At 50.4% G+C, this 129,302-nt stretch overlaps 1 protein-coding gene across 1 annotated transcript; it reads right to left on the reverse strand.

The window, feature by feature from the left end:
• Window positions 1–1,626: 1,626 nt before the first annotated feature.
• On the reverse strand, window positions 1,627–58,252 carry ZCCHC24 (zinc finger CCHC-type containing 24). Its single transcript, XM_080641980.1, has 4 exons — window positions 57,850–58,252; window positions 46,626–46,826; window positions 9,042–9,206; window positions 1,627–3,404 (listed from the first exon to the last, which is right to left on the reverse strand). The coding sequence occupies exons 1-4, from the start codon at window positions 58,090–58,092 to the stop codon at window positions 3,291–3,293; spliced, it is 723 nt and encodes a 240-aa protein (XP_080498106.1). The 5' UTR covers window positions 58,093–58,252; the 3' UTR covers window positions 1,627–3,290.
• Between the last annotated feature and the right edge of the window lie 71,050 nt (window positions 58,253–129,302).

The raw sequence follows: 129,302 nt of genomic DNA on the forward strand, positions 1-129,302 counted from the left end.
TGGGGCCCTGCTGACCAGGCCAAGACCAGGGCTGGCCACAGGGGGCTAGTTAGTCACATGCCCCTTCCTCCCCTAGCCCACCTCCTTACCCCCTACTAAACTAATAACCATAATAACAAGAGAATAATAAGAAGGTGCAAGGGGACAGATTACAATGCTGTTTGTTATCCTCAGCTGAGGAGGCTCAAAGGGGTCACCATCCCCCTTTCACTACATACCTAAGAATAGCTTCCCTTAAAAAGGCAATACTTTCCAGATACACATATGTATAAATACAGGACAGACACATACCAATGAGTCTAAGCACTTGGATAATATGCTGGCTACTTAATACTGATATTTTCATCCAAGGAAAACAACACAGAATAGCAACAATATGGCTTAAAGAATTGCAAAGGTTTTTTTTTTTCCTCGTCAGAATTATGTACCAACTTCATATAATATTCTATGGAGACAATATTTCCTTCTTAATGTAGTTCAGTTGCATACTTTTTACAGACCAAAGTATAGTAAAAAAAAAAAAAAAAAAAAAAAAAAAAATCAAACGAAAAAAACAAAAACCCAGGAGAGAAAAGTTCTCACCATAAATATTTTCTTGCACCTCAACAAGAAGGTTTGCAAAATACTTCCAGACATTTTGTTTGATATTCTATTGCCCTCCCAAAAGCTCTGAAGTTTTGAAAATGCCTCTTTTTGTTTGTTTTTAATGTCAAAAATCAAACAATTATTTTTTTCTTTTCTTTTCTTTTTTTTTTTTTTTAAAAAGGCCTTCCAATATATACAGACAAAAATCACTGTGAGGATTTTTCAGGAGAAGGTAACAAATTCAGTGTTGTGAGAATAATTGGTAACTATGCAGAAATTTTAACACCTATGATTTTTTTTTTCAAAATACACAAATAGTATTTGTCTTTTAAAAAAGGAATTCTGTGTCAAGTATAACTCAAAATAAATACAAATTCACAAGTAGAACTACTGAATACTTCAATGGGGTAAACACTGTTATCTCCCAGCTACATCACTAGACCTACTCACTGCAAGCGATTGTCCCTTTTGAACGTACTCAACCACACACCTGCTCGTCCCCTGGGCTCCCAGGCCTCTGAGCACTTCATTCCCACGGCAGCCAGCCTGGGCATCAGAGGCTTTTGCTGACCACAGAGAGCTCCCAAGTTCCGCCAGAACAATACAAGAGGGGGTGCAGAGGGCCCAGCCCCCCGTGGCCAGCTGGGCACAGATAGCAGGGGCAATGGCTGCCAGCTGGACAAGCCCACTGGGAAGGTCACTGTGGGGTGATAGTCCACCTCCTGTTGGCCCGTGGAAGGCCCTGGCCTCCGGCAGCCTGGAGTCCTGGCTCTTTTAGGGTTTGGGCTTCCCCCACCTCTGCAGCAGATTTGGCAGGCCCCAGCATCCCGGGACCAACGTCCCACTGTGGGGCCAGGTCCCTGGAAGAGTTGGGGCCTGGTGCTGGCAGCCGGACAAGCGCACTGCCCACCACCGGGAGCATTATCTTTGGCTGCGCACCAGGATGACTGGCAGTAACAGCTTCTCCTCGGGGCACAGTGCCTCCAGCCAGGGCGACTCCGCTCACTTTGACCCACCCGGTGGAGACAGCCGGAAACAGCTGGGTGAGGACTCCACAGTGGCATTCCCATTGGGTGGGGAGGGTGGTCACAGCCACCGCCAGGCATGGCTGCTGTGGGTAGAAGGGAGGCAGCTTTGGGGCTCAGGTTGGAGCAAATATCCCCCTTTTAAGTGCTCAGAGGACGTGACCCCCTGAAATCTACTCTGCAGCACCCCCTGGCTTCAAATACACTCACTCCATCTTCTCGACTTGCTCCCTGGACCCCTGGTTAACTTGACTGTTACTCCTCAGCTGTACAAATATTTTCATTTGAAAACAAAGGCACTGGACCCCGGCTGGGTGTCCCTGAGCCACGGTAAACACTGGATTGCAGGCCCATTTCGTGGTCTGACTTTTTCCCACAGAGGCATAATGTTGGGGCAAAAGTGACTCGGTCCTGACAACTAGCTTTCTCCCTGTCCCTGGGAGAAAGGAAGGATGCACGACAATCAACACAGGCTCCTCCCTGAGGAGGGTGGCCCTCCTGCTCCCGCGGGGGGGGGGGGGGGGAGGTTCTGCAGTGTGCCTTGGGGCTGCCCCGTGCAAGGTGGAGGGGGACCTTTCTCCTTCACTATTGCAGGGGTGGGGAAAACAGGCAGGGATGGGGCTGGCATCCCTCAGCTTGACTTCAGTGATGGACTGATGGGGGGTGGTGTGAGTGCGGGACCTGGTGACACCCTCCAAATTCAGTCCTGTGCCCAGGAGGCGGCCCCCCGCTTACTAGTGTCACTCACTGAACTGAAGGGGAAACTGAGGCCTGGAGATGAGACGTCCTCCCCAAGTTCCATACTTGGTCAGTGGCAGGGCCAGCACTTGGACAAAGGTCTCCAGACTGCCAGACCCATGCCCTTCCTGCCACACAGGGCCCTACAGCCTCCATCGGGGATGGGCTGTGGGTGGGAGGTGAAGGAGAAGGGAAGGGAATGGGCTGACAAATCCAAGCACGTGAGGAAAGTGTGTGTGGGGGAGGCGATGCCTGGTGTGCCCCAGGCCACGCCTTGGGACTCTGTCCAACATTCACAGCCTCCCCGTCCCTAACCTCTGGGTCTTTGGGGAGAGGGGGGATGCAGAACCCAGGTGTAATACCAGTGACATCAGAGGCAGTCAGGTTTGGGGCTCAAAGTGGGCAAGGGGCAGAGAGGTCCACTCCAAGCAGCAGCTGCTAGAACAGGTATCAGCTCGCCATGACTGCTGACCTGAACGGGACACAGAAACGGGGCTCTCTGAGGGTGCTTTGCGCACGGGGCAGCCTGGAAGGCCCTGGGGAGGAGAAGGCGCCGGCTGGTCTTGGGGAGACAACCCCCACAGGCTTTGGGATTCACAGTAAATTTAGTGCACTTGTGGCCAATGCAAGGCTGCTCACCAAAGGGGTCTCAGAGGAGGAGAGCCTGCAGGGGACCCCGAGGGCTTTGTGGGTTCTGTGCATCAACCCCTGCTCACCCCTAGTACCCCCGCAGACTCAGCCCACCTGGAGAGTCCCAGAGACCCCACCTTCTGCGGGGCAGCTATGTCAGTAAAACTGTTTGTCAACACACATGAGACAAGAACCTAAGACCCCCTGCCCAGACCCGCACGCCTGTGAGGACTCCCCCACACACATGGGGAGATGCAGCAACATGGACGAACACGGGCGGGCTTCTCTGGCCGGCGGAGGCGGCAGGGCCGGTCATTGCACTCGGCGGCAGTAGTAGCCCAGCACCTTGCACTTCTCGCACAGGTGCTGGGGGTGCTCCTTGCTCTGGTCGGACACGTCCAGGCCATCGGGTTTCTCCAGGGGCCTCTGCAGAGAGGAAGTGGGAAGAGGGCTCGAGGTGGGGAGACCGAGGGGCAGCAAGAAACACAGAAACACAGAGTGAAGCAGGAGAGAGAGAGAGATATGAAGAGACAGGAGAAGCGAGACATACACAGAGAGAGCCCAGAGGGAGTGTGCGTGGCCACAGAGGTTGCTTCCCAAGGCACCAGGGCCCTTCCTGCCTCTCGCTGTCCCCAGAGGTACAGGCTGGGACCTTGGGCTGGGGGCAGGGCTGTGGGAGAGGGTCCTATACCCAGAGCCCGGGTCTGGACACCCTTTTCCATTCCCCAGTACTCTCTGAGCAGCCACCGTAGGAAGCCCACAAAAACCTGGGATAGAGGCAAGACAGGTGCACAGACATTATCTGGATAAGGAAACCAAGGCCCAGAGCAAGGGAGACCCCAGCCCACGCCTCCGGACTGCCGGCACCCAGCGCTTCTCCCCTGGCTGCTGTCACTCCCGTGCCTCCGCGTGTGGCCTCAGGACTCAAGCAGAGTTTAACCTGGTCACGGTTGGTCGCAACTCTTCAGGTTCGAGGGAATGAGCCCTCAGTTCTGTGAGGGGTTGGCAGCCGGTGCTCTGGATCCCCCATCTCCCAGGGCCAGGCACACCATCTGCCATGTTTGTTGAGTGGCTACATGAGCAGAATCGCATTGTTTCCTAATAGGGAAACTGAGGCCCAGAGCAGGGAGCTGACTTGCCAGACCTATAATGCTGCTCACTCCCTGTGTGACCTCAGGGAGCCTCAGTTTCCATGTCTGTAAAGTGGGCCATCATCACACCTCGTTTGCAGAACACTGGGAGGATTCGGAGGTCTTAGTGTTTGTAAACAGAGCAGAGCAGGCACCTTTTTGTTACCAGGGGCACATCCCTGCTCCCCCCCTCCCCCCACACCCCTCTCCTCCCCCACCGGCCTCACAGCCAGCCAAGCCTCCTCTCCTTGGAAGGTTTATGGATGCTATTAGGCATGCCTCCCAAGCAGTTTCTTGGCACAGCCCTGACCCAGAAACCTGCCTGCAGAAGGGTCCCCTGCCCGGATTTGGGGGGACTCAGAGGAAGCTGGCCAGGGCCAGCTGGAAGCTCCATGCCGAGGGCGGGGTAGGAGCTACAGGCGGGTGGTGGGGCGGGGAGTCTTAGCACCATTGACTATGACCCAGGATGGTCCTGGGAGGACAGTGAAAGTGAGCGCTGCCCCCTGGCTAGAACGCAAGCCACTCAAAAGTAGAATACCGCCTTTTCTGCCCAAGGACGCAGCGCCTGGCCCCGAGGTGGCACTCAGAGCGAGCAGTTCGGGGATGGAGAGGCAGGGGCTCTGGGAGATGTGCGTAGGAACCGTGGTGGGCAGGGTTAGGATCCAGGGGTAGGAAGCCCATCCCTGTGCTTCCAGGCCTGAAGCCACATGGGACGGACTGGGAAAGGACGGGAGCATTGACCTCACCGCAAGGGGCTTACAGGCGACCTGCTTTCCCGGCCAGAGAAGATTTGTCCCCAGGGCACTTGGGCTGGAACACCAGCTCTGCCGCCCACGAGCCGAGTGACCCTGGGCAGGCCACCCAACCTCCCTCCGACCCTCCATTCCCCATCTGTGAAAGGAGATGTTACAACACGTTTCTCATGAGATTGCTGTTCCAACTCAATGAAGACCAGGAATAGAAAGAGATGGCATATAGACGCTATTAATGCTGCTGCTGCCACCGATGATGATGATGATGATGATGATGATGATGATGATTAATGGAAGAGGGACACCAGCTGGTAAAGTCAACACAAGTTGAAGCCAGGATGCCAAGCTGAAAGGCCCAGGCAGGTCACATCCCCTGCCCTCCCAGACGTCTCCACAAACACCTACAACATCTCCATGGCCTACAAGCCCCGAGGGCTGGGAGCTCTCTGCCGGCCCGCTGAGCTCACTGCCTGAGTTGTAAGAAGGGCTTCCCGATCTTGCACTGACCCCGGGTCCTGTACCCCCATCCTAGTGATCCTGGCCACACGGGGGTCAAACAGAAGTCTCCCATCCCCTGACCAAACCCAGCCTGGTTCCACTCCCCACCCTCCTCTTCATGCTGGCCAGGGCCCCTTCCCTGAATGGGTCTTCCAGGTGGGGCCAGAGAGGCAGAGTAAGCAGGCCGACACCCCCATGCTCCCCATAGTTTATACTTTGCAAAGTGTTGCCGCATAAATCATAGCACCTAACCTCACCCTTCCTGTGAGGGACGTAACACCATCTGCCTCACAGATGAGGAAACTGAGGACCTAGGACATCAAGGGTCTTACCCAGGGGCCTGCAGCTTCACCTCTTTACCAAGGGCTGGTGGCCAAGATCTTTCTCCTTTAGAACCTCAACTTGCCCTTCTGTAACCTGGGTGGGAGGTTAACAACATTTGCTCTGTGTGTGATAGCACTAAATAAGATCACTTTATAACCATAAAGAACTCGGCAAGACTTGTTGCTGTGTGACCTTTAGCTAGTCACTTAACCTCTCTGTGCCTCAATTTTCTCCTCTGTAAAACTGGGCTAATAAGAGGACCCACTTGATAGGGTTGTTGGGAAGAGTAAATAAGCTAATATATGCAAACTTGTTAAGACAGTGCCTGGCACATAAAAAGCAAAGTGTTGGCCAGTATTAATATCATATATTATTACTATTAGGGCTATGTAGGGCTGGGGGCAGGCTGGGAACAGGGGAGCCAGCTAAGTCCTGAACCACCCCCTGCAACATCCTCTCCATCCCACTTGCTGTGATCCTATCAGTGCCCTGCCCCCCTCTGCTGTTCCCCCTCCCATGGTCCTGGCTCAGCCCCGTCTGTGTGAAGGAGCAGGGAAGCTGTCAAGACGACTCCCCTCCACCCTCCACAGAGGGAAACACTCAGCAGCTGGGACTAATCGCACAGGGCCAGCCCTACCCCTGCAGTGAGGCAAAGCCCAAGTGTTTTCTTCTGTGGGGGGCAGGGCGGGAAGGGGGCTCTGCTGGAGCCTGACAGAAAGCAGATGTGGCAGGGGAGGAAGGAGCGGGGAGGAGGAGGGTTCTCAGGAGATGGCTGCCCCAGCGGTCAGAGCTCAGGGGGCAGGAGAAATAAAGCAGCCCCTCCACCACTCTCTCCACCATGGGACCAGGGGTGGGACGCCAAACCCTCCCTCTCAGCTCTTCAAAAGCTCCTGACACCACCCCTTACCCTCTGCCCGGTCTGCAGCCTCCCTGTGGGAGGAGACCCCTGTGATAAGGGACTGAGGCTGGGCCGTGACAGGAGCCTGGTCCTGGGCCCCTTGTTGCTGGCTGGCTAAGTGACCGTGCTCAAGTTCCAGTCCTGTCTGGGCCTCAGTCTCTCTGTTGCACACAGCGAGTGCTCAACAGACAAGGGCTGAATGACTGGGGGAGGGTTTGGGACAGGAAAGCAGGCCACACGCTCTTGGAAGATCCTTCCAGGTTGGGTCAGGGACTCTGATCCTGGGCACGGAGATGGGGAAGGGATCAGAGAGGCTATGCTCGGATTGAGCTTGGCAGGAGAGAAACGAGGAAACTGATGAGGCATTGCCGGCCTGAGGAAGGAGGCACCAGCCAGGATGGGCCTGGCATGGAAGAAGGGCTGCTGAGCAATGTAGAGGCAGGGCCTAGGAGGCTGGAGCCACTGAAGGAAGTTGGGTCCCACCCGCCTTGGGGCATCGGTCATGCCTCTCTGCTTAGGTCACAGAGCGTGTGAAAGTCACAAGGACGAGCCTCCCAGACCCCCAGCACAGACCCTCGCCATTGCCCACCTGAGCCCCTGTGGGAACTGGCCTAATCTGGCTCCATGGCCCGCCAGCCATGTGACCTTTCCTCCCGGGTCCCCTCATCCCCACCCAGGCTACTCATCTGCCCCCGGCAGCCCCGAACTTTCTCCCTCTTTTCTACTAACCTGGAGTAAGTCACATACACCCCTTGCCTCATTTTGCTCCTCTGTAGTTTGGGGAAATAAGAGAGCTGACTTCAGGGGGTGGCTGAGAGGACAAACATATAAAGTACTCAGAGGAGTGCCCGGCCACCGCTCGCTGCGCTCATAACCTTCCCCATTGCTGCCTCTCCCATCACCGAAACCCACCTGCGGCCGCCTCTTCTCTCCTGCACCGGGAACATGGCACTTTGGTTCAGCACATGGGCCCAGTGCATGGGAGGCTGAGCTGGGACACAAACGGGGCCTGTGTGCCTCAGGGCCAGGCTCCCGACAGTTTAACAGACAAGGGCAAGTTCAGCTCTGGGCCCCACTTCCACTGGGGACCCTGGGGACCCCAGGTGGCTTCTCGGGACCGTGCCTTCCCTGCCTGTGAAATCGGGATGAACAGAACCCAGGTGGAGGGCAGAGCACAGATGGAGGGCATGCGGGGGCTTGGCACACAGTACCTGGGGTGACCACGCCAGCGATTCTGAATGACAGTGGCTAACCCTGGCTGACTGTTCTGTTCGCTTGGAGAGGAAGCTCCTGGAACGCCTAGCACCGCCCCCCCCCCCCCCCCCCCCCCGACCTTCACCTTCTTTCAGCGCCTGCACAGACCTGGCGAGAGCCCACGAGCCCTCCCAATAGCATGGCCACGCCCAGGGCTGGCAGAGCGGAGCCCCGCGCAGGCGAGCCTCTGACCATCAGAACGGGGCATGTGTTTGTGGCCTGGGCCCAGGCCTTGTCAGGAGTCACCAGGAGAGCTCAGGAACCAGGACGGTCTCCTCCAGACTGCCCACCCCACCCCGGCCCCGACATGCTCCCCAGACACTGTGTGCCCTGTGCCCGCCTCCCCCTGGTCACCGGGGCCTGGGCCTCTCCCTCAGCGCCCTTAGGATGTGGCCTGCCCCTCGGCCACGGCCAGTTTCCAGTCTGTCCGCCTGCGTGGCCATGCTATTGGGAGGGCTCGTGGGCTCTCGCCAGGTCTGTGCAGGCGCTGAAAGACCTGTGGGTGATGGGACCATGAAAACCGTTGGGGCGGGGGGATGGCGAGCCTACAAACAGGAAATGGAGGCCAGCACAAGGGTCACACAATCACAGAGCATTTGGACCATGAGCATCCTCTCCTCCTCCTCCTAGTAGGACAGGGGCCAAATTCTCTCCAACGGCCCGGCAGCCCCTCCCTCCGCACTCTGCTCCCCCCTACCCCCCGCTCCTCCCATGCTCCGTGCCAGCCTTGTCCCCTACTTGCACGTGCTGCCCCTCACCAGCAGTGCCCGTCTCCTCCGCCACCCCCACCCAACCCCGAGTACACGACCCTCCACTCCCCATCTGAGCTCAGTCTGACATCACCGCCTCAGGTGCCCCCAATGCCCACCTCCGCACCCCTCTGCCTCCCTTTCCCTCAGGCCCCTCTGCCTCCTGCTGCCCTTCCATCCCTCTCACAGCAGCATCCAAGTTCATCACTTCCCAAATGCACCTGGGCTGCGGTCTCAGGCCTCGGTGCATTGCCCCTTATCCTCCACTCCTTCCCCCTTCCCCGGGCAGCAGCGCTCTCACCCCATCTCAGAGGAGACAGGAAAGAAAGCTAACTTGAAGGGATCTGGTCTCATCCTTGCCATAAGAAGGCCTAATGAGAGACAAAGTCACCCTCCCTCAGCCCTTCAGAGACCTGAGCCCCCTGCTTCCCACACCCCCGCCTGCCCCGCCCGCTCACCTGCTTGTGCGGGTACACGTTGATGTGGCACTTGATGCACTCCTGCCCCATGTTGGCCCAGGAGTTCCCGCTCATCCATTTTCTCTTGCACTTGGGACACTTGTACTCGCCGAAGCAGCGCTTTTTGCCCTGGTATGGGGTCAGACCCTCGCCTTTGGGGCGTGCCTGGAGGACAGGAAGCAAACATAGGGGGTTGGGGTCCACAAGGCCAAAATGCTGCCCCCCCTGGGTTCCCCCTCTTCAGCTCTCATACCCTGTGTCCCCGTGTGCAAGCACTCTGTCCCCAGTCCAGAGAACACCAGGGTCACCCCAGCGCACACACGGGAACCCAAGGCTGGGAGGCAGAGGACAGGGGAGGTGGGGGTGGGAGGGTGACGTCTTTTTCAGTCAAGGGCGCAAAGTCCTTAGTGGAGCTAGAAGTCACTTCCTTAGCTCAGTTGTCACAAAGAGGCGCGTGAACCTGCGCACAGGTGCTCGTTGGCTCAGTGTGTGGTTTAAGGGTTACTGACGAGGCAACACGGGCACCGCCCAGCTTCGTACACATACAGTGCCTCACCCCTGCTTCCCACCACCCTCTCCCCGACCTGGAGGCACACCGCCCCGAAGATACACTCTGCATTTACAAACATATGCAACATATGTACACACACGCTTTCTTCCCTCGCTTGTTTAGAGACGTTATACTGGTTCTGCATCTTTCTTTTTTTTACTTAACAATGTATCTTGGACATATTATTGTAAGATAATATATACAGGATGTCCCCAAAAATGTATACACACTTAACAGCTGATAGCTCAATTGATTTTTCTTTCTTTCCAGATTTAACCCATTGGAATTACTGATTATTCAAAGTGTGTATACCTTTCTGGGGACACCCTATATCTAATCAAGTATCCTTTTCCCACATGAGAACAAACAGAACTGCTGTTTTCTAACAGTTGCATGGTATTCGCACACTTGCAGTTCCAGTACAGTCACAGAACATCTGGGTGGTTTCTGCTCTTCCACTATTACAAACAATGCTCCAGTGAATAATGTGCATGCATGTGTGCGTGTGCATGTGTGCGTGCGTGTGTGTGTGTGTGTGTGTGTGTGTAGAAACAGAGACAACATTTGTGGAATAAATTCCTAGAAATAAAAGTGGATGTGCACTTTTAAGTTTTAAAGGTAACAACAAACCGCCACTGCCTTCCCCTGGGTGTCCCTTCTTAACCTCCTCACCAGCAGTCCTCATCATTGCCGACCTGAGAGGCAATCTTCTGAGAGTAGCTTTGACTCATATGTCTTCTATTGGGAGCAAGAGAGATGTTCCCCATGCATTTAAGAACCATCTGCAAACTGTTAGTCCAAATCCTTTGTAAATCTCTTTCCCTGCTGGGGTTTGTTAATTTTCTTGGTCTGTAACTGCACTTTACATATTAAGGAAACTAGCTTTTTCCTACATGGAATTTTTAAAAATAGCTTTATTGAGACATGATTCTACATCTTACCTGTTTAAGGTGTACAAGTCAATGTTTTGCAGTATAGTCACAGTTATACAACCATCACTACAATCTAATTTTAGAACATTTTGTTACCCCCAAAAGAAACCCTGTACCCATTAACAGTCACTCCCCATCCTACCCCCACCCCCTCACCACTCAGGCCTAGGCAACCCCTAATCTACTCTCTGACTCTAAAAAGTTCCCTATTCTAAATATTTCATGTAAGTGGGATCATACAATAATGGTCCTTTTGTGTCTGACTTCTTTTACTTAGTGTAATGATTTTAAGGTTCATCCATATTGTGGCATGTGTCAGTACTCCATTCATTTTGTTACTGGAAAATAGTCCATTGTATGGGCATGCCATGTTTTATGTACACTCATTCATCAGATGATAGACATTGAGTTGCTTCCAATTCTCGGCTGTTAGGAGTAATGCTGCTGTGAACACTCATGTATGAGCTGCTTAGTGCTTATAAAGTTGAATTCGTTGCCCCAATATTTAAAAATGAGAGATTTCACACAAAAATATGACCCATTGGTCTGGAATGCTTATGGCATCTATCAGCTGAAGTTGCGAAGTGGCCACTCCACCAGACCAATGCCACCTGCACTGTCACCTACGTGGCATGTGCAGGCTCAGAGTCGGAGACAGGCTTTCACACAGGTTCTGCACCGTGACTACACACCTGTCACCTGTCCTTCCTGGACTGGCCTGAGTAGCACCCCTGGGAGCTCATTAGAAGTGCAAAATCGCAGGCCCAGCCTCAGATCTACTGACTCAGAATCTGCATTTCAACCAGGGGCCCAGGAGGTTCACATGCCATAGAGTTTAAGAAGCACTGGGCTATGAGATGATCTGTTTCCATAGTAACGTTTGCCTGGGAAACTGCCTATTTATGAGGTTGTGCACCAAGGTTCAGAGCACAGACTCTGGATCCAAATCCAGCTCCGTGGTCATGAGCAGGTTACTTCACATAAGCATGCTCTCAGGATTAAATGAGATGATACACGTAAAACACTTAAAACTGTGCAAATCACTCGACCTCTGTGTGCCTCGGCTTCTTCGTATAGAAACCCAGGGTGATGGTGAAGGCCTGCCGCCCAGGGCTGTTGGAAGAATGGCTGCTTCCGTGCACATGGATGTCTTAGCTCAGTGGTTGAGCACTGCAAGTGCTCTGTCCCGTCGGCGATTTAGTGTGATTCTCTCCTGGGCCTATCCAGGGAGAGGGAGCAGGCTCGGTCCAGGAGAAAGGAGGCTAGAGCTGAAGCCAATGGGTGCAAAACGTAAGAGGAAAGTTCCCAGGATGGGGGAAGGCCCGGGTAGAGGTGGGCTTGCTCCCCCTGGGTTGTGGGGAAGCGAAAAAGGAGCAGCATTAGGTGCCTTCCCATTCTGTAATTCTCAGGCAGGGACCCAGGCTGCAGAAGCTCTACAGACTGGGCTGCCGAAGGGCAGAGGGAGGGCGAAGAGAACAGACATTTACGAAGCACTGTGTGTGCTGGCTTTGCGCTCAGGGCTCCGCATCCTGCAGGCCCCATTCACCTCTCCTCATAACCATGTGGGCAGGGAATATCACCAACCCATTTACCAGATGGCGAAACTGAGGCCTGGGGAAGGAACAGGACTTGCCAAAGAGTTTTCAGTGTGAGGAGCAGGAGGTGAGGCCCCGTCTTGGCTTACCTTTTCCGTCACCCCCACGTGTGTCCCAATTATAAAGCTGGGGCCTGTGCTCAGGAGGAGAAATCCGCCAGGCCCCGGGGCCCCCAGCTCAGCAGGCCAGTGGCTCTGTCCTCCTGCAGGTCAGAGGAGAGACGTGGCCTGGCGAACAGGGGTGATGGAGGCGGGCAGCCGCTTCCTGGAAGGGCTCAGTCCCAACATGATTTAGCCTACAGATGAGGGTAGGGCCAAAGGGAGCAGAACTTTCTGACAGAACAAAGGTTTCTCTACCCCCCACACGATCCCTCTGCTTCCTCTCAGAAAGGCACGGCCTCTTCTCATAAACTTCGCATGAAACAGCCGGTTATGCTGACGGCTCTGCAGGGGCCGCCACCACCTCAGCCGGGAAGGGTGCCAGGTCCAACCAGACTCTCCTGACCCGGGCCCCTGCCACGTCCCCTCTGGGGAATCAGATCTGCCAGGAGCCTGGGCAAAGCTCTCTGGGGCTCAGAAACCACCGCTTCAGGCACAGACAGGCCCTCTGGAGACCAGAGAATCAAGGGGCTTGCTCAAGGGCACACAGCAAATCGGGGACTGAGCTGGGAGGAGGGACTGGGTCCTCCTGACCTCCGAAGCTGGGGTAGAACTGCTGTGGGGGGCAGCTTGGGAAGTGGGCGGTGGCGGCCTGCGTGGGAGTAGGAGGAGCAGTGAAAGCGGGGCTGGGTGGGGGTGGGAGAGCCGTCCAGGCGGCCAGCGTCTTGGGAAGAGACGCAGATGATGCTAACACTATTTGGACGCTTCTTCGGTTTTCTTTCCACCAATTCATGAGATTTCTGGCCATTGGCCATAAGATGGTGCACTCCCGGTCATTGGGGATAGGTAAGCAGAAGCTGGGTGAACTAACTAACAGGAAAGTTGCCACCGGGACTTATGACCTGGTCAGGCAGTTGGACCGAGTCACTTTGAGGGCATTTCCAGCTCTGTAGTCCTTCCGCCTCTTGTTACTGGTGAAGGGCCACCAGGTAGGTGTGAGAGGGGCACTCATAGACGGTGCTGGGCTGAGGGCTGAACAGGTATGTTTCCTACTGTATTTCCAACGTGCAACTTGGCAGTAAGCCTTCAAAAAAAAAAAAAAAAAAAGTAAAAAAAAAAAAGTTCAATCCTTCCCCTCAGCAAATCCAGTCCTGAGCAACCATCCTAACTGTGACCAGAGTTGTGGACCAGAGCCCTGTTCTGGGATGTTCACTGCAGCCTTGTTTATGACAGTGAAACACTGGAACAAGCTAAGCATCCAACATGATGCTCCGCTTCCCTACACGATGTCACACCCATTGGATGAGTGACAACAGAGCCATTAAAATATTTATGAGGATTTTTAAAGGGTTTGGGGAAATGCTTACAAAGAAAGCAGGATAAATGATCAAATATTGGCTGTTTTTAGAGTGAAACTGTAAAAAGGGAAACGAGGTAAGCAAAGGGCTGGCGGGAAATCAGCCAGAAGGGCTCAGAGGCTGCCTCCAGGAGTAATTAATGAACTGTCTTTAACGAGTAGGTACCAGTACACCTTTGACAAAGATAGTTTGTCAGCGGACTCCCTGGCCTGCAGGCTCCGCCTGCCCACAAGGGGGCGCCCTGCACTTTCCCAACAGAGATGGTGGCTCTTGCCCGCTTTGCCCCTGTGGGTGTGGACACTGGGGCCTGGGTTCAGGGCACTGGTGACCCCTGGCTACTGGTTCCGTTGGACTCTGCTCGGGTCCGAAGAGCTACCCTCCTGCCATCCATGGAGTGGACTTCCTACTCCTGGATCCCGTCTGCTCCCTGGATTTGAGGACAGCCAGAGAAGTATCCACACCTGTCACAGGGCACAAGAGCCCAGCTGGTCCCTGCCCATTAGCATCCCTGCCCTGCTTCCCAAAGTCCCACCAGGAGTGAGCCAGCCTTTAAAAGGGTGAAGCAAGTTAGAGGGAGTCCCTTTTGTGGGGAAATGACAGTCAGCTGTGGCAGCTTGAGGCCAAGCATCCCAGGGACCCTGGGCTCAGGAGGTGGCAGCACCCGGGGTTGCTGAAGACCTGCGGCTATGCCCAGCACGGCACGACCCCAGGCGGGTTCCACCCCAGAACGCACAGGGTCTGCTCTCAGGGTACCATCCCGGCTGTGGGCCCAGCGGAGGGCCCGTCCCAGCCCTGGCCGCACTACCTCCGCCTGCCCAGGAGAGCAGGCTGTGCCTGGCCAAGCTTTGGGACAGACGAATAGCCACACGAATTAGGTGTCTAGTCAGGGCCAGACCCTCTTTGAGTCACTTTATGAGCCAAATAGGTTTAGTCCCAGGTTTCGGAGGAGAACACTGAGGCATGAAGAGATTAAGGAACTTGTCCAAGGCTACACCATCAGCAAGTGGCAGAGTCTGATCTGAACCCTGGCCGTCTGACTCAAGCCCACTCTCTCAATTGCCCTGCAACATGCCAGGATCGCAGGGAGGAGGAATCCGCCCAGCCAGGATGATGAGAAACAGGGAAGGGTTGACACTGTAGTGGATACTGGCACACTGGGTGGCCTTGGAGGCAGCCTTCCCCTCTCTGGGCCTCAGTTTCCCATCTCCAGAACGAAGGTGGCCCTGACGCTGGGCAAGGTCACTTTCCTCCTGAGGTCAGAGGTCAGCTGGTGCTCAGCAGCCCCACGGCCGCGCCCCCTCTGCCATGGGGCTCTAGGCCGGCCCCACAGTGTGTCCAGCTGAGAGGCACTGGCTGGAGCCAGAGGAGCAGGGAGGAAATAAGGAACAGATGGGCTCCCCCTGGCTCGCTGTCCGCCTGTCTGCCTGCTCTCCTGCAGCTGGGCCACTGAGGTGGTCTTGGCCGAGAAGAGAGACAGGAAGAGCTGGGTCTTAGGACTTTGCGACGCCCTTCCCGCAGATGAGGACATGAGGCTGAGAGGCAGGGGGTCTGGCCCACATGCACAGGACTCTTTGCGCATCCTGTTGGCCCTTCCTGGACAGTCCAAAGGGTTCTGGGGACCCTTTCTGGAGGCTAGGGGACCACCATGGGAAGACTGTGCTCTTCTCTCTTTTGAGGGATAATCGATCCTTTTGAGCCCCGCCTCTCAGCCCACAGGCGCCTCTCTGCCCTCCCTGTGTGTCTCCTTGAGCCTGGGCCAGTAGGGAGGAAATGGGCTGTGGTCAGAGGCCCCGATTTGGGCCGGGCTGCCTCAAACCCATCTTAGAGCCTCAGTTTCTTCATTTGCCAAGGGAAAGGCTGCTATGAAGTAGCTGGGACACTGACCTTTAATGAGCACTTACTATGTGCCCTCCACTTCCCGACCCCCACCATCTGACGGGAGAATACACTGAGGCCCAGAGAAGCCAAGCACCCCCTGCAGGGCCCCACAGCTGTGCAGCCAGGACCTGAACCCTATCTGCTGACTCCAAAGCGACACGTTCCACCTCATGCACTGCCTCTCCCGAAAGGTTGTAAGAAAATTAGAGAACAAGCCTGTTCCGGGAACATGACCCACCTCTGACCTCCAACCCAGGGCCACCACCTCAATTATTTCTTCCTTCAGCTAACGTTTATTGAGCACCCACTCTGCACAAGGCTTTGTGGAACCTTCCAGGAATATGGACATAAGCCAGACAGATGAGGAATACTCCCAGACTCCCGGGCCTTCGATAGGGGCCAGCCCCCCCACCAATGGTGGCCCATGCCAGTCACTAACACCACTGGCCACACTTCCAGACCCAAGCCCAAGTCACTCACACCTCCAGAACTCCTTTGGACCCACATCCTTAGGCAGAGGCCGCTCTTCACCCAGCACTCCTGCGTGACAGGCATGGGGCCAACGAGGGGCCCATAAAGTGCTCGCTCATCGATGCAACAGCCCATGCAATGAGCACTCTTAACCCTAATGGCAGGTGAGGAAACGGGCTTGCGAGAGGGGCAACGACTGGGCTGAAGTCACGATTAGTAAGCGGCAGGGCCGGTTTCTGAGCTCAAGTCTGTTCAGTGCCAAAGCTGTGCTTTTCCTTCCCATGTGCTCTGTGAGTGACACTGTTTTAGGGACACTCAGGAGACTCCTACACTCCAGTGTCCACAGACATGGCCTCGGGAGGCCGGCGGCAGGACTGGTCCAGGCAGCTGCAGACTCCGCAGAGGCCCCAGAGGAAGTGGCCATCAGAGGACAGGTGGGCTGGGCCGCGAGGCCTGCCGGCTGCCGTGAGGGAGGAAGGACGCTGCAAGGCCCCCCGGGCTTCCTCCAAGCCTCAAGGGTCCCCTTGTCTGAGCACAGGCATCCTCACCGCCTGCCCCAGACCCCCTCCCCTCATCGGGTTCCTGCCGCAGCCCAACATGGGCCCAGAAGGCCCATCCTCCTGGGCACTCCTCCCACTGGGTTCCCAGGCCAAAGCCACTGCAGAAATGCCATCCTGACTCCACAACACTGGGGTTTGTCAAAGCGCAGGGAACAATGGGAGCTTTCACAGTGCCAGGAAAAGGGCTCAGGAAAACCCTGGGGAGGGGGCACGGAGGGGATGTGGAGAGGAGGGAAGGGCCAGTGAGAGAGGAGAAAACAAGGGAGACAGAGGCAGGGAAGAGAGGCAGAGGATGCAGGAGTAAGGGGCAGGGGTGGGTGGTGTGAGAGCCAAGGGCATGAGCAAGGCTGAGGACAGAGTGGGAAGACGGGGCCACTGCTGTGAAGGGCGAGGTGAGAGAAGGTGGGAATGAACGGAAGGGACAGACGATACGGCACAGGGTGAGACAGAGGCCCTTCCAGGACCCAGAGGGGTCCGAGGCCCCAGCACCCCCACATGCCTCGGTGTGCATGGCCCCGAGGAACCCCGGCTCAGAAATGAAAAGAAAGCCCTCTCTCCAAACCCTGCCCCGGGCCAGGCAATTTGAAGTTCTCTCAGGCAAAACATTGTGGAAAGCGAAGACTTTTTAATCACATGATCCGCCACTCCCTGAGTTATCTGTTTCCTGCTTCTGGCTTCCCTCCACTAGCAAACCGCACAGAGCAGAGCTGGGGCGGGAGGGGAAGAGGGGCCATCCACAGGGTGGAAAACATCCGAATCCCAGTGACTGCCGAGGCCTGGGCCTCCCTCCCCTCCTGCGACTGCGGAGCCTGTGTGGCCCGGGGCTGGGGGTGAGCCTGCAACCAGCAGTGGTGGGCAGATAGCGGGGTGCTGCTCGGACTCCGAACACCATTGTTGTCCCGAGTGGGTTTCCAGGTCCCTGTCTGGGGGCCCTTAGCTCAGTTAGCCCTCTCCTCTGCCTGTGGCCCCTGCCCTGCTACAGCCATGACCCCGTTCAGCCAGGCAGAGCCCTCTGGGGACTTTAGTGGCCATTTCAGGCTTGAGGGCCCCTGCCATCCACAGGGCTGAGGCAAACACTCGAGGCTTTGGGGCCCCTTCCCCTCTGGCCCAGCTGATCTTCTAACCTTGCTACTCCCTCCTACAAAACTCATACTCAAACAACAACAACAAAGTCAGTTCCTACAAAAGATGCATCCCACCCCCACCCCTTTCCCTTGCATTCGCTGCTCCCTGTACCCCAAACACTTCGCCTGGTGCATGCCCATGTAGCCTTCAAGGCCAAGCTCAAAGGGCACCCCTCTGGCCTCCCACATCTCAGACAGGGTTGGCTCTTCTCCGGCTGCTCACCCCACCTTCCGAGTCCCAGCCTCGTGCGCTGGCGAGAACGCTCCTGCCGCCTCCCCAGAGGAGGTCTTGGCTCCCCAAGCTCCCAGGGGACCCTGTGGTCTGCACCACTCACTTTGCTTCGGTCATGTCCTGCCCTGACCCGGCCTCCGCATGCCAGGGATTTCATCCCAAATATAAAGACTTCCACGAACTGCCGTTTCTGCCGTCTTGTTTCCCACCGATCTCTGAGCATGCTGCGGCCACACGAGGCCCTCCATGTCTCCCGCTCCCTCGAAGCACCCAGGGGGCCTCAGCACATCGGGAGCTGCAGGGGACACAGGTGTGGCAGTATCCAGGAAGGGTGAAGAGTGCGGGCCAGAGCCAGGGTCACACATGCAGGAGGTGGTGATGCTGGTCCTCAGCCTGGCTCCATCCACTGCCAGGACACCCTCCTCGGCTGTGCTGACCACTCTGGTGGGCCACCTCGGGCAGGATTATCACAGACAGCCTGGGCTGGTCCCTGGCTCTGCACCTGAGGCCGCCCCTGGTGAGGCCTGGGCAGATGTGACCCGGCTAGATGAGGCCACGACCAGCCCCGTCCTATCTGGGGGCGGGACCGGGGGCAAGGAGGCGGTAGGCTAAGAGGAAGAAAGGCTACCACCTGGAGTGAGGCTTTGGGTGTAAGGGCCACAGTCCCAGGAAAAGGGGACAGGGAACTCAGCTCAAAATAGCGATGGGGGAGGCTGTGGAGTGGCTGCGTGCCAGGAGAGAACTCTGATCTGCCCTGGCCGGTGAAACGCTGAAGTCAGCAGTTTGGGGCCACTCTGGCAGGAGCCGTGGGGGCTGGGAGGGTGCGGGCCTGATTCCAGCTTGGGCTCCGTTCTCCCATCCGTCCCTCCTTTCTCGGGTCCCAATGTCCTCCTCTGGCCACTGAGGGAGAGGGAGAGGCAAGCTGTCTGCCTTGGAGAACTTCCAGCAGGTGTGTGTTGGAGCCACGACAGCCACAGACACGATCCAGCAGCGCCGTGCACCTGCCTTATAGGCAGCTTCCCTGTGACCCCATTTCCAGATGAGAAAACAGGCCCAGAGAGGTTAAGTCACCTGTCCAAGGTCACAAAGCAGGTAAGTGGCAGGGTTTGAACCCCGGCTTTGTGGCTGTTGTCTGACACCTTCATTGAGGATTGAAGTCTAGAGGCTGTGGACTGGGTCCAGGGTCACCTGAGGCAGCTGTCGTGGGGCAGGGGTTAAGAGATTCCTGGGGGCCAGCCAGGCATCTGCCAGCTTCCATGTCGCTGGTATTGGAAATCAGCGGGGAGGAGAGAGTGTGGGCATGCTGGTGTATTTGTGCATGTGTGTGCCTCTCATGGTCACGGCAGGGCGCGTGGTCTTCCCCTTGGGGGCGGAGGGCGTCCCACAGTGTAAGAGCTGCTCTGATGTCACTTTCCAGGAGGTCCCACCCCCACAGCCCAGGCTGCTGCTGACCCCGCTTCCTCACCCAGGGCCTGGAAACGTCTGCAGAACGGCCCCTTCCACACGGGTCCCAAGGGCAAGGCGCCTGCATGGCTCTGCAGGAGGCAGGATGAGGGCACCGTGCTGGGTGCCTCAGACGCTCCATTCCTCTCCCTGGGCTCCAGGCTCCTCAGCTGTGAAGCCTGCACAGCTGCTGCCACGTGCGGCATCACGTCCACCCGCCCATTCCATTCCCACCACGACTCCTTCAGAGGAGCACGCCAAGACACAGAGGCTGGGAGCTTTGCCTGAGGCCGCACAGCCAGAAAGTAGCAGACCTGGGATCCCAACCAGGCCCGGCTGACTTCCACGTGGTCCGCAGCTCTGACCTTGTGAGTGCCCTTGCCATTGTCTGTGAGCAGCCTCATGTGACCATAACCTTGCTGGTGCCCTGAGAACGGAGAAAGAGTGTGTGACAAGGACAGGGGAGGCCTAGCTGGTGGTGCTCACTCTCACACCCACCTCCGCACGTGCTAGTCCACCATCTGGCAGACCTCTCTCCCCAGGTGGAAACTATACCTTCCGGGAAGCTCTCCTTGGCTGCTCCTGTCTGCGGGGCCCTCTGGTCTCTGCTCCCCGTGGGGCGCCCTCTCTGTGCCACTGGCCCTTAGCAGTCCCAGGACCCACGGCACCACTGCTGAGGAAAAGCGGTGTATGCGCGCCCATTACTGGTGCACACACCCTCAGCCAGGGTTCCGAGGTGGCTCCTTTCACGTGCTGGCGCCGTGGCCTGAGCCCGGCCGACAGGGACCTCCGTCTCGGAGCGCGTGTTCCCGAGAGCTCTGGTATGGGAGCTGGACTGGCCGGGCTGCGTGCTAATCGTCCCGTGTACTAGGCACAGTGACCCTACCACACACAGTGCTAAGAACACCAGTCCATTTTCCTTACCAGAAAACTAAGGCTCATTTCCAAGCCACACAGATGCCAAGTCTGAATTCCACGTTTCTGACTCCAGATGCCCAGGCTCCTAGTTCCAGAGCCCAGTCTGGTCCTCGCCCTAGAGCAGGCATCCAAACCACTGGGGCTCCCTATCACACAGCCTGCTGGGCCCTGGCCCAGACGCTCTAACCCCCAGGTCTGGGTGGGCCCGAGAATCTGCATCCTAATAAGCTCCTGAGTGAGGCTGACTCTGCTGGTCCCACGCTGGGAAACATGGCTCTAGAGGATTCTGCTAAAGCAGGAGTGTCAACCAGGGACCATCTTCCCCACGCTGCCCACTCCCCACAGGCTCATTCTACCCCGGGAAACAGGCACAGAGGAGCAGGGGCCGTCCACTCCATAGCTTAGGGTCGGGGCCAGAAATGGAGCCCGGGCGTCTCACTGCAGAACGGCTGATGCGGGACAGCGAGGAGGCTGTGCTCGGGTGTGGCGGTGGCGGTGGTGGAGGTGGTGGCAGGGTGCTGGGGGAGGGCCAGCCCAGATCTCCTGGACCAGCCCCAAACCTGTGACTCCTCGGCATCTGGAAACCATCATGGGGAACAATGAAGGGAGTGGGGAGCCTGGCTGCTCGGGGCTCGAGCCTTGTCTGTGTGGGACAGCAAAGGAAGCTAAGGCCTGCAGGCATCCCCTGCCCCCACCTCCACCACCACTGTTTGCTTTGGCACTGGACACACAGGTCCCCAGGGCCAGCTGTCAGGAAAAGCCAGCCCCTGCGCTGCAGTGGGGGCTGCTGGCCAGGCTGGATGCCCAGGAGCCTGGCCAGGAGTCAGGAGGTCCCAGCCGGCTCAGTTTCCTGCTCAGCCTGCAGGATTCCAAGCTGATTATTGTGCCTCCCTGAGCCTTGGTTTCCCCAAAGGAAGCTCAGGTACCACCCGCCTGGCTGGCTGCTCACCACGTGCCAGCATGGACTGACCAGCTTGGTGCCGGGGCCTATGTTGCCGCTGTCCTCTGTGGAGTAGGACAGGGACTAAGGAATAGTCACCATGTGCACTTGCCCTGCCTGCCACCCGGTCATCCCCTCATGTCCTCAGCACCCATGAATCAAGTGCCCACTATCCACAAGGCACTGGAGCAGGTGGAGCAGGGTCATTAACAAGAACTTACAGTTGGGAGGGAAAGAAACAAGCAAGTATTTCATTCAAATAACGATGTGACGAGGCTATGGTGGAACTGGGTGCCACAACAGACGCAACGAGAGTCCTCTCTTCAGAGAGGGCAGCCACGCTGCAGTTCTGTCCCAGCCTCTGACATTTCACAGCTTACACTGCTGCAGGCGGGTGTTTTTAACTGTGGCCTGGGACGCGTCCTCTCCCTGCCTGGATCTCAGAGTCCCCATGTGTCAATGAGGGGAGGGAATCGAACCAGGAAAGGCAAATCCTTCCTCCTGGGTGTCCATGCCAATTACTTGCTGCCAGAACACTGTGTGGAGAAGGATTCTGCAGCTGTGTCCTAGCTCAATAGGCCAGAATGGTGTGACTTTGGTGATGTCCGCCTCACCATGGCCATGGGCAGGGGTGACAGGCGCCCATGACCTGTGTTAGCATTCCTGCCGATGTGATCCCTAAAGATCCACCCGGTGCAAAGGCTCCCCACATAGACAGCACGCAGGCTGCAGGCGTGGCGTTCGAGTCCTGGAACGGACCCTGACCTGTCGTGAGGAAGGGGCCATGGTTTCTCCCATTTTGTCACAGATGCTCACCTTGCCCTGCCTGTGTCACATGGCTGCTGTGCCTCAACACATGATCTGGCTGCAGAAGCACTTCAGAATCCTGATACCTGCTCCGGAGCGTTCCCTCCCAGCCCTCCCTGCTGACACCCCCGCCTCTGGAGCCCCTGGCACTTTGTTGCTGTCGGAGGCACGTAGGATGCCCCCTCAGGTGGTGTGTGTTTGCCTCCTCCCCAGGGACAGAGACCATGTAGGACTCCTCTCTGATCCCTGGGCCCAGATGGGTCTGGCACTGAGCACGGAGCCCCTGGGAAGGAGGTGAAGGACAAAGTGACCATTTAGACGTACCTTTCAGCCTAAAATAAGTGGCTAGAGGAGAGAGTCGGGAAGAGCTGGGGTGGCCTGGGGAGGGGGCAGGCAGCAGCCTGGTGACTTCCTGGGCAAGCATGCCAGCCCATGTCCCTGGTCCTCAGTGTGGCTATTGTCCCTGCTGGCCCAGAGAGCAGGCTCAATGGGGCCTCTGTCCCTGCTCGGGCAAGCCAGTCCAGCTCGGTGGCGTCCCACCCAGGCAGCTGGGAAGCGAGGGCCGACACTTCCTGTCCCCACTGCGAGTGTTCGAGTGTTCGGAGAGGCAGGGGGAGGGCAGGGGGCCTCTAAAGACAAGCACCCATCTGTGTCCCCAGAGGAGGGCTGCCCAGCTGGGGATGAGGCGGGAGAGGGACAGCAGAGCTGAGGCCGTGCTCACCCCTGGGCTCAGCCCTTCTCCTCTAACCCATTCTCCTCTGAGCTGGAACTGTCTGGAGGGATATTGGCCCTCTGGCTCTTCCTCCACAGGCCCAGCACACCCTTGCCTCACCAAGGGGCCTTTGCGCTTGCTGTTCCCTGCGCCAGGAATGCATTTCCCCCGGATTTCCACATCATCTGTTCCCTGCCTCACTGGTCTCATTCAAGTTGCACCTCCGCAGAGAGGCCTGCCCGGCAACCCAGTCTGAACATGACCTAACACCACAGCATCTGTCATCCCTCAGAAGGTGACCTCAATTCTCCCCTTCTCTTTCATGGTCCTAGAACAGTACCTGGCACATAGTAGCTGCTCAATAAATACATGCTGAGTGAGCAGACAAAGGAAAACACATTGATCTACATGCCCCCCCTCCTTCTGCCCGAGGTTCACACAGCAGGTGACTGCAGGGGCTCCGGGGGAGGGGACACCAGCATCGCAGCCTTGCAGGGCAGGATGGAGCTCAGACCGCCTGGATCCACGTCCAGTGCTAGACGACAGTCTGAAGCAGAGGCAGAGAGGAAGGAAGGGTGGCCCAGTTCCAGACAACTCTTCCCAGACCTTCTGGAGCCACTTGCTCAGCCAGGGACCCCCGCCATGCTGCCAGAGGGCTGCTGTGCCGCAGGAGAGGGCTGGTCAACCTGACACAAATCATCAGGGGCACATCTTCCTCCCAGGGGTGACGCCAGGACAGTACCCGGTACAGGGCCCAAGGCAGGCCCTTGGAAGCCCACCATTCCCCGTCCCTGGAACCCATCTGTGTGTGCCCCTGACTGGTCCCTGACCATCTCTCGTATCCTTGCCTTGCTCCCAGCAGCCCAGAGGCCAGAACAGCAGGAGTGGAAGGAACCGCCCAGGCAGCCTGGGCTTGTGGAAGCCCCGGAGCAAAGCTTCCTCCTTTGCCCACAAAGGGGCATTGAGCCTGCGCACTGAACTGGGCCTGGGCGGGCACACGGCTGCAGACAGGCACCGGCTGGCAAGGACCACAAGGAACGAAGCGCACAGCTGGTTTTCACGGGCACACACTTTGAGATGACCTGCCAGCTCTATTTTAAGTCAGACAACAGGGAAAGAAGTGGTCGAGGAGGCAGCAGCGGCTCCTACGCCTGTTCCAGGACCTAAAGGAGGTGGGTTGGCTGAGCTTCCTGTCCCCCTCGGGGCTCCCTGGGCTTGGCGGCAGTGTGCAGCGGCACGGGCCTCTCTGTGAGTGTGCGCACCACCACATCGGTGAGGGGTGTGCGTGCGGCATGCACACTTGGAGCTCCATGCTGTGCGCGTGGCTAGGCAGAGCCCCACACAATACACCCACCTCCACAAGACTCAGTAGGTTGGGGGTAGGTCCAGGGCTGGTCAGCCACAGGCAGCTCTGGATTTCTCGAAATGATTAAAGGTAAATGCATGAGCCCAGCTGAGGGTCATCCTGTGCACCAGAAAGTTGCAGGTTGAATTCCTGGACAGAGCACATCTCTAGGTTTGGGGTTCAATCCCCGGTTGGGGTGCGTATGATAGGCAACAGATCGATGTTCACATTGATGTTTCTCTCTCTTTCACCTGTCCCACCCCACCCCCCACCCCCTGCCCCATTACTCTCTCTCTCAAACCAATAAAACATATCCTCTGGTGAGGATTAAAAAAAAATCACTGTGTGAAAAATTAGGAGAATCATGCTGAAGGAAGGAAAATGCAATCATACTTGTCTCCTCTGGAAAATGTCTTTTGCTGCATGAGGAGGTGCCTGCTGTCCATCTCGTGACCTGCATCCTCTCAGCCAGCCGGGATCAAAGTGAAAGAGAGCTGTGGCCATGCACTTCTGGGACCTGGGTTCGGATCCTTTCTCCGCCATTACCGGCAGCAAGAGAGCGGGTGGTTCCCCACTCCAAGTGGGGATAATATTATCTACTGGGCGGGGAACTGAGAAGATGTAATGAGTTTATGAATGCAAAGTGCTCAGCACATGGTTGTAACTCAATATAAACACACCTCAACCCTCACTGTCACTATATGGATACTTAACCTAAAATCTCAGATGTCCAAGGCCTTTATACTTTCTTCCCTATCTTGCCAACCCTCTGAAAATGCAAGTCTGAAATCCAAAATGTCACCCTCAGCAAATATAAATAAGTCCATTCAGTCTCCTTCAACAAACACGAGCTGCTGGTCAGAGCTGGGCTGAGTGCGAGGCGCTGTCAGGTTTGCCATAGAGGAGCTCGTTTAACCCTCACAGTGGCGGTCACGACCCACCAGTCCCAGCACGGGAAGGCCCAGCGAGGAGAGGGACTTTCTCAAGGTCTCACAGTGAGTAAGTGGGGGGCTCACCCCACGCCTGTCTGTCCCCAGCCCCCCTCTGCCTCCTGGCCTCTGAGCCTGACGTGCACAGGTGCAGGACATGGCCAGGGGAGGTTGCACGGGGCAGGGAGAGCCACGCCCAGGCCTGGGGAAATCCACCAGACTCCTGTCATCCTCAGTCACAGGGCTGGTCCCTGTCACCTCCGGCACCCTTTGGCTTATTCCCAATCAATCAGGAAGTTCCTTCTTACATCTAACTTGAAACCACCCAGCTATGGTCTCAGCCCTTTGCCTCCTACATAAAGATGGAGACTCTCTGGGCACAAATGCCCTTTCCTTGCTCGGAGGAAATCCCCGCCTTCTGCACCTGGACGGACGAAGACACCATGGGATAGCTGGACACTTAGCTGGGAGTCCTGGGTTCGAGCACAGGCTCTCTCAGGCAAGTCACTGTCTCCTCTGGGCCTCAGTCTTCCCATCTGGAATCGGGATGTGTGTGTTTAGGGAGATGCTTTGGATGCAACAGACTCAGGTCTGAGCCAAAACTGACACTGGACGAACTGACGGCTCTGCTGTGAGACGGGCTAGTGAACAGAAAGCATAAGAGATGCTGCTCCTCGAACCCACGGCCCTCCTGCTGCGGGCAAACAGGCCCCACACTTGCTCTGCCTCCGCTCCACCTTCCACTCCTCTGTCCACAGCGATGGAGCCAGAGCCTGAGCAGAGAGCCCTCTGCGGGGTCTCCACTCTCCCATTCCGTGCTCTGTCCCCCAGAAGAGGCCGTCCAGGCCAAGCAGGGGAGGGGGCACACGTCCAAGCTCACACAATCGCCACCTTGTCTTGGGGAGGCAAAGGTCAGGCTCCAGGCCTTGGCGACCAGCTGCCCGGATGGAGCGGCAGATCACAGAGCAGCTGAATTTAGAATTTTTTAAAACATTAAACCATAGCAGCTTAGATTCTTAGAACCTCTAAAATCCATAATAACAATAGACGTGGAGAAGCTTCCTCTCAAAGAACCAAAGCAGATGTTTCAGAAGGTTCCAAATCACACAACTTAGATACGGAACCTTAGACTTGAAAAATTCAGAACGACCAACATCAGAATTGCCCAGTGTGGGAAACCAAGCTTTTCAGAATAATACAACTTTGTAATCACACCGTCTAGGAAATCTGGGATTAAACATCAGATAGTGTCAGAAGTGGGACCCTCTGGAACATGGATTTGGGAATCTCACGGAACCGGTAGTCTTGCATTCCTGGGCCTCAGAAGGACCTGCAGCCCCCCCCCCGCCCCGCCCGTGACCACCCCCTCCCCCTTCCCTGCACACACACCTGCCTGAGCACCACAACACTTCAGACCTAGGCAAAGGTGTGTCCGAATCATCCAGAGAACTAAACAATGCCTGTAGCCAGGCCCACGCTAGATCTACTGAATCAGAATTCCTAGCACCAAGCTAAAAAAAGCTCCCTAGGTGATTCTAATGTGAAGCCCCAGTTAAGAATCACTGATCTGGTAACCTCTCTTCCATATTAAAAATGGGGAAACAGAGAATGCGTGTAACTGGCCCAAGGACACACAGCCTCTAGACCAAGGTCAGACCCCTCAGGCCTCTCTCTACCCATTTCCTCTGCCTGGACCCCTCTGGCTCCAGGGGTCCTGTCCCCAACTCGCTGCATCTGCCTCTGAGCCCCCTGCTCCAGGGCTGCTCCTGTGGTCTTGGGCACCAAATGGGCCAGGACAGTGAGACCCCTGAGGCCACTCGGCTACCAAAACCAGCTCCTGCCTCCTCCCACCCACAAGCTCAAAGCCCTTCAGGCTGTTCCAAAGCCGGGGCTGTAGGGCCGCTATGAAGGTCACCTCTAGGGAGGGCTGTAATGGAGAAAGGCCCCAGCCTGGGTCATCGCCAACTGCCACTAGCTTTCTGTGTGGCCTTAGACAAGTCACTCAGACTCTCTGGGTCCAAATGGTCTCAAGGCAGAGGCTGGACAGAGAGCCTCTGGGAATCCCTTCAGCTCTGTCTCCTGACCTCACACAACATGGCCACACATTCAAGGCCACGGAGCCCTCGGCACCCTTTGGCTTATTCCCAATCAATCAGGAAGTTCCTTCTTACATCTAACTTGAAACCACCCAGCTATGGTCTCAGCCCTTTGCCTCCTACATAAAGATGGAGACTCTCTGGGCACAAATGCCCTTTCCTTGCTCGGAGGAAATCCCCGCCTTCTGCACCTGGCTGAGGGGCCCTCCCCACTGCCCCTGTTGCAGGTCTGCCTGGCCTGCTGACTCCCAGCAAATGGGGTTGGGCCCTTCAGGGGCTGCCGGAGTGAGAGGCTGTCAGAGCCAACCCTGACCCCAGTTTTAATCGGATGTGCTCACAGCTCCTGAGCAGCTAAGAGGGCAGGGGTTCTGCTGGCCGTTGCATTTCCTCCAGCCAAGAACCCCGTGGGCCGTGGAGAGAAGGCCCAAGAATGGAGAAGCCTCAGGAATGGAGAAGCAGAGCCCAGACAGTCCTTAGACTGGTGCTTCCCAGATTTTGCCGTGGCCACGTGTCCTGGGAGCTTGTGAAAGTGCTGATTCTGGCTCAGCAGCTCTGGGGCTGGGCCCTTAGTTCTGCATTCTGATAAGCTCCTGCTGAAGCAGCTGCTGGCCCTCACACCACACTGTGCGAGGCAAGCCTAGATGTTCACAAATAACCATCTATTCATTCCTAGGAGCCCTTACTCTTGTTCAGCTTGGCTTGCAAGTCATTTCCAGCTCTGTCAGGTCATGAGATCCACATGGCAGTCCCGAGGGGCGGACAGAATGCATGTTGCTGGGCCCATTGCACAGAAGGGGAAACAGGTGTAGCAAAGGCAAAGGGCTTGTTCAAGGTTACCCACCTGGCTATGCTCCCTCCTCTAGACTCCTCCTCCGTGACGGGTTAGAACCATACTCCTGGCAATGACTTACCTCAGCCAGCAACTCCCTGTTCTGCCTCCCCACTCTGCAGGCCTGGAGGTAGCAGCCAGCTCCTCTGCCCGGAGGCCTCCCAGGGGTCTCCAGGGAACCTTCCCTGAACTGTGCTGGCTGCTGATCTGGCTCCCAGTGGGCTGAGTTGGTGGAACGGAGAGTTAGGAATCGGCTGGGTTCACTGGGCCTAAATCCCAGCTGTGCCCTTGGCTCCTATGTGACCCTGGGGAATTCCTGGATGTCTCTGAGAACTTCTTTGGCCCCCAGCACATGGAGGGCACTCAGCCCATGTCAGCTCCCTGCCTTCCTTTCCTTCCCCACATCCCAATTGAGTCTTGTTCATTTTCCCTTCCTTATTTACATATTTATGACAGCATGGCCTCTGAAGCAAGACTGCCTGGAATGTGACCCTGGGCAAGTCACTTACCCTCTCTGTGCCTCAGTTTCCTCCTCTGTGCAATGGGGATAATAAGAGGATTAGATGAGTCAATATGTGTACAGTGCTCAGAGCAGCACCTAGGACATGGCCAACACTCCCTGGAGCAAGAGCTACCACCCTATTAGCACCTTCCCCATACGATGGCCCGGCTCTGCAGCAGGTGCCCTGGCAGACGCTGGGGCTACAGTATCAAAGCAGCAGCAATGGCTCACGTTTGCTGGGCACTCAACATGTGCCAGGCACTGTGCTAGTGATTTTGTGGACTTCCTGGCTCCACCCCACCCCGCCCCCAGATCATAGTCAAAAGAGAAAACCAAGTACTAAGCTGGGCCCTGGGTGGAGTCAGACAGACTTGGCCTGATGTTAACCAGCTGCGAGACCACAGGCAAGTTACTTACCCTCTCTGTGCTACTTTGTCACAAAATAAAAGTAAAAAGAAAGGAAGGGAGGGAGAGAGCGATAGAGAGAAGGTGGGCCAATGGGCTGCAGGCCTGGCCCAGGCTAGACTGAGACTCCAATGAAACCATGAGGTGGAGGTGCTTTCAGGCCACCCATGAGGGAGGTCTCATATCTCCAGCTTCCTCACCCCACCCCACGCCACGGGAGCCCTTCACTGTACCTGCGGCCTGATTTCTCTGCAGCCTAAACCTTAGGATGGAGGGCAGGGGCGGAGGGGAAGGAAGCCTGGCTCTTCAAGGCAGGCCAGGTCAGTGGTGCCAAGTCCTCAAACCCAGAGGCTGGGCCACCTCCAGCCCCAGACCAAGCTACAGGGTGCAGAAGGGACTCAGCGCAGGCTCCATCCCCATCTGGGAAGGGGGCACTGGGACGCTGTGAGTGATTTGCCATCATAGGTGTGCATGGGACCCCCTGGCAGGCAGGGCAGGGCCTTGGCAGCCCCCTGGCTCACACCCACCCTAGAGGCCCCTAAACCCTCACTTGCTCCCCTCCAGTCATTCAGCAAACACGGAGCACCAGCTGAACACAGGGCCTGCGCTTGGCTGCTCACGGGGCAGAGGGGCACATAGTGCAACTGGCTGTTTTCAAAGCATGTTTGCTTGTCCCATCGCCTCCGGGTCTCACAGAGGCCCTGACGGAGGGGCCTTGTCCGTGACCCCATTTCACACACCATGGGGGCTCAAGGGCAGGGTCGACTTGGCCCAGGTTGAACAGCTACTGAGGAGCAGGCCTTGGATAGGAGCTCGGGTCTTCTGACCCTGAAGCCCATGTGCCCTCTGCCCGCCAAGCGGACACAGACCCTGCCTGGGATGGGCCCTCGGGAAGCAGGAGATATGGCTGTGCCAGGGTCAGCCCCAGGAGAGGCAGGGCTCAGCAAGGCAGTGCAGGGCACCGGGGACACCCCTCAGGAGGGGTGTGTTTGGGATGTGGAGATGTGCCTGAATACTGGCGAGGGCACAGCGCAGCAAAGTCCCGGGCATGTGGAGCTCAGCAGAACTCAAATGGCAGACAGCTGGACCGCTCCGGGCGCCCAGGCTGGGGCCACACTGCAGGACTGGGGCCGGGCAGAGTGGAGCTCACACACGAGGGTGGCAGCCCCTGTCCTCCAGGGACTAGATGGGGAGGCAGGAGAGGTGAGAGCCTTAGAACCAGGTCCTGGGTGGAGGTGTTGGTCATGAACAGTGGGGTTCAGAGAGGAGAGCCCGTGGGCCGGGGGCTGCTGGGGAAGGTGTCCCGAAGATGAGGGTGGGAGTTCAAGCTGGGCTCTGAAGGAGGGGCTAAGGAGGGAAAAGGTTAGGGAAGGGCACGCAGGCTGCGCAATGGGGAGCCCTGGTGTGCGTGTGTGCATGCAGGTGTGTGCACACCCCTGTCTGGGGTGAGTTGCCTGGCTGGGAGGGGTAGGGCAAGGAGGCTTCAATGCCCTGGCGTCCAGGCTGATTCTTACCTCCCTCACACCAACCCCGCAAAGCCAAGCTCCTGATCCTCACTTTACAAATGAGGGCAGACGGGGTTGGGGGCTCAGCAACCTGACAGGTATACTAACAAGATAGCTGACACTGAGTGCTGTTGGCCACCAAACACTGAATCCGCTGCTCTGCCCACACATTTCCCACGAACACCCACAGGGGGTGAGCCCCTTTCACAGATGCCGAGGTGAAACTGTGCGGTGCCCACGAGGACACAGTGGGACAGGGCACAGTGAGGTCTGAGGCCACCTCAGCAGCCTCGGCTGCCTTGTGCACTGAGGCTGAGGGGAGCAGAACACAACCCAGTCAGAACCTTCCACCGCCCTGCACTACTCCAAGAGAAAAGCACGCCGTGCAAGAGGCTCAGGCCAAGAGTGTGGCCTATAGCAGGCCATGGGCAGGGGTTGTTAATGAGTGAGTGAGTGAGTGAGTGAGTGAGTGAGTGAAGGAGGTCCTTTCGGTGTTCAGAGAAGAGCAATCCTTTTGAGCTTGAGGACATGTGAAATCAGAGAAGGCTGCCAGGAGAAGGTGACACGAGGCAGCTATTTAGCCCAAAGATGCAACTGCTCCACTCCAGGTCTCCATCCACTAAGCCTTGCGGGTGATTCAAGGACCAGGATGGGGCCCAGGGGCAGAGGAATGAGAAGGGGAGGCCAATCGATACGGCAATATCCTGGGGGCTCCAATAAGTATGGGAACACGGGCGCTCTGAGTCACCATCTATGGTCCATTTAAAAGGAGAACTGCCTGGCCGGCATGGCTCAGTTGTTGAGCGTTGACCCATGAACCAGGAGGTCATGCTTCAATTCCCGGTCAGGGCACATGCCCAGGTTTCAGGGCTCAATCCCCAGTAGGGGGCGTGCAGGAGGCAGCCATTCGATGATTCCCTCTCATCATTGATGTTTCTATTTCTTTTTCTCTCTCCCTTCCTCTCCCTGAAAATCAATAAAAACACATTTAAAAAAAAAAAAAAAGGATAACTGGCAGCTGAGGTTGTGAAAGTGGCCCTCTGGACTCTTTCCTGCTAGTCTGGAGCAGCAGGAAGGACGTACAAGTGACTGCCTGTGAGCCCCACGCCCTGTGCCCTGCCCCTCCATCCACCCTGCAGCTGCTCTCACACGTCTGTGCCAGGGAGAGCACTTGGCAGGGTCATCCCCCTGCCTGGCCAGTGCAAAGCTGACAGGCCACAGGTGGCACTGGGCACCTTCCAGCCATGCCCCACCACCCCTCCTCCTGGAGCACCCACCCTGTGCCAAGCCGAGCTTCCAGGACCCAGTCCCTCCCTCCTCGCCCTTCAAGCCAACCTGGGTGACCCAAAGTCGCCAGAGCCTGTCCCTGCCCCCGCCCCAAGGCTCCTGAGAAAGCACAGCCTTGTTGCATGGTCTCCTTGCAGCTCATCCCCAAGGTAACCCCCTCTGTGGGATGAGGGTGTGATGGAGGACCAGGGCCCCCTCTGATGGCCCCCACAGCCCTGAAGTACCTCTGGAACTTCTCGAACCATCTGAGGCGTAATAATAATGACAGCCATTAACACAAGTCACAACAGAACACTCGGGGACATATGGGGTGCCAGGCTCTCTGTTAAGCACTTTATGTAAAATAACTCTGCCCTGAGTGGTACAGCTCAGTTGGCTGGCGCATCATCCTGTACACCAAAAAAGGTTGCGGGTTAGAGTCCCAGTCAGGACACATAATCAGGTTGCAGGTTCCATCCCCGGTCAGAGCGCAAGCAGGAGACAACCGATTGATGTTTCTCACATCAATGTCTCTCTCTTCCCCCACCCCCTCTCTAAAATCAATAAGCATGTCCTCAGATGATAATTTTAAAAGATAATGAGGTAGGTTTTTATTATCTTCATCTTATGGAGGAGAAAACTGAGACCTAAAGACATTGACGTTTCCCCAAGGCCCCTGTTAGCTCGAGGCAGAGTGGGGAGGGAGGGCTGGCTGCAGGCTGTGCTCACCTCCCCACAACGCAAGGAGAGGCCCTCGAAAAGGCCAATGCCAGCAGTCAGCACACCATCCCCAGCAACACCCAGCCAGGCTAGCATTCCCTGAGCACTCGCGACATTCCAGGTTCTGTGCCAAGCGCTGGAGCGTAGCAGCCCGGGCCCCTTGGCCAGCGAGCCAGCCACGGTTCCTGAGGGGCCTCTGCAATGATGCCTACAATGCACACAGGCCCGCCACAGGCCGGACCCAGTTCTTCCTCGATGGAAGCTATCATGACACTGTCCTCTCTCCCTCCCTCCTTCTCCCCAGTATTCCTTTCTTCCTTCCCTCCCCACCTCCTTCCCGTCCTCGCTCTTTTGATCTTTCACAACATGTAGTCCTGACTCCGTGCTGTGAGGAAACCTATTTCCCCAGTGGCACATGGATGGGTCTGAACCAATCAGCGGCCCCGGCCCCGGATTCTGCAGGGGAAATCCCAACACCCTCATCCCCCTCAGCCTGTTATCTCCCCAGGCTGCAGCCACGCCGGCCGATAAGACACAGGCCTGCAGTGAGGTCAGCACATGAATGGGAAATTGGAAACCCAGGCAGGGGTCAGACACGGGCTGATGGCCTAGGCACTCCGGGCCTCCTGGGGACACCCCAGGGACCAGGCTGCTCCGACCTGGGGTCCAGAGTGCTACAGAGACCGGGCCAGGCAACAGGGTCTGGACCAGTCTCTGCCTCCCCCTTGCCTCCCGTCCCTCCCCACAGCAGGACCCTGAAACTATTTACATCCCTCCTCTAAGGTTTCAGCTGTTCTAGGATTTGATTCTTTCCCCGTTCTATTTTTCTTCTTCTTTTGCAATCTCCAAGAAACCCGAGCTGCCAGATGGGTGGGGGTGACGATTGTTTTCTGTCTGACATCTGGATTCCATTAGCAGCGCTGGGCATGCTGACTCAGGACCAGCAGCTCCCCAGGCCCAGGTCCTCCCCAGGCCCCTCACAGCACCCATCCTCAGCTGACGTGGGAGCACAGGTGACAACACCCTCAACCACCCCTCAAAGCAGTAACCAGCCCCCCAAGGATGCCTGGGGAGTGGTGGAGGCTGAGGCTTAGAGAATTTCTGTTTTCAGCTCAGTGGATGGTTGCCAGGCCGGGTGTGGCTGGGCCTGACTGCCATGAAGGGTGGACAGAGGGATTAGAGAAAGGATGCCAGGACCTGGAGGTACTGCCCCCATCTGCACCCCAGTCTCCATTCCTACAGACGTGCCAGGTAGGCCATTGGGCAGGAAGCCCTGCACTGACCCCAAATCGCACATACATTTTGGAGATGAGGAAAAGTGGCCCAGAGGTTAAATGGCTTGGTGGAGGTTGTACAGCAGGTAAACAGCCAAGCTGGAACTTGAACTCTGGTGTTTGGGTTATAAAATTGAAGCCACTTCCTTTGACCTCAACAAGATGTCCCCTCCCTAAGATCAGGATCCTTATGTGGGCATATGGACCCTGAACCTATCTGACCTTTTAGATGGCAGGTGAGAGCTGGTGGCCCCCAATCTAAAGCAGCCATGGAGATTCTTCGGGGCCACAGTGTGACTCCTGTGGGCCAGTTCCTCCGTAAAAAAAGTTGTTAAAAATGACATTTCATTACTGCATGGTATAAAGACAAACATTATCCAGGCCGTATCCATTACTAGTTTATTTATTCTTTTCTTCCAGCTTTAAAATAAGGAAACACTAAAGCATTTCTGTGGGCCCCTAACATAGCCTGGGCCTGCTGTTTGTCCATCAGAGCCTCATGTCCTGCAGAGCGAGGCTCCTACCTGCTCTCCCCTCATCTTCTTAACCTCTGCTTGTTGTCTAACTTCACCAACTAGAGGGTGAGACAGGACCCGTCCTGGGCTGTTCCTTGTGGCACCCTTACATGTTGGCCCATAACAGGTGTCCAGTAAATACTTGCTGAATGAATAGAGGAAGGAGCGCCTATCTTTTCAGGCAGGTATGTGTGAATCCCAGTTAGCATCCCACTTGCCCAGGTGGTCGCCTCAGAAAGCTGGCAGCCCTCCTGACCCCTTATCCCTCTGTCCCTCCCCCTCATGGTCACCTGCCCCACAGATGTTACAGTCTCATGGTGTCCGGAATTTGTCCCTCACCTCCAACTTTTACTCAGTCTTGCCCTGTATCTGGCTTTATCTTCTATCCATGTTCCTGGACTGGTTTTGTCTGGAGTCTTGCCTCCTCCAGCCCAGCTTCTAACCTGCCACCAATGTGATCTCCCTCCCTCCCTCCCTTCCTTTCCCTTCCTTCCTCCCTCCCTCCCTCCCTCCCTCCCTCCCTCCCTCCCTCCCTCCCTTCTTTCCTTCCTTCCTTCCTTCCTTCCTTCCTTCCTTCCTTCCTTCCTTCCTTCCTTCCTTCCTTCCTTCCTTCCTTCCTTTGTGATATTTTAAGCTGCCAGTCTGGGCATGTCACTTAAAACCCTTGGGTGGCTTTTCCCTTCCCTCCAGATAAAGTCCAAGTGTGTGCATCCTGGCACACAGGCCCTTCACCACAGCTGTGGCCACACCTCCTGCTCCTCCCCTCAGGCATCCAGAGGGCCAGCTGTCACCAAGGCCTGCAATTCTCCTGTTATAAACATAATGACTTGGAAGCTGTACCCACCCTAAGCCTAGTCTCCTCCTCTCGGAGGTCTCCCAGAAGCTCAGGCAGAACTGGTTTCTCACTGCAAACCTCAGATGCAGCCCTGATCACCCTGAAAGGCCAACAATGTCTCTGTCTGTCCCACTGAGGGCAGGGGTAGGGCCTTATCTAGCCTCGGCCTGGCACACAGTAGGTGCTCAGACAGGGCTGGGGGATTGTAGTGAGTCCTGGGCCTGGCTCTGTCCTAAATAGACTGTGTCCTGGGCACAGATGTGACACAGTGCCAAGTCCCCACCACAAACCCACATACCTGTGCAGGCAAGTGCAGCTGGCTGAGCATGGTACTGTTTCTCGGATCTTCACGGTCCTGCCACATGGGTGTGCAGAGGCCAGCATGAGATGCCCAGGCAGACAGACCCAACAGATAGCAACCATGGCTCTCCTACAGCCACCTGGGATTTCTGTAGCCTCTACAGCAGGAAGCCCCAAACCACCCCTGGCCTCCTTGACTGCACTGGGGCAGTAGATACCCTGGAGCTGGACCAGTGATGGAATCTACTGAACACATCGACATGGCCGGATCAGGCATAGTATGACCTCTGTCCACGTTGTCCTTGTCCCTCTTTATTTCCAGTAATCCATCTTTTTTTTTAAACCCAGACTTTCTGAGAATGATAGTGAAGAGCCAAGTTTGATGCAAATGTAGATAGTAGAACCTATTTTGAAAAGCATAGGCTCTGGAATTGGGAAGACCCAAGTTCCAATTCCAGCTTTGTTGTTCACTAGCTGTGTGACTTTAGGCATGTCACTTAACTTCTCTGGACCTCAGTTTTATCATCTGGTAATCAATTGATAGAGTTTTTTAAATAATTAAATGAGCTAATGCATATTACGCATTAAACTCAATGGTAAACTCAATGCTTAGAAACTATTGTTATTGTTGTTAATGTTATTATTACCCTTGAACTAGAGGCCTGGCACACTGTCTGTGGACAGCAGTAGAGGCAGGCTTTTCAAGAACTGAATGGTAGACATTCTTGGCTCCCTAGACTTCTTGAGCCAGTCCTGATATTGGCTGGAGACGGACCCTGGTCCATGCACAGTCTCACCCCACCACAGGGGCTGCCCTTCGGTGAATTGGAAACTGGTCTCCAGCACCTTCCATCTCTGCTTTGGGTTCTCCTAGTCTTCTTACAGAACCCAATCCCCTGAGACTACCCCCCGGATCTATGAGAAACCCCATTGGTCTGATGAGCTGAGCTCTGGATACCTCTATCCTACCCTTAAGATTGAAAAAGAATAGGTTTCCGTCCCCTGGATCCTGGTTGCACCACGGGGCATTGGCAGTGAGAGCTTTAGCAGCACTTTCACTGCTGCCTTCCTCAGAGCCCTGGGGCTGCATGTCAGCTTCAGGAGCTAGGCAGGGCTGGCTCGGGCTTCTGCACATTCCACTCCCAGTTAGTCCATTTAAAAGTTTAAAGGCATTTAGATCATTTAAAAATTATTCCACAGGAGAGGAGAAAGGAGCAGGAAAAACTTTCAAAGAAATAATGGCTGAAAACTTTTCAATTGGATGAAAAACTGTAATCAACACATCTAAGCAGCTCCAGAGACTCCAAGTAGGAGAAATGTGATGAGAGCCACAAATGAACACACCAGAGCACAACTGCTGAAAGCTAAAACAAGGAGGATATCTTGAAAGCATCAAGAGAAAAATGACACATCATTTACAATGTAATGCCAATAATATTAACAACTGACTTCTCATAAGAAACAATGGAGGTTAAAGGGCAGTAAGATAACATATTCAATGCACTCAAAGGAAAACAAAACAAATCAGCCAAGAATTCTATACCCAGCAAAGCTATCTTTAAAATGAAAGTGAGATAAAGACATTCCCAAATAAACAAAAACAGAGATTTCATTGCTAGCACATTGCTAGCACAGCAACCTTTCAAGAAATGCTAAAGAAAGTTCTTCAGGCTGAAAGCAGTAATGTAAATACACATGAAAAAAACAAAGAGCACTGACTAGGGTATTGTATAATGTAAAAGACAATGTAAATAAGTTTTCCTTTTGCTTCTTCTCTTAGCTGATGTAAAAAAGCAATTGTAGCCTTGCCAGCATGGCTCAGTGGTTGAGCGTAGACTTATGAACCAGGAGGTCAACAGTTCAATTCCTGGTCAGAGCACATACCCCAGTTTCAGGCTGAATTCCCAGTGTGGGGTATGCAGGAGGCAGCTGATCAGTGATTATCTCTCATCATTGATATTTCTCTCTCTCTCCCTCTCCCTTCCTCTCTGAAATCAATAAAAATATATTAAAAAGAAAATAAAGCAATTGTATAAAACAATATGGCTCTGGCCAGTATGGTTCAGTGGATAGAGTGCACTGAAGGGTCATGGGTTCAATTCCTGGTCAAGGGCACATACATGGGTTGCAGGTTCGATCTCTACCCCAGTCAAAGCACATGGGGGAAGCAACCAATCAATGTCTCTCTCTCTCACATTGATGTTTCTCTCTCTCCCCCTCACCCTTCTCTACTGTCCACTCTCTCTAAAAATCAATGGAAAAAATATCCTTGGGTGAATATTAACAAAAAAATAAAACAATATGTATATAATTATACTATTTGTCCTATAATATATAGAAATGCAATATATTTGCCAACAACAGCACAAAGGGCGCAGGTAAGCACAAATCTGTCTTGGGCTAAGAAATAAACTCAAAATGGATAGAAAACTTAAATGTAAGATGGGAAACCATAAAAATCTTAGAAGAATCCATAGGCAGCAAAATATCAGACATATCTTGTAGCAACATCTTTACTAATACATCTCCTCGGACAATGGAAATTAAGGAGAAAATAAACAAATGGGACTATCTCAAAATAAAAGCTTCTGCACAACAAAAGAAACCATCAACAAAACAATAAGAGAGCCCACTGCATGGGAGAACATATTTGCCAATGTTATATCCAATAAAGGTTTAATCTCCAAAATTTATAGGGAACTCATACAACTTAACAAAAGGAAGACAAACAATCCAATCAAAAAATGGGCAAAGGACCTAAATAGACACTTTCAAAAGAGGACATACAGAAGGCCAAGAGACATATGAAAACATGCTCAAAGTCACTAATCATCCGAGAGATGCAAATCAAAACGACAATGAGGCACCATCTCACACCAGTCAGAATCATCATCAACAAATCACCATAAACAAATCAATAAATGACAAGTGCTGGCGAGGATGTGGAGAAAAAGGAACCCTCATGCACTGCTGGTGGGAATGCAGACTAGTGCAGCGACTGTGGAGAACGGTATGGAGTTTCCTCAAAAAACTAAAAATGGAACTCCCATTTGACCCAGTAATCCCACTTCTAGGAATATATTCCAAGAAATCAGAAATACCCATCAGAAAAAAATATATGCACCCTTATGTTCACAGAAGCATAATTTACAATAGCTAAGATTTGGAAACAGCCTAAGTGCCCATCAGCAGATGAGTGGATTAAAAAACTGTGGTACATCTACACAATGGAATACTAAGCTGCCATAAAAAAGAAAAAAACTCTTACCATTCACAACAGGATGGATGGACCTGGAGAGCATTATGCTAAGTGAAATAAGCCAGTAAGAGAAAGATAAATATTACATGATCGCACTCATTTGTGGAATATAATGAACAACATAAACTGATGAACAAAAATAGACCCAGAGACATAAAAGCATAAACAGACTGTCCAACCTCAGAGAGAAGGCAGGTGAGGGTGGGGAGGGATTTAATAGATCAACCAAAGGACTTGTATGCATGCCTATAAGCACAACCAATGAACACAGACAGTAGGGGGGTGAGGGCATGTGCTGGGGGGTGGGAGAAGCTGGGGAGAGGTCAATAGGGGGGAAGGGGAAGGAGACTTACGTAATACTTTCAACAATAAAGAATTTACATTTAAAAAAATAAAATGACTCCAGGTGGTAACTTGAATCTACAACAACAAATGAAGAGAACCAGAGATAGGAAATAAGAAGGCTAATCTGACAAAAGCTCTAGCTCTCTCTCATATATATATATATATATATATATATATATATATATATATATATATATCTACACTAATAAAAGAGAAATATGTAAATTGACCATCACTTCACAACGCCCAGCAGCCAATCAGGAGTGAGTATGCAAATTAGTGGGACAAAGATGGCGGCGGCCACAGAGCCAGACAGAGCAAGTGGGAGGCTTGGGTCCCCCCTGGCAATGGAGGAAGCCAAGCTTCCCGCCCACCCAGGCCAGCCGCCAAAGGAGGGGCCTGTGGGCGGCAGCCCGTGTGGGCGCATGGAAGGCTTGGGTCCCAGACTGGAGAGGGTGCAGGCCGGGCTGAGGGACACCCCACCCCATGCACGAATTTTGTGCACCAGGCCTCTAGTATATATACATATATACATATATGAATACTAGAGGCCCGGTGCATGAAATTCATGCACGGGGGGGGGGGGGGGGATTGTCCCTCAGCCCAGCCTGCACCCTCTCCAATCTGGGACCCCTCGAGGGATGTCTGACTGCCCGTTTAATGGGCAGTCGGACATCCCTATCACAATCAGGACTGCTGGCTCCCAACTGCTTGCCTGCCTGCCTTCCTGATTACCCCTAACCACTTCTGCCTGCCAGCCTGATCACCCCCTAACCACTCCCCTGCCAGCCTGATTGATGCCTAACTGCTCCCCTGCCAGCCTGTTTGCCCCTAACTTCCCTCCCCTGCAGGCCTGGTCACCCCTAACTGCCCTCCCCTGCAGGCCTGGTCACCCCTAACTGCCCTCCCCTGCAGGCCTGGTCTCCAACTGCTCTCCCCTGCAGGCCTGGGTCCCTCTCAACTGCCTTTCCCTGCAGGCCTGGTCGCCCCCAACTTCCCTCCTCTGCCAGCTTGGTCACCCCTAACTGCCCTCCCCTGCAGGCTTGATCGCCCCCAACTGCCCTCCCTTGCAGGCCTGGTCCCTCCCAACTGCCCTCCCCTGCTGGCCTGATCACCCACAACTGCCCTCCCTTGCTGGCCATCTTGTGGTGGCTATCTTGTGTCCACATGGGGGCAGGATCTTTGACCACATGGGGGCAGCCATCTTGTGTGTTGGAGTGATGGCCAATCTGCATATTACTCTTTTATTAGATAGGATAGAGGCCTGGTGCACAGGTTGGGGCCAGCTGGTTTGCCCTGAAGGGTGTCCCGGATCAGGGTGGGGATTCCCTTGGGGCGTGGGGCAGCCTGAGTGAGGGGCCTGTGGTGGTTTGCAGGCCAGCCACACCCCCTGGCAACCCAAGCAGAGGCCCTGGTATCTGTGGTTTATTTATCTTCTACAATTGAAACTTTGTAGCCTGGAGCAGAGCCAAGCCTTCTGCTTGCTCCATGGCTGCAGCCTTTTCTGTTGGGATTTATGTATCTTCTATAATTGAAACTTTGTAGCCTTAAGCGGTGGCCTGGGCTGGCCAGGGCTGCAGAAGCTTGGCTTCCTCCATCGCCGGGGGCAACCCTAGCCTCCTGCTCTTTCCAGCTCCGTGGCTGCCACCATTTCTGTTTGGATTTATGTATCTTCTATCATTGAAACTTTGTAGCCTTGAGTGGAGGCCTAGGCCAGCAAGAGCAGGCGGAAAGCTTGGCTTCCTCCATTGCTGGGGAAACCCAAGCCTCCCTCCTGCTCTCTGTGGCCGTAGCCATCTTGGTTGGGTTTATTTGCATATTCGCTCCTGATTGGCTGGTGGGTGTGGCATGTGGGCATGGCTTGTGGGTGTAGCGGAGGTATGGTCAATTTGCATATTACTCTTTTATTAGATAGGATATATATGTGTGTGTATATGTATATATATATATATATATGTATATATTTGCTCTCTCATATATATATTTCCTTTCCTTTCTTCTTTCAGCCTTTAAAACACATAAAATTATAGAAAGTAATAGTTATAACAAGTATTGTTGAATTTATAACATATATATATGTAATATGTACAACTATAATATCACCACCAAGAAGGAAAAGAGACTAGAGCTATATAAGAGTGGCAGCCCTATATCTCTTGGGTTAAATCAGTATCCATCTGAAGCAGACTCTGATAAGTTAAGATATATAAGATAAGCCCTGGAGCAACCACTAAGGAAATAGCTTTAAAAATAGTAAAAAATTTTCATTAAAGAAATTAAAATGTTACATTAAAAAATACCATTTAATGCAAAAGGAAGAAGTAAAGGAAGAATAGAAGACAAAAAAACAACAACACATGAATAGTTTGGAAAACAAAAAGTAAAATGGCAGAGCCAAATCCAACTATATCAATAATAGCAGATTTCAAAAGAGCATGAACAATAGCATTATCAATAATGTGAATGGATTAAAAAATCCAAACAAAAGGCAGAGGCTGTCAGATTGGATAAAAAGTAAACCAAGACCTAACTGTAGGTTTTCTATAGGAGACACACTCTAGGGTCAAAGATTTGAACAGATTGAAAGTTAAAAAAAAAAAAAAGGGAAAAAATCTATCCTGTAGACCATCAAAATAGCTGGCTACACTAATATCAAACAAAATAGATTTTAAAACAAAAAGTGTTACTAGAGATAAAGAGGGCATTTTATGATGATAAAAAAGATCAATCAGGGACATGCAATTATAACATAGATGTACCTAATAACAGAGCACCAAAATACATGCAGCAAAAACTGGCAGAATTGAAGAAAAAATAGGCAATTAAACAATAATAGAGATTTCAGTACCCTTACTTACTATAAGGACAGAGAAGCAGGCAGAATTTCAAGGATTCAGAAGACGTGAACAACACTATAAACCAAACAGACCTAGCAGACATCTATAGAACGTCCCACCCAACAACGCAGGCTACATTCTTCTAAGTGCACACGAACCATTCTCTAAGGCAGCCACATGCTAGGTTACAGAATAATCCACAATCAAGTTAGAAGCATTGGAATAACATAAAGTATGCTCTGTGACCACATTAGAACACAATTAGAAATCATTTTAAAAAGATAACTGGGAAACTCATAAATATGTGGATTTTAAACAACACACTTCTAAATCACCAGTGGGTCAAAAAAAGGAAAAGGGATATCAGAAAACACCCTGGGATAAGTTAAAATGAAGATAGGACATTCCAAAACCTACGGAATGCAGCTCAGAGGAAAACGTGTAGTTGTGAACATCAACGTCGTTGGTAGGGTTATGTGACTTTAAGTGAAACACGAATAACAAACCAATTTCTTCATGGGCTAATTGATATACACAAGAGTTAACTTTCGATGGCATCTCATCAATGTTACAATGAAGGCACATCGAATGATGATGTGCTGTACATATGAGAAGGAAGAAAGAATGCAAAGTCAGTAACCCGACCTTCCACTTCAAGAAACTAGAAAAAGAAGAGAAAATAAATTCAAAGCAAGCTGAAGGAAAGAAATACAACGATTAGAGTGAAGACTTAAAAGCAAGGACTCAGAAGAATATTTGTACACCCATGTTCATTATAGCATTATTCACAATAGCCAAAAGGTGGAAGCATTCCAGTTTTTCATTGATGAATAAATGGATAAACAGAATGTGGTAATCACACACACACACACACACACACACACACATTATTCAGCCTTAAAAAGGGAAGTAAATCGCCCTGACCAGATGGCTCAGTTGGTGGGAGCGCTGTCCATGCACCAAAAGGTTGTGGTTCAATCCCTGATCAGGATGTGTGTACGGGAGGCAACCCATTGATGTGTCTCTCTCTCATATCTCTCTCCCTCTCCCTCTCCCTCTCCCTCTCCCTCTCCCTCTCCCTCTCCCTCTCCCTCTCCTTCTCCCTCTCTCTCTCCCTCTCCCTGTCTCTCTTCCTTTCTCTCTAAAATCAATAAAAACTTATCCTCAGGTAAGGATATAAAAATAAAGGAAGGAAGGAAATCTTGTCATGTTATATCGTGAATGAACCTTGGGGACATTACTAGTATAAGTGAAATAAGTCAGTTACAAAAGGACAAATACTGTATGATTCCACTTATAAGAGGTTCCTAGAGTAGTCAAATTCACAGAGACAGAAAGTAAAATGGTGCAGGGGCTGGGGGAGAGAAAGAGAGGGAGTTATTGCTTAATGGGGACAGAGTTTCAGTTTTGCAAGATGAAAAGAGGTCTGTAGATGGGTGGCGTTGATGGTGGTATAATAATGTGAATGTACTTAATGTCACTGAACTATACACTTAAAAATGATTAAGATGGTAAATTTTATTTATATGTATTTTGCCATTATTTTTTTAAAAAAATAAACTGGAAAGCAATAGAATAGAAAATAGAAAAATAATAGAGGAACGTAACTAAACCCAATGTTGGTTCTTAGAAAAGTTCAATGAAATTGACAAAACTTTACCTATCTTGACCAAGGAAAAAAAGAGAAAAGACTCAAATTACCAGAATCAGAGATGAAAGAGGGGTACATTAATACTAAGCTTACAGAGATAAGAATTATAATAGAATAGTATGAACAACTGTATGTGTAGTTTATGTCCTAGAAAGATACAAATTACAGAAACTGACTCCAGAAGAAATAGAAAATCTGAGTAGACCTGTAATAAGAGAAGAGATTGAACCAGTAATTTAAAAAACCTACCCACAAAAGAAAGCCCACACTCTGATGCTTTCACAAATGAATGTCACCAAACAATTAAGAAAGAATTAATATTAATTCTCACAAAATCTTCCAGAAAAGAGAATGGAACACTTCCCAAATCAGGAACTAATGAATGAAACTTGAAAACGATATGTTAAGTGAAAGAATCTAGGCACCAAAACCACATAGTATATGATTCTATTTATATGAAATGTCAAGAATTGGCAAATCTATAGAGACAGAAAGTAGATTAATGGTTTCCTAGGGGCTGGGGAACAGAGGGTGACAGCTAAAGAGTGTGAGGTTTCTTTCTGAGGTGACGAAAATGTTCTATAACTGAATTGTACACTTTAAATGGGTAAATTATATGGTAAGTAAATTATATCTCATTAGTTATTACCAAAATAAGCATTCCACTTTTAAATATTACATATTCTGAGATATTTATAATATTTTGTTTGAGCAAAGATTTCCAGGCCTTATAAAAGCCTTCTTCACACATCCCTTCATTCAGGAAGGTTTGCGCTGAGCACCTGCTATGTGTGATCTCTTGGGCGGGCATGGGGGTCAGACAGTGAGGGGTACAGAGCTGAATCTATCCCAGCACTGCCCCTGAGCTTGTGGTCAGGTGAGGAGTGGGGAGCATCCAACCACATTCCAGCCTGCCAAAATACCTAGTACCTTGCCAGGAGGGTGCAGTGACCCACAGCGGAAAAACAGTGCTAGCCAACATTCATTAAGTGCCCACTGTGTGCCAGGCACTGCGCTAAGCACTTTCCATGCATTGTTTCATTGGACCCTCACAATCCTATGAGTTAGTGTCCTCATTAGCTTCTTTTTACGATGATGAAATTGACGTTTCCAGCCTTTGTCTTCTACCTCTTGTGAAGGGTGGAGGGCGGTCGTTGGGCCTGCAGGAGTCCCAGATAGAAGCAGGTTTGTGATGGGGCCAGAATGGGGCGTCTACCCATTCAAGGGAGAAACTGAGGCTCCACAGGCCATGGGTGTCTCACCTGGTGGCACGGGTGCTCAGGGAGGCAAAGAGCACAGAGGTCCCAAGACTGGGGTGCCCATATTCCCTGCCCGCTCCTCAGCACTTCACCTCCCTGAGGCTCTGTTTCTTCAGCTGTAAAATGGGGCTATTACTCCTAATTCCACCAGAGTGTTAAGAGCCCTGCACAAGATAAGTGAACTCACACTGTATAATCCACATAGAGGAAGAACCAGGTTAGCCCTGTGCTGGCAAGAGAGGCGCTGAGGGCAGGGACCCCCTGCCCACATTTAGAAGATCTCTGGCCCTGTCTGGAGAGGGCAGTGCGATCACACACACGCCCCTGCCCCAGCCCCTCACCTCTGACTCACCACCCGTTGCCTTGGGATACGGGTCATGTTGTGGGAGGATCTGCCACTCTTCTCCCATCAACCTGCCAGCCCCACTCAAGCCCTCCTCCTGGAAGCCTTCCCAGGCTGAGCCCAGCGTGAGCACACCTCCTCGGCCCAGCGTCTGACTGTCACCACCTGGGGGGAGGGAATAAATTCCTGGATCCTCCGGATCAATGGTCCTGTGTAGTCCTTGACTCACACGAAGCATCAAGTAGCACGAGGCTATTATGAGCACTTGGCACGCTGGGTAGCTGTGAGACTGAATGAAATGATGCTGGAGGACCACTCATCCCCACGCCTGTGTCCTGCTCTGCCCCCTCCCAGGCTGCAGGCAGGGAAGGATGGAGGGAAGTTTTGAGGTGTTGCTGTGCATGACTGAGAGCAGAGAATTCCTCTGCGAGGGGCTCAGCTGGGGAGGGGACTAGGGGGTGCTGTCCATGGACGGGCCACGAACACAACTCTGACCAACTGGGTCCTGAGTTGCTCGTTTGGCCCTGGTCCTACTCAGAGACCCCCTGGAGGGCGGGGCCTCACCTTCTGCTGAGATCTCGGGCCAGGGCCCTGCTGACTCCGTATTGAGGGGAAGACAGGCCCACGGGATGTGGATGTGGAGAACGGCCACAGTGAGTGGGTCGGCTGCCCCTACTCAGGAACCAGGGAGGGCCTTCTTGCCTGGGGTAGAGGGAGGCCAAGGTCCCTGACATGAATCACAGGGAGGGGGTCTCACTACAATGCAGCTCTGGGAGGCCTGCGCGTCTGGGCTTTTCCACGCTCCCAGGCCGCACTGATTGGCCACGCCTGGCTGTGCGTGAAGCAGCGGGGACAGAACGCAGGGCACGGCCACTGTGAGGGGAGTGATGAGCAAGAAGCACATCTCAGCCTCCCAGGCCTGCGGGGGCCAGCCCCACCCAGCCATGCCCTCGGCTTCCAACATCTGGAGGGTGAGACAGCATGGGTTTTCTGAGTTTACAGAATTCCATCTCCATTACATACACAAAATAAGTAGTACCACATCATAAAAACACTGGAAAATATGAAAAAATAATAGGGGAAAATCACTGATAATCTCGCACAGCATTTAAAACAACTGTTGACCTCTCTCCCCAGGATTCCGACTCACCTCGTGGGTGGGAGCTGCCCCAGCGCCCCACCCCGTCTCGGTGAAGCATTCGGTGACAGACCCCCAACCTCCTACTCCCCTTTCCTCCCCCCACAGTGCCTTTACCAGCCCCATGGCGGGGCAGCCCCCTTGCACTGCTGGCAGCAGGCTGAGGAGGAAGCCTGGTGCAGAGCAGGCAGAGGTGGGTCTGGGGGAGGGGAGCACATCTGGATTCCTGGCCCAGTGCCCGCATTCCTTCCCTGTGAGTGCGAGGAGATGGGGTCTCAGGAGAGAGCTGTGAGGAGGCTGCTGGCCCCTGTCCCACCTCACGCCTCACAGTAACAAGACCCGCCCTGGCAGGAAGACGGGTAGGGACTTGAAGGTCCAAAACCTCATTTTGGGGTCTCCCACCCAGACTGCTGCCTAACTAGAACAGGTCCACGCTGGGCCTCTGCCCCACTCACACCAGCCAGCTTCCTCAGAAATACCAGAGGGGACAAGAAGGTGGAGACCAGAGAGGGCCACCTGCTCCTGGAAGGGGGCAGAGTGGGGCTGCCCATCCACAGAAGCTGCCCACAGGGCAGAGGGGTCCATGAGCCGCACCCGGGCCAGGCTGCCTTACCTGGGGGCAGTCCTTGATGTAGTGTCCTTTGTTGAAACACAGGTGGCACAGGTAGTTGGGTGGGGGCCTCTTGCTGGGCTTCCGGGTCTCAGAGGTCAGGGTCAGGTCGGAGAAGTGCTCGGTGAGGGAGCTGAGGCCGTCCGCGATGTTGTTGAGGGAGCCGTAGGGCGAGGCGCTCTTGTACACGCTGCTGTTCAGGGCCTGTGGGGACAGAGGCTGTGAGGGCCCAGAAGGCCTGACACTCAGTCACAGCCACGACCAGGGACATTTCCATGGGCCCGCGCACTCACACACACAAATTCACAATGACCCCGATGCCCACGGGCTCTGGCCTCCTGGAGCCTGGGTTCAAATCCAAATCTCGTCGTGGGTCCATGGGCAAGCCAGTTAGCCACTCTGGGCCACAGTGGCCGTCTGGAAAACGGGAATAATGATATCTGTCTCCTAGGGTTTCTAGAAGATAACAGGAAGTCGCAAACATATAGCACTCGTCTCCTGCCGGCACTTGGAACCACTCGGTTGGTAGAGGGCAGTGATGGCGATGACAATGCGAGTTATTATTACCATTAGTTCTTCTCCACCCACTGCCAGGAGATACGCAGGTCAGCAGAGAACCACCTGCTGGGTTAGGGGCTCTGCCACTCACAGGTGAAGGGCTGGAGACAAGTCCCTTATGTCAGAGCTGACTCGGTTTCCTCCACTTGTAAGGAAGCAGAACGTCGAGGGCAGCATGGTTTCCACCGGGCAGAGAGCAGCCTGAGAACCAGCGCTTTGCTGGGTCTCCGGCAGCACGAGGCCTGTGCAGAGTGTGTCCGGGGAGCCCAGGGCCCAACCCGGCCGCCTCTCTGGGAGCCCAGGGAGGAAGTGGCCCACCTCTCCCACCTCTCTCACCTCTCCCACCTCCAGCTGACAGGAGCCAGATGTCTCGCCTGGCTTCAAAGCAGACGAGGCCCAGGCCCCCTCCTGCTGTATACACCCTCTATTTATAGGATTCCCCAGCTCCGCGGCCAGGCACACTGGAATTTGGTGAAGGTGGGGCCTGTGGTGAGGCCATGGCTCCCTTTCCTGAGTCAAGGCCAAGACTGGAAAGAGGCAGCTTCCTCAGGAGGGTCAATGACAGGCCTCAGCATGGGCTTGGGCACCCTGACCCCAGCTCAGGTGCCCGAGAACTCCGGGAGTGAACGGTGGCCTTGGGGGGCCTTGGGTCTAATGGAGAGGCCTTGTTCTCGGGAGTCTCCAGGTTGATGGGCGAGGAGAGGCCCTGAGAGGAAGTTGCCTCTGGCTGCCTTACAAAGGTGGGGCAGACACTGGCCCAGGGTGGCAGCAGTCCTTTCTGTGTCCCCTCAGTGTGAGAAGGGGAAGGAGGTGAGCTGAGAGCCCCCCCCCCAAGGGAGCAGGCACCCCCACAACCAACACAGACCCCACTGCTCACACATGTCTACCTCAGCCTCCCTACTTTTTCCGTCTCTGGGGTCTGGACTTCCCTTCTAGAGGACACAGCCCTCACCATCTGGGTGCTACACTCTTCTGGAGCCCCTGCCGTGTGACTGCGGCCTGCCCTTCCCTCTCTGAGCCTCTGTTCCCTCGGGCAGGTTTGCTCTGGAGCCTAGGCCTGGAAGGGAAGACACAGACCATGTCCCAGGCAGCCCAGGCCCCACACAGTCGCCTCCAGCCACTGGGCACAGAACTCGAAGGCTGCCAATAGCCATCTCTGCTCTGCCACTGCCCAGTGCTACCATGCCACCCTGGACCAGTGGAAGATACCACCCAAACCCGCAGGTCTGAGGGCAACTCTCCAGGCCTCAGATGGCCCAAGATGGGGTGGTCCACCCTGAGAAACAGAAGGTCCCCATCCCTGGATGTGTGGGAGCCAGTACTGAACAACCTTAGGGGTATGGGAGGGCTCCGGTGGGAATGGGGTGAGATGATAACTGAGCACCTACTTTGGACCAAGCCCTGAAAACGTCACACATGTTAAGACAGCTGATGCTCACAGCCCGATGAGTCACTGTCTCCCTTTGCGGATTAGATGAGTATGTTCCAACTTGTATTGAATGGCCTGGGAAACTTCTAACAAATGCAGTTCTCTGGGCCCTACTTCAAACCTAGCAAAACAGCCACCTGGGGCTGAGCACCTGGACTCTGCTTTGTTATTGTGCTAAACGATACACACATAACATCTATCATTTTGGCAATTCTTTTTTTTTTTAACATATTTTTATTTATTTCAGAGAGAGAGAGAGAGAGAGAGAGAGAGAGAAATATCCATGATGGGAGAGAATCATTGATCGGCTGCCTCCTGCATGCCCCTTACTGGGGATGAGTCTGCAATCCAGGCATGTGCCTTGACCGGGAATCAAACCGTGACCTCCTTGTTCACAGGTCAATGCTCAGCCACTGAGCTATGCTGGCTGGGCTCGAATCTGCATTTTTAAAGCTCCCCCAGGCAGTTCAGTACAACCAGCCCAGTGTCACCTGGGGGAACACCTGAACTTTCCAACTGTCAGGTCTCTCCTTAGATGGACTCTAGGCCTCTCCCCACCCACTGGCCTGAGGCAGGGCAGCTCGGCCCAGCCTCCCAGAGAAAAGTTCATCCAAACAGAAACTTGAAGCTCCAAATGCGTGAGTCACCCTCACGGCTGGGAAATGCAATTACACAAATAACAACCCTCTTTCCCCCCTTTTCTTTTCCTTTTCTTTTCTGGATGAGATTTAAGCAAGTCCACAGGAATCAGGACTGTTTTGGCAGCAAATTGTCGAGAGGAAGGGGAAGCGTGTTGGGTGCCAGAAAGTGCATGAAGTCCCCCCTGCAAACCTTCCCCTTGTCCTGTGGGCATGCGCCCCTGCCCATGGCCCTGCTGGTATCCCTGGGCAGCCTGAGGCCTCTGAGCAGCCTGCCCTCTCGCTGGCAGCTTGACACCTCACGAGGGTCACATTTTGCCCTTATCATAAAAGCAGCTCCTGGTCAGAGGGCAAGCCAGAGCTCCCCTCCTCACTGCTTCGCCCACCCTAGCTCCGTGCTCTGGCCTGTCCCTCACGGTGCTCCAGCCCAAGTCAGGATGGTACCACCTTGGAGCTGGAAGGAGAGGTGAGCTGACACAGCCTCACTCTTACAGATGGAGAAACTGAGACTCAGACCCAGGCACACAGCCAGGCAAGGGCCAGGAGGCCTGTCAATGTTGCAAGGGTGGGTGGGGCAGCAAGCTGTTTCCTCTCCGAAGTCCCAGGAGGAGCTCGGGCCATGGAGGTGAAAGGTGAGTTGGCCTCGCGGCCTGCAGCGACTGGATGGAGAAGAGGCCAGGACACCGCTTCCTCCCTTCGGGTTGCAGAGCTGGGCCTGGCCTCTCGGGTTTCCCATGTGCAAAATGTAAAATGGAGCAGGGGAGGTGGGCAGGCTTGACAACCCCTGCAGCCCCACTTTCTTAAGGTCTGACACCCAGGAGCTGACAGATACCCCCAGAGCCCAGTGTGCAGTCAGCACTCAGTCTGTTCTAGGTTCTGCCATCTCAGGCCGAGGGCAAGGCTGGGCAGCCCTGCCTGCATCCGTCAGCCCCTAACTCTGCAACAGCCTGGTTGCTCCTCTCTGCATCCCACGGAGCAACTGCTTTCCTACCTCCGGTTCTGCACTTGCTGGCTGCCCCCAGAGGCCCTCTCTGTGCCCATCCAAACCTCCTCCAGGACCCAGCTGCTGACAAGGTTCTAACCTAGTGGTGGGGCCTGGAAACCATCCCTTCCTCTTACTCAGGCCTCGGGACAGTGTGAAAAGCCCAGATTCAGGTGCTCCTGAGGCCCCACTAGTCACAGAGGCCCCAGCCTCCTCCAGGGGGCTCCTGGGCCTCCCTGCCATAGTCCTGCCCCTCAATGCTATAGGTGGGGGTGAGGAACACCCATGAGTCCCCTGCCCTTGCCTGGAGGAGCTCTGAAGTCTCTCTGATCTCTTTGCAAAGTGATGCCTCCTCGTCTCCACAAAGCTGGACATCCCTGAAGGCAAAGATTCTGCAACTCTTGTCACTCCAGAGCCCAAACGATTGGGCTGCTCCTTACACCGGGACGGTCCTGGGTGCCGATCCCCATAGGCAGGGGAGGGCCTGGGAGTCCCACTTGACAGGAGAGGGAATGGATGCCTTAATACCTTGAAGGGTTTAGGTTGAGGCCTCTGAGTTCCTGTGGACTAAGTCAAAGGGTGGTCTCACCTCAGATTCATCTGCTCTGGGCACTGGTTGGGAGCAGCCCCTAGTGTGATGGGCGGAAGCCTCTGGGCCATCAAGGCCCTAATCACCAGCCTGGGAGGGGAAAACCATTGTCCTTCCTCCCTGGGTCAGCGGCCCAAGCAGCTAGCAGGAAGAGAGGAATCCTCACACCACACTGGGGGACAGAGTCAGACTCCTGCCCATTGCTGGCACCTCTCCAAGGTCTGGCTTGGCTGCTGGGGAAAGTTAGATGGGAAGACATCTTAGTTGTGTCACATACTTGACTAGAAACTCTCCCATTCTTAGTCCTTGGCATTGTTTTACTGAACTGGAAACTGAGGCTCAGCAAGTTGCCCAAGCACGTGGACGGCCGAGAAGAGATTCACACGCATCCAGGTCTGGTGGCCTGTCCTACGTCAGCCACCACTCGGCCTCCAGGGCTTGGCTTCCCCTCCGGGAAGGGGAGCCAGAGGAAAGCGCCAGGTGTGAACCACTCTTCTTGGCACAGAGGCCTCCTGACATCATACTGCCAAGCCCCTGGGCACTGGCAAGATGAGGCACCAGCTTTTTTGGGCTACGTGAGGGATCTGGGTCCTGGGGTTGGATTCTGCTGAGGGATTTGGGGTACAGGGCAGAGATTTCCAGGGCTGACTCAGCCTGCCAAGCTGTGCTCCCTCTCTCCTCCCACCACCCCCCTTTTCCCCGCACCAGGACAGCAAGAGGGCAAAGTAGGTGGGAGACAGGCCAGGATTAGGGCAGGTGGGCAGAAGCTTCCGAGACCAGCCGAGAGGGAGAAGAGCCCTGTGCAGGGCAGAAAGGTAGGACTGCTGGCGGACATGGAGCAGCACCTGCAGGGAAGGGCATGGAGGGGCCAGGCAATGACAAGGGCAGCGTCCAAGGGGGCCTGGCACAAGCAAATAATGAGCCCTGCCCCACACCCTGAGATGGATCCGGAGGGGGAAGCCCTGATGCTAATCTCCAGCTTTGTGGGGGTTCTTTCATCAGTTGAACAACTGCTTTCTTATCCCAAAAGTCTCCCCTGGATGCTCAACACAGACGCGCGCCCATGCTTCTCTCTTTGAGACAAGAAACCATTCATCTCACGAATGACTCCACCCCTTCTCCAAGGGATCTGCACATCTACTCCTTACATCTACCTGGGGCTCCAGGCCCGGAGTCAAGTGCACGCACGCAGGCATGCACCCTGTACACACAAGCAGAGGCGGATGTGGGCTGGGCTTGGGGAGAGGTTGTCAAGGCAAGGAGTTGGCCGATGGGAAAATGAAGGCCCACCTGATGGAAGGCTTCCCTGGCCGAGGTCAGACCCCAGCCCTGCTCCTGTTTGCTTCCATGGTTCAAGCTGACCTGTCGGTCAGGAAGGTGGCAGAGCTGGCAGCCTCACCAGGCAACCCTTCACCCAGGACCCCCAAGGATACTATTGCCTCCTGAGGTCCATTCTCCCAAGACGTGCAAAACACAGTTCCCCAAACACAGCCAGTGCTCAGTGAGACAGGCTAATTTTAAAAAGCAATCCATGTTCTTTTTGGTAGGGGAGGAGCAGGGAGAGAGAAATGGGAAAAGGATCAGGAGGTAGAGGAGCAGTGGCAGCAGGATAAGGCATAGAGGACACAGGGGGACCCCTCCCCACCCAGTCCTTCCTACTCTGGCCCAAGTCACCAATCACGTGACAGGTGCTCAGGTTTCACAGCCATATGCCCTCTGCCCAGCTAGCGCATCAGCACTGGGCACCAGGCTGCCTCTCACTCCTGGAATGCATTCGCTGAATGAAAGCAGAAAGTGTGACTGAATCTGAGAACTAGAAGGGACCCTAAGATTTACTCAGTCTGGGCTACCACTGAGGCTTGCAGCTCCAATAGCCGGGGGCCTTGATTAGGGCTTCATTGTTGACATAAGGTGCCATGATCCTCTTGAAATCATGCACAGCCATGTGTGTCTGTGTGTGCGTGTATGCTGTGCTCTGTGCGTTGTGGTAAGGAGATAGACTCTAGCCATCTTCAGACTCTCAAAGAGGTCGATAACCAAGAAGGTTAAGAACCATCAGCATTATCTAGGCATCTGTTGGGACTGCTCTAGGGATAAGATTTCACCATCTCCCAAATCACCTCTTTCCAATTAATCAAGATTCCATAAACAATTCTTCTGTGAGATAAAACAAGAGGCTAAGGGACTGAGGAGAGCTTTCACATAGTCACATGTCTAGAGGGAGAAAAGAGAAGGTTCAATTCAAGTCATCTTCCCACACATCCACCCAGTAAACGTTAACTGAGCACCTAGTATGGCCTGGGCATTGACTAAGCATTGGATGCTAGGACTGCAAAGATTCCCACTCTCTAAGTACTGACAACAGTGCTATTGAGACAGACACATACAGTGTGCGTTTCATGGCAAGACCAACTGTTAAGACATGCTTTACCGGAAGTGCGTACGATTCTTCTGTCATGTATAGAAACTGGAGGGACAGAGAAGCTAGAGGAGGTGTGCTCCCCGTGACAGCCAGATAAAGCCTCTCAGAGTAGGGGCTTGTGCCATAAAGAAGTAATCTGGAGTCTGTCGGTTGTACACGAGCAGGGAATAGCATTTTAGGTAGAAGTAAGAGCAAGTGCACAAGCTTTGAGAAGTGGGACTGCCTGGAGTTTTTAGAAACCTTGAGCAGACCAGTATGGCCAGAGGACAGAATAAAATATTATACACCACCACTACCACCACCACACACACACACACACACACACACACACACACACACACCAGCATCCTGAGACCTAGGCTGGAGCCCTGGGTCTCAGGATGCCACCGATTTCCTGTTTCATTCTCCTTTTGAAGAGCCTTAGTTTCCCCATCTGGACAATGGGGATGCTGCTGCTGATTAGTAATTACTAATGCTGCTTGCTTTCCTCACTCCCACCTGACCCAAACAGTCCCTGAGGTGAGGTCTCCTCTCTGAGGCTAGGCCCACTCAGTTAACTTAATTTGATGGGAAGGTCAGGCCACCTCAGCGAACAGGGCCTCAAATGATGGTCCTCCTTGCTTGAGTCAGAGCTCAGATTCCCAAGGGGAAGCTGAAGGGAGCCAAGAATCCTCTCAAGCTGCTGGACCTGCACCCTCACCCCACCCACACAGACTGCAAGGGCTGCTGGGAACAAATTCAGCTCCTGAAGCCCCACTCTTAGGCCCAGTGAGGCAAACTCTCATCCTCACACAGGTATATGGCTTTGTTCTGCACATCCACACCAGTCAGATGATCTCTTGGCTCATCTATACCTTGGAGGGCACAGGTAATAAGTCAAAACCTTCAGAAGACTGTCAAGACCTGGGGCCCTTTTAAACAGGAGCCCACAGTCGCTCCTCCTGGGGTACTAAGAGCCCTGTTTATGCAGAATTGCTGTTAAGCCTGTGACACCCTTGCTGCTGTTCTCAAATCTCCCACGGGCCAGAGTGATAAAGAGGAGGGTCCTCAGGGCTGCAGAAGACAGTGCTGGGACCTAGGTTCACAGCTCCAGGAGGAGCCTCCTAAGGGTAGGAACTATCCAACAAGGGAGAGGTCTGCCCGATGGAGCATCTCCTGGGCTTGGAGATGTCCTGACGAACACTGGTAGGTGTTCCGTGCCAATAATGTGCTCCAGTCAAATAGGTATGAAAAATGTGGGGTTGAAGAAAGGTTAATCTGTTTTGTGCCACAGGACTTCTCAGAGCCTTTCTTTACTGTGCTAGAGGGCGTTGTGTGTCTCCAAAGGAAGGACAAATGCATTTGAGTCCAAAGTCCTCCCTGACCCCCACAAAGCATCACTGACCTTAAGGCCACATCTTCAAGCCATACCTGTCCCTGGAGGAAGAGGAAAAGAAACTGGCTGCCCTAATCGAACCTGGGCTGGCACAGCCATAGCTCCCCTCGAGCGGGTACAGGGACTACCCAGTAGGGTCCCTGGGCATCCCTCTGAGGAGCACAAGAGCTAATGCTCAGCAAGGTGGTACGTACTTTTCTGGAAGAGGAATCCCACAGGATGCACACTGCTGTGAATTTTAATTCCAAACAAAACTTGGCAGGGAAGACCCCAGGCCTCCCAGCCCTGACTCCCTCTAAGAGCTGCCTTCCTTGGGTACCTGGAGAGAAAGATGTGCTAAGCCAAGGCACTCAGGAGTCTCTCTCCAAGGACATATAGTTGTCACAGGGGTTCATAATGCCAAGTTACTAAACCCAGTTGCCTTAAAAAAAAAAACCAAAAAAAACTGCACAAAAGACCTGTGCCTGCTTTGGCCTGGCACCCTCACCACGAGCTGAGAAGCTGAGGAGCAACCCCAGGCATCCAAGTCACCTGCTGATGCTCCTGCACTTGCCCATGAACTCTGCCATCTCTCTTCCTTGCTCTGCTTCCAGGGCCAATGCTCCACTCAGAACCCTTGGCTTATCTTCAGTTTCCAGAGCTGAGGTTCCAGGGGCACAATGGGCTTCTGTGCCCCCATGTCCCCCCCTCCCCCCCCCCCGCCCAAATCCCAGCTGCATTCATGGTGTTTTGCTATTGTGGTGGGAGCAGCCTGGGGGTGGTGCAGGAGGGGGTGGGCTCTTGGCACAGAGACTGGCGCAGACAGGCCGTGGTCAGCGGTCAGCATGCAAGTCACATTCGCAGGCACTGCCACCGGGCCTGCCAGCCTTGCACAGAATGGCAATGCTCCTGGGCCCCTGGGTCCTTTCATAGAGTCCCCTCCGGGCCACACACGACCTGGTTCCTCTCCGGCCAGCCCCTTGGTAGCATTCAGGTGGGGAGGATTTTCTCTTGCCTTCTCAGCCAGTTGCTATTTTGGAGCCACATTCGGTCACCAGCCAAGTCCTAGATGCAGGAAAGGCCTGTCCGCAGCAGCACAGCTGGGGCTCCACGAGGGGTCAGGAGGCAAGTGGCTGGGAGGCGAGATGGGTGAGCCCAAAGCCAGGAGGGCCTTCTGAGAGTCAGCAGGCACAGCCTCCAGCCTTTCCAAGGAAGCCACCGGCCTCAGAGCACAGGGGGGCCTCTACTGCCTCCCTTAATGCACATCCTTCCCTGTTTGTACAGCTCTCAGACCCCATGCACCCCTCCCTGAGAACAGCAGACACGGCATGTAACAGATGGGTTATCTGAGGCTCCCCCAAAGTCAGGCCCCAGGGAAGGAATGTGCCTCTTTATAGGGAAACTGAGGTAAGCAGCAGTGCAGTGACAGGAAGTCTGGTCTCGCTGAGAGCCAGCCAAGATCCTGGGCAACAGAACTTTCCAAGAGGAGGCACACCAAACTCCTCCCACAGGGGACTCCTAATGGCCCCAAACTCCTTGTTCTCAGTGGGCAACAAGGCCACACCATAGGGTGGGGGCAGTGGAAACTAGCAGGGGCTGATTAGGGACCCCCATGAAATCCCGCAACCATTCACCCTGTATCGTCCTGTCTATCTTCTAACCTGGGCCCCGTGAGCCTGTGAATGAATCCCCAGGGGCCCACACGGAGCTCAACGAATGTTTGGTAAGAGAAGACCCACACCCTGAAGACCCCACACACTGTCCCTCCAGATCACTGATCCCTGCAGCCAGTTCCCTGAAGAGGCAGCAAAGCCTCTTACAAGAAAGATTCCCAGCCAAGAATAATTCCTCGTGTGGAGAGTGCTTTACAATTTACAAAGAGCTTTGGCATACAAATTCTTTCTCCTGGCACCAAGGCTGCCACTCCACGCTCCTCTCCTTCAGCTGGGCCCAGCCAGCCCAGCACAGGTCAGCCAGTGCTCCTCTCCGCTCCCCGGCGCTGGCCCACCTCTAGTCCTGAGGCCAGCATGCTATACGTCCAGTCTCCCCTAGCCAATAATGGCAGAGCTGAACACGTGATGGGGCCAGAAAGGGCGATCCTCTGCCTCACCCTTCATCCCCAGTGCACTGGCCTGCACAGGCCTTCTCCCCCAAACGTTCAGGCCTCTGACTCTCCTAAAACTAACCGGTGTGCTCAAGTCTTGAAGGAAAATTACCCTCATGTGTGTCCTCTCCCTCACCCCTTTCCCCTGAACCTTTACAGGGGGAGCTGCCAGAGGGGAGTGAGTGAAGGCCACAGAAGGGTGTCTGCAGTTCACAAATGAAGCAGGAGCAAGTGGGAGTGGGGGAGGAGGAGGAGTCCAGCGGAAGAGTGGGGAGTGGGATGTAGGAAGACTCTGAAGACCCTCAAAAGGGCTGGGAGTTCCTGGCAGTCTGTGTGTTTATGTAGCTGGGAAGATGCACTGCCCCTCCGACTCTGTGTAACTGAATCCACCCAGGAGCAGACTTTGCAAGCAGCCGGCCCAGGTTTCTGGGGAAGGCACTGGCAGCTGGAACCTCTCCCGCTACCAGCCCCCCTCCCAAGAGCTCAAGAGGATTTCCCTTTCATTTCCTTCCAGGCTGGGAGGGCGGGGGACAGCGCAGTCTGTGGGGTCAAGCCCTCAAAAACCACTTCCTATGTGGCTGGGGGAGGGCGAGCAGCTGGAAGACGTATCTGGGGGTCCCAGCGTGCGAACAGCAGGTAAAGTCCTCTGGGCGAGTCACTGCTCTCCAGGGTGCCCTTTGGGTCAGAAACCGCTGAGGTCGACGGAGAAAAGATTTTAGGCCCCCCTGCAGAGGAGCTGGGAGCAGAATCTGCACTGTCCGTCCCAGCGAGTGGTGGCCAAGAAGGGGATGGGGTTGGGTGTGGGAAGGACACTTGGAAGGGGCTCCCCGCCCGGCTGTCTGGAGAGAATCCGGAGCCCCCCGCCCCGTCGCCTCCCTGCCTGCCCCCACCCCCCTCTAGCAGGGCGCGGGGGGCTGGGAGAGGAGACGGGAGGGCCCCGCCCGCGCCCGAGCTGCTCCCGGCTGGGCTCAGCCGGGAGGTGACGCGCTCCCGGCGCCCCGGGGACTTCGGGCAGCGAGTTTGGCAGAGCTGAGCAAAGCCAAGCCAAGGAGGGCCGGGCAATACGGAGCCGGGCCCCGCCAGGAAGAGCGGGCAGATAGGAAAAGGCCCCGCGCTGTCGACGGAGAGCGGGGGCGCGCAGGGGCACCCACCTCTCCGCGCTGCAGCTGGAAGAAGCTGTTGAGATAGCTGGAGTGCAGGGGCGAGCCCAGCTGCTCCGGGCGGCCCTTGCCGAAAGCCAGCTCTGGAGGCGCAGCGCCGGCGGGCGGTTCGGGCCGGAAGGCATCGAAGGCGCTCGCCTGATGCGTGTCCTGCAGCGACAGGTAGACCCAGTTGAGCAGCTGGGCCGGCTGGTACACCGAGGCGCTGGTGTCGATGGCCGACAGCAGGCTCATTTTGCGGCGGCGGTGCCGGCCCCTCCCCGGCAGCCCGCTCGCGCCCCCCACCTCCAGCGGAGGGGCGGGCACCGGGGAGCCTGAGCCCACTGCCCGCCGCCCGAGCCCCGACGGCGATCGCCCCGCGCCCTGCGCGCTGCCTGCAGCCGCCACCGCCGCCGCCGCCACCTCCCCAGACTGCGGCCGCAGCGCGCGCGGGCGGAGGAAGGAGGCAGCGAAAGTTGGGCAGGAAACTTTTGGGCCCGCCCCCTTCGCGCCGCCCGCCCCGCCCCCCGCGGCGATCCGCTATCTGCCTCAACGCTGACCCCTTCGGCGACCGCTCCCGGGGTGGGGCTCACGGAAGCCACGCCCCCTCTGGCTCCGTCCTCGCCTTCCATTGGCTGTCTCCTTGAATATGAAGTAGCCGGACGGGGCGAGTAGGGAAATGAGGCGAAGCTTGTCTAAATATGCAGCGGGTGCTGGCCCGCCCCTGGGCGGCCCCTCCCAGGCCCTACCGCCCCCGCGCCCCCCGCAGTCCTCCGGAGCCTGCGGCAGCTCAGTACAGCCGCGTCCAGATCCAGTTCCTCTCGTTTTGCCCTCAGCTCTCCTGTTTCTCGTTCTTGCCAAATCCTCGCCAATTATTTCATTTTCACTCGTTTTTTTCTTTTCTATTTCCCCACTTTTCTCACACTCTGTCTTCTCCCTCAGACTAATATCTCCTGTGCCCCTTGTCTCTGTCTGTCTCCGTGGCTGTGTCTCTCTCTCGGTGTTTCTCCTTCGTCTTTTCCATTTCCGTCTAGTCTGATGTGTCTGTCTCTCCCTCCCCTCCCAGATCCAGACACGCATACACACTCCTCCCTCCTTCCTCTCGCTATCACCGTAGGACCCTCCCCCGCCCCGTTAATTCCTTCCATCTGCAGAATCGCTTTGCCGGGCCGGCTCTGCCAAGGGGGGCCCGGGTTCCTGCCCCAGGAAGGACTCCCCGCCCCCTTCCCTCGCCTTCCCCCCACCCCCTCTTTCTCTCCTGTTTCTCCTCTGGACCAACATTGCTTCTCCCTCTACCCTCCAACCCACCCCCAACCCCCACCCCCTCTTCAAGGTGCCCTGCGAGTCGCCAAAACACCAGGTAGGTCCGAGGGAGCTCGGAAGACGACTGCCAGCACCACCCCAGGACAACCCAACTAGTCCAAGTTTGCCGAAGTGAGCCCCGCCCCCCACCCCGCTCCCACTGACTCACCTGGAAGCCCTGCGGCCCTCTCACTCCGGGGTAACCCATGCTGCCACCGCTGCACCAGCGCCAGATTCTGACTTAGAAGTTCCTCGAGGGGACCCGAGTCACCTCTCCCACCTGAAACCTGGTGCCATTCTGCCAGCGTCCAAGTGCCAGCTCTGCCACCTTCCAGCTAAGTAACCTAGGCCTGGCACCTAACCTCTAAGACTGAACCTGTAAAATGGGGACAGTCACTGTCCTGCCTCGAGATGTTCGTGAGTTTACCAGTTTGAGCTTGATAATCAGAAGGTATGCCATAAAGGTCAGCTCCCTGCCACCCCTTCACGGGGATTTCTCCCAGGACCTGCATCCACCCACCCCGGTGGGTGCTTGGGCCCGAAAGGACTTCAGTGATGGCCAATGAAGCTCATTCCCACCAGGTCACTAACCAAGAACCCCTTTGATTTTTTCCTGTCTTATTTAATCATATTTTTAAGATTTGTGTATCAAGTGATTTGCAATTACTGATAGAAACCATATCAATCATAAGTAATTTATTTATCAGAGAAACACCTAAACTGTACCCTTTATATTTTAAAACAGTATTAAACCTATTGGTTTAAAGAGAATGGTTATCACACACATTTGTTAAGAATGTGTGTGATGCCCTAGCCGGTTTGGCTCAGTGGATAGAGCGTCGGCCTGCGGACTGAGGGGTCCCAGGTTCGATTCTGGTCAAGGGCATGTACCTTGGTTGCGGGCACATCCCCAGTAGGGGGTGTGCAGGAGGCAGCTGATCGATGTCTCTCTCTCATCGATGTTTCTAACTTTCTGTCCCTCTCCCTTCCTCTCTGTAAAAAAATCAATAAAATATATTTTAAAAAAAAAAGAATGTGTGTGATAACCATTTTACTCCTGAAAATATTGGGGATCATCTCTAGAACTCTGCTGCTATCTTTGAGGTTTGGTGGTAGATAGAATTTGGAACCACTGAACTAGGCTTTCCCTGGATTTTATAGAGAAAACTGCTGTTCAGAGAGGGGACATCTTCCAATTGTACGAGCAGGTAGTTGGGGAGCCCAGAGGAGCCCCTGAGGCACCCACCTCCAGCTAGAGCTTTCTGTCTCTGCCTCCCCTTCCTCTGGGCCAGGGTAGTCTTGTTCGTTTGAAGGTAGTCCTATTCAAATTCAAATTGCTTCAGGGGTCAGGCAGAGACCACCACATATAAGGCAATAAATAGATAGTGATGGAGCTTGTGAACTAAAGAGCTAGCACACAAAACCCTTCTGTCATCGTGCTCAGCCTGGGTTCCCTGTCCTTCAGAGTGACTTGATGCTGTGAGGTTGCTTATCATGCCTGGTGACCAGACTGATGCCCTCTGTCCCTTTCACCCCCCCCTCCAGCCCCCACCCTCACACAAGGCCTGGTGCATACATAGTAAATAATTCAAAACTGTTTGCTAGGTCAGTGGTTAAATAGTCCATCGAGGGATGGTCAGATTATGCTCCCCTTTGAAGACTGAATGGCTCCTTTGGTTTTGTACTTTTCTCCCTCCCCTTGCCCAAGGCACACCTGCTTAGCACGTGGGCTCTGTACTCAGTGGGAGATCAATAAATTTGAGCAACTGACAGGCAGTTCGCCTGGATAGCAGCTGATTGACCTGAGGTCAGCTCCTCAGCTGGCCTCTCAGGATCCCCTGAGACAGCACCTCCTGTAGGGTGGGGGCAGGGTGATGGGTGAGGGTGGCCCCATGGGTGTCAGAGGCCTGGGTACTAGGCCCAGAAGAATGGGCCATAGCCAAACTCTGCATTTAACATGTCAGAGCCCATGCCTTCACTTTGCAGAGATGGAGGCACTACAGCCAGAGAAGGAAAGGGTCTTGTTCAAGCTCACCCAGGAAGCCTGCTGGCTAAGCCACCTGTTGTAACCCACTCCACATCCTAACTCCCGTCTGGCCCTGGTCTGGCCGTCTCCTGTGTGGCAGCACTATCCTCAGAACTGCAGGTGGGAGGGAACTCCCAGGTGAGGCTTGAGTCCCTGCCCCTTTCCTGGTGACTCTGCCCACCCAATGGCCTCCAGAATGGAACAGTGGAGAGAAGACAGGATTTGGAGAAAAGAAATCTCGCTGAGTGGCCTTAGGCAAGTGCCTGCCCTCTCTGTAAATCTCAGTTCTCTCAGTGACTGATGGGGTCAGAGGAGGATGCAAACAGGAAGGCAGTTTGCTAGCTGTGAATAAGCAATCACATGGCAGTATTAATAATTTCAATAAAAGTAATATTCCATTTATCTAGAGTGGTGGTTGGGAGGAGGAGGGTGCATGTAAGGAAGTGTCTGGCCCTGAAGTTGCCCAGGCAACAGGTCTGATAGGTGTTCGGTGGCGTTTCAAACCAAGGGCTTTGAGTTCAGAGAAGCAGGAAGAACTTTAGGAAGAAGAGCAAGCATGTCTTCATGGGGGAATCGGCTTTCTGTTTGGGCTTGAAAGGCAGGCAGAGATGAGCAGAAGAGGAGGCTTCACATCCCTGTGCAAATGGATGCTGCTTATTTCTCTAAAACAACCACTCCCTAACCCTCTTGAACTTGCCCGCACTCCATGCCTCAGGAATAAACAGTGAAGAACACACTGGGAGGCAGAGGTTCCCTCTCCTCTGGCCAGGACTGGGCACTGGGCTCCTTCGGGCTATGTGTTGACACAGAAGGTGTCAGTTTACAGCAGTGATAGCAAAATGGCAAATCCTCTCCCTGCAAGAGCCACTGCCCATCTCCGACCCAGGACACAAATCATCCAGTGCAGAGCTCCTTCCTAGGCGACTTCAGATCCCTTCCAACACAGCCATTTGCGTTGCTGCTAAGGGTGGAATGACCCAGTGGATGAAAACAAACCATCAATCCTTGACTTATATCCGCCCTCCCAGGACCCTTTCTAACCTATACGGTGACATTGTGCAGATTAGAAAAGAGGTTGTCCTCAACTGCAGTGGGCCAAATCTTGTATACTAGTAGAAGGCACCTTTGCGGCCCCATTGTTGCCCGGGCATATGATTTCAGCACCACTAACCCCAGATACCTTTGTGCGGCGCTACGATGGAAACCTTAGGGACAACCTGATCACTTGAGCCCCACCCCCAGACTCTTGACCATAAGAGCGCCACAAAAGGTGGCGAGACCCAGGAATCTTAAACTCTGTACAGGTGCTGAGTTGTGGAAAGTGCCTGGGCTTTTGGAGACGTCCCCTTCCTGGCTGTGTGACATTGGCACGTTGAGTATCCTCTGCTGGACAGTTTCCTCATGTGTAAAATTTTCCCACGGTGGCTTGAATCTCAGGACACAGGAAGGCATAGACACTCAGAAGGCCCTGGCGTCTGGGAGGCCCTTGGGGAGTGCTTGCTTGTTTTCAAGGCTGGACACTGTGAGGTGGGCGTGAGGGGTGTCAGCCTGGGAGTCAGAAGCTCAGGGTCCTTCTCCCAGCTCTCTTTATGCATAGTCTAGGGCAAGCTGGCCAAAGCCCCTGGACCTCTGATTCCTAGAAGTCACAGAAATAGGCCTAACAGCATTCCCTCCCCCCCTCCCCCGTGCTCCCCAAGGAATAGCCCTCAGAAAAGTGATGGGGCAGAGATGGGCCCTTTCTCATGTAGGAGCTGTGGGCAGAAATGACTTTCTTCCTCTCCTTCCAATTTCATATCCACTTTTCTAAAAAAAATAAAAATAAAACCAAAAAAAGGCAACAACAAACCATATAGATTTTATCAACAGCTTCAACCTGTGGAGAGACCCCAGGCCTTTGGGGTTGGAGAGGTGCCTAAACACTCAGGACCAGTGGTCGAGTGTGAACATGTCTTCTGGGGGATGAGGGAGAGTGGCTTTGGAATATGAATGTTTTTAGGCTTAATGGGCATCTGTTTGGAAGATGGGGTTAAGACATTCACCCTAAAGTTGAGTGTGCAGAGCTCCCTACATTGGGAAAAGTCTTCCCAAATCAAATAATGGCAGGGAAGCTGGCTAACGGACATTTTGGAAGGAGTGGAAACTGTCCCTTGGTCACCCCTTGGTCTTCCTTGTCTACTTAGAACCTTTCCCTGGCTGCCCATTAGATAAAGTCCAACCACCTACTGGGCATGATATTCAGCCCTTTATCCCCTGACTTCTGCCTACCTTTCTACCCTAATTGCAGGTACAACCTACCCTCCAACCCCAATACCACATGGGCACCCACCCCTACCCTCTAATGAGACTAAACAACTGGCCTTTCCCCACTCAAGCAAGGCCTTCCTTGCCTCCATACCTTTGCACATGCTGTTCCCTGCCAGGAAGGGTCTCCTTTTTCAGGTTTCCTGGCAGTCCCCTCTCACCCTTCAAGACCCCCCTGAAAACAATTACTTTCTCAAAGAAGCCTGTTGTCATCACACCACCAACACCCACTCTCACCCCCCCCCCGATTAGATATTCTCTTTTATTCTCAGCCATAGGGTGTCCGTATGGTATTATGATGCTTGTGAAATGGTCAGTCCTCCCTTTCACACCCTTACCCCCCAGCACCACCACTGGACTGTGAGCTTCTGTGCCTGGCCCAGTGCTGGATCAGAGCAGGCCCTCTGTTTACCTAATAAATAAATAAATGAATTAAACTCAGGCAGGAGACTGTCAAATCTGGTCCCAGGGACTCCATGGATTGTAGAACTGCAGGGGCCTTGGTAGTGAGAGCTACTAATCACTCCATTGTGCAGCCTCCCTTGAAGTTGGGCTGGGACCGTGGGACTCGTTCTCCATCAGAGGAAGGTGTATAGAAACAGTGTGTCTCCAATGAGGCAGCAAGAGTAGGTGTGGGTTCTCCACATTTTAAATCTCCCATTCTGGTGTGGGGGTGGGGGACGGGGGTGTGAAAGACTCCAAGACAGCAGAGGCCAGACCTCTAAGTCAGCATTGCAGGAGAGTTGGCAGAAGGACCTCTCAGACTGCAGGGTGAGCTAGAAACAGACCTTCTCGAGGTCAGCCACTGCAATTGGGCTTCTCTGTCACAGCAGCAGAGCCTGCTCTAGCTCAGCTAATAGAAGGGCTCAAAGACGATCTGGTCCCAAAACCTCGTTTTACCTGTGTGAAAACTGATGCTCAGAAGAGGAAAATGACATGGCTACCGGTTCTGTGATTCTGAGTTGTCCCTTTGAAAACTACCTGGTGGCAGCAGCCAAGTCTTCTGATTTCCAATGCCAACCGTCCCCTCTCCCTCGGCCTGGGCTCAGACAAGGCCATTAGCCATAAACCCTGGTCGGTAATATTTTTATCTATTTGTTTGTTTGTTTATTAATATAATAAGTCCCTGTGAACAAACCAGCCAACATAAAAACAGATCTTGGCCACATTTACCTCTGAGGTCTGCCCCCAGCCAATTTCCCAGGCTCCCCCAGCCAGAGACAATCACCTTGTGGAATCATTCTCTTGCTTTCCTATTTGTATAGTTTTGTCATATTTATTTATTTGTTTGTTTGTTTAAAAGTATATATCTTTGATTTGTTGTTTAACTTTCTTAAAAGAGTATCATGATGTTGGACATCTTTGTGACTCATTTATTTCACTTAATATAGCACTGCTATGTTTTAGTCCTAGATATGCCACTATAATTCATTCATTCAGATAGCTGCGCTCTATTCCGTGTGAGACTATGGCACAGTTTATTCAGCCTCTCTCCTCTTGATGGTTCTGCAACAGTGCCCCCTGACTCCTCCTGACATGCATCCACTGCACTGCAGGGTATGTAATTGTGCACCTTCACAACATACACCTAAATGATTTCTAGCAGGAGAGTCCTGTGGGGCCACACCCTCCCCGCCATTTGATTTCAGACTTTTTTATTTGGCCAAGTGTGTGTGCAGTTACTTCTGTTGACAATATGGCAGGCTCCCTGACCTCCCTGGACCTCAGTTTCCAAATCTGCTAAAGGGAGATGATATGCTCAGCACCTACCCAGCTCCTGACGTGAAGACGGCATGGAGAACAGGTGGCAGCCCTGCGGGACACCTGAAGCCAAGACACCAGAAGGCTGGCCTTGCTTCTGCTGTGGTCTTCACGGTGAAGGGCAGGCAGCTGCTGCCTCTGATGTGTCCAGGACCTGGCACAGGAGGCCAAGTTAGAGCAGGGGAGCCGATACTCGGCTGTGTGACCAGCATGCTGGGAGGTGAGAGCTTGGGGCTGGGGAAGGACTCCAGGCCCACCTGATTGGCCAACTCATCACAGACCCACACTCGGGGGGTTTTCCTGTCGGCTCCTGAAGTGATGTTCAGTCAGGGGTATTGTTTTCCCTGGCCTCTGCCATTGATAAGATGGAGAAAAACAGCTCCCACGATTACATTGAGGCCGCCAGCCCTTCCTGCTGCTTGTCTTCCTGGTTGGCGTCCTTGTCTCCCGTGCCCTTTCCTTTTTCTCCTTCCGGAGACTGTGATTCAGGCCAAGATGTCTGTGGGGCCAAGGACTCAGTGGGCTCGTAGTTCTTCCGAACCTTGGACCTTCGGCCTGTCTGACCCACAGACTCCTAGGCAGTGGTGTGCTGGATGCCTAAGAGCCAACTGCTAAATGTTTAGGGATTTTGTCAGCCACTTGTTAAACACAGCCATTATTAAAAATCAAATTATGTAAGATTACAATGAAATAAGTTATATTAAAAACAAAGGTAATAAATACTCAAAATGCTTCGCACCCTAATGATGTGATTATGTTTTGCTCTTACCTACGCTGTGAGGTGGTCTACGCATTGTATTCATGGTGGAAGGCTCTGCGGTGTGCTGCCAGCATACCTCCCCAGTCTGTTCGTCACCTAAGTACAAACTTGAAACTGGTGGGAGTATCCGTAGCACAAAAATTAGCTGAGGCTACACATCAAGAACTGTTTTTTGAGAGCCGGTTGCTAAACATTAACCAGGACACCACTGCTCCCAGGCTCTGTCCCTAGGATCCTCCTCCGAGGACCTGTGGTCCAGAGGGGCTCGAGATTCGACCAAGGTCCCACGGTGAGCCACAGGCAGTCCTGAGATGAGAGCCCAGGTCTTCTGAGGATTCCACCACAACACACACCTCGCTTGTCCCATGTGTCCGCATCGCAGATGCACAGAACACTGTCTCAATTTGGTTCCTATTTTTAAAAGAAATTCTTTTACGATGGCTGTATATTATCATTGTCATAAATGCAAAACTCCTGGAATCCCGCCAGCCAGTGATAACCATTGTTAGCCCTGTTTCATGCATCATTCTAGTCTTTTCTCTGTGCATATATACAAACATAATTTTTACCACAAAAGCAGATTAAAAAATTGCATACACTGTTTATGGCCTGAATCCTGCTTTTGTTTTTCAACTCTGCGATATAATGTGGCCATTTTCCGAGTTGAGATTCATCCTCCTCTAGAGATGGAGTACCTCTTCCCTTGGCAGAGCTATATTCTGCCATCAGGATGGCCTCATTTAACTCTCAGCTTTGGCATTTATTTGCTGTGTGACTAAGAACAAGTAACATAACCTCTCTGTTCTCTTCTGTAAAATGAAGACAATGAATGATAGCACCTATTTTGTAGCATTACCTTGAGAATGGAATGAATATGTGTAACATTCTTAACACTGCCTGACACAGAGTAAGCCCTGAGTAGATATTAACTAAGTTTTTTGTTTTGCCTTAACATTGCACTGTAGGGTTGCTTTCTACCTGTTGTGTACTTTCTCTGCAGCTGATTTTAAGTCTAGAACTGAAACAATTAAGAGTAATGAAATTGACATGGCCCAGCCCCCACTGGCATGGCTCAGTGGTTGAGTGCTGACCTCTGAACCAAGAGGTCACAGTTTGATTCCCAATCAGGGCACATGTACAGTTGCAGGCTCGATCCCCGAGGTGTGGGGCATGTAGAAGACAGCCAATCAATGATTCTCTCTCATCATTGATGTTTCTATCTCTCTCTCCCTCTCTGAAATAAATTAAAAATATTTTTTTAAAAAAAGAAGAAGAAATTGACATAGCCCAAACAGAAGTCTTGGTTATCTGCAATCTACTCCTTCCCTGGGTAACCCCTGTCACTAAACATCACTACTGTTCCCCGGAAACCCAAGCCTAAAACCAGGTCATTATTAATTCCTCCTCTCTCTCTCTTTGCATCTAGTTCACTAATAAGTCCCATCCATGCTGCTTCCAATATATATAGCCCGTGTCTGTCCACCTGCTTCAGTCCTTCAGTCCTCACCTCCCACATGCCAGTCCAGTCCTCTCTCCTCTTGTGCTTGGATTTGTGCAACTCCCTCCTCGCTGCCCTTCCTGCTGCTTCTCCTGCCTCCCTCCACTCTCCCACAACATACTTTACACCCAGGGGTCAGTGATATTCTAAAAGCAGCGCAACATGTAAGTCACCATCAATGAATGGGCTGTGAAATCAACTTAATGGGTCTTGACCTGATTTTTATTTTATTGAAATAGAAGAATCAAGACTATCAGAATACATTGTGCAAAATATCTATTGTTTTGTGATACTTTTATTTTATTTATAAAAAACACACACTTGTATACATCCTTGGTGTATCTGGTTATGATACAACATTTCTTTCTGTGTGTGTGTGTGTGTGTGTGTGTGAGAGAGAGAGAGAGAGAGAGAGAGAGAGAGAAAGAGAGAGAAGAACACAACCTAAGATCTACCCTCTTAGCATATTTTTAAATTCACAATACAATATTGCTAACGATAGACACTTTGATGTACAGTAGATCTTCAATCATCTTGTATACCTGAAAATTTGTACTCTTCAACTAATACCTCCCTATCTCCCCCTCCTCCCAGCTCTGGCCATCATTGTTCTACTCTCTGAGTTAGTGGTATCAAGTAGTATTTGTCCTTCTGAGTCTGGCTTTTTTCACTTAGCACAGTGTCTTCAACATGTACTTCCTTAAGCCACCTTTTAAAACATCTATCAGATGCGATTACAATGCTGCTCAAAACCCCTAAATAGCTTCCACGCTCAGAAAAAGCCCAGAGTCCTTACCTGTGCATGGTCCTGCCCCTCCCTCTCACCTCACCCACTTTCATTCTAGTCACTGGCCTTCTTTCCATTCTTCTAACACCCTCAGCATGGTTGCCCCTGAGGACCTTTGTACTGGCCAGCTCCATTGCCTGGCCTCTCGGCCCAAATATTTGCGTGCACAGATCATTCAGGCTTCGGCTCAAACGTCCCTCCCTGCCTGCTTATTTGTTCATTTATTTATTGTCTGTCTTCCCCCATTCCACCAAGCACACCCCAGGATGTAGGTCTCATGAAGGCAGAGACCTTGCCCAGCATATGCAAGCTGCCTGGCACACAGTAGGGCATCAGTTCATGCTAGTGAATGAATGAACTGACCCCAGCATCTGGGGCAACACTCATCATTTCCTGACAATGGGAAAGTAGCTTGAAGGTCTCCGAGCTCCTCTGAAGAACCCTTACTATTCAGCTTACCCCTGTGGTTTATAGCAGAGGAATATGAGCCCCAAAGAGATAAGAGATGCCATAAGGTCACTGAGGGCATCGCTGCCTGACACCACTGTCCCTTGCTGTCCCCGGCTTCCCAGTCTGTAGCCAAAGGCTTTGTGCTGAGGCCCCCTCAGGCTCTCCTGAACCTTCATCAGAGGGTTTGACACCTTAGCCTTTTTAGTTTTGCTATTTTATTTTTGCTGCACTTTATTTCATCTCATTCATTTATAAAACAGTCCACAGCTTCTGTGTTCTGGCAAAGGCTAATCATTTACTAGTGGATACTGAGCTTTGGTCATTTTTCTCCTCCCCGCCTCTCCCTCTCTCTCCAAGCTGGCTCTCTTAGGTTCGGTCTCCTCCCCCAACCCCCTCCCTGCCCCCTTAGCGGCACCATGCTTCCCAGGGCTTGGTGCAGGGCTTGCCAGGGTTCCTGCATGAGCTGGTACCCTTTCCTAAGAATCCGACTACAGAACCTCCACAAAACCTCCCTGAACCACGGCACCCTCACCAACGCTCCGGGCATAGGGATCTGTGCTGTGCCCACTTCCCAGAGCTGAAGGATCCAATTAGAGTAACAGCTCTGAGCACCCTCTGTGGGCTCCAAGGCTCTACCTGATGTGAGCCAGTGTCAGAAAGCCGTTCACATTCAGCCCCCTGGCCTTCGTGTCCACAGGCTGACTCTGCCCATTTAGAGTCCCTTTCCCTCGCTAACCACCTCCTTTGGCTAACACTCTTCTCAGCCATACTCAGATATGGTCCTGCTCTCCCGGCCTCCTGGGCCACTAACAAGGCTCCCTGATTCACACCACCACTCTGGCCTTCTCGATTGCCAGATTTAGCAAAACAAACAAAAACAAGGTTGCCCAGGTAAATTTGAATTTCAGATAAACAATATGTTTTTAGTATTAGTATGTCTCGGTGCAATATTTGGGACATACTTATACTAAAAAACGATTCATGACACAAACACGTTCCCAGGACCAAGCTGGAATTACAACTAAAATACAAAAACACATCCTAAATAATCAACTGAAGACTAGCTGGAGACCTGATAATCACGGACAGAAAGTGGAGACCACATAGAGACTGGTGGGAAGTGCAAATGCACGAGAGGGCTGGGCGGGCTCCCACAGACAGCGGCTGAAGTTCTGGAGAGATATCCCAGCAGTGGGGGGTTGCCACTGAGAACTGTGGGGTTTAATCCTGAAGCTGCGTCCCCCAATAGAGACCACCAGAACTGAGAAAGGTGTCCACATAACATCTGGCTGTGAAAAGCAGCAGGGTTGCTGTCTGCCAGGGAGAGATGGCTGGAAATGCAGGCACCCTCTTAAAGGGCCAACACATAAGATACCTGTGCAGCCACTCACCTTGTGCTCCAGCAGAGGGAGGGCAGAGTGGACTGGAGCTGTGTGAGCAGAAGCCAGGATTGGGGGCTTTGGGGTCAGAGCTCAGAAGGCAGACACCCAGGTTTCCTGTGCTGAGTCATTCCCTCATGCTGCAGAGAACATCTTTCTCTGGTAGACAATTGCTATCCTGGCGGTTTTGCCTGGGGGAAGACAGTCGACCACCGTATTGGAAAACACCTTTCCCTACTGTGTGGAGTTTCTGAGGCCCATGAAGAGATTGAGAATAACAATTCACCTCTAGGCAGAAGCAATTGTCCCACTGTGTTGGAAAATCTCTTGCCACACCTGTGGATGATTGCCTGAGGGCTACTCAAGCCAGAATCCTATCAGTCTGTAAACAGAGGAGGGTCTCTGGAGGCTCTGAGTCTTCCTGATATAATTAGTGAGAAACAGCATTTGACACTGTCTTGCACTGGAAATTGAGTGGTAGCAGATCTACCTGATATATAGTCACAAACCCAAACAGGCAGCCAAAATGAGGAGACATAAAAACAACCTCCAAATGAAAGAACAAGAGAATTCTCCAGAAGAAGAGATCAATCAAATGGAGATAAGAAATTTATCTGATATAGAGTTCAAAATAATGATGGTAAAGATGCTCAACTATATGAGAAAAGGTATACTATGAAAACGGAAATCAAGAATGACATAGTACAAATAAAGAACACATTAGAAGGAATACACAGCAGATTAGGGGAAGCTGAGGATCGGATCAGTGAATTAGAAGACAGGGTAGAAAAAATCAATCAGAGAACCAAAAAGAAAAACAATTAAAAAATAGGAGAACAGCTCAAGGGAGCTGTGGGACAACATGAAACCTAACAAGAATTGCATAGAGGTGTGCCAGGAGAGGCAGAAAGGAGAAAGGGATAGAGAACGTTTGAAGAAATAATGGCAGAAAACTCCCCTAACCTGGTGAAGGAAAAAGTCACACATGTTCAGGAGGCACAGAGAGTCACAAGCAAAAAGAACCCAAATAGGCCCATACCCAGACACATCATAATTAAAATGCCAAAAATTAAAGACAAAGAATCTTAAAAGCAGCAAGAGAAAAGCTAACTGTTACCTACAAAGGAGCTCCCATAAAGCTGTCAGCTGATTTCTCATCAGAAACTCTATGCCAGAAGGGAATGGCATGAAATACTCAAAGTAATGGAAAGCAAGGATTTGAAACCAAGATTACTATATCCAGCTAGGCTATCATTCAAAATAGATGGGAAAATGAAGAACTTCCCAGACTAAAAAGGCTAAAGGAATTCATCACCACCAAGCCAGATGCTAAAAGGACTGCTGTAATGAGAAGAAATAGAGAGAGAAACCTCGGCATACAGAATTAAAATGGCAATAAATAAATTATCTATAAATAACAACCTTAAATGTAAATTAATTAAGTGCTCTAATCAGTTCTGGTGGTCTCTATTGGGGGACGCAGCTTCAGGATTAAACCCCACAGTTCTCAGGGTAGCTGAATGGATATAAAAACATCTCCCAACTATATGCTATCTACAAGAGACCCACCTCAGAACAAAAGACCCATACAGGATGAGAGTGAAGGGATGGAAAAAATTTTCCATGCAAATGGAAAAGAAAAAAACAGCTGGGTTAGCAATACTCATATCTGACAAAATAGACTTCAAAATGAAGGCCATCACAAGAGACAACAAAGGTCACTACATAATACTAAAGGGATCGATCCAACAAGAGGATATAACCCTGGGAAATATATATGCATCCAGTGTAGGAGCACCTAAATATATAAAAACAAAACTTCTAGAGGATTTGAAGGGAGAGATCAACAATACAGTCATAGCAGGGGACTTTAACACCCCACTGACTTCACTGGATAGATCTTCCAGACAAAAAAGTTAACAAGAAAACAGTGACTCTAAAGAATGCACTGGATCAGATGGATTTAATTGACATTTATAGAACATTTCACTCCAAAGCTGCAGAATATACATTCTTCTCAAGTGCACATGGGTCATTCACAAAGATAAACCACATGTTAGGACACAAAACAATTCACTACAAGTTCAAGAAGATTGAAATCAGCCCTAGCTGGTTTGGCTCAGTGGATACAGCATCAGCCTGCGGACTCAAGGGTCCCAGTTTTGATTCCGGTCAAAGGCATGTACCTTGGTTGCGGGCACATCCCCAGTAGGGAGTGTGCAAGAGGCAGCTGATCGATATTTCTCTCTGATCGATGTTTCTAACTCTCTATCCCTCTCCCTTCCTCTCTGTAAAAAAAATCAATAAAATATATTTTAAAAATATTTTTAAAAAAAGATTGAAATCATATCAAGCATCTTCTCAGATCATAGTGGAATGAAATTAGAAATAAACTACAGTGAAAACACCCCAAAAAACATTCAAACACATGGAGGCTAAATAGCACGTTATTAAACAATGAATGGGTTACCAATGAGATCAAGAAAGAAATAAAAAACTTCCTGGAAACAAATGAAAGTGAATACACAACAACCCCAAATCTCTGGGACACAGCAAAAGCAGTCCTGAGAGGGAAGTTCATTGCACTACAGACCTACCTCAAGAAACAAGAAAAATTAATAATAAGCTATTTAACACTACAACTTAAAGAATTAGAAAGAGAACAAGAAAAGCCCAGAGTAAACAGGACAGAAATAATAAACATCAGAGAAGAAATAAATGGCATAGCAACTAAAAACATATATATACAAAAAAAATCAATGAAACCAAGAGCTGATTCTTTGAAAGGATTAAGCAAGATTGATGAACCATTAGCCAAACTCATCAAGAAACAAAGAGGGAGGACCCAAATAAATAAAATAAAAAACAAAAGCTGAGAAGTAACCAATGACACCACAGAAATACAAAGGATTGTAAGAAAATACTATGAACAACTATATGCCAACAAGGTGGACAATGTGGATGAAATGGAAAAATTCCTAGAAAAATACAACCTCCCAAAACTGAATCAGGAAGATTCAGAAAACCTAAACAGGCCAATAACTACTGATAAAATAGAAGCAGTACAAAAAAACAAAACAAAACAAAACAAAACAAAACAAAACAAACAAACAAAACAAAACTCCCATCAAACAAAAGCCTGGGTCTGGATGGCTTCACAGGGGAGTTTTACCAAACATTCAAAGAAAAACTAACATCTATCCTGCTCAAACTATTCCAAAGAGCCAAGAGGAAGGAACACTTCCAACCTCTTTTTATGAGGGCAGCATTATCCTAATTCAAAACCAGATAAAGACACTACAAAGAAAAAGAATTAAGGCCAATATCCCTGATGAGTATAGATGCTAAAATCCTCAACAAGCCCTGACCAGTTTGGCTCAGTGGATAGAGCATTGGCCTGCGGACTGAAGGGTTCCAGGTTCGATTCCAGTCAAGGGCATGTACCTTGGTTGCCGGCATATGCCCAGTAGGGGGTGTGCAGGAGGCAGCTGATTGATGTTTCTAACTCTCTATCCCTCTCCCTTCCTCTCTGTAAAAAAAATATCAATAAAATATATTTTTAAAAAATCCTCAACAAAATATTAGCAAATCACATCCAGGAATATATTTAAGAGATTACACACCATGACCAAGTGGGATTTATTCCAGGGATGCAAGGCTAGTACAATGTTCGCAAATCAATAAATGGGCTACGTCACATAAACAAATGGAAAGACAAAAATCACATGATCATGATCATATCAATAGATGCCGAAAAAGTATTTGACAAAATCCAACACCCATTTTCATAAAAAACTCTCATCAACGTGGGAATAGAGGGAGCATATCTCAACATGATAAAGGCCATATATGACAAACCTATAGCCAACATCATACTCAATGGGGAAAAGCTAAAACCATTTCCCCTAAGAACAGGAACAAGAAAGGGATGCCCACTTTCACCACTCTTATTCAACATAGTACTGGAAGACCTAGTCACAGCGATCAGACAAGAAGAAGAAATAAAAAACATCCAAATTGGAAAGGATGAAGTAAAACTTTCATTATTTGCAGATGACATAACATTAGAAAACCCCAAAGATTCCACTGAAACACTACTACATTTAATAAATGATTTTGGCAGTGTAGAAGGGTACAAAATCACCACTCAAAAATTGATGGCTTTTTTTATACACCAACAATGAATTCTCAGAGAAACTAAAAAAAATAAAAAAAATAAAAATCCCATTTACCATTGCAACAAAAAATTTAAGATACTTAGGAATAAACTTAACCAATGAGGTAAAAGATTTGTATTCATAAAACTATAGTGCTATTTTTGGAATAATTTGAGGAGGATGGGTGTTAGTTCCTCTGTGAGAAAAGAGATAGATGAAGATATAAACAAGTGGAAGAATATATCATGTTCATGGATTGGTAGAATTAGCATCATTAAAATGTTCATACTGCCCAAGGCAATCTGCAGATTCAATGCAATCCTTATTAAAATACTAACAGTATATTTCACAGATCTAGAAGAAATACTCCAAAAATTTATATGGAACCAAAAAAGAACCTGAATAGCTGCAGCAATCTTGAGAAACAAGAACAAAGTTGGAGGAATCACAATTCCAGATATCAAGTTATACTACAAAGTCCCATAATCAAAACAGCCTGGTACTGGCACAGAACAGGCATATAGATCAATGGAACAGAACAGAGACCCCAGAAATAGATCCAAGCCATTACACTCAATTAATATTTGACAAAGGAGGCAGGAACATACAATGGAGTCAAGACATTCTCTTCAATAAATGGTGTTGGGAAAATTGGACAGATGCATGCAAAAAATGAAACTAGACCACCAACTTATACCATACATAAGAATTAATTAAAAATGGTTAAAAGACCTAAGTGTAAGTCGTGAAACCATAAAAATCCTAGAAGAAACCATAGGCAGCAAAATCTCAGACATCTCTCATAGTAATATGTTTACAGACACATCTCCTAGGGCAGTGGTCGGCAAACTGCGGCTCGCGAGCCACATGCGGCTCTTTGGCCCCTTGAGTGTGGCTCTTCCACAAAATACCATGGCCTAGGCGAGTCTATTTTGAAGAAGTGGCGTTAGAAGAAGTTTAAGTTTAAAAAATTTGGCTCTCAAAAGAAATATCAATCGTTGTACTGTTGATATTTGGCTCTGTTGACTAATGAGTTTGCCGACCACTGTCCTAGGGCAAAGGAAACTAAGGAGAAAATAAACAAATGGGACTACATCAAAATAAAAAGCTTCTGCACAGCAAAAGAAACCATCAACAGAACAAAAAGGGAGCCCACTGTATGGGAGAACATATTTGTCAATGATACATCTGATAATGGGTCAATATACAAAATATATTAGGAATTCATACAATTTAACAAAAGGAAGACAAACAATCCAATTAAAAAATGGGCAAAGGACCTAAATAGACACTTCTCCAAAGTGGACATACAGATGGCCAAGAGACATATGAAAAACTGCTCAAAGTCACTGATCATCAGAGAGATGCAAATTAAAACAATGTGGTATCCCCTCACACCTGTCAGAAGGGCTACCATCAACAAATCAGCAAATGACAAGTGCTGGCAAGGATGTGGAGAAAAGGGAACCCTAGTCCACTGCTGGTGGGAATGCAGACTGGTGCAGCCACTGTGGAAAACAGTATGGAGTTTCTCAAAAAATTAGATATGAAACTGCCATTTGACCCAGTGATCCCACTTCTAGGACTATATCCTAAGAACCACCCCCCTACCCCTGCAAAAAAAAAAAAAAGAAGAAATCTGAAACACCAACAGAAAGAATGTATGCACCCCTATGTTCATAACAGCACAATTTACAATAGCTAAGATCTAGAAATAGCCCAAGTGCCCATCAGTAGACAAGTGGATAAAAAAGCTGTGGTACATTTATACCATGGAATACTATGTAGCCATAAAAAAAGAAGAATCTCTTACCCTTTGAGACAGCATGGAGGGACCTGGAGAGTATCATGCTAAGTGAAATAACTCAGTCAGAGAAAGACAAGTGTCACATGTCTTTCATATGTGGAATCTAATTAACAAAATAAACTGATGAATGGAGTGGTTCCAGAGACATGGAAGCATGGAACAGAGTGCGGAATCTCAGAGGGAAGGCAGGGGGAGGGTGGGTGGGTGGGAGGTAATCAACCTAAGAACTTGTATGCATATATGCAGAACACATGGACACAAACAGTAGGGTGGTGAAGGCCTGGGGCAGGGACGGGGGTAGGCCGGAGGGGGTCAATGAGGGGGAAAGAGGAACATATGTAATACTTTCAACAATAAAGATTTTTTATAAATAAATAAATAAATAAATAAAAATAAAACATGATTTGTCATTTAACTGAAATTCCGATGTGACTGGGTGCCCTGTGTCTTATGCGGCACCTACTTCAGGGGTTTCCTCAATTTGCCTTGGGACAGTCACCTAATCCACACTCGGCCTAGTGGTTTCACTAACTGAAAACGGGAAGCACGGTAAATAACTCCTAGGAAAGTTATAAGGCAGCAAAATAATGTTTGGAAAAGTCCAAAAAAGTGTGACTCTTGTGTGAGGTTGAAAAATCTCACTGTCTAGCTTAATAACCCCACCAGGTCTGCACGTGGGGTCTCTGCCCTCCACCTCCGCAGAAAAGCTTCCCACCCGGATTTCTGCCACTGGGTGAGCTTCTAGGCCCGCCACCTTTCCCGATTCTGGGCTCTGCTGCCTGTAGGCCCCTCCGTCCCTGTGACATCTCACCAGGGCACTGCCTTTTTCTGTCCTGAGACCTGCCGTCAGCTCAGTGCCTAAGTGTTAGGATGGCTGTGTCTCAGTTTGCTCAGGACAGTTATCCCTGTGCAGACTGTAAATTAATGACACCTCCTTTCACTGCCAGAGGTGGACCAGAAGCAATGTGATGGCTCATCACCACGCTGCCCTCTCAGTCCTTGCCTCATTTCAGCGACCGTCATTCTCTGCACTCCAGTCCGCACACTGCCCCAGCCACATTCTGGCCACGTCACTCAGAATCACCCGCCTCTGCCAGTGCAAATGCAAACAACTCTCTTTGACCATAACTCTTCTCCTTCCAACTCCATCACCCACCTTCTCTTACTCCCATTTTTCTTCTTTCCTCATACCCCTTACTTGTCTTGGTATATCTTGTCTATCATTCTTGTCAGCATCCCACTGGTCCCATTGGCCTGGCATCTCACCTTTCTAGAAAATTTCCAGTGTAGATTCATCTGTCATCAGCCTTCTCTGGATTGGCTGGACAACTTCAGACAATCACACAGTCTGAGGCCACTTCGTTCTTGGTTGAAGGTATGGCATGATTGGCAGACGCTTGGCCACAATGTGGACAGTAGCCTGCGGGGAGGGCCTGACAAAGCAGGGACCAGAGAGGAGACGTTCAGTCACCAAAACTTTACCGAGTACCAGCTTTGTGCAGGCCCTGTTCTAGGAACTGGAGACAAAATAGTCCACAAAACACTCAAAACCTTTGCTCTCAGCAAGCTTACATTTTTGTGAAGGAATTTGGACAATAGACAAGTGCATTAGTCTAGGTCAGGGGTGGGCAAACTTTTTGACTCGAGGGCCACAATGGATTCTTAAACTGGACCAGAGGGCCGGAACAAAAGCATGGATAAAGTGTTTGTGTGAACTAATATAAATTCAAAGTAAAGGAGTGGAGGGGAGAGCAAGAGAACCAGATAGAACAGCCGGATCCGGCCCATGGGCCATAGTTTGCCCACGGCTGGCTCCAGAGAAACAGAACCAATAGGAGATATCCAAACCCCTATATCTGTATCTCTATCTCTCCATCTGTACCTATGTCTAGTCCAAGTCTGAGTCTAAAGGCAGGAGAAGACCAGTGTCCCAGCAGAGAGAGAGAATCGTTACTTAGCCTTTTATTCTCTTAGGCCTCCCATGGATTGGATGAGGCCCGTCCGATAGGGGAGGGCAATCTGCTTTCCCTGGTCCACTGCCAGACTCCTCCAGAAACACCCCACAGACACACCCAGAGTGTTCTTTTACAAGTACCTGGGCACCCACTCAAATTGATCCCCAAAATTAGCTGTCACAACAAGTAAATAAGTAAAATAAATAACATGTTGGGAATTATAAGTGCTAAGGAGAAGAAAAAATAAAGCAGGAAAGGAGGCTAAGAAAAGCCAGCAGTTGGTGTTCTAAATGGGGCAGTCAGGGTAAGCCTCTCTGAGGAGGTAACAAGTGAGGACCTGAATGAAATGAGGGAATAAAACCGTGGGGATATCAGGGGGAACAGCATTCTAGGGAGAGGAAACAGCAAGTTCAAAGGCTCTGAGGTGGGACTAGGCTGGCCATATTCAAGGGACATGGAGTAGGACCCAGGACAGCAAGAGGGAACATACTAGATGATAGGTTTGGAGGGGGCAAGGGGTCCCACACAGACCCTTGAGGGTCATTGTGAGGAGCGTGGCTTTTATTGGGTGTGATATGGAGGGGCATTGGAGGGTTATGAGCAGAGTGACATGACCTGAATTATACTTAGACGCAGGCTGGGGCAGAAGCATGGACACCGGTTAGAAGCCACTGTGGTCATCCAGGCAAGAGATGATAGTGACTGGGACCAGCTTCTTAGCTGGTAAGGTGGTAGGAATTGGTTGGACTCTGGATATATTCTGAAAGTAGAGCTGGCAAAACTTCCTGACAGATTTCTTGTGGAGAGTGAGAGATAACACCAAGCATTTTTTACCCAAGCAACTGGAAACATAGAGTTGCCGTTAACTGAGACGGGAAGGACAGACTGCAGGAGAGTGGGCTTGTGGGAAAGATTAGGAGCTCAGTTTGGGGCATGGTTCATTCAAGATGTCTGCTTGACATTCTAATGGAGCTGTCAGGTAAGCAGGTAGAGATATAGATTAACGAGACTGGTCTGGACTAGAGCTGGAACCACCAACATTGAGATGGTATTGCAATCCACGGACAGGAGAGATCACTGTGGAGTACACATAGGTAGAAATTAGCAGTTAAGAAATGAGCTCCTGCCCTGAGCGTCAGCCTGCAGACTGAAGGGTCCCAGGTTCGATTCCATCAAGGGCACATGCCTGGGTTATGGGCTCAATCCCCAGTAGGGGGCGTGCAGGAGGCAGCCGATCAATGATTCTCTCTCATTATTTATCTTTCTATCTCTCTATCCCTCTCCCTTCCTTTCTGAAATCAATAAAAATATGTTTAAAAAAGAAAGAGAAAGAAATGAGCTCCAAGGAAGACCAGCAGCTGGAAGTTAGTGAGATGGGGTTGAACCAGCCAGGCAGACTGAGGGGATGCAGCCTGAGGGTTAGGCGAGGCAGATGGTATCTCAGGACAGGGAGAGGCCACTGTGTCAAATGCAGGCCGTGGGCGAGGGAGGGTGAGCACTGGGAATTGCTGGATTCACTTGGTGGAGGCACTGGAGGTCTTCGCAAGGGCAGTGTGGAGGTCAAAGGCCTGCTGGGGTGGGTAGGAGAGACACTAGGAAGACACGGAGAGAGTGGATGATGTCGCAGCGTCCCAGGAAGCCGATGTCCCCCACATGGCCCTGGGACAGGAAGGATGCAATCAGATGCCCAGGAGGGTTTGTGGCAGGTGGGTATGGGAATATGGGAGAGTAGAGCTCTAGGACGCCGCCCAGCTTTCTGGATAGTCAGGTCTTCCTGAGACGGCAGCATGGGAAGAGCAGCAAGTTTTCAGGGAGAGGTGCGGAGTTCAGGATGGACATGCGAGCTGGGGGGCCCTGAGACTACAGATGGACAGGCCTGGGGTGGGTTGGCTATTCAGGAGAGAGAGCTAGGATGAGGTGCCCATTTAGGAGATGAAGGAAGAGATTAAAGCCAGACCAGGGCTGCAAGCTGGCTCTGCAGTAAATGCTGCAGGCCCTTCCATGTATCAAGCCCATCCAGTCAGACATTAGACCCTGTATGCCTCACATCGTTTGCTCTCGCTGCCCCGTGACACCATTTTCCCAGATGTGGGACAAACATTTGAAAGCGCTAAGTGACTTCCCCAAATCACACTCGAACTAAATGATAAGTCAGCATACAAACTGTTTTGACACCAAAACTCAGGCACTTCCCAGGGCCTGTGAGTTTAGCAGGGACATTGGACTCCCACCCAAACCCCACAGTGTGCAAGGCTCAGTGCTGAGGTCCTGGGTGAGGGCCCTGTGGTGGCACGGGCACACAGTAGGAACTTTCTAAGTGATGCTGGATCAGAATGTGCTATTGAGTTCTGCCCAAGTCCATGAGTGTGGGCAGCCTGGGGTCTGGAGTGGATCAGTTGTGGTCCCTGACCACTGGCAGCTGTGCCTGGTCAGGCTGGCTTGCCCTGGCAGAACCTAGGAAGAGCCCCAGAGACAAGCTTCCCACAGGAAAGAGCTGACCAAAAGCAGCTGCATTGAGACCAGGAGCTGAGTGGCACCTTCCTCGCTTCCCTGCACCTGCCTGCCTTGTCCATGTTCCCACCCTTAGCCAGAGCTGCCAGTGCTAGAGACTGGATCTTGCCCAGGTATCACCATCTTTTTCTCTTGGAGTCGGGGAGGCAGTGCCAAGTCCCAGCCCCCACCACTGGCCCAGCACAAACTGCTGCCCTCGGCTTGGTGGAAAGCCAGGCTCAGTGGAAATTCTTGCTGTTAGTGGATAAGCTCCAAGCAGGTCAGCCACTGCTGATGCCCTCCATTGTGTTTAAGTGTCTCCCCTTTTTGTGGGGCCTTCACATCAGAGTCCCCCTCAGAACCTCTGAAAGGGAAATGGATTTGTTCTGCAATATGTGGTTAGACCCAAAGAAGGACTTTCTGATCACTGGTCATTATTGCAGCCATCATTAAAACTTTAATTAATTTCACAGTGTGGACTTGTTTTTCAGAATTGGTCACAGCCCCTGAGAATCCATCATTTGAGACAGGTAGACTTGCTGAAGATACAAGTAATAGAAAAGACATTTACAAACATCAGGCAAAATTCGGAACTCCACAGAAGGAAAGAATTTGACCTTAAGGTAAAAGACTGAATATTCTTAGATAGGCCACCACAAGCAGAAGTAACAAAAGAAAAAATACATTAATTGGACTTCATCAAAATTTAAATTTGGGGGTGCTTTAAAGGGCACAATCAAGAAAGTGAAAGGGAAACCAATAAAATAGAAGAAAAATTTTGCAATTCATATATCTGATAAGGAATTTGTATTTGGACTATGTAAAGAACTATTACAGCTCATTTATAAAGAGATAACCAATTTTTTTAAATAGACAAGGATCTGAATAGATATTTCTCCAAAGAAGACATACAAATGGCCAATAAGCACATGAGAAGATGCTCAACATCATTAGTCATTAGGGAAATGCAAATCAAAGTCACAAGCGATACTACTGCACAGCCACTAAGATGGCTTAAAAAAAAAAGAAAATAACAAGCATTGATGAGGATGTGGAGAAATCGGTGGTGGAAATGCAAAATGTAACAGCTTTGGCAGTTCCTCAGAAGGTTAAACATAGAAATTACCATATGATCCAGCAATTCCTCACCTAGGTATACACCCAAAAGAACTGAAAACAGGTACTCAAATAAATACTGTACATACATGTTTGTAGCAGCACTATTCACAATAGCCAAACAGTGGAAACAACCAAATTATCCATCAACTGATGAATGGATACACAAAATGTGAATAACATCCAGTCATAAAAAGATACATGCTACAACATAAACCTTAAAAACATTCCACTGAGGGGAAAAAGCCATACACAAAAGGCCTCATTTTGTATGATTTTATTTATATGAAATGTCCAGAATAGGCAAATCTATATATAGAAAGAAAGCAGTTTAGGGGTCCCCATGGGGCTGTGGAGAGTAGTAAAAATTGGTGTGAAGGCCCAGCCAACATAGCTCAATGGTTGAGTGTTGACCTATGAACCAGGAGGTCGCTGGTTCGATTCCTGGTCAGGGCACATCCCCGGGTTGTGGCTTGATCCCCTGTGTGGGGTGTGCAGGAGGCAGCCAATCAATGATTCTCTCTCATCATTGATGTTTCTATCTCTCTCTGCCTTTACCTTCCTCTCTGAAATTAAAAAAATATATATATTTATTTAAAAAGCCAAGTATAAATTCCTAGGTCATGTAGACTCCATTCTCCAGCGCCCCCTATGGGTGAATACAGACTCTTTGTTGCCTCCATCTTGGGCTATGCTGAAGAAACAGGAAGTGTGGGGACAGGGAAAGGAGCCCTCTCAAAGAGGCTTGAGCAGAAGGGAAGATTTATCAGGTGCAGAAATAGTTCACAATGCCTGCGGGCCGGCAGGGTAGGACTGGGGGGGCGGGGAGGGGCGGGGTGAAAACAGGAAGGGAGAGCTGTCTGGAACCAAGGCAGGTCCTCTCCCTGCCTCCCTCTTGTCTCTTCTCCAAGCTCTGCCTCTGCTTATGTAAGAATCCACATGACTGCTCCCAAAGGCTCGGTCTGTTTCCCTGTAGACCAGGGTTCTCAACCTTCCTAATGCCGCGGCCCTTTAATACAGTTCCTCATGTTGTGGTGACCCACAACCATAAAATTGTTTTCATTGCTACTTCATAACTGTAATTTTGCTACTGTTATGAATTGTAATGTAAATATCTGATATGCAGGATGTATTTTCATTGTTACAAATTGAACATAATTAAAGCATAGTGATTAATCACAAAAACAATATGTAATTATATATTGTGAAATATTTATTTCTAATTACAAATAAATGAAATTTTGTCTTGAAGCATGGTGTAGCATGGGTAACAGTCTTAATATAACAACAGTAAACTACATTGCTACATTTTGCGACAGTATGCGTAAAAAGCCAACGTCAGTGTGAAGGTTGAGATTGTTTCTTTCTCACCAGATCAGAAATTCTCGGGGCAGTCTTTGCAAGAGCACAACAAAGATCATCTTCCACAACAAGTCTACTTCTGTGTTTAGACTTGATAACCAACAAGCTGGAAAACCCTGTTTCACAAAGATATGTTGTTGGAAATGGAAGAAGAAGGCGCAACACAGTCTCAGACAGAACAGGATATGACTGCAAACACTTGATCCAGCTTTTTGTAACTGGCATTGTAGAGAAATCCGTTCTCGCAGCATCGCTTTTAATAAGTTCAATGAACTCCTCTTGTGCTGTCTCAGGAACATCTTCAACTTTGACTGTGAATGGGCTTCTGGCAAGTGCAAATGGGGTGTCTGGTAGATTTGGAAAGTACGATGAAATTTCGTCTGCAAGCATGTGCAAGTGTTCTTTCACAGAAATTACCATCGTAATCCTTTTGTCTGGTTCAATGTCATGTTCCTCAAAGAAAGCAGATAAGGCAGACAACATGTACATTTTATTTTCATCCAATTTTTTTTGCCAAAGCTGAAGTTTCATTTGCAATGATCGGATCTTTTCAGACAAATCGAGGCATGTTGCATTTGGTCCTTGCAGTGATAAATTTAACTCATTCAAGATGGCAAAGATGTCAACCAAGTGAGCTATTTTCTGCAGTTCACTTTTATTGCTGAAAAGTGCTTTGAACTGCGGTCTTGCTTTCTGATTAAAAAACGTTTTGAGTTCATCACGAAGCTCAAAAACACGTTTTAAAACTTTTCCTCTCAACAACCATCTCACTTCAGTGTGAAATAGCAGAGCATTGTTCGGCGCATCCAACTCGTTGCACAGTTGTGAAAACAGTCGACTGTTTAAAGTGCTCACCTTTACAAAATTGACAGAACTTATGACGCTTTTCATTACTTCTTGTAACTCTTGTGGCAGCGTCTTCGTTGCTAATATTTGCCGATGAATCATACAGGGAGTTCCAATGATTTTTGGTGACTCATTCAGTACCAAACGTTGAAATCCAGATCGACATCCTAGCATAGCTGGAGCACCATCTGTGCAAACACCACAAACCTTTTCCCAAGAAATCTTATGCTCTTTCAGAAATGAACCAACTGTGTCAAATACATCACATGCAGTAGTTGTCGTTTCAAGAGGTTTGCAAAAAAGAAACTCATCTTTAAAGTTGCCATCATTAATATACCTCACGTAAATCAGTAACTGTGAACAGTTTGCAACGTCTGTAGATTCATCAAGCTGGATACTAAATATTGGAAGTGGAGCAGATTTAATTTCCTGGATTACCTGATCAAGAATATCAGCAGACATGTCATCTATTCTTCTGCGGACAGTGTCGTTAGATAAGGAAATTGCACTCAATTTTGTAACAAATTCATCTCCGATTATAACTCGAACAATGTCATTGGCCACTGGCAACAGTAAATCCTCAGCAATGGTGTGAGATTTCATAGCTCTGGCGATTCTGAGTGCCACCAAATATGAAGCTTCAATGGCTGCTACGTTTCATTTGTGGTACTTGCCACCAGTGTCAAGTCTGACTCCTTGAGTCCATCAGCTTTGCTTCTAAAATAGTTGGTATCCTTGCCGGCAAAGCTCGGATGCTTGCTATCAAAATGGCGTTTTAGTTTGTTCGGCTTCATAGATTCGGCTGATAGAACTTCACAACAAATAACACATGGCGGTTTCTCAATTCCTGCTGTAATTATTGAAGTAAAACCATACTGTAAAAAATTCTCACTATATTTTCTTTTCTTAACGTTCTTCTCTACACGATCCACTGTCATGGGATGGTTTGCTAATGAAAATAATATATAACTGTAGCTTTAATAATACAAAAGATGATACATGGCATAGTTCAGTCAATACAGTTCATTAAAGTTTCCTATGATTTACCATTCTGTGTTGTTGTTTTTTTTTACATACCTGTTACTATCACAAGGGGGCAGTATTCACATCAACCACAGCTGAATATAAAAAGACTGATCAGCATCCAGATTAAGTTCCCATGGTACAGATCTTTTTTTTGCAGTAGTTGATGATTTTACAGTACATGATTTTACATTTACCCAGTAATTATAATTCATGAAGTGTCGTTTTACCTCCAATACTACTGCTTTCAACACAGTAGCTGCTTTTAACAGAGTAGCTGCTTTCAACACAGCAGCTGCTTTCTACACAGTAGCTTCTCTCTACACAGTAGCTGCTCTCTAAACATGTGTGACTGGTCCACATAAGTACATTATGGCGCCAACCCTGTCACATACACCTGTATTTGTACAGGGTGTATGTGATGGGGTCGGCGCGATGATGTCATCACGCCGGGTACTCGTATGTGATATCTGCATGTGGGCAGACCCGCCTGAAGACGGATAGAGGAGCGGTGTCTCGGTTCCTAAGATCATCGGAAATATGTGTTTTCTAATGGTCTTAGGCAACCCCTGTGAAAGGGTCGTTCGACCCCCAAAGGGGTCGCGACCCACAGGTTGAGAACCACTGCTCTAGAGTGTGGCACTGGATACCATCTGACCCTGACACTCTATGCTCTAGTTCCAGGACATGTACAATCTGATTGGACCAATCCTGTTTCTGGATAGATTCCCTTTCCAGTCGGCTGGACCTCAGAGAGGCTGGGAAAATAGTCCATTCCTTTTGTATTCTAAGGGTGGTCTGTGCCACTAAGCAGCGGACAGAAGGCTGAAGAACACCTGACCCATGGACTCAAACATGCTGTGTCATTTGCCCCTGCTCCTGCCTCTGTGGGTCAGCCTTGTTCCCTCGCTGCTACTGGTGTTTGCCACATGGCTTCCAGCAGCTGCAGGTCTATGCACCTTGGAGAAGGAAGGATTCTTCCACGTCCAACATGAAGAATCTCAGAGAACTGTTTAGCCCAGCTTAGGTCATAGAGAAGGACATGAGGTCAACGGAGACCCAGGGACGGGTATTCATCCAGCAAGGGGCTCCCTCTACAGCCATGTGAATGGGGTAAGCACCTCCCAAGAAGAAGCAGGCAAGACAGCACTACGATGTCTTCTATAGGGTCTATAAAAGTTGGAGAGGGACACTGCAGGAACACTACCCTGTCTGATCAGTATGTGAGGGCATCTTGGAGGAAGGCAGGCGTTCGGATGTGTTTCCATGACAGAAGAGTTGCCTTCTGGTGCCTGCAGAGGTGCAAGGTTAATGCAACAAAAGATCAGTAGTCAGCTCATCAGATTCTGACAATCTGGGGAGCATCAGGGAGGCCTTCACAACCAAGCACCATAAGACACCCCTGTTAAGAACCCAATGCTCGCATTCGCATTCCCAGAGCACCTTTGCAAATGAGTATTCTCCTGTTGTTCAGATAAGGGAAACAGAGGCCCTGAAAGGCAAAGTCGCCCATCTCAGAGGAGCAACATTCCCTGAAGGACTCCTGACTCCAGCTCAGACTCCTTCCATTGTTGTGTATACCTCACCCTTTGCAGCCCCCTGAGGTGGTGGGAGGTCAGGGCTGGGGCTGGGTTGGAGCCTAGATTGTGTGGCCAGATGGGAGCAGCGTAGACCTCAGAAACTACAGCTTCAGGGCACGTGGCCATGGCCAAATACTTCAGAGCTCCTGCAGGAGCTGCAGGGGAGGAGGCAGGCAGAGCGTCTGTGTGTCTGGGAGATCACATCCTCCAAATAAGCACACCCACCAGGGAACTGGGCTCCTCCCTGTGACCCAGGCATTTGTTTTGAGCAGTAAACTGGTGACCTGGAGACTGGCCGATGCTTCCAGGAGGAATCTCACCTATGGCTCCACCAGCTCCAAGGTGCCTGCCCTGAGGGCCCCCCAGACACCCCCCTGGCCCCCCGCTTCTGGCCCTTCTGTGGCCTCCACCTCTGAGGAGACAGGCCTGAGATGGGTCGGTTTGTCCAGAGGAGTCTTGGAAATGCAATTACTGTTTACACTTCCCTGAGAGCCTGAGATTTAGGGCGGATGAAGCAGATGTGGTCTAGAAAACCAGGGAAGACACAGAAAGGAAGATTCCAACCCACTATGGGAGAAACTTCTATTAGAGATGTCTCTAGAACAAATGTGGGTTGCTCTGAGTATGGGCCCCTGTCGCTGGAGGTGTGAGAGCTGAGACAGAATGCCGCTTTGGAGGACAGACAGGAGGGCCCTGCAGCAGCACCGCTGGCTCAGACTGTGTGGCCTCCAGAGTCTTCTCCTGGCTCCGGGCTTCTGGGCCCCTGCTCGCCTCTCCCAAGCTCCGCTCCCGTTCCATTCCCTTTGTTCTAGGAAATTCTTATGGGATGAACATTGTCCTTTGCTTCCTGGCATCCTTCCCACCTTCCTGGCCCTCCGGGACAGCCGCCAGGCAGTCCTGGTGGACTGGCGCCACCTCCAACCTTAGAAGGTTGTGGGGAGGCCCGTCAGTGTGACCCCATTCCTTGCCACAGTGAAGAGGTGCTGAAGACTAAGCCAGTCAGGCCGAGTGGGCGCCTGGACGTAGGTCTTGGTTCAGGTGTGGGCAGAGTGCCATGCAGACTACGGTGTGATGGCTATGGGAAGGATGGCTTCCTCTCCCTGTGGGCACTGCTGAGGAAGTGCATACCAGAATAACAGGTGTACTCTGTGCACCGCCCCCCCCCCCCCACTATTCCCCCTCCCGTCCCCAATTGCTAGCTCTTACATTGTGTTTGTTTGGTTTTTGTTTTGGCCTGAGGCCTTTTCTGGCTGCTGGAGCCTACTCTGCCTGCTCCCAAGGTTGATGGGATAAATCTGACACATGGTTCTACCGTTCCCCCCGAATTCCGCAGTGAGATGGCTCTAGTTTCCCAAGGTTATTTTCTAGATAATGCTTTGGGTACTATTTCCCTTCCCTGTCACAGGTTCCCATTTATCTACTCATGTTTCCTGGGATTGCTTCCCAAGTGAACTACTTATTCTTATATCCCCTTCTCAGGATGTGGGGAATCCAACCCAATGTACCTGGATTGTTGCTGACAGCCATCCTGAGGCCCGTGGTGGGTGAGACCAGGGCCCTGGAAGAAGCAGGCAGGGGAACAACAAAAGTGGGCCCTGGGATCATCGATGAGCCACGGGACCCACCCTGGCTTGGAGTCTGCCTTTCCTCTAACAGTTCATTTTTATGAACAACAAATTCCCTCTCTGGTTTAAGTCAGCTTGAGTTGGGCTTTCCATTGCAACCAAAATCATCGTGAGTGACTTAATTCACCACATGGAGAACCCCAAGCGTGGCCTTGCAGGGTGGATGGCAGGCAGCGGGTGCTTGATAAGAAGGAGAGAGCCTGCGTGGAGGACAGAGCCAGATGGGCACAGTTCAACTCTCAGCCCTGCCCCTGATCAGAGCCACTTCCTGTTCCTTTCTCAGGCTTCGTTTCCTTATCTATAAAACAGGAGTGACGTTGCCAGCCTTTCAGGGTTATTGGGAGTTTTGAAAAAATGACACTTCAAAGGTAACTAGCATGTGGCAAATGTTCAATCAACGGTAGTTATCATTGATAATAGAAGGAGAAGAGGAAGGAAGAGGAGGATTTAATCCGCCCTGGGAGTCTCTATGGAATGGACTTTCAGAGCTGGGGAGGGAGCAGGGGCTGGCCCAGTCTGAGTGGGATGCAGAGAGGTCATGTGCTCTGGCAGCCACAGAGCACTTTCTGAGCACCAGGCACTGTTCTGAACCCTTCCCATTTATCCATTCATTTAGTCTTCACCAAAATTCTCGGGGGCATATACTATTATTACTATCACGTACCAGGAAGGAAACCGAGGCATGAAGAGGTGGAGTAACTTGCCCAAGGTCCCACAGCACGGGCATGGCAGCATCAGATGGGAACCCAGGAGGTCTGCCTGCAGAGCCCACATTCCTGACCTCGCTCTACTGACTCTTTGCAGCCTCGAGAGAAGAGCACTAACGCTGCAGGGTCGGGTGGCTTTCGTCACAGGACAAGGCATTCGGGCTCTGTCCCATAGGCAGCAAATGTTTACTGGGACAGGCCTGGTGACAGTGAGAACATTGCACAAATCCTGTTAAATAGCTGTGGAGTCATCCTAGGGAGCAGATTTTCATCCCATCCTTCCCATGGGAGCAAGACCTCCAGTGCATTTTCCAAAGGGAAACCAGGGATCTGGGAAGCTGTTCTTATCCCAGTGAGAGAGGAGCTAATGATGGAGGAGAGGATGACAGTCGGAATAAGCTTGAAAAAACACTGCCAAGTGCTTGTGAGACCCGAATCTGTGCAAGAGGTTGGGAAGCATCATTCTCCGAGGAAGGCAGGCTTTTACTCATCTCGAGACGGCCTGGGTTGAAAGAATACTATAAGGCCCTTCACAAATGAACCCCAGGAAAAGGACACACATGTTCTTCCAAGTTTCAAATCACACAGCTGTTTTGCTCCCCGCATCCAAAGACCTAAAATTATAGCAAAGATATTTAAAAGCCACCAAATAAATGCGTAACAGTTTTTAGAAGCAAGAAGAAGATATATAAGTGAGCCGGGAACATGGAGAACATTTAAGAAACCCCCAAACAGTTGATGGGCTTGGATCAGAAGAGGACAGTGTGATGAGTACACCGCCGTGATCACCGTGGGACGTCCAGGGAGAGCAGCTCTGCCCAGCTGGAGGTAAGGAAGGGGAGGGTGACTGGAGATACAACCTGGGGCGTCCTTAGGATCCAGGCTGCAAATGAGGGTACTGAGTGGATGACTCGCCAGGGAGAAGGCACTCTGGGTGACAGAGATAAAGGCAAAGGGTATCAGGGGGTGGTCAGAGGGAGGTGATTCTACTCAGTGACCCATCATTCTGTTTCTTGACTCTCACCCTGAAGTCACCAGCCCTACCACTCCCCCTGGAAGGTTCGCTGCAAGACAGCATTAGGGAGATGAGGATGGATGTGCCAGAGTCTATTGCTGGGATTCTTGCTCTCTTTGCCCCTAACCCCCACCCCACTGTTGGTGTCATTTCCCCAGCTGAGCGATAGACCTTGCTCGAGGCCTTCAGCTCAGAACGTTGATCCAATGCCCCTCCCTTCCCAGTATACATGTGTATATACATGACTTAGGCCTTCAAAGCCCTAAGGAAGGACTCATCAAGGGCAGGGGTTGGGACTAAGACCCTGTCTGGGACAGAGATTTGAAGCAGAGGATCTTCTCACATGATTGGAGCTGCAGTATCCACAACTTTACAAACACTCCCTCCTCCATCCCCAGGGAGATCACATCTCAGCCTCTGAGAAAGGAAGGGGAGGTACTTCTGGTTGAACTTGGTGGGTTGAACACTGACATTAGCTTTCACTCCATCATTTTCTAAAATGACAGTAAAAGGTCAAGAAAAGGTCGACCCACAAAATAATGGAACTAGAAGAGGAATTATGCAACATAATCTTTCAGGCTGGAAAGCAGATGTAAAAGCGTAACTTGACTTAGTAGAACAGAGAAAGCTGAATCATAAAAGCGCAGGTAGAAAGCCATGAAGCAAGTTAATTTACAGCGCGAAACCCCAAAAGGCCTGGGGACAGGCGACATCCCTTTCCTCTGGAAGTGGGTGTGAAGGTGGAGCCCAAAAGCCTGTTTAATTACCCAACTGATTTGAAAACTTATGCCCACACGCAAATGTTTATAGCAACTTTACTCATAATTGCCTCAAACTGGAAACAGCCAAGATGCCTTTTAATAGGTGAATGGACAAACAAAATTGTACACTCATAGAATTGAATAATATTCAGTAACTTTAAAAATGAGTTTGGGCCCTGGTCGGGTAGCTCAGTTGATTAGGGTGTTGTCCAGATACACCAAGGTTGCAGGTTGATTCCCAGTCAGGGCACATGCAAGAAACAATCAGTTGATACATAAATAAGTGGAACAACAATCTGTTTCTCTCTCTCTCTCTCTCTCTCTCTCTCTCTCTCTCTCTCTGTCTCTCTCTATCAAAAAGTCAATAAATAAAAAATTAAGAAAATAAATAAATAAAATAAGTGAGCTATGAAGCTGTGAAAAGACACGGATGAATCTTTATTGCTAAGCAAAAGAAGACAGTTTGAAAAGGCTACATACTGTATGAGTCCAAATATATGACACTCTGGAAAAGACAAAACTACAGAGAAAGCAAAAAAACAAACAAACAAACAAAAACAACAGGAAGTGGGGTAGTATTAAGTAGGTAAAGCACGGGGAATTTTTTTAGGGCTATAAAACTATTATGTATGATACTATAAAGGTACATTTCTAAAAACCCATAGAAGTTTGTAGAACAAATAATTAACTTTAACATATGCAACAATTTTTAAAAAATATATCTTTTTATTGATTTCAGAGAGGAAGGGAGAGGAAGAGAAAGATAAAGATAGAAACATCAATGATGAGAAGGAATCATTGATTGGCTGCCTCCCACACATCCCTTACGAGGGATCGAGCCGCAACCTGGGCATGTGCCCTTTACCGGAATCAAACCAGGGACCCTTCAATCCGCAGGCTGTCGCTCTTTCCACTGAGCCAAATCAGTCAGGGCTATGCAACAATTTTTTAATAATAATTTAGGAGGTCACCAGATCCCAGGATGGGATGCATAATGTGACAAAAAATCTAACTGTATGAACGACCTGACTAAAGGGGGGGGGAGGTATTGACCTAAGTAACTTAGGAAATGAGTGGAGTTTGTAGACTAAAGGCAAAGGAAACTGTGCATAATCACTGCATTCTAGTTTATTTCCCACAGGAGTAAATAATTAACTATTTGGATACTGCTATACACATATCTTGGAAATGAACAATTAGGTAAATGGATGGAGCCTGGTTTCTCACTCTTGCAGTGGGAAGTTACAAATAAGTAAGGAGAAGAGGCTAGAATGATCTATTTGTTAATGGATTAGAGTGGGAGGCAACAATATATAGCATATTCAGCTTGATATAGATACCGTATAGACAGTTGCATCTGGGAATATTTATGGACATGTGTATATACATGACTTAGTATACACACATACATTTTTTGCTCTATCAGCTGAGCAAGCCTACAAGCAACACCATCCCAGTGTCAATGAGCACACTTAGCACTTGGATTTTGGTTGCTAATAGCACTGTGCAATAAAAGGAACCAGAACTCCTTGGAGAAATTGCTGATCTAGAACTGGTGCAGAAAAATGTACAAATGAGCCTGGAGCATCTTGTGGTTTCAGAAAGTAAGGAAGTACATTCACACACACACACACACACACACACACACACAGACACACACACACACACACACACACACACACACACACCCCGCACCCACAATGATGGGGGCATGTCAAAGGACACTGAAAGAGATCCTCATCGTCAAAGTTGGAACAATTTGAGCAACTAAATAAAATATTAGTTTATAACTCAAAGAAGAAAATAAATATGGAGTCAGAAACCAAGATGGCAGCATAGGTAAGCACCTAAACTGCTGCCACGCACAACAATTTCAAAACTACAACTAAAAGACAGAACGGACACCATCCAGAACCACAGGAAAGCTGGCTGAGTGAAAATTCTACAACTAGAAGGAAAGAGAAAAGCTCACAGAGAATTGGAGGTACGGCAAAGGGTCTTTGTGCGCGCAGAGAGGAAGGGTGGCTGAGAGCCTGGCTGACTTTCTCTGGCGGAAGTGGGAAGGAAGCCCCCGACCGCACTGAACCCCAGTTCTGACTGCACTGAACCCCAGTCCCGGGCGAAACCCCATGGACCCAGGCTCATACAGGTGGAGTCTGGACTGTCAGGTAGAGAGAAAGGCACCCGGAGACTCGGAGACCCGGGGGAGACCCGGGGGAGCCCCGGCAGACAGAGTTCTGGAGGCGCGCGCGCCAGTGTGCACAAAGGCTGTGGAGGTTGCCACAGGCTTTCCCTAGCAGAAGGGAGTCCGAAGCTCCTGACTGCACTGAACCCCAATTCTGACTGCACTGAACCCCAGTTCCAGGCGAGCCCCTGGGGACCCGCGCTCTTACGGGGGGCGGGGGCGGGGGCGGGAATCTGGACTCTCGGGCAGAGACTTGGGAGCCGGGGAAGGCAGAGGTCTGCAGGTGCATGCAGGCCAGTGCGCACAAAAGCTGCGGAGGTTGCCACAGGCTTTCCTTAGTGGAAGGGAGTCAGAAGCTCCTGACTGCACTGAGCCCCAGTTCTGACTGCACTGAACCCCAGTTCCAGGCGATCCCCTGGGGACCCACGCTCTTGTGGGGGGAATCTGGACTCTCGGGCGGAGACTCGGGAGCCGGGGAAGGCAGAAATCTGCAGGCGCGCACGCGCGCAAGATCAAGGCTGACTGGAAGCCAAGACTGTCTGCTCCGCCCTGAGACTCCACCCCATCCAAGCTGAGCACAGAGGCTATTGCAATTTGGCAAGTCTAATCCTATAAGGCTGTCTCCAGCACCGAACTTCTCCCAGCGTAGACACAGCTGATCCTTACAGCCAACTGGCCTGGAGGTCAATTCCTCCCAGTGATACCAACAACAATCAAGACTTAACTACAACAAGGCTGTACACACAGTCCACAAAGGGGTGCACCAAGAGTGTCTACCTCAGGTTAACTGGGGAGGCCGACCCACTGGGCCATATAGGAAACCTAGCACACAAACCTACCCTACCAACTCAGGAAAGCAGTGAAAATGCGACGTCAAAGAAACAGATCACAAATGAAAGAAATGGAGGAAAACAAACGACTGGATATAGAATTCAAAACCACGGTTATAAGGCTTTTCAAGAATATCCTAGAAAAGGCCGATAAATATAACGAGACCCTCGAAGATATGAAAAAGGACCAACTAGAAATTAAACATACACTGACTGAAATAAAAAATATTATACAGAGACCCAACAACAGACTAGAGGAACACAAGAATCAAGTCAAAGAATTGAAATACAAAGAAGCAAAAAACACTCAACCGAAAAAGCAAAAAGAAAAAAAAATCCAAAAAGTTGAAGATAGTGTAAGAAGACTCTGGGACAACTTCAAGCGTACCAACATCAGAATTATGGGGGTGCCAGAAGAAGAGAGAGAGCAAGATACTGAAAACCTATTTGAAGAAATAATGACTGAAAACTTCCCCCACCTGGTGAAAGAAATAGACTTACAAGTCCAGGAAGCGCACAGAACCCCAAACAAAAGGAATCCAAAGAGGACCACACCAAGACACATCATAATTAAAATGCCAAGAGCAAAAGACAAAGAGAGAATCTTAAAAACAGCAAGAGAAAAACAGTTAATTACCTACAAGGGAGCACCCATACGATTGTCAGCTGATTTCTCAACAGAAACTATGCAGGCCAGACGGGAGTGGCAAGAAATATTCAAAGTGATGAATAGCAAGAACCTACAACCAAGATTACTCTACCCAGCAAAGCTATCATTCAGAATTGAAGGGCAGATAAAGAGCTTCACAGATAAGAAAAAGCTAAAGGAGTTCATCACCACCAAACCAGTATTATATGAAATGCTGAAAGGTATTCTTAAAGAAGAGGAAGAAGAAAAAAGTAAAGATAAAAATTATGAACAACAAATACATATCTATCAACAAGTGAACCTAAAAATCAAGTGAATTAAAAACCTGAGGAACAGAATAATCTGGTGAATATAATAGAATCAGGGGCATAGAAAGGGAGTGGACTGATAATTCTCAGGGGGAAAGGGGTATGGGGGGGTTCAGGAAGAGACTGGACAAAAATCATACACCTCTGGATGAGGACAGTGCGGGGGAGGTAAGGGCAGAAGGTGGGGTGGGAACCAGGTGGAGGGGACCTATGGGGGGAAAAAGGAGAAACAATTGTAATAATCTGAATAAAGATTTATTTTAAAAAAAAAAGAAAATAAATATCAATGTGTCCATGCTGATATAAATAAATAATGATTAAATAAAGAAATAAAGAATAGCTCAAGCTCCCATGCAGAAGAATTCCAAATAATTTATGCAAATACTCTCCCTCCAGGAGGTGGAGCATAACTCCCCAGTCCTTAAATATGGGCTGTAAATAGGGACTTTGTTCCAAAGAGAACAGAATGGGAGGGAGGGCGAGGGGAGACAGTCACTTTACATACCTCGGTCAGGGGATCAAAGTTAGCACCATCAGTGATAAGTCGTGTTGATATGATGTATTCTGGACAACGTGACAAGAATGGCCCTGTACCTCTGTGGCCTTTCTTTCAAGGATACCTATCCCGGGTCTAATCAAGAGAGAAACATCAGGCAAATCCCAATTGAAGGCCATTTTACAAAACAGCTGACCAACACTCCTCAATATCGTCAGGTCATCAAAAAACCCAGGAGCGTCTCAGAAACTCATAGCTAAGAGGAGCCTAAGGAGACATGACTACGAAATAGAAAGTTTATTTTTAATAAATACTTGGAAACTATAAGTAAATAATGCTAGCCTGAATACCTTGAATAATCTACCCAAAGAAAATATATAGAAATATCTCCTAATAGGAATGTTTTTTCCAAGTTCCGTCATTATAAATACAAATCTTAGGATGAACAAATGACAGAAATGCATAAATCTTAGTAAAATCTTATAGGGTGACAGAAAAATAACTTCATCATATTTTTATTAAAAGAGATCATTGGAAATTAGTGTAAATACACAGAAATTACCATTTCTGATTTTAAAATGTAAGTCCACACGTAACATGAAAAGGTGTTAATGCTCTCCTTGTAGAATACTAAAACGCTGGGGGAAATGAGATTTCCCCTTTGGAATCAACGCAATACATTATGCCAAAAATGTCTAAGAAGAAGTTTAACCCCCAGATCCATTCCCTCCCTCATGACACAGGTGGGGGACTATGAGTTCTCCACCTCAGCAGGAGCCTGAAGACTCGTTATCTCTAGAGGCGAAATGAGGCTATCCAGACAGGAAGACACCAGGCACAGATGTGTGGAGGATTAAAATGGAGATTTAATGGAAGTGTATGTACTGGATGTTCAAACCTCTCGTCTTCTCCCCACTTCAAATCCTAAACCACTAGCAGCCAGGCTTAGCAGGTCCAGGCAGGCTCCCTACAAAATGCTTGGCTCCATTACCCTAGGAAGGAGCCCATAGTCACCAAGCACCCCCCAAACACACACACACACACACACACACACACACACACACACAGCATCCAGTCAGATCTTTGGTGTCTTTCTCAGACAAGAAGACAGCCAAAAACCACCTCCTGTTTAAGGGAAGCCTATACTGCCCTAGCTGGGTTAGCTCAGTGGATAGAGCATCGATCGACCTGCGGACCAAAGGGTCCCGGGTTTGATTCCGGTCAAGAGCAGATGCCTCAGACTGGCCCAGGCCCTGATCAGCACTCATGCAGGAGGCAGCCAATTGATGTGTTTCTCTCACATTGATATTTCTCTCTGTCTCCCTCTCTCTCTTCCACTCTCTAAAAAAAATCAATGGAAATATCCTTGGGTAAGGATTTTTTAAAAAGGGGTGAGGGGGTGGGGAAGACTACACTGAGAAATAAAAGCAACTTGGAAGAAACAGAGGCTGTTCAGGGAAAATTGTCAGGAATATCTCCAGAGAGACAAGAATTACTGCATCCATGAAACAAAAAAAGAAGGAACTCAAAGAAAGAACATCCAGAGAACAAAAACTACCCCTTAGAAATTAAACTCATAATAAGAATAAAAGCTCAGTAGATTAAGATAATGAAAATACATGCTGAAGACTGGGAGAAAATATTTGCAAAACACATATCTGATAAAGGCTTGTATCTAAAATATAGAAAGAACTCTTAAAACTGAACAATAAGAAAACAAACAACCTAATTAAAATTAGGCAAAAGGTCTGACCAGATGCCCCCTCAAAGAAGATACACAGATGACAATTATGAAAAGGAGCTCACCATCATATGTGATTAGGAATTATAAATTGAAATAGCAAGGTAACACTGCACACCTATTCGAATGGCTAAAATCCAAAACCCTGACAACACTAAGTGCCGGTGAGGATGTGGAGCAACAGGAAATCTCACTGCTGGTGGAAACGCAAAATTACGTAGCCACTTTGGGAGACAGTCTGGAAGTTTCTCACAAAGCTAAACATACTCTCAGCACAGGATCCAGAAATCATGCTCCTCAGTATTCATCCAAATGAGTTGAAAACTTATGTTCACACAAAAGCCTGCACACATGTGTTTATAGCAACTATATTTATAATTGCTAAAAACTAAAAGCAACAAAGATGTCCTTCAACAGATGGATTTAAAAGGTATCAATACAGGCCCTGCCAGGTAGCTCAGCTGGTTAAAGAGTTGTCCCAATATATCAAGGTTATGGATTCAATCCCTGGTCAGGGCACATACAAGAATCAACCAATGAGCCCGGCCGGCGTGGCTCAGTGGTTGAGTGTCGACCTATGAACCAGGTCAAGGTTCAGGGCACATGCCGAGTGCAGGCTCGATTCCCAGTAGGGGGCGTGTAGCCAATTGATGATTCTCATCATTGATGTTTCTCTCTCTCTCTTCCTCTCTGAAAGTAATTTAAAAAAAAGAATCAACCAAAGAATGCATAAACAAGTGGAACAACAAATCTCTCTCTCTAAAATAAGTAAATAAAATTTAAAAAATAAAATAAATAAAAGTATCAATACAAGCAAATTATTTTTAAATGCGGAAGTAAATACCAAGAGAATTGTTAAAATGAGTTGAAAGTGGTGGCCTCCAGGGAAAAATAAATAGTGAGGACAGGGTGGGAAACAGTTGTTGTAACAAAAGAATAAGTTACCTCTTTAACTAAGTCCATGGTAAAAATCAATAACAAAAATAGAGAAAAAGAAAACAAAAACTAGAGCGGAAGGAAAACAGCATGTGCTCTGAGCCAGCACTGTTCCTGACAGCCCCTCACGCTTGGTCTCAATGAATGCCCACCACCACGTAGCAGGCGTCACCCCTCCTGTTAGCTGGTGAGAACACAGGGGCCCAGAGGCATTGAGAACCTCAGCTGCTCAACCCGTCCATCTCCTGCTCCCAGCCCTTTTGGGCAATATTTACCCATTGACTGCTCATTACTTTTCTTCTGATGTAGTTGCTCTAAGCCTTAGAGTCTAAGGGGAAAAGGTCAAAGTCCTTCCCCAAAGCCTTGTAGCCCCTGCTGACTGGGGACATAGCTCTGTCGGTGAGTTAATGCGATCCAGATGGAAGGCTCCACTTGGCCCCTAAAGCATGCCTTCCGCAGTGCTGAGATTTGCAGATAAGCCCTGGGATGCAGGAGAGCAAGAAAACCAGAGGGTGACAGAATGTGAAGGCTGGCGGTAGGAGAGTCATTTAGGGATGATTTCGAACCTAATAAAGCAGCCTCCTCCACAGCTGTCAAGCTTGTGGCCAGGCTCCAGCGCCTTGGGCCGCCAGCCCAGAAGCTTAGAGGCAAAGACACATGCACTCCACCCATTCACAGATTCCCCCAGACACTTCTGAAAGCCCAGTGGCAGGCTTTGGGGTGGGACCCGAGATACAGTGTTGAATCGGACCAAACCTCTGCCTTTGAGGGGTTCACAGTCCGGCAAATGAGAGAGTAAGGTGGACAGACAGATGGATAACCAAACATTTAAATAAACATTATATGAAGGGGGGACAGAGTACAGGGAAGGACAGAAGAGAGTCCGGGTGAGGAAGGATGGTTGGTGGGTCAGAGGAGCAGGAAGTTTCTGGGAAGAAGCTCAGGTCATCTGGAGGTGGCCTCATAATATGTGGTGTCCATTCCTGGCCCCTCCTCGGTGTCTATGAAATGGGGAAGGTAGATTTTAAAACACGAAAATAACAAACTACATTGTATTCTTCTAAAATCAAGAAATGCTCTATACAATTTGTGTAATAAAAAAACAAGTTTCTTGGGTCAATCCTCTCTACCCTGACTCACTTCCCCAAGCTCACCTTTTTTAAACAAATTATATTTTTGTTTATTTAGGGAGTTAGCCTCTGTAATTCCAAATAAAATGCTATGAACCTATTTCTTGATTTACCAACTTTAGGTAATCTATTGACTCCATGGTGTAAACAATGAGAATTTAGTTGATATAAATTCATTCATTTTCCTCTTCAGCTCTATCTATCTACCATTTATCTATGTCGTCTACTGGTTACATTTGAACATTTAAATAATGTACTTATACTTCTATCCCTTGTTTTATCAACTCAATTCAGTAGCTCAACAAACCTGTATGAGCATTAGACTATTAACTTCTCCATCTTTATTTCCCTTCCCCCCCCCCCCCCCCCCCCGTCTCAAGTATACTTTTTTTTGGTAAGAGAACATTTATTTGGTAAGTTACAAAGGTGGAAGAAGTAATTCCTAGAAGAAATGAGCTTAGGAAATAAGTTATGAAGGTAAAAGAAGGGCCCTTGGAGCTTGGAAGTGGGAAGCTAATGGTAATGTGTCTGGCGGGGGGGGGGGGGGGGGGGGCGGGAGGCGGGGGCGGAGAGAGGGGAAAGGGAATGTCATGGGAGTGGTCCTGGGAAGGAGAGCCTTGAGTATACATTTATTATACATTCATTTTTGTATTGGCAAAATTGCTAACATTTTCATTCTCTCTTTAATCATCACTAAGCTTCTATGCTTTGTTGATAAGTTTTTCTAAAAATAAAAATGGTGTTTATAACCTTATTACTACATAATATTTACAATATAATCAATAGTATGTTATAATTACATTGCCTTTATTGTTTTTCTTGTCTTTTTTTTCTTGGTGTTTATCATTGCCTTTCTTTTTTCCTTTGCATTGTCTTAGTCTACCCTATCCTCAAGTTCTTCCAGTGTCTCCAGGACAATATAAAGTCTGTGGATTTTCTCATTGTAAGCTCCACAAGGACAGGCGTTTTTACCTGTTTTGTTCAGTGCTGTGTATCCTCCATCTGCCATCTTGAACCTGAGGTCACAATAATTTTTATCTACCTGTTAAGATTAATTTAAAACTCAGCTGTACCCAACTACTTATTAGCTGTCTAGTACTATAAACTTAAAATTATTGTTTTAATTTTTTCTATTTAATTTTATTATTTTCATTTAAATGCACAATCTTTTCCATCACCTCCCAGACTAGTGACTGTTCCGCGTCTGTATGCCGTAATGAAAACCTCACTTGCTGTACTTAAGCATCTCTGATTCCTAGAACATTTTCCCCTATTAAGCTCAAATTTGCCTCTCTGTAATTTCTTTCCTTTGACCTAGCTCTTTTTCCTAGGATCTCAGAACGAAGACAGCTTCCTGGGCCAGACCTTCAGAGATAGATGGCCAAATGATAACCTTCTTGGGGCTCATCTTCTGTAGCGCATACTTCCAGCTCCTCCCTTCGCTCCCCCATGCGGGTTCCCACCCTTTACCCTCCTGAGCAGGCTGCCCAAAGGGCAGTGCCTCATACTGCCCACAGACGCTAAGCCCTTCACAGTAGACACTAGGTGTAGAGATGCTATCACTTTCTTAAATTTTCTTCAACTCTCAGTCTTTGGAAAAGGACTGAATATAGAAAGCAATGGCAATAATACCTCCTTTGCCATGAAAATGTCAGGTCTTAATATTTCATGAAAAATGTACTGAATGCCCAGTACTGACACCACCTTATTATTGCAATCCCAACATGGCTGGAGCTACGCTCAAACCAGGTGCTCACACTGGCCTGCTCCCCGAACCCTGGCCCAAGGACACAAGCTGCTTTGTGGTCAGTTTTTCACTTGTTTGTGCACAACAGAAAAAATTAGAAAAATATGACTATTCCACAAAGTTAAATTTATTAACTGAGAAGACTTTTCTTTATTTGGACAGTCTGTTTCTCTTTCTTGTTTTGGTATTAAAGTAAAAATATTGATATTAAAATTTGTGCCCGGCGAGTGGCTCAGTTGGTTGAGCATCATCCTGTGCACTGAAAAGTTGCCAATTCAGTTCCCAGTCAGGGCACATAGATGGGTTTTGGGTTCAATCCCAGGCCAGAGCATGTATGAGAGGCAACTGATCAATGTTTCTCTCTCACATCGTTGTTTCTTTATCTCTTTCTCACTCTCTCTTCCTCTCTCTAAGCATGTCCTTCAGTGAAGACTTCAAAAAATAATAAAAAGAAATAAAAAGAATGCTTTTAAAATATTTCATAAAAAATAAATAAACTAAAATTAATAAAATTATTTTATAAAATGATGACTTATTCCCATTCAAAGTCTCCAGGAACTAGGTTTTGGGAACAAAGAAGTGCAGATCAGATAATATTTTAATGGGCTTCTTGGCAAAGTTAAAAGTTGGAAACTTGATTTGCCCCTACAAATTGAGTTACTTACAGGCCCTTGAATCCAAAAGTCTGAGAAGCCTAGGGCTAAATAAATGGAGAGTAAAAATCCAGGTGGTCTCTGACTTTATTTATTTATATTTAAATCCTCACCTGAGGATATTTTTCCATTGATCTTTTAGAGAGAGTGGAAGAGAGAGGGAAACACAGAGAGAAACATCGGGCCCGAACCGAGAGGAGCCTGCAACCAAGGTATGTGGCCTTGACCAGAATCGAACCCAGGACCCGTTGGTCCCCAGGCCGGCGCTCTTTCCACTGAGCCAAACTGACTAGGGTGAAGTGGTCTCTGACTTTAGATGCAGTGACTTTTAGTTCGCTCTGAGCATATGCTCTTACCTTTGCTGCTCTGGAGATGATGAGTGAGCTGGTGGCTTGCACTAGGCAGCATGGTTGATGAGACGGTGAACTGGGAAGGGACCAGGCTAACTTGCTGGGGCTCAGGCTATGGACTGGGTTGAACTTGTGGGGGATTGGAATGAGTCTCGTCTTTTTTTCTCTTGGAGATGTTATCCAGAGGGCCCTGCGTCTCCACTTCTAAAGAATGAAGCGAGGAAAGAGGTTTTGTTATACTCAGATGGTTAGAGCTGAGCATCCAGAAAGTGACAGAAAATGCAATATAAGGGGGATAGGTAGTGAGGCTGTCACCCCCAAAAGCCCGGGGTTTGCTACAGAGATCTAGGACTACTTTTGGCGGGTGGAGGGGTTAGTTGGGCCTGTGTGTCTCAGGGAGAGTTAGGGTGTGGTATGGAAGCGGCGAAGTGCATGATGGTTGCAGGGAGCACAGGGGAGCAGCTGGTTCAGGTTGGCGATAGTCAGGGTGACCTTCCTAAGATGTGCTATGGGATGTAAGTAGGTATTAAACATGGGGAAAGGGGTTTCCCTGTCCATTAATTTGGAAAATGCTACATTTAGCAAAGTCCTACAGGGCTTTTAACATAGTGGTATGAACTACGACTCTCCAGGAATCAAATATGACCCAAATTATAGATCCTTTACCTGGAAAGTGATATGGAAAATAGGGGAGAAAAGGGGGAAGAGGTTTGATGGGCTAAGATCGTGGCAAGCCTCAAACCTGAGCTTCTGTCTCTCCTGTATATGACAGGAGCAAGGGCTGAGTACTAAGCATGCAGATTCCCAGGCCCCATCTCCTGACAGGAGGGCTAGAGCAGGACCCAAGAATTCACACGTCTACAAACCGATTCCCATACAAGGGGTCTATGGACCACAGTTTGAGAACCTGGAGGGCAGATGAGTCAGTATCAATGGACAGAGACCTAGAAACTACAGTTTAGAATATTCATGGATTCAAGCCTGTGCTGGCATAGAGAGCTGACAGTTGAGTCAGCTCCTCCTCTCCCTGCTCAAAGGTGTAATGGTGGGGAGAGCCAGGTGGGCCTTCTTTCCATCTGAGTATAGGGGTCCCAGCAAAGCCACTTGTCTCCCCCCTGGTGTCCAAATGAGGTACTGCAGGTCAAGACGTACAGACCCAGAGAGCAGGTTGACCAGCAGCTGCCCTAGGAAAGTAGGTGGATGAGGCTCAAACCTTGCCTGTTCCAGAAAGCCTCTCTTAACTTCCACCTCCTCTCTAAGCTCCTGCAGCACTCATTCCTGAAACACTCTACCCCCCTTTGCGGTCCCTCCTCCTGATGCCTCTAAAGTGGTCATGGTAGACACCGAGAGCTTTGTCTCAGAAAGTGTGGAGCCTGAGGGACACTGTCTACAGCTAAAGGTCACACATACTAACCAGGGTTACAGAGACAGCAACCAAGGAGCAAATGCCAGCGACCAAGCTGGACAAGGAGAAAGCTGGAGGGGACAGAGTCATCTCCCGTCTACTGTGGCCAAACCTCAAAAAAGCAGATAAACCTAGAGACAACCGACCACTTGTGGGAAAAGGCTTTTAAAATGATGGAGATTGTAATTACATCAAATGTTGTCAAAGAAGATTTGGGGATGAGCTGATGAAGGTAATTGCTTTGCAGTCAGGCTTGAAGGCAAGAGGAAAGGGAAATATATATAGGGAGGGGAGGCTAGAGAAAGTCCCAGAAAGCACCCTGCCTCTATGGGCCATGTGACAGTTGTGGGGGAAACAGCCTGCTTGTCCAGAACATAGAACTCTCCCAACTCTGCCCTGGCCGCTGACTAATGTCTTAGGGATGTAAGAGGCCTGGGAAGGGATGTGGCCAAGGATTCCGGGAGAGGAGATCACAGGATCTTGGGTAGGAATGAGACCAACAAAAGCAACTGAGTTGATTAAGCTTCCCATGTGCCAGCATGGTGTGCAATAGGTTTTACATATACTATCTCACTTAATTCTCACAACAATCCTATGGGGTTATTATCAACCCCACGTAACAGAGGAGGAGACTGGAGCCCAGAGAGGTTAGGTAATTTGCACAAAGTAACAGCTAAGAGAACGGGATTTGAATGCAGGCACCTCTGGCTCCACAGCCCTTGCCCTTATCCACCACCGCCCTTTATTGCCACACAGGTCATCTCCCCTCACTCCAGGGATGGCGGAGTCTCTTCCACCACCTTCCTGCAATACGTCCCTCCTGCCTCGGCTCGCACACCTCTGTTCCCTGGGAAGCTCATGCTAAAATGGACTCAGAGTCAACTTCGTAACGCACTCACCCAGAGCCCCAGTTACGCCTTTGGGCCCTGAACAGTCAGTGCTGCCCATCCAAGAATTCCATCTGCTCCTGGACACTGGGTGGGACTGAGTTCCAGGGCTTCCTGAAGTTCAATATTTCCTTCAGCCAGTGAAGTGAGAAGCTTCAGGAGCCAGCGCCTAGTCCCACTCTTTCTCGCACTGCAGTGTTTGGGGAACTGGAGATGGAGGAAACCGACTTGGGTTGGATCCCAGACTGACTAGAACAAGCAGAGCTTTCTTCTGACCTGTGATGAACATGTGATATGAACAAGAAATAAGCCTTGATTGTGTAAGCCACTAAGATTGGGGGACTTATTATAATAATGCTGTACATTATTGCAGCAAAACCTAAACTATACTGGCTGAATCCGTCCCACAGAACAAGTCTGCTCAGGGCCCGCAACAACCCAGCCTCCTCTAAGTCTTGTCTAAGCCTGAGCCCCAGTTTTTCAGCTGAGCCTCCTGTGACTGTTAGTCAACTTCTCACCTGATCTTTGCTTCTGGACAGAATGCAACATGAGAACTGGACGTGACAGTCCGGGAGCAATTTGCAAAACCTGCTGCCCTTCCCGCCTCTGCAGGGCTCTACCTCAGTGATGCAGCCAGTGACTGCCCTGAGCCTTGGGCAGGCTGGCCCCATCCTGGCTTCCATCTGACCTGCCTGGTTCTCATCTAATTCTTTGGGGCCCAGATAAAGAGAGGGCTCAGGATTCTGAATTAGATTGGCCTGGGTTTTTATCTTGGCCCTGCTCCTAACTTACTGGGTCACTGTGGGCAAGTTACTCAATCTCTCTGAGCCTGTTTCCTCAACTGAAGGATGGAAATAGTAAGTCCAACCTTGAGACCGACCAGTGCAAGTACACCTTTTCTTCTTGTCTCTTCTCCTTGGAGCTCACAAAATGGGGGAGGGGATGGCATTTCTGGAATGAAGCCCCAGGCGGCCCCTGTACCATTGCTGTGTCCTAATCCCTGAGTTTTAGGCCATTTGGGGCCCCCTCCAGGTGGCAGCTGTCTGCTTCCCCTTCCCCATCACAGGGCCTGCCCTGTGGGGCTGGGAGAGAGGGAAGTGGACTCCTGCAGATGTTCAGAGCTGGGGTGGGGGGGGGGGGAGTGGGGGTTGGGAGGCTGCTGAGCTAATCCCAGGGCTGCTGGGAAGGCTGGGCCAGAGCCTCAGAAATTGCCTTCCAGGAGGCCCTCCCTGCCTGCAGCAGCCTGTGGCTCGGCTTGAATTTCTGAGGCCCCAGCTCAGGAACAGCTGCGTGCCTCTCGCTTTCTCTCCTCTCTTCCCCCAAATAGGCATGGAGCAGGGCTAGCCGGGCGTCTGGACAGAATCCAGGAGGCTCCAGGCCCCTCAGTCCAGGTCTCTGCAGCCGCAGGCAGCTCAGACACAACTCGGAGACATTTCCTGCTGCTCTTCATTTGGCCGAAACCTCGGCCCCAGCTTTGATGTTTGGATTCTTGTCCATCCCTTTGCCCCCTGGCTGGCTGGGCTTCCCAAGAACCTCTCCCCAGTGTGGGGGCGGGACTGGACTTGGGGTGGAGCCTCTTGATTCAGCAGCACCCCACCTACAAGCCTCCCAGCCTCACCCCACCCAGCTCCCTAAATGTCTTTTCCAGCTGTTTTCCTACATAAAGGTACTGTTATGTGTGTCCTTCCAGGTGTCCAACCTCTGACCTCCCTTTCCATGTCCATCAACACCTGCCACTTCACAGAGGTGTGTGTGTGTGTGTATGTGTGTGTGTGTACACACATACATGCACAATGCTTATTACTAGTATATGAAAAGGTTGTTTTATTTTATCCTCAACTATCTTGCTTTCTCTCTTTGTCAAAGAAGGAAATATAGAACCAGAGAGGACAAGAAATTTGATTTACTCACAGAAATATGATATGGCTAAGCCAGAATTTGAACGCAGTTCCCATGGTCTAATGACTTTTGAGCCCATGTTCTTTCTCCCCTCAACCGCATGCTGGTAAAGGCCAGCCCAGTCCTATTGCCCAGGAGCATACAGGGCAGCTGCACGGTCCACCTCCACCTGGACACCTATAAGACTCCTGGCCTCTCCTCCCTCCCCTCCCCGCCCCCGGTTCCCTAAATGTCTTTTCCAGCTGCCTTCCTACATAAAGGTACTGTTGTGTGTGATCTTCCAGGTGTCTGACCTCTGACCTCCCTTTCCATGTCCCCATCACCATGTGAGCCATGGACCTGAGCCATTTCAGCTGAACACGTCTGACCAGGTTCAGCTGAAATGATGGAGCCCACGCGGGAGACCCTGTGATGCCCATATGCTGGGAGGAAGTGTGCGGTGGGAGGACTGGGTCTGTCGCCCTTGGCTGGATCCCCAGTCTCTGGCGCAGTACACGTTCCTTTTTGTGATGCGAGGGACTCCGGGTGAGCATAAGGGTGTGGTATGTGTGGCCTTGAAACACAAGTCAGCTTCTTTACCTGAGCCCTCCAAAGAAACAGTGGATGGGCGGGGCCCTTGTGGTTTTGTTGAGGGACTGCACGGACGGGTCCACCAGGTGTCCCTTAGGATGTTTTTAAGATAATTTTTGACTACACAGTCTTTGCCTGTGCTTACAAACTAACCCCAAACATCTAATAGTTGTCCCTTACCACCAGGGAAATCGCCTCTAACCGTGGGACATAGGGTCTGGGGGAAGCAGGGGGGACACTGGACCTGGGCCTTGTGGGACCATGAGCTCCCTGTTGTCCCTCCCCGTTTAGGTCTTCCGCATGGTGCCATGAAGGAGTGTTAGATGGGGAATGAGATCTGGGTCCCAATGCAGCTGTGTAGTGGGACCCTGAACAAGTCACTGACACCCGCTCTGGGCCCCAGTAACCTCTGTCAGGTGCAGCTATTGGACAAGCATCCTATGAGATGCTAGGGGCTCCTGGACACCCATCTGGGCCAGGGGAGGCTCAGGACCAGGCCCGGGGCCCGTGCTGATCCCAGTACCGGCTACATCTTGCCTAGGGCCCCATGAAACCTCTGCCCATCACCAGTGGTTGCTTTGGCTCAGGGCTGGCTGCTAGATCTGCTGCCAGGGTGGCGCCATCACTTCATGTTCTCCGTGAGAAAGGTAGCTTTGTTGCCTGCGGGCCTGTCAGCCTTCCCTGGCTTCCCAACAACTCCACCTCCCACTGTCCCCCTGGCTCGGTGCCCCCTGTTCTGACAACATCCTACCTAGGTTCGGGTCCTCACAGGGCTCCCCCAAACCAACTAGATGCCCCCATGCCCCAAAGAAGTGCTCCCTGCTCTTCTCTGCTTCAAAAGCTTGTGTTTTTGACTTAAAGTAATCCTGTGCCCAACTGCCCTTTCACACAAGCTCTCCGAGGCTTAGCTTCAGCTTCTGTGAAGTACGGGCTTCAATCACAACCGTAATTCGGGAAGCAACCTTGTGTGGTGGTTCCTATGACACAGGCAGAACACCGAGGTGTCACAAGACCATGACGTGAGAGCAGCTGTTTTTGAGATGAAGAACTTGAGGTTCAGAAAGGATAAGTAGCTTATGATCACACGGTGACTCAGTGGTAGAAGTGGGACTGAACCAGGAATTCCAGCTGCAGAGGCTGCCTGTGGGTCCTTACGTCACACTGTACTTCTGGGACCTGGTGAGGCTGCAGGGAGATGACAGTGTAAAAGGACTTGGCCAAGGACGGGCAGATCTTTTTCCACAGTCTTATTGTATCCAGGTTGTCATATCCGGTGGCTCTTCCTGGTGAAACTGGGAGCAGTGGGCCATCTCTGAAGCCCTGGGATTCTATCTCAGGGGGAAGGGAGTCGGGCGCTGATCTTAGGCGGGTGTCCCAGGACGGCCTGGCCTTGCCCAAACGTCGGGACATTTTCTAGCTGTGGCCCAGGCTGAAGGTAGATGCGTGCTGGCTGGGGGCTGCAGTTATGTGGCCCCCTAAGGTCTAGGCCTGTGCCCATAGGGCCCTGTGCATGGCAGCAGGCCTGAGGGAGTAGGACAGAAGGGAAGCTTGTACTGGGGTATCTGGGGTGGTTTTGGGGATGACAGGCCTTGTGTGGCAGTGCAAGGGGCCTGGCCTGAGGTCCAGTCACCCACGAAGGAGCTGCCACGTGTCAGCACTGGGCACCTCACATCCCACCGTCATGTGGGGAGAAAGGTCCTGCCTCGCAGGGGTGTCGTGCATATCAGCAGGGGGCTGGAATACAGCAGGTGCTGGCGACACAGGGACTGAGGTATTCAGTTTCGTGGAGCCCCGTGGGGAGTGCTGGCCTAGAGCTGAGGGACTGAAGCTCTAATGACAGCAGAGGAGGGTGGGATCTGGAGGGGTGGGCTCTGCGGTGGGATCTGGAGGCCACAGAGACTGGGGGAGAGGGGAGGTGCAGGCACCCTGGGGCCAGGGCATTAGCCCAACTTTTAAAAACCGAAGTGAAATTCATGTAACATACAATTAACAATTTTAGGGTTAAAATTTAGTGCAACCACCAGTTTTATCACGTTTTCATCACAACAAAAAGAGACCCTGTACTCATTAAACAATGGCTCTCCCTCCCCCCTTCCCAGCCCCTGGCACCACTAACTCTTTTTCTGTTTCTTGCATTTACCTGTTCTGGCTGTTTCAGATACATGGGTTTACACGGCATGTGACTTTGTGACTGGCTTCTTTCACTTAGTGTACGCTTTCCGAGGTTCATCAGGTTATAGAATGAACCCGCGTTCCATTCTTCTTTATGGCTGGACAACGTTCCATTGCAACGGTTGCCACATCTTGTCTCCATTCATCTGGTGGGCATTGGCCCCATTTGGAAGTGAAAGCATTGACAGCCTGGGGCCCCCCATCATCACTCAAACCTTGGGGCGAGCAGAAAGACCCCACCCCGAGCTCCTCCTCACAAGGAACCGTGCAGTGGGAGTGGACACGAGAGGCACCTTCCCGCCCAGCAGCTGCTGTGGCGGCCACGGTGGCTTACGGAGCAGCTGCTGGGCGGGGCCCTGAAGAGCAGTTCTGAGTTGCTCTGGCCTTTATTCAGATCACATGGCCCAGCAGAGGGACAAGAGGGTGGGAAGAGACGGGGAAGATGGCAGGAAAGAGAAAGGGCTCCCGGGGAAGCCTCTGGAAGCTTCTGGAAAGTGAGAGGAGTCTGTGGAGTACAAAGCCTAGCGTTGTCTGAGTCTCACTGAAGCCCACCTGGTCACTGTCAACGCGACAGGCCTGGTGCCCAGGTGGGGAAACTGAGTCCCGGGGAGCAGCGGTGGCTTGCCCAATCTACAGCCAAAGTGGAGACCAACCCTGGGCACTCTGATTCCCAGCGTCATGACATCAGCATGGGGCCTGGGTGCCACCTCCCTGGCAGGTCCATTCCACAGCCCGGGAGGCAGAGGCGCGTCAGCCTCCTTCCATCACAGGCTGCGAAGGAAGTGAGAGCCCCTGGAGCCCTGGGTCCCACCGCCCCCCACCAGCTGCTCCTGCAGGCCTCGCACTCTCGCACTTCCCTCTCCTCACCTGTAAAGTGGAAACCTGAGTTCCCTGGCAGGGGGTTTTGGGGCCCAAATGAGATCACACCTGTGAAAGGGGTTGCGCAGGTTGTTCAGCCCTTAACCTGCTGTAGTGACTCAGCGTGGCCCCAGCAGGTGAGGCCCAGCCGGCCTGTCCTCCTGGAGGAAGAACTGTCCCAAGAAGGTGCTGGCCTCACGCCCGCTGGGCCTGTCCTCAGGTCCCTGTGGCCAGTGCCACCTTTGAACTACACGCTGCCTCCCAGCCACAGCCTCTAGCCTGGAGAAGAACGGCATCCATCCTCCCAGGGCCAGTCTTGAGCTAAAGCAAGTCTGTCCCAGGCCGGGAGCTCCATCCCCAGATACTGAGCGCATCCTCCCTCCTGCTCCCCTCTTCCCCCGCCCCCAGCTGTGTCCTCCCTCAGGCCCCCACCTGCAGCCCCCAGGCTGCCCTCGCCTCTGGCTGTGCCCAGGCGGTAAGCAGGAGGACCCAATGGGGAGGGGCCGCTCCCCCATGCCCCTCACCACAGGCCCAGGCCCAGGCAGAAGGTTGGTTAGGCCCCCTCCCTCCTCTCTTCCTTCCCTGCACGTTTCCCAGTGCCTCTTAATGTTGCACACTCCCTTGTCCAGGCTGAGCAGAACCCTGCCCTCAAGAAGCTTGCCTTCCAGGGAGGGGACAGAGAGTAAACAGGTGGAGTAAATGATCAGGAGGAAAAGGGGCCACGAAGGGGTCAGGAGTGAGGTGGGGGGAGGGGGCTTTGCAATTCCAAAGACGGGGAGGGCATCTCCCTGTCAGGATGACAGCTGAGGCCACCGGAGCTCAGCCACGGATTTGAGGGCGGATTTGAGAGCTTAGCATGCTGGCGTCAGGCGCTCCGCTTGACTTTTCGGGGGTGGGGAGGAAAGGGGGTGTTGGCTGGTGACTGGTCCTGGGCAGGGGGGGTCTTCTGTGGGTGGAGGCCTGCTGGAGCTTGGGCAGCTGGAGTGGCCCAGACAGTGTCTGCGTCAGGGAAGGGCCCCGTATGAAATCCCATCAGTGCCAAAAATGTGGCCGTGTTTAAAACAAAGGAACATGCACTCAACACATGGAGCAGGCCTCAGCTGGGCATGCAGACCTAGCTGGGCGGTGACGCCGGGTCAGCGCCCAGGGGCTGTGAGCCTGACACGTGTGCTGCTAGAGGCACGGGTGTCCTGCCCGGCCCCCCAAGTCCAGCTTGCCCTCCCCACATGCACACACTAGGCTGCGTAGACTCACACAGGTTGCACATCACACATGTGTCCACGCTCATGAAAACATACCCACCACACACACACACACGCTCTAATGCACACTCACACATACACATCATCACACAGTACAGACACACAACACACACACACACCCCATCTACACACACACAACATATCACACACACCAACTATCACATCATACACATTACACCCCACCCCCACATACCCCAAGTGAACATGCCCAACACACGCACACTAGTCCACACAGACTAGTGGTTCGATTCCCAGTCAGGGCACATGCCCTGATGTGGGCTTGATTCCCAGCCAGGGGCATGCAAGAGGCAGCCGACTGATGATGTTTGTCTCTCATTGATGTTTCTATCTCTCTGTCCCTCTCCCTTCCTCTCTCTCTAAACTCAATAAAAACATACCTTAAAAAAAGAATGAAAGTGAAAAGAAACATATCAGAAATAAATAATAACCGGGAATAGCAAAAGAACAAACACTGGAAAACTCAAAAAGAAATGGGTTATTTCTTTATCTTACCCCAAATCAAGTGACATGTGCTTAGAATGAATAAACAATTCAATAGATTAGAGAGAAAAGTATAAATATGGAAGACAGATGAAGAACATCCAGTACAGGGAAGACATCATAGAAATGGAAAAAACCTAAAGAAATGCCTACAGCTGCCATTGGGAGCATGGCCGGTTGAAAGGGCTGCATGCGTAGAACACAATGAACACAGAGCACCCCCCCAAAGCCCCACACCTCGCTGTGAACCACCTCAGGCCCTGACGGGCACCGGCGACCTGCCAAGCTCTCACTGCACAACGGAGGAACCTGCATCACCTTTTGTGGAAGGAACACCATCCTCACTTAGTCTCTGCAGTTCAGACACGTGGTCTACCAGGAGACAGGGCTGAATGATGGAAAACCAAGAGAGAGAAAAATAGCAAGAGACCCACAAATGATCCTGCTTCTTGTCAGAAGTTATCAGACACAAATTTAAACATAACCATGATTAATAGTCACAAAGAACAGATTTCACCAATACCTGGAATTTGTTTTTAAGAGGAATTAAATAAAACTCACAACTAGAAAATGAATAAGCCAAGAGAGCCAATGCAGGCATGGCGATGATCGTCAGCAATGCTGTAGTACATACTTCAACGTTGCCAAGAGAACAGGTCTAAATGTTCTCTCCACAAAAAAAAGAAATGATAATTACGTGACATTCAGCTGAGCTGCAGTGGTAATTGTATGACAATATATAAATGTATCAGAGCAGCACACTGTACACCTTGAACTTACACAATGCTCTATGTCAATCACATCTCAATTTTAAAAAGGAAAAAAGGAGAATGGAATACAGGGAAACCTGTAGTGACTGCAAACAAACAAATAAGCAGAAATTATAGGATTGAAAAGAATAATTGAGATTAAGAATCCAACAGGTATGTTTAACAGCAAGTTAGACAAAACAGAAGAGATTGCCCTAGCCGGTTTGGCTCAGTGGATAGAGTGTCGGCCTACAGACTGAAGGGTCCCAGGTTCAATTCCAGTCAAGAGCACATGTCCAGGTTTTCGGCTCAATCCCCAGTAGGGGGTGTGCAGGAGGCAGTCGATCAATGATTCTCTCTCATCATTGATGTTTCTATCTCCCTCTCCCTTCCTCTCTGAAATCAATAAAAAATATATATTAAAAGCAGAAGAGTTTAAGGAAATGGAAGTTAGGTCAGTAGAAAATACTGAAATTGATACTCAGACAAGAAAAGAAAATGAAAGATATGGAAAAGTGAGTGAGAGATGGGGAACATGTTGCAAGTGTTTAACATGTGAATAATGTCACAAATTTAGCAGCTTGAAACAGCACCCATTTGTTTGTTCACAGGCCAGAAGTCTGAGCAAGAAGCAGCTGGGTTTTCTGCTCAGGGTCTCACAGGCTGAAATCAGGGTGGTGGTCGGACTGTGGTCTCCTCTGTACTTCTGGGTTCTCTTCCCAACTCCTGGGGTTGTGGCAGACTTAGCTCCTTTAGGTTGTGGGACTGAGGTCTCCAGGTTCTTGTTCACGGATATAACTAGGATTACTAATCAATGGAGTACGAGTTTGTCAAGAGGGAGGTTATCCAGATGGGCCTGACCAACTGACGTGATCCTGCACACCTGGGTCTAGAGATCAGAAAGAGAAAAAATCAGAGTCAAAGCATGAGACAGAGTCGACTGCCACTGCGGGCTCTGAAGAAGGAGGTTGGCTCCGCGGAATGCAGGCTGTCCCTAGAGACAGGGTAGATCCTGACTAACAGCCAACAATATGACTTGATCAAAAATGATGCCTGTCATGTTCGCAGGTTTTGTCCACTCTCTGGGTGGGGGGCGGAGACAATATACCATGGTGGGGTTCCGGGGGATCATCTCAGAATTTTGTCTACCACAATTATAATTGCTAACTTCTGTCTTCAAGAGACATAAGAAAGTGGAAAGGTAGGCTACCAAATGGGTTAAGAATTTTACAATATACATAAACAGTAGAGTTGTATCTGCAATATATTTAAAAACTCTTACATATTAATAAGAAAAAAGACAAAACAATATAAAAATAGACAAAAAGAAATAAACAGTTATGTCACAGAAGGAACTCAAAATACCAGCAAACATGAAGACATGCTCATTATTAATTGGGGAGAAAGAAGTCATCACCCCATCAAATGATTAAAACTTTAAAATATCTGACAATAAGTGCTTGTAGTGAATTTAGAGTGATAGGGACTCACACACGCACCTCTGATGTGAGTTTGAGTTGGTACAACCTCATGTGACAGTAAATTGGCATCACCTACAAAGCTGAAAATGCACACGGTCTACTCCCAACAATTCCACCCGCTGGGTATACACTGGACAGAAATGCATGCTCATAGATGTTCAGGCAGCCGAATACTGGAAAGAGTTGGAAACAATTCAAATGTCCAGTCACAGTAGAATACATATTCATATAATAGAATACTTTTAAGGTAACAATATGGTTCTATTTCTTAAAGTTGGTGGAGACTACACAGGTGTTTATTTCATCCTTCCTTCCAGAAGTCTTTGGATGCCTCTGTCCGTTTCCCTGAGCAAAAGTCAGAACAGGACGGGCACTTAGAGATCTGTAGTCCAGGCCTCAGCTTCACAAACAAGGAGACGCACGAAGTGGCAGGCTTCCCAAGGGCATGTCTTGAAACCTTCTCTTAGTCTGCCTAGGACCCCTCCTCCTTTCCTTCTCGGAGCCCCCCTGTAACATCCTCCTTCTGGATCCTCGCAGATCGTGCTGGTCCATCCACGCGGTCTTCCTCTTCCCTTAGCTAAGTTTAAATACTAGCTTTGTGCAACATTTTATGCTGCTACACAGAAAATGACCAGCAGGGGACAGCATTTAGCTTTCTGGCTCCTAACTTCCCATCGCAGGTCTAAGGGGAGAAAAGTTGGTTTTTCTTATCCTTTCACCAAACCCTGCTGTCGGTGCCTGTGCCGCAGAATGCCCGTTGCTCCTATTGGAAGCACTCACCCCCTCCCCCTTTGCTGCGGAAATGCCCCGAGCATCTTCCAGAAGCTCCAGTTTTGGACATGGTGGTGGAGGAGAACACCGGGATACACCACGGGAACACGAACCTGTCTGCTCTCTTCGGAACCTGAGGGAAGGCTGATTCCCACAGCAGCTGCGGGGGGGGGGGGGGGGGGGGCGCAATGGGCTGGGAAGGCATCTTAAGAACCCCATTTTCAGTTGGAAAACTGAGACTCAGCCTCCCGTTATCACCGAGGGTTCCTGTTACCACACAGCTCTCAAACCTCCCTCAGGTGGTCCCTCTTGCCCAGCGAGCGTGATCAGTAAACAGCAGGCAACAAGAGCTGTTATTTATGGACACACACTTCACACAGAAAGTGTGCCCGGAGCTTTATACATATTACTAGAGGCCCGGTGTGTGAAATTCGTGCGGGGGGGGGGGGGGGTCCCCTCAGCCCAGCCTGCACCCTCTCCAATCTGGGATCCCTCTCACAATCCAGGACTGCTGGTTCCCAACTGCTTGCCTGCCTGCCTTCCTGATTGCCCCTAACTGTTTCTGCTTGCCAGCCTGATCACCCCCTAACCACTCCCCTGCCAGCCTGATTGATGCCTAACTGCTCCCCTGCCAGCCTGGTCACCCCTAACTGCCCTCCCCTGTAGGCCTGGTCCCCCCCAACTGCCCTCCCCTGCAGGCCTGGGTCCCCCCAACTGCCCTTCCCTGCAGGCCTGGTTGCCCCCAACTTCCCTCCTCTGCCGGCCTGGTCACCCCTAACTGCCCTCCCTGCAGGCATGGTCCCCCCCAACTGCTCTCCCCTGCAGGCCTGATTGCCCACAACTGCCCTCCCTTGCAGACCTGGTCCCTCCCAACTGCCCTCCTCTGCTGGCCATCTTGTGGTGGCCATCTTGTGTCCACATGGGGGCAGGATCTTTGACCACATAGGGGCAGCCATCTTGTGTGTTGGAGTGATGGTCAATTTGCATATTACTCTTTTATTAGATAGGATAGAGGCCTGGTGCACGGGTGGGGGCCAGCTGGTTTGCCCTGAAGGGTGTCCCGGATCAGGGTGGGGGTTCCCTTGGGGCATGGGGCGGCCTGGGCGAGGGGCCTGTGGTGGTTTGCAGGCCGGCCATGCCCCCCGGCAACCCAAGCAGAGGCCCTGGTATCTGGGGTTTATTTATCTTCTATAATTGAAACTTTGTAGCCTTGAGAGGAGCCAAGCCTCCTGCTCACTCCATGGCCACAGCCATTTTTGTTGGGATTTATTTATCTTCTATAATTGAAACTTTGTAGCCTTGAGTGGAGTCCTGGGCTGGCCAGGGTGGCAGGGAAGCTTGGCTTCTTCCATTGCCGGGGAAACCCAAGCCTCCTGCTTGCTGCAGGTCTGTGGCTGCAGCCATCTTGGTTGGGTTAATTTGCATACTCGCTCCTGATTGGCTGGTGGGCGTGGCTTGTGGGTGTACCAAAGGCACAGTCAATTTGCATATTGCTCTTTTATTAGATAGGATGAGCCCCATTTGCAGATGGAAAAGTTGAGGAATAGAGAAGTTACAAACATGCCCAAAGTTTCACAGCTGGGCAGGGAAGAGCTGGAATGTGAACCCAGGTACATCCAATCCCAAGGCCCAACTCTTACGCACCAGAGTGTGTTTCTTCATAGCCAACAGCCATTGCTGGGCCAAGCTCCGTGAGCCGGTTCAGCGTAGTTAGAGCACGTGTCTCCTGTAGCAGCTGTGTTCGGTGAGCAGTGCTTTTGTTCCTGTCTGCAGATGAAGAGGCTCGGTGTCTTACCCACGGCAACTCAGCTAGTGAGTGTGGAAGCAGGATCTGAAATTGGCCCTCTGACTCAAACCCCACACTTTTAATGTCTATAGCATCCCGCTTCCCTGGCTTGCATAACAGAAGCGAACTTTGGGGACGTGATGGTAAAACAGTGGAAAGCACACAACGCTTGATTTCACATGCAGTGCCCACGGGGTTCCAGCAATGCCATGTGTGTAAAAAGAGGTAAAGCGGTGAGGGAGATGTGCCCATCTCCCATGTCATCGCCCTACCATAGCTGAGCCTAACCCTAACGGTAAGGGGGAGGGATGCTCTCTGCAGGCATCTCTGTAAGACTGGTTTGGAGGGACCTGTGTTCATCTCCAGTCCTTGTTCAGGGAGGGGTTCCCCGGCACGCAGCATGGCAGCGCAGCCCTTAGGGCATCTTGACAACACCCCATGTTCTGACTCTGTACTCACCAGTGGCACCAATCTGAGATATTTAGTTCCCTTTGTGGGGGTCTCATGGTTTTTCACCAACTTAGCTCTAAGACCCTACCCTCTGATGGGGAGGGGGGATATGACCCATTATAAGATCCAGAGTCCTTTCAGGTTGCTAAGGAAAAGCAACTATTCCACATAGTGAGGCCAAAGAGCATCTTCACTTCTATGAGGGGTCCTTAGAGGGACCCCTGTGGACGTAAGAAGTGACGCCCTCAACATCTCTACACAGAGAGGGATCAGTGTTATAGACCAAATTTTGTATAATGTTCCTCAGTGTAGGTTGAGGGCCACCAACCAAGGCACAAAGCACTAACAGTCATTCTTCGAGAAGCCATGGGAGGCGGTAGGCGCGCAACCCCACTGCTCTGGCTAAAGCAGCAACATTAAAAATTATCTTGAGAGAGGGAGTCCAGTGTGCACTTTGCAGGCCCTCAGCCGCGAGCAGCATCTCTAAGCCAAGCTTAAAAAACCACTTGTGGCTGTGAGGCTAAGATTTTACCTGGAGTGTTGGTACCTCCCATTGCCAATTAAGAAGTGGGCCACTGAGCCCGAACTTCGATTAGATCCTCTTACGCATCAGCACTTTTTAAAAATGTATCTTTCTACTGATTTCAGAGAGGAAGGGAGAGGGGAAGAGAGATAGAAACAGCAATGATGAGAGTCATTGATCAGCGGCCCCCTGCATACCTCCTACTGGGGATCGAGCCTGCAACCCACACATGTGCCCTGACTGGGAATCAAACTGTGACTTCCTGGTTCATAGGTCGATGCTCAACCACTGGGTTACACTGGCTGGGTTGAGCCACACCAGCTGGGCTAGATCCTCTTACAAAAAGTCAGGCATCAGCAAGGACATGTTCCTCCAGAGAAGGCCAGCCCACACCCCCTCTAAAGCGCAGCAAGGCAGCCTCTGTGGGTAGAGCCAAGCTCTGCATTGAGGGGACTTTGTGAGCTCTCTAACGATGCCACGGATGAGTAATTGAGGCCCCACAACTCCATACCAGAAAGTGCTGTGCCAGTAAAAATTAGCCTGGAAACACTGTAAAGCCGGTGTGTAGCCATAAACCCTATTTGACCCAGAATGCAAAAATCTTCCGCACACCTCAATGTGTGAACGGGCCCTGCTAGGTACACTGCTTGTGAGATGCACTTCCAAAGTACTACATACGGTAACTTGCTACTTGTAGTTATTTTCTATAAATGTATACAATTGAAGGCTATCTATTAAAATGATTCTTCACAATCCAGAATTGGTAGCCCTTGTTTCTAGAGGTAGGCAGGTAGTAGTGTCAATTGTCTATTAAGAAAGAATGCTAAAAAAATAAATAAATAAAATTAAAAAAAAAATAAAGACTACTACTACCCTGGCCGGTTTCTCAGTGGTTAGAGCAGTAGTTCCCAATGTGGGGCACATGCCCCATGGGGGGCAATTTGATTTTTAAAGGGGGGGGGCAATTTGAGAATGAGTTATTAACAATGATTTTTTTGCATTTCTTATGGTTCTAGGGACCTCGTATACGGTATATCCTATCTAATAAAAGAGTAATATGCAAATTAACCATCACTCTGATATACCCACAAGCCACGCCCACCAGCCAATCAGGAGCGAGCATGCAAATTAACCCAACGTTAAAATTATATGTCACAGGGCGGGCATCAGGATTTCAGAGAAGGCTGCAGCCACGGAGCGAGCAGGAGGCTTGAGTTTCCCCAGCAATGGAGGAAGCCAAGTTTTCTGCACACCCTGGCCAGCCCAGGACTCCACTCAAGTCTACAAAGTTTCAATTATAGAAGATAAATATATATGGTGGCATTCACGGAGCTGGAGAGAGCAGGAGGCTTGAGTTGCCCCCGGCAATGGAGGAAGCCAAGCTTTCTGGACACCCTGGCCTGCCTTGGCCTCTGCTCAAGGCTACAAAGTTTCAATTATAGAAGACAAATAAATCCCAGATACCAGGGCCTCCGCTTGGGTTGCCGGGGGCGTGGCTGGCCTGCAAACCACCACAGGCCCCTCGCCCAGGCCTCCCCATGCCCCAAGGGAACCCCCACCCTGATCCGGGACACCCTTCAGGGCAAACCAGCTGGCCCCCACCCGTGCACCAGGCCTCTATCCTATCTAATAAAAGAGTAATATGCAAATTGACCATCACTCCAACACACAAGATGGCTGCCCCCATGTGGTCAAAGATGGCTGCCCCCATGTGGACACAAGATGGCTGCCACAAGATGGCCAGCAGAAGAGGGCAGTTGGGAGGGACCAGGCCTGCAAGGGAGGGCAGTTGGGGGCGATCAAGCCTTCAGGGGAGGGCAGTTGGGGGCGATCAAGCCTTCAGGGGAGGGCAGTTAGGGGCAAACAGGCTGGCAGGGGAGCAGTTAGGCATCAATCAGGCTGTCAGGGGAGAGGTTAGGGGGTGATCAGGCTGGCAGGCAGAAGCAGTTAGGGGCAATCAGGAAGGCAGGCAGGCGAGCAGTTGGGAGCCAGCAGTCCTGGATCGTGAGAGGGATGTCCGACTTTAGGCCCGACCCTACTAGGCAGTCAGACATCCCTTGAGGGGTCCCAGATTGGAGAGAGTGCAGGCTGGGCTGAGGGACACACACTCCCGTGCACGAATTTCATGCACCGGGCCTCTAGTAAATATATATTGTGACATATTTATGCACTTCAGTATATGTTTTGAAACTTTATTTGCTATTTTTTCATATCACTTCATATTATTATTATTTTTAAACAATTTCTTAGTGACTTCTTCCTCAGTACTTCAACTTTCCTTTCGTTCTTTTATTTTTCTCTTTCATGGATGTCATGTTATTTGGAAGCTTGTTTAGACCAAGTTAATGGCCTTTTAGGCTTCCTCCACGTGAATAGTTCACTTTTGGAATAATAAAAATTATATGTCACAGGGCAGGCATCAGGATTTCAGAGATGCTCAGATGGGATGTGGCTAAAAAAAGGTTGGGAACCACTGGGTTAGAGCGTCTGTCCACAGACCAAAGGGTCGCAGATTGATTCCCCATCAAGGATATGTACCTTGGTTGCAGGTTTAATCCCCTGCTTTGGTTGGGGCTCAGGCAAGAGGCAACCAAACAATGTGTCTCTCTCACCTCTCTCTCTCTCCTCTCTCTCTCTCTCTCCCACCTTCTCCCTCTGCTCTCTCTCTCTCAAAAAAAAAAAAAAAAAAAGGAAAGGAAAGGAAAAAATATCTTGGGTGAGGATAAAAAAGGAAAAGACAGACTACCTAGTCCATGATATCAAAATCAGGTAATTTGCATCCAAAAGAGCGTGTAGCTCTCTGTTCCTAGCGCAGGGCAGGATGACGTGGTGATACTTAACATGGCCTGGCGATACCATATGCAGCAGCCTGCATGGCACTGACACTGGCCCTTCAGAACCGACCCTGGCAAGTGGGGATTTCTGCAGCCCATCCAAAGCTGGTTTCAAGTGACTAAAGAACAAGTTAAAAACACAAGGCGCCTACTGGAGATTACTAAGAGTGTCCTCATTTTTTCTCTATAGACTGTGTCAAAGGCTGGAAGAGAATCAGCAAAGGTCACAAACCATTTCATACAATTTGTGGCCTCTAGATCCTATAAATTATAGCAGATGACTATGCCCACAGCCTGCAAGCTGTGCACATGGATATCAGGCTTGCAAATTATTAAGCAAAAGCCAAGCTCATGGATCCTGCTCATACATGCTGGTAGAGTGACCAGCTTGTCCCAGTATGCCAGAGACTTTTCCTGCTTAGTACTGAGTGTCCCATGTCCTGGGAAACCCCTTAGTCACTGGCGAACCAGAACGCGGGTCAGCCTACCTGCAGACCTTCCTCACCAGCTGGTGACCCCTGGGGGACATGTGCATTTAGGGATGAAGCACAAAATACTGACTGGAATCTTTGTGTGGGAGTGGGGTTTGTGGATTGATGGAGTTCACTGCAGGGTGTTTGAGGATCAATCAGCTTTTGCATTGACGTCAGCTATTGGAGGACCCTTGTCTGGGATGCTCATTTTCTCCACTGAGGAATCTTCCAGGATCCTGCTGTGGACTGTGAATCAGCTTGCTCAAGCCCCGGGCGTTGGGATCTCATCATTCAATATGCAGGTGTTTGCATAAGCCTTGTACCTTACCTCCTCCTCCTCTTCCTAAATGTATTGCCTCACACCTCTCATTGAGCAGTTCCCACAGCTATTTCCATGAAAGGTTCTCCTTTTCCCAGGGGCAGGGTAGATCCTCACTGAAGGGGAATAGGCAGATGACCCAGGGTTTCCACACTGTGTCCCTGTTCCCGGTTCAGCCTCCCCCTGGACCTCACATCTTTAACACCAATCTTTCTGAGACTTTGGGGGTACCGCAGGGAGAATCAGCTGGCTTTTCCTGATTTCCTCCTCTGGGGGCACCTACGTTACAGCGCCCTCTATTCTGCCAGGTTAGTTACCGCTCCTCCATATGCTTTCTGTCTTCAGAAAATGTGTTGGAAACTCTTGTCCACTGTTTTCTTCTCTCCCGTTCCTCCTGCCCTTGCAGGTCTTACCTGTGCCATTCCTCTGTGGTCGTTTTACTGCAGTTGGGGAAGGAGAGGAAGTAAGCTCGCGCTGCCTGCCAATCAAGCCTATTGAACTGGACAGCCATTACTTTGGTCTCTCTTTTTCTAACCCTGAATGAAGGATGTGGCACTTCTGGAACTATCTCCCATGTTTATCATTTTTTCTCTTGTACTTTCTGTGGATCTAGCCCTTTCTGTTGTTTTCAGGGAGAATTGCTCGGGCCAGTCTTGTAGCTCCCTGGCTCTTCCGCTGCAGACATCCTAACTCTTAGCTCATCCACTGAGGTGGTGTTTTGTTTTGTTTTCTTAATTATGAATATATTTTTCATTTCTAACATCTCTAATTTGTCTTATTGTAGTAGAGAATATTAATTATCCTTACTTCAAAGCTCAGTACTGGTTGTCTTACTTGTTCCAGGGTTTAACCTTGGAATCTGGAGGCAGACAGCGTGGAGTTGGATTGTGGCTTCACACACTAAACTCTGTGATTTTGTGTAAAGTTACATGATCACTTACACCTTAGTTGCCTCAGGTGTAAAATGGGGATGAAAATGGTCCCACCTTAAAAGATTGCTGTTAGAGTTTAAGATTTTTTATATATGCAATATGTTTAGCATTGTGTCTGACATGTAAATGCTCAGTAAATATTAGCAATTATTATTCTACTAGAGGTGTTGTAGTGTAACCCCCATCTTACAAAGGACGCCTCAAAAAGTCGAATTATGGAGTCATTTATTAAAAGCCGGCGGCATACGAGGGAGCAAAAGTGCTCCAGACCTCGCAGCCCCAAACAGCTTGCCACATCTGGCTTATATTGGCAGAATATCACAAATGTATCAATTACATCTTTGGGTCTGGAATGAGGAACCTGTTTCGCGAAAAGCATTCTTTACAGAAGCAAAATTGAGCAACTTAGTTATCTAAAGTATCTACGAATCACTGAATCAACAGAAACACATTATCTGGGACCACCAGGGCAATTTAGAATAATTGTGCTGTCCGGATTCCGGGACCACTGAGTCAACCGGAATGCATTATCTGTAGCTACTGAGGCAATTTAGGGTCTGTTCTGATTCTGGGACCACTGAGTCAACCAAAACTTGGTTATCTGTAGCTACTGAGACAATTTGGGATAATTGAGCTGTCCTGATTCCCAGAAGAATGTGCTTTGATGACAAGTGCGATCACAATCAATGGGAGAGTCAAACCATCATCAATGGAGTATTGGGATAGCATACGTAAGTTCAGAAAATCAAAATAACTTTCTATTGTTTTAGCAAACAAATAAGTACAGAACCCAAACAGCAGTTTCTACCTGAGATGGTTGCTACCATTCTTCAGAGGCCTGGTGCATGAAATTCACCAGGGGTGGGGTGTCCCTCAGCCCAGCCTGCACCCTTTCCAATCTGGGACCCCTCGAGGGATGTCCGACTGCCCGTTTAGGCCTTATCCCAGTAGGATTGGGCCTAAATGGGCAGTCGGACATCCCTCTTACAATCCAGGACTGCTGGCTCCCAACTGCTCACTTGTCTGCCTTCCTGATTGCCCCTAACCACTTCTGCCTGCCAGCCTGATTGATTCCTAACTGCTCCCCTGCCAGCCTGATTGCCCCTAACTGCCCTCCCTTGCAGGCCTGGTCACCCCTAACTGCCCTCCCCTGCAGGCCTGGTTACCCCTAACTGCTCTCCCCTGCAGGCCTGGTCACCCCTAACTGCCCTCCCCTGCAGGCCTGGGTCCCCCCCAACTGCATTCCCTGCAGGCCCAGCTGCCCCCCAACTTCCCTCCTCTGCCAGCCCGGTCACCCCTAACTGCCCTCCCCTGCAGGCTTGATCACCCCCAACTGCCCTCCCTTGCAGGCCTGGTCCTCTCTGCTGGCCATCTTGTGGTGGCCATCTTGTGTCAGGATCTTTGACTACATGAGGGCAGCCATCTTGTGTGTTGGAGTGATGGTCAGTTTGCATATTACTCTTTTATTAGATAGGATAGAGGCCTGGTGCACGGGTGGGGGCCAGCTGGTTTGCCCTGAAGGGTGTCCCGGATCAGGGTGGGGGTTCCCTTGGGGCGTGGGGCGGCCTGGGCGAGGGGCCTGTGGTGGTTTGCAGGCCAGCCATGCCCCCCAGCAACCCACGTGGAGGCCCTGGTATCTGGGGTTTATTTATCTTCTATAATTGAAACTTTGTAATCTTGAGCGGAGGCTAGGGCAGGCCAGGAAGTTTGGCTTCCTCCATAGCCAGGGAAACCCAAGCCTCCTGCTCCCTTCATGGCCGTAGCCATTTTTGGGGGGATTTATTTATCTTCTATAATTGAAACTTTGTAGCCTTGAGCAGAGGCCTGGGCTGGCCAGGGTGTGCAGGAAGCTTGGCTTCCTCCATCACCAGGGAAACCCAAGCCTACTGCTCACTCTGTGGCTGGCTGCCATCTTGGTTGGGTTAATTTACATACTCACTCCTGATTGGCTAGTGGTTGTGGTTTGTGGGTGTAGCGGAGTGATGGTTAATTTGCATATTACTCTTTTATTAGATAGGATTTCCTCAGTTATAAGTCTCACTTTTGTGGTGCTGGTGCTTCTCCAACACATTTAATTTTTTGACAGTGAACTCATGTTTTCCCATGAGATTTCCTGCAAGAAATCTGCTTGCGTCCTCACTAGGATAGAGGGGTGAAACCCATTTATGAATGTGTGCTCCACGTTGCTCTCAGGGCGAGTACAGAGTGGGCAGGATCCACTAGTGGGTGGATGTTCTTGTGCTTGGCTTTTGGGGCTTAGCTGCTCCCCTGTACTCCCTGGCTTTGCCATCCATAAGGGCCCTGCCCTGTCTCTCACTCTCTATCACAGCTCCTACCTGGAGACAGATGCTCCTGTCTTGGCCATCTTGTCTGCAACGGTGGAGTTCAGGTCCAGGGTAATGTTCAGGAGTCAACCCATCTACTACTTCCATGGAAGTGTTCGTTTGACTCACCCATGGGTACCGACTTGGCTCCCTCTTACTCCAGGCCTCCCCTGCCTCTGGGCACGAGTACCCTTGTTTCTGCTCCCATTTTTGCAGTATATATTGTAGTATATACATTCAAGAATATACATACTATATTCTCTTTTTTTTTTCCAAATTATAAAGGAAAGTTTATTCAGAAAGTTACAGAGGTAACCAGGCCTGCAGGGGAGGGCAGTTAGGGGTGACACGCCTGCAGGGAAGGGCAGTAGAAGTGAGCCAGCTGAGCTGCATGAGCTCAGGGAACAAGTTACAGAGGCAGAAGGGCCCTTGAAGCCTAGGAGAGAGAAAGGCAAAGGTAACACACCTGGGGGCAGGGGGAGAGGTGTGAGCAGCAATCTCCCAAGAGGAAGAGCACACCCGTGGTATAATTCTTTTCTAAAAAAATAAATAAATAAATACATATATATATTGATTTCAGAGAGGAAGAGAGAGGGAGAGAGAGATAGAAACATCAGTGATGAGAGAGCATCACTGATCGGGCTGCCTCCTGCACACCCCCTACTGGGGATCAAGCCCGCAACCCAGGCATGTGCTCTGACTGGGTATCAAACCCTGACCTCCTGGTTCATGCCAGCTGGGCCTGTGCTGTATTCGTGACCACTGCCCATAAGCTGGGCTGCTATGTTAAATCCCATCCTGCCTGCTTTTGGCTTCTCAGAAATTCCTCAGCACTTCTGCTTCTCTGAACTTTCTCAGCCATCCTTTTTGAGGTCATACTTTTTCCCCTTTCCTGTCATTTCTGGGGTTTGGAGCTGAGGAGAGACTGGAGCATGCGTTTTGTCCACTATGGTGAAAAGAGGAGTCAGAGAGTTCCTATTCCATAAAAAAAAGACAGTTAATCAGAATCTTGGAGAAGGAGTAGGAGCTGCCAAAGTGAAAAGGGGCGAGAAGGGCATTACAAATGAGGAGACAGCATGGGTGAAGACATGGGGACATGACACAGTATGGCAGGTGAGGAGGGATTACGAGCAATTTGACATTTTCAGAGTCAGGAGGTACATGGGCTGCAGAAGGAGAGGCCTGGTCCTATGTGTCAGGTTAAGAGGCTTACCCTTATCCCGAGAGCCCCTGAAGGTTCTTGAGGAGTCGCATGTGCATCTGGGCCACTCTGGAGGACAGAGGTCAGGGGAATGAAACCTGAGCTAGGCAGGCCAGTTAAAGAGGCCCTGCAGAAGTCCAGGCGAGAGCTCACCAGGGCCTGGAGGCCAGGACAGTGGTGCCTAAGGTATGGAAAGTGAGGATCCAATGCAAGAAATAGGAAGAAAACTCTGTAGACAGGGAGAATTTTCCAATAGTATTTGTTTTCCTTAGATGGGATAAAGAGAGACTCCAGTTCCTCCAGTATGGTCAGATGTTTTTTGTAAAATTTGCAAAAGTAAGTTATTTTAGTTGCAAATAGTTAATACCACTGGTAACATCCCACCCATTTTTATAACTATTATCAAAGTGGAAATACTATTAAGTTTCACATATGAGCTATGAGGTTTCAGGGCATTTTCAGTTTTCTTGTGCAGTGTCTACTAATCTTAAATACTTCTTGAATTGATATAAGTATTTTCCAGTTTGTCATGGATATTCTATTGAAGTGGTAAATTGAGTTGTGTTGTACTTTAGATGTATTTCACATCAAGTCTTCATAAAATTTAGTCTTTCCTTAGTGTGTACATTTAGAAGTTTACAGACTTCATAAGAATCAAATATGTCAGATAAACTAAGATGCTATCTGATATGGTAGATGCATACAACATTTAATTTCACACTTGGGAATGCTTCTATTTCTGGTATTCCTGCAGTTTGTGCCTTATTATACAAGATTTCTAATAAAATATATTTCCTGGATTGTTCAAAAAAGACGTGTGTATATAGGTGTGTATGTTTTAATTGCAGATGTTGCCTTATCATATATATTTGCTATAGGGGAGAACTTCCATTTCAAATAGGCATGGATGAGAATAGACTTCATACATACGATGACTGGAAGAATTTCCCATAGACTGGCTTCTGGCCCCACGTCAAATCTTGTTTCTCCTCCACTGTTTATAGATTTCCTAAAACAGGTGCTGTGGGACCTGTTTATCACTGAGCTGGCTGAATCAGAATGGTGACCCATTCCTACACTGGGAAGACTAGCAGCAACATAACTACACATGGAAGTGACCACAGATAACATACACATATCCGGTTAAACCCAAACTAAATGTATCTCCAGCTTGCCTTTTCCTAGCTAGATCCCAAAGATGCCTAGGGCCACTCCAACATGAGGGGCTTGATGAAAAATTGGAGTAGAAAGAGCCATCCATCTTTACTGTTTGCACTTAAAATAGTTTCCTTTTGCAAATTCTACAGAAACACATAACCATGTAAAACATTCCCGAGACTCTCCCATGAGAACCCCTTGCAAGCAAGGGGCTCTGCAGCTTCGTGGTGAAACCTTCTCAATCTGTAGGACTTGAAAAGTCAGAAATGACAAAGTAGCTATCAGATCCCCAGCCCGATGCCTTGGCAGAAAGTGGTATCCCACCTGGGATACAGAACCAGGGAGAAAAAGCAGGTTGAGGGGAAGAGGTGGTAGGTTCATTTTTCTGACATGATGAATTTGAGTTTTTTGATGAATATTCTGGTAAAGGTATTTATTGATACTCTTGTAATTCTAGTACCATCCCCCCAAGCCCCCATCCCTGTTTAAACAAAGAAAATTCGAACAACCCAAAGGAAGGTAGAAAAGTGAAAAAAAGAAAAAAAGAGAAAGCATATTTCACATAATATTCAAAATACTTCAGAAAAAAAGAAAACAGCCCTGCTGGTGTGGCTCAATGGTTGAGGTTCAACCTATGAACCAAACGGCCATGGTTCAATTCCCAGTTAGGGCACATGCCCAGGTTGTGGGCTTGATCCCAAGTGGAGGGCATGCAGGAGGCAGCCCATCAATGATTCTCATCATTGATGTTTCTACTTCTCCCTCTCCCTCTCCTTCTCCCTCTCCCTCTCCTTCTCCCTCTCCCTCTCCTTCTCCCTCTCCCTCTCCCTCTCCCTCTCCCTCTCCCTCTCCCTCTCCCTCTCCCTCTCCCTCTCCCTCTCCCTCTCCCTCCCCTCCCCCTCCCCTTCTCCCTCTCCCTCTTCCTCTCCCTCTCTCTCTGAAATCAATAAAAATCTATTTTTAAAAAGAAATTCTTCCATCCTGATGGCTGTTTTGAGACCTCACAGTGCCCCCACCCCTGGTGTAGCAAAAAAAAAGGGGTCGTGCTTGTCCCAGGGAGCACTCGGGACCTTTTCCAAGTCTCTAATTGGTCAACAAATAGGCCAGACAAGTGGCTTAATATTTTCTTTAAAAAAAAAATATTTTTTTTTATTGATTTCAGAGAAGAAGGGAGAGAGAGATATATATATAGAAACATCAATGATGAGAGAGAATCATGGATCAGCAGATGAGTGAAATGCAGCTATTGAGGGCGAGCATTTGTCCCAGAGGAGGAGGCCAGGCCAAACCCAGCAGCCCACAGGACACGCCCAGACCCTGAGGTACGCACATCAGAGAGAAATTGCCGAGTGCCAGGCTCTTTCCTGCCCTCTGCCCCCCATGACTTGCCTGGGTTGGGGAAAGTCAGGCTGTTGGAGCTGGATGTGTCCTCTAAGTCCTTAGAGTCTAAGAAATGGAAGTGTCTGTGGGACGGCAGGGAGCAGGCCCAGCCGCTGCTGAGAGCTGCTGCTGCAGGCAGCCTGCCCAGGTCACTCTTGTAAGGAAAGTGACCGAGGAGAAAAAATCCTAGGGGGACCTCTAAAGTTGCCCGCCCGAAGTACCTTTTCTTCCGGGTGGTAGAGAATCTCAGCAGCTCCCCTGGAACCAGTCACATTCACACCCCCGCCCCCCATCTCTGGTGTTCCCCTGCTTGGGAGGGGCAAGAAGTATTCCTTGGTCCCTTTGGGAGCCAAACGGTCCAAGCACAGCACGCTAGGCAGATGTCTGTGGCCAGGAGGAAGAGGGGTCCCTGCTGGTGGTGGGAGAAGATAAGGAACTGAAAGGAGACCCAGGTCCAAATGTCCAACCTCTGACACACACAGTCCAGGGTCATCATATCCGTGGGAGCGTCGTGAAGAATGCAACAGTGGCCACAGCAACAGAACCACCAGGTTCTCACAGCCCTTGGCCCTGAGCCAGGGAGAAGTCCTGCCCAGAGAGCCCACACCCTCCAGTGACCAGGAACCACTTGGACATCCCCCAACATTGGAAAGGCAGTAGCAACCACCTGGAGCAAAGGGCTGCTAGCAGCCATGCAGTCCCTGGCTGGCAAGTTCCAGAATCTTTGATGTTGAGCCAGCATCTTCCTACAAGAGGAGCAGCTGGTACCTTGGGAACCTGGGAGCTGCAGCCAAGCTAGCTAGTTCCCTCCTGTTTCACCTCAGCCAAGGCTTCCTCTCCCCCTTCTATTGTCTCCTCCCCACCCACTTCCCAGCAGTTTCAAATTGAAGTCCCTTTCAAATTCTGTGGTCTCACCCTGGCCAGTAGTGGGCGAACAGGAGGCAGTGGATCGATGTTTCTCCCACATCATTTTCTCTACCTTCCTCTCCTTTTCTCTTACTTTCTAAAATAAAAATTTTAAAAAAAAGAATAATTAGCCCGGCTGGCGTGGCTCAGTGGTTGAACATTCAGCCATGAACCAGGAGGTCACAATTTGATTTCCAGTCAGGGCACATGCCCAGGTTGCCTGTTTGATCCCCAATGAGGGGCGTACAGGAAGCAGCCGATGAATGCTTTACTCTCATCACTGATGTTTCTATCTTTCTCTCTCTCTCCCATCCTCTCTGAAATCAATAAAAATATATTTTAACAAAAGAATATTTGGGAATCATTAATGTAGGCAGAAGCCCAAATAACATTCAGATTAGGAGACAAAGACAATGGGTATTTGTGAAAGGGGGAGGGGAACAATTACATCAATAAAAGAAAGGCATTTTTGTAGTAGGTAGGTAGGTAGGTATACACAGAGCAGAGTAGCGACAATAGGCCAGGTGCAGAGGGTTACGAGGGCGGGGAGCTCTGGGTGCCTAGCAACGGCAAAACTACAAGCTCTTGCATGACCACTTCCTTAAGCATTAAGCCCTGGAGATGAGATCTAGGCCTCTCAGTTTTGTTTCAGCTCCAGGCCCAGAGAAGCAGCAAAATCAGATGGCTGATATGGGGACCAGCTGCACTGATTAATGACCCCCTGCCCCTGGTGCCCGCCAGTCTGTTAGACCACCGCCCTGACCCTGTGGGGGCACACCTGGAAAGCTGGTGAATATTCTCCTGAGATCCTCCGCTACTCTTGATAGAAGCCCTTAAGAGTCCTCTCTCTCTCTCTCCTCTCTCTCTCTCTCTCTCTCTCTCTCTCTCTCT

Source organism: Plecotus auritus (assembly GCF_963455305.1).
Source record: "Plecotus auritus genome assembly, chromosome: 9".
Lineage (NCBI taxonomy): Eukaryota > Metazoa > Chordata > Mammalia > Chiroptera > Vespertilionidae > Plecotus > Plecotus auritus.

Excerpts from the sequence above, each read along its gene's own strand:
- ZCCHC24 (XM_080641980.1), bottom strand. The coding sequence starts at position 58,092 with ATGAGCCTGCTGTCGGCCATCGACACCAGCGCCTCGGTGTACCAGCCG. Across the intron at positions 9,207-46,625 it reads ACATCAAGGACTGCCCCCAG|GCACGCCCCAAAGGCGAGGG; the intron begins GTAAGGCAGCCT and ends CCTGTCCTCCAG. Across the intron at positions 3,405-9,041 it reads ACGTGTACCCGCACAAGCAG|AGGCCCCTGGAGAAACCCGA; the intron begins GTGAGCGGGCGG and ends TCCTCTCTGCAG.